The sequence below is a fragment of the Primulina tabacum genome, chromosome 9, assembly GCF_025594145.1.
Source record: "Primulina tabacum isolate GXHZ01 chromosome 9, ASM2559414v2, whole genome shotgun sequence".
Lineage (NCBI taxonomy): Eukaryota > Viridiplantae > Streptophyta > Magnoliopsida > Lamiales > Gesneriaceae > Primulina > Primulina tabacum.
Window position 1 is genome coordinate 33,296,278 of NC_134558.1, and position 105,402 is coordinate 33,401,679.

General features: G+C 33.8%; 6 protein-coding genes, 2 long non-coding RNA genes and 1 pseudogene across 13 annotated transcripts; 5 read left to right on the plus strand and 4 right to left on the minus strand.

Moving 5' to 3' along the window:
* The first annotated feature begins 5,289 nt into the window (after window positions 1–5,289).
* Window positions 5,290–5,838, plus strand: LOC142504434 (uncharacterized). The gene has a single exon (XM_075617302.1). The coding sequence runs from the start codon at window positions 5,290–5,292 to the stop codon at window positions 5,836–5,838; it is 549 nt and encodes a 182-aa protein (XP_075473417.1).
* Window positions 5,839–27,032: 21,194 nt separating this feature from the next.
* On the minus strand, window positions 27,033–28,236 carry LOC142556582 (uncharacterized). 3 transcript variants are annotated; one of them, XR_012822656.1, is made up of 4 exons: window positions 28,173–28,236; window positions 27,802–28,034; window positions 27,609–27,680; window positions 27,104–27,503 (listed from the first exon to the last, which is right to left on the minus strand). It is a non-coding gene; the product is annotated as an uncharacterized LOC142556582 (long non-coding RNA). The 3 variants fall into 3 exon arrangements; XR_012822657.1 differs by lacking the exon at window positions 28,173–28,236 and having other exon boundaries at window positions 27,033–27,503; window positions 27,612–27,680; window positions 27,802–28,166; XR_012822655.1 differs by lacking the exon at window positions 28,173–28,236 and having other exon boundaries at window positions 27,035–27,503; window positions 27,802–28,166.
* Window positions 28,237–31,493: 3,257 nt separating this feature from the next.
* LOC142555332 (uncharacterized) lies at window positions 31,494–33,104 on the plus strand (annotated as a pseudogene).
* A 5,111-nt stretch (window positions 33,105–38,215) lies between these two features.
* LOC142556583 (uncharacterized) lies at window positions 38,216–39,823 on the minus strand. Its single transcript, XR_012822658.1, has 3 exons — window positions 39,542–39,823; window positions 39,139–39,451; window positions 38,216–38,572 (listed from the first exon to the last, which is right to left on the minus strand). It is a non-coding gene; the product is annotated as an uncharacterized LOC142556583 (long non-coding RNA).
* Window positions 39,824–45,898: 6,075 nt separating this feature from the next.
* Window positions 45,899–46,904, plus strand: LOC142556584 (uncharacterized). Its single transcript, XM_075668045.1, has 2 exons — window positions 45,899–46,339; window positions 46,452–46,904. The coding sequence occupies exons 1-2, from the start codon at window positions 45,917–45,919 to the stop codon at window positions 46,857–46,859; spliced, it is 831 nt and encodes a 276-aa protein (XP_075524160.1). The 5' UTR covers window positions 45,899–45,916; the 3' UTR covers window positions 46,860–46,904.
* A 200-nt stretch (window positions 46,905–47,104) lies between these two features.
* Window positions 47,105–52,529, minus strand: LOC142504435 (uncharacterized). Its single transcript, XM_075617303.1, has 5 exons — window positions 52,134–52,529; window positions 50,599–51,235; window positions 48,779–50,049; window positions 47,366–48,684; window positions 47,105–47,243 (listed from the first exon to the last, which is right to left on the minus strand). The coding sequence occupies exons 3-4, from the start codon at window positions 50,045–50,047 to the stop codon at window positions 47,440–47,442; spliced, it is 2,514 nt and encodes an 837-aa protein (XP_075473418.1). The 5' UTR covers window positions 50,048–50,049; window positions 50,599–51,235; window positions 52,134–52,529; the 3' UTR covers window positions 47,105–47,243; window positions 47,366–47,439.
* Window positions 52,530–60,319: 7,790 nt separating this feature from the next.
* LOC142555333 (ethylene-responsive transcription factor ERF118-like) lies at window positions 60,320–62,829 on the plus strand. 2 transcript variants are annotated; one of them, XM_075666156.1, is made up of 3 exons: window positions 60,320–60,338; window positions 60,816–61,043; window positions 61,217–62,829. In XM_075666156.1, the coding sequence occupies exon 3, from the start codon at window positions 61,445–61,447 to the stop codon at window positions 62,537–62,539; it is 1,095 nt and encodes a 364-aa protein (XP_075522271.1). In that variant the 5' UTR covers window positions 60,320–60,338; window positions 60,816–61,043; window positions 61,217–61,444; the 3' UTR covers window positions 62,540–62,829. The 2 variants fall into 2 exon arrangements, with proteins under 2 accessions (XP_075522271.1, XP_075522270.1); XM_075666155.1 differs by lacking the exon at window positions 60,320–60,338 and adding an exon at window positions 60,395–60,686.
* A 21,502-nt stretch (window positions 62,830–84,331) lies between these two features.
* LOC142555334 (protein FLX-like 3) lies at window positions 84,332–87,865 on the minus strand. 3 transcript variants are annotated; one of them, XM_075666159.1, is made up of 5 exons: window positions 87,723–87,822; window positions 87,136–87,169; window positions 85,352–85,879; window positions 84,697–84,827; window positions 84,332–84,592 (listed from the first exon to the last, which is right to left on the minus strand). In XM_075666159.1, exons 3-5 carry the CDS (start codon window positions 85,867–85,869, stop codon window positions 84,486–84,488), a joined length of 756 nt encoding a protein of 251 aa, XP_075522274.1. In that variant the 5' UTR covers window positions 85,870–85,879; window positions 87,136–87,169; window positions 87,723–87,822; the 3' UTR covers window positions 84,332–84,485. The 3 variants fall into 3 exon arrangements, with proteins under 3 accessions (XP_075522274.1, XP_075522272.1, XP_075522273.1); XM_075666157.1 differs by lacking the exon at window positions 87,136–87,169 and having other exon boundaries at window positions 87,723–87,865; XM_075666158.1 differs by lacking the exon at window positions 87,136–87,169 and having other exon boundaries at window positions 85,352–85,888; window positions 87,723–87,847.
* Window positions 87,866–95,053: 7,188 nt separating this feature from the next.
* Window positions 95,054–96,811, plus strand: LOC142555335 (zinc finger protein CONSTANS-LIKE 16-like). The gene is made up of 2 exons (XM_075666160.1): window positions 95,054–96,163; window positions 96,297–96,811. The coding sequence occupies exons 1-2, from the start codon at window positions 95,204–95,206 to the stop codon at window positions 96,528–96,530; spliced, it is 1,194 nt and encodes a 397-aa protein (XP_075522275.1). The 5' UTR covers window positions 95,054–95,203; the 3' UTR covers window positions 96,531–96,811.
* The last annotated feature ends 8,591 nt before the right edge of the window (window positions 96,812–105,402 follow it).

The following is a 105,402-nucleotide window of genomic DNA, read 5'->3' on the forward strand; positions in this document are numbered from 1 at the left end:
TGCGAATACTTGATTTCGTAAATGAGATACTCACAATATGTATTAAAATACTGGATATTCGAATAGACAACGTAAATTCATCAAATATCGGTATTTCAATGAAAAATGCATTTGGATGACATATTAATCTCATTTAATATTTTTTGTTTAAAAACCAAATTCTCAAATAAGTATGCAAATTTTAAAGTACTTAGTTTTACTTGAGAAGTACCTGATTTGAGTTCGCAAATATTTGATTTCGTAAATGAGATACTCACGATATGTATTAAAATATTGGATATTCGAATAAGCAACGTAGTTCTCCAAGTGTTGGTATTTTCATGAAATATGCATGCATTTGGATGAGAAGTACCTAATTTGAGTTTGCAAATACTCGATTTGGTACAAGAGATACTCATAATATTTAATAGAGTATTGGATATTCAAATATGCAACGTAAGTTTACCAAGTGTTGGCTTTCCATGGAAGATTCGTTTGGATAACATATTTATCTCATTTAATATATTTTCTGTCAAAAAAATCTCAAATAAGTATGAAAATTTTAAAATACTTAGTTTACTTGAGAAGTACATAATTTCATATTTCAAATATAGAGGTGGGTACGGTACGGTATACCGTACCGAACTACGGTATCGTATACCGTACCGAAAATATCGGTATGGAATTTTTCCATACCGATACCGATACCGGAAATTCGGTATACCGCACCGGTATACCGAATTTCCGGTATGAAAAAAGTTCATACCGGTACCATGCCGACACCGAAAATTTTGTCGGTATACCGAAAAAATTGTCGGTATACCGACATTTTTTTCAGTATACCGAACTTAAATTTAAAAATAATAATAATAAAACATTATTTTCGGTATATACCGAAATACCGAAAAAAAAAATTTTGTACCGATACCGATATCGAAAATTTCGGTACGGTATGATACCGTACCGAAATTTTCGGTATACCGATTTTTTCGGTAAGTTCGGTATTTTTTCGGTACGGTATTTCGGTATTTTTTCCCACCCCTATAATCAAATACTTGATTTAGTACATGAGATACTCATAATATGTAATAGAATATTGGATATTCGAATATGCAACGTAAGTTCACCAAGTGTTGGTATTTCTGTGAAAAATGCATTTGGATGACATATTTATCTCATTTAATATTTTTTTGTAAAAAAAAACCAAATTCTCAAATAAGTATGAATATTTAAAAATACTTAATTTTACTTGAGAAGTACCTAATTTCATATTGCAAATACTTGATTTGGTACACGAGATACTCATAATATGTAATAGACTACTGGATATTCGAATATGCAACGTAAGTTCACCAAGTATTGGTCTTTCCATGGAAGATGCATTTGGATTACATATTCATTTTATTTAATATTTTTTTGGTAAAAAATATTCTCAAATAAACATGAAAATTTTAAAGAACTTAGTTTTACCTGAGAAGTATCTAATTTGAGTTTGCAAATACTTGATTTCGTAAATGAGATAATCACAATATGTATTAAAATACTGGATATTCGAATATGCAATATTTCCATGAAAAATTCATTAGGATACTTATTCATGTCAGTTAAATAAATAAACATAGTTCATTGTTCATCATGAACTAATTGGGAGATATATATTATGAACATAGTTCGTAAATGAGCTTGAAGTTTGCACTTTAAGTATAGCTATCGATTCTAAGACTAATTATTTATAAAATACTCATCAATATTAATTTACAATACTTTTGATATTCATTGAATGACTTATTTGACAAATATACTTATTTGACATAATACTTATTGGTAATTATTCATTATACTTATTAGTATTTTTTCTTTATACTTATGAGTATTAATTTATAATAACATTAATATTCATTCATAATACTTGTTGATATTCATTAAATGACAAGACAATACTTCGTTGTATATCATCTTCATTAGTATTCATTCATAATATTTATTTGTAATCATTCATTATATGTATCAATATTCTTTCATTATACTTATTATCAAATTTGAATTTTAAAATGGTAAAATCAGTTATCAGTGGAATCTAATTATGTAATACTTGTAACAATTTAGGTATCACATTTTTATTTCACGGATCTCATCATCAAAGGCCACTCAATATTGACTTCAAATTATATATTTTGACATCATCAAATAATCGAATTTGAGTATTTAAATAGTAAAATCAAGTATTTGTGGATTCGTATTAGGTATTATTTGTATTAATTTAGGTATCACATTTTTACTTCACGAATGTCATCATCAAAGACCACTCAATATTAACTTCAAACTCTATAATTTGACATCCTCAAATAGTTGGATATAAGAATTTAGGGAGTAAAATCAAGTATTTGCGAACTCGCATTAGATACTCTTTGTATCAATTTAGCTACCATATTTTAACTTCACCAATTTAGATACTCTTCGTATCAATGCATCTTCCATGGAAAGATCAACACTTGGTGATCTTACGTTGACTTTCGAATATCCAGTATTTTAATACATATTGTGAGTATCTTATTCAAGATATAAAGTATTTGCAAACTCAAATTAGATACTTCTCAAATAAAACTAAGTATTTTAAAATTTCAATACTTAGTTGAGAATTTTTTTTTTGTTTTTTTTTTTGTTTTTACAGAAAAAAAAATTAAATGAGATGGATATGTCATCCAAATGCATCTTCCATGGAACGATAAACACTTGGTGAGCTTACGTTCCATATTCGAATATCCAGTATTCTATTACATATTATGAGTATCTCATATACTAAATCAAATATTTTTAATCTCAAATTAGGCACTTCTCAAATAAAAATATGTACTTTAGAATTTCCATGCATAGTTGGGAATTTGTTTTTTCTTTTACAATTTTTTTTTTAAATGCGATGAATATGTCATCCAAATACTTATTATATGGAAATATCAATACTTATTGAACTTACGTTTTCCTATTCGAATATTCAGTATTTTAATACATAGTGTGGGTATCTCATTTACGAAATCAAGTATTTGCAAACTCAAATTAGGTATTTCTCAAGTAAAAATAAGTACTTTAAAATTTTCATGCTTAATTGAAAATTTGTTTTTTTTATAAAAAAAATATTAAATGAGATGAATATATCATCCAAATGTATATTCCATAAAAATACCAACACTTTGTGAACCTACGTTGTTTATTCGAATATCCAGTATTTTAGTACATATTGTGAGTATCTCATTTACGAAATCAAGTATTTGCCCAAATTAAGTACTTCACGTATTGGTAGACTCGAATAGATACTTTTTGTACTAATTTAGGTATCACATTTTAATTTCAAAAATGACACATCAAAAGTCACTCAATATTACTTGAAACTATATTCTTTTAAATACCAAAATAATCAAATTTGAGTATTAAAAAGACAAAATCAAGTATATGTGAAATCAAATTAGGTACTAATTTGTACCAATTTAGGTAGCACGTTTTTTATTCACAAATATTATCATCAAAGAACATTCAATATTATCTTCAAACTATATATTTTTACATACTCAATCGAAATTGACTATTTAAACTGTAAAATCAAGTATTTGTAGACTCGAATTATGTATTATTTGTATTAATTTAAGTATCACATTTTTACTTCACGAATATCATCATCGGTGTCAATTAATATTAACTTCAAATTATATTTTGGCATCCTCAAATTATTGTATATGAGTATTTACGGGGTAAAATCATGTATTTATAGACTCTAATTAGATACTCTTTGTACCAATTTAAGTATCACATTTTAACTTCACAAATGACATCATTAAAAGTTACTTAATATTACTTGAAACTTAAGTATTTTCTTGCACATTTGAAGTATTCAAATAGCCAAATCAAATATTTGGAACCCCAAAATAAGTATTTTATCGATCAAAATAAGTACTTTTTCTAATTCAACAATGAGTGAGAAACTATGTTTTTTAAAAAATTAGATGACATGAATAAGTAATCTTAATGTATTTTCAATGAAAAGACCAACAATTATTGAATTTATTGTGATAGCTCGAAGATCCAATATTTTCTTACACGTTTGGATTATTAAAATAGTCAAATCAAGCATTTGAAACTCCAAAATAGGTATTTTGTAGGTCAAAATAAATACTTAATTTTATTTTAAGATGAGTGATGACCTATGTTTTTTCTAAAAAAATAAAATGACATGAATAACTCATCCTAATGCATTTTTCATAAAAAGACTAACAATGACAGAATTTATGGTCAATGCTCGAAAATATAGTATTTTCTTATTTATTTGGAGTATTCAAAGAGCGAAATCAAGTATCTGAAACCCCATAATAGGTACTTTATATATCAAAATAAGTATTTATTTTTATTCCATGATAATTGAGAAACAAATTTTTTATAAAATTATATTTTAAATGAAGAAGATTCATGTAATTTTTGTGACTAAAATAATATATTTATTTAAATAATAAAGGGTAAAAATGTAACTTTTGCTTTGTCAGGAGTTAAAACTAAAAGCATAGATTTGTCAGGTACTGATTTCTAAAAAATTATGACTAGGTACTGAATCTTAATTGAAAGATTGGCAGATGTATTTTTTTGGAATTTACCGTTTTTTTTACGGGTCTAACATGTTCAATCCGAATTAGACCAGTCAAGTTCACAAGATATAATGAGTTTAATGTGAGACGGGACCGATACTGGATATAACTGAACCTACCTGTGTCATTTTATTTTTTTTAAAAAATTGCACACTTAGCGACGGTTTTTGAAAAACCCGTCGCTATTAGCGACTGCTTTATAGAAATCGTCGCCGATTTGCTGACACGCGGGCCTCACTTGTTTTGAATTATTTTAACGCCCAAAGAAATTTGACATTTAGCCGACGGTTTTTTCAAAACCGTCGCTATTTGCGACGGATTTTCAAAAACCGTCGCTAAACGTTGTTACTTATTTAATGTATTGGTTTAAAGTATCCGTTGGTGAATATAACCGTTGCAAAGTAGCCGTTGGAATATAGTCGTTGCAAATTTCAATATAAATAGACAACTTGTACTATACAATTCTTCATTCTACAAACATACAATTTGGCAAACAGATACACTTGAATTTGTTTACTCCAAAACGTCTCCATATTCCAGTAGTTCAACCTCTAGCTCGACAAGTGAAAACGAAGTCCAAGTTGAAGTTGATGACGAAGATTATGATCCGGGAAAAGAGCTAATGTCATTGATACTTCACCAAAGTCGACAAATAGTTGAATCATGTCAAAGTAATAACGTGATGCGACGAAGAAGAAGGTTCATCCAAAGAAATCGTGAAGCCGGGCATGCGAGGCTCTTCAATGATTATTTCTCCACAAACCCGGTGTATCCAAATCAAATATTTCGAAGACGATTTCTCATGCGAAGGGAGTTATTCTTTCGAATAGTGAATGCACTTGAGGATCGTTCACCGTATTTTCAGCAAAAGGACGATGCTGCGAGAAGAAAAGGCTTGTCACCACTACAAAAATGCACCGCTGCAATTCGTCAATTGGCGTATGGAGTCCCGGCCGACCATCTTGACGAGTACCTACGCATGGGTGAATCAACTGCCATCAAGTGTTTTTTCAAGTTCTGCGGATATGTGGTTGAACTATTTAGTGATCGATATTTGAGAAGGCTAAATGCTGATGATGTTCAACGTCTTCTTCAAATGCATGATGAAAGGCACGGGTTCCCTGGAATGTTGGGAAGTCTTGATTGCATGCATTGGGAATGGAAAAATTGGCCCAGTTGCTTGGAAAGGCCAGTTTACAAGAGGCCATGGGTCACCGACAATCGTGCTTGAAGCGGTCGCGTCTCAACACTTGTGGATATGGCATGCATTCTTTGGTGTCGTCGGTTCACGTAATGATCTTAACGTGTTGTACGAATCTCTCATATTCAATAGCGTCTTGCAAGGAAATGCACCAGAGATTAATTTCATGGTCAACGAGACTCAATATACGAAGGGGTATTATTTAACAGATGGAATATATCCAGAATGTGCCACTTTCGTTAAGGCTTTTCCTTGCTCGGAGGATCCAAAGAGGAGGCTTTTTAAGGAAAGACAAGAGTCTGCAAGAAAAGATGTTGAACGAGCATTTGGGGTGCTCCAAGCTCGATGGGCAATTGTCAGAGGTCCAGCTCGTCATTGGTACAGAAAAAAGTTAAAATATATTATGTTAGCATGCATTATTTTACATAACATGATTGTCGAAGATGAGGGGGTTCAAGTGACAAATTGGTACAACGATGAAGGTGACGAACCCGCACAACTCGTCCAGGGCTCAAACCGAGGATTTCATGAATATCTCCGAACAAATTCCGAAATACGTGACACTCATGTGCATCACCAACTTCGTGCCGACTTAGTTGAACATATTTGGTCACAATACAACAACAATCCTTGAATTAGTATTTTACATGTTCTGTTAAATTTAATTTATTTTCTTTTATTTTTATGCAAGTGTTATTTATTATTATATGTTGTACCGTTTTATTTTAGGTTTATAATAAATTTTTAATTTTAAGTAAATGACACTCATAAAATTAAATTATTTTACGTATTGAATATATAAAAACAAATTATTATTAATATAAAATAATAATAATTTAAATTTCTTAAAAAATTTGAAATTGAATTTATTTAATGTAAAATAAGAGTAAGATGAATGAGTGGACAATGGGACCCACAAATAATGAGCGTGATTGTTAAAATGAATGTGTGAGAATAGATGTGTTAATGTAATGTGTATGTGGCATGTGAACCCCACGATTTTTGATGAGGTGGTGGGTGTTATAACACCCACGAATGCGGATGCTCTAATAATGTAATGTGCAATTCGTAATACAATTAATTTTGAAATAAATAAAATCGAATTCAAGAAACTAATTATTCTAAAAGATACTTATATTATTAAATACGATTCTTTTATGCTAACTAAATTTGATTAAATGATTTACTTTTTTATTATCTGATATAAAAAATACATTTTTTATTTAATATTTATATGTTATAAAAAAACTTTGTTATCGTGAATTCATTAGTATACAAAATTAACTAAGCTCGCATCGATGAATTTCAAATTTATGAATTCCAAAAATATTTTGATTGTTTAAAAAATTAAGATCATAGGATTCAAATTCACATTTTACATGTTTATATGGTATATTTCAAGTTCACCGTAAATAATTAAATTGAAATTTAAGATTTGATTTATTATTTTATAGTAAACAATAAAACTAATTGAAATATATGAATATCAAATCTATCTTCTCAAGTGCACAAATCTTATTAAAATTATAATGTAGAATGATATTTATTGAAACACCCACTACTCGTTTTGCTTAAAAAGTACTAAGAAATTTTTTTAAAAACCTCAAAAACTTCAGCCGATGCATATATAAACCATTAAAATATTTTTGACACAATTTAAAAATAAAACAACCAACTATATTTGAAAATCAAAAAGAAATAGTTCAAAACATAAAATCGTCAAACGTTTTACAAATCCTAAATAAGCAATATTTTAAAATTGAGCTAACTCTATCAACCTCTCAAAAACCACTCAAAATTATAAATCACAAGTCGTAAAAAATTTTAACATAAACTTCAAAAATCATAAGTCATAAGTGCGGAAAAACAAGCGCTGATCCTCGGGTTATGTGCACCTTCAGTCCAGTAAGATCAACCATCAAGAACTCCACTACCATCAACATCATACTCACCTGCATCGATCACACCTAGTGAGTCTAAGGACTCAGCAAACCATATTTTTTGATAACAAATAATATTTATACAATCACATGCAATATTGAAAATACTTTTACTTAACATATACTTCTCATGACATGCATAAACATAACCATTTTCATATCATCATCAACATATTCATATTCATCATATACGTATGCTTTTTCCTTTTTCGTTGAATTCAGATCGTTAATTGTGACTTTCGTATTCATATTAGGGGTCGATGGATCCATTTACATGTAACCACAGTACTGGACGGCGGGGACATCAACGACACTCTCACCTGTCAATTGAGCATTGGCCTTACGTATTCACATATCATCGTATTCGTATTAGTCACAATTACTTCACTTCCTTCAACATTTCATATTTTCATCACTTTATAAAATTCATGCATATAATAATCATTTTTCTTTAAAACCAAGCATGCAACATATCTTTTAGCGTTAACGTTTCATCATAAAATTCCATAAATATTTAAAATAATCATATTAACATATTTTACAGCATTCAGGACACTGCCATGACGTATACTATTTTCTAGGTGTAAAATGACTGTTTTACTCCTAAAAATATAATTTTTCGTATTTATCCTTAGACCTCGAAACGACGTCCCAAATCATTCCAAACTTAACATATAATCCTAAAATACTCCCATAAATATTTCTTAGGCCTAAAACTTAGCTTTTCGATAGATTTCTAGATTCATTTTTAAACTTAAACGTACATCTCGATTTTGACTCGTATGAACTTGAAACTTAACCAAATTTTACCAAACTTGAACCCAAGCTTCATAACACCTAATTAAACCATACTTGACCCAATGCAAACCCAATAATTTCCTTGAACACGCTAGAACACCTACTGAACTTCCTGCCCTCTATTTTCGAGAAACCCTAATTCCCTAGCCATGCAATCCACGGCTCCAGCCCATGTTCACCCCGACCAGCCCCAAGCTGAACCATCTAGGACCCTGCTCGAACCCTAAGGACCCTACTGGACCGACCATTGAAGACCTAGAGACCTTGGCCCCTCAACCCGTGAACTAGCATGAGCGCGTCACCTCCCCATGGCCCGTGATCAGCCTTACCCCTCGAGCCGACCATCGTGCAGCCTCCCTTGGGTCTCCTAGTCACGCCCCACAGTAGCTGAAACCCGTAACCCACCAGGACTCCGCAAGTGAAGACCCCTTAGCCACTAGGACTCTCATATACGTGCAGCCTAGGTGTCTCCCCTCTCCGGCCCTTATGTCGACGTATTTAGGCCCTCAAACCATCCCCTTAAGTGTCCTAGACGTGGCACTAACCGCAGCTAAGTGCCGTGTTCCTTTATGAAAGAAGAACGAGCCCTAGTCCTTGGTGTAACTAATTTTCGTGCAACCATGAAGCACTCACGTCCAGCCCTTATACCTTCATCTATAGACCCTTAAACTCGTGTAAAAACGTGGCCCTTTGATCCTATAACATGGCATCACCTTCACGCAATTTAAAAACAAGTTTTGGAACCAAAAATCATACCTTAAAACCATGTATATGCATAAAAACAAAATAAATAAAAATGAATACTTGTTTTTCATGCAAATCATATTCAAACACATATTAGGATATGATAGATGATGAAATAAAGAATTATGACGTGCCTTTGCGTATAATACGCACGAAAAACGACTTGCGATGCGGAGAACGTCGGCGGGGAGATGAGGGGTGAAAGCTTACTGATTTTTCCTTCAATTTCCATGGATTTTCTTCTTCAAAAATATGTGTGGTGTGCTGTTGGTGGCTGCCAAGAGGAGTCCTTGTGTTTGTGTGTGTGATGTGCGTGAGTTGTGCGTGTAATTGTGAGGTTTGATGGCTTTTGTTTTAGTTAAAATTCAAGTGCAAGCATATGCCCATTAATCAAGGTATATTAGGCTCATTAAGCCCTTTAGTAAATATTTAAAATATTTTATTTAGAAAAGATTGTGAAAATATTAGTCGAGTTCTCAGAAAGTTCATATTTTTGTTGAAAATCGAATACCGATAAAAATTACGCATCGGCGTATAAAATCACTTAAAAACTCTTATTTTCAGAAATAACATAAAGCATCAACCTTATTTTAAATAATTAAAAACAATTACTTAATAAAAACATTTTCCATTTTTCAGCCTTCGGTCTCCGTTCTTCGATCGCATCTCGAATAGCATTTCAAAAATAGTTTTATGCATTCATGTAAAAAAGTACATTTTAAATATGTAAACATGTTCACTATATTTAATTCATGCAATTAAAATCATTTAATTAAAATACATAAGAAATTTAATAACTTGTATACATGTGGTTCACATGGATCATAAAATTTTCGGGATGTTACATTTACACTCCAAAAATGTTAATAACTATCCACCGTATATGTATATCAATTGTTAGAAAAATTTATCCTAACACATACTTTTCTTAAATTAAAAAATCTCGATCAACTTTAAAATTCTAAATACAAAACTATCAACAACTAAAATTTTATTTTCGAAAGAGAAAAACTAAAAATTTACCATATTTTTTATTGAGGACAGTCTCACATATCTTTATCTATGAGACCGGTCAATAAAATTTATATTTATAATAAAAAGTAATATTTTGAAAATAAAAAAAATTCGTATGTGACTCAAATATTATAAAAATAAAAAAATTATTAAATTTTAAAAAATAATTAAATTTTAAAAAATAATTAACATAGTAGTTAATGTGAAAAAATGAATAATAAGTTTTGAAAATTAATTAACATTTAGGGAGAGTAATATTGATAATTAATTAGACAAAATTGTAAATTAGAGCATGATTAACAAATTATGGTATGCAAATAATACTCTTCAATTATAATAATCATATCAGTTCCATTAAAAAATTTATTATAAAACACCTTAAATTTTAATCTGATCTCTAAATTTTGTATCACATGATTTTTATTTCCCTATAATTTTTTTAACATTCAAATCATACTAAAACGTAGTCAAGTCATGTTAAACATCTACCCAAGGATCCATTTTCATTTTATTTGATCTACGAAAGAAATATTAAAATTTTATATTGTATTTGAGAATATTTAATTGTAATTTCTTTAATAATATATAAAATTTATAATAACTGATATTGGCAGCGCGTGCCAGAATGTCAATTTCAATCCTCTCTTTTGAAGAGAGTTGGAAAATTGATTGGCACCGGGCAAGAAAAACCCATATAGCGTCCATATCATCGACTAGATACTAAATGCCTCACAAAGAGTTTATTTGTGTATTTATTTGTGTATATAATTTGAGTAGATCTCTAGTGAGACGATCATACGAATTTTTATCTATGAGATGGGTCAACCCTACCGATATTCACAATAAAAAGTAATACTCTTACTATAAAAATAATAATTCCTCACGGATGACCCAAATAAAAGATTTGTCTTCACAAAATACGATTTGTAAGACCGTCTCACACAAGTTTTTGTCATATATTTTATACAAAACTCATGTATAATTTGTGTTCTTGTTATTTGGATTATTTAGGTTGTTTTTTTAAAAGGAATGATAGCTTGAAAAATAACTTATATTGATATTTTTTTATTAAAAAAGCTAACAATCTCGAGCTTGAGGAATATTATTTTACAAAATTTTCAAATCAAAATACAATTGATTGCTTAGACCTTTTCTATCTATTATTTCATACTCTCTAATTAGTACACGTAATGTGGGGACCCGAACGCTAATCATCTTCCTATCATCATTGGGATTTAATTATCAATTAAGATAAACATAGTCTAAAAATTTTTCTTTTTAAAATATAAGTGCGGAACGTAATGGAATTTAATTAATATACATTTCAGTATAGAAGTACAATAATGTACAACAATTATTCAAACTAGTCTAAGGTTCAATTACTAATTTTCAAGTATTAAACCAAATCTACAATAAGTCCGGAATCACCACTCTAAACTCGTCTTCTCTCATCATTTTCTTGACCCCGATCATGCCCCACCTGTTGTCATGCACACATACAAACAAGACAACAGCCGGATACTCCGGTGAGAATAAATCCCAGTATAAATAATGTATACATGCAGTTAACTGAATTAACATAAAAGCATGAATTATATCTTATCACATGTAGCATAATCAAACAACATGTATCAATACCAAGTCTGTAAATAAAACATGAATCGTAATCTACGAAACATAAATCAATACGGATCTGTAAATCAAATTCTAGTCTCAATATCTAAGACTCGACTCATCTCTCATTCTATTCTAGGGATCCCGGTGAATAAGAACGTAACAAGTCTCCCACCTACTACTACCAGTCGCAGTGGCGGTACGTTCTTATTTCTGGACTTTGGTCTAGCTGTATCGAATAATCTACAATAAGAACAATGTCTGTATCTTAAGCATATCGATACACCAAACGTCCAGTGTCTTGGCATATCTACCAAGACTAATCCTATTCTGACAATGTGCAATGGGTCAGTGACTATACTGTCAAAATCTAACCCCTCTGTCAGTGACTCTTACTCAATAGCTCTCTGCTTTCTACTTCTAATTCAATAGAATAACATAATCATTAAAACACAAAGGTATAAAAACAATACCATACAAGTATGTGGTTTAGGGAAACTCGAGTTAAATCTAACTCAAGTCGATCTCCCAATTAACATCAATTTATACATTTCTCTTCTCGGTCTGATGAAGACGAAGTCTCGTATTCCAATCTGTCCATACCCAGTCTGGCAATGACAATCGCATAAATACAATATCAGTATATAAATTGATTCAAAACCTGTTCTGATCAATACTCAAATCAGTATATAATCTGATCCATATCTGAACAAAGTACAATCTAATTCATATCAACGATATCACGATACAATCGAAATCATTACTGAATCTGATCAATCTAAATCAACTGATGTTTCGACGGCATAACGATACAGTCTTGATAACCCCGTCAATCTCAACATCACAGATATAATATCAGAATTCATAATCAGTATCAGTACAATTCATAATCTGAATAATAACACAACTATGATATAGAATCTCAACTAAATCAACTCTGAAATTCATAATAATTGTATAACCAGTCTATTCTTTAATCTGACTTCAATTATACAATGTCTACTGTAGCAGAAACATCATATCTGATTTGTATTCAATTCTGACAATATCATAATTTCAAATCATGTCTAAACGTAACAAAACTTACGTCCAGTTGTAGCCTGCGTCGATAGGAACTCAGTACTGAAGTCAGATTCAAAATCAGACGGGCGGATTTCTCGTAAATCGAATTCTAAAATCTCATGTGAAGCATTCCTCGGAGCCTTTCTTTCTTTTTCATTTTTGCTGAAGAAGACGGTTATTGTATATATATATACATACATATCTCGTGCATGCAAGGCAAGTGGCTCACTCCTTCACATAACACGTCTCGCGCATATGCGCGACACAATCCGCGCATATGCGCGAGACCTACGGGCCTCGACTTTTAACCACTCGCGCATATGCGCGCTTCATCTCGCGCATATGCGCCAAAGTTTCTGGATGGGTCGCGCATATGCGCGCCTTATCTCGCGCATGTGCGCCGATGCTTCTGTAATCTTCGCGCATGTGCGCCGATACCTGTCGCGCATGTGCGCGGGGACTCTTCTTGTACTTCATGTCAAATCTTCTTTCGGCCCCCCGGTCTGATCCGTTCCGTTTATAATCATCTCGATTAATAAATAAATCATTTCAGATTAATCTCAGATTACGGTAATAAAATCTCGGGCCTTACATTTCTCCCCCTCTTAGATCTGAGTTCGTCCTCGAACTCGCAAGTATTCATGTAACGCCCCAGATTCGACGACTGTCCTCACTGTATCAAGACGAGTCTTTCCAGCGTGCTTATGTCCTCACTCACACGCACCCTGGGAAACTTCCCAGGAGGTCACCCATCCCAAAATTGCCCCAAGTCAAGCACGCTTAACTTTGGAGTTCTTATGTGATGAGCTACCGAAAAGAAGATGCACCTTCGTGATATGAGTAGTACAAATCAAATCTTTTAAGCCCTCTTCAACTGTACAGTCCATTACATTGAACAGTCTCGGAATCCCTCTCATTCCCGTGTGGGTTCGGTTCATTCATGTTCCCTTCACCTAGAAGCCTGCCAGGAGCCGCTCATTGTCCGTGCAACTGATGGCACCGGCGATCACCCCCCGCCCTCTTCGGCCCCGGGCCTCACATGCCCACCAGCTTCCGCTTGGTTCGTCCCCGAACCACACCGTACTAAGAGAGGTCGGCTCTGATACCACTTGTAACGCCCCAGATTCGACGCTTAACTTTGGAGTTCTTATGTGATGAGCTACCGAAAAGAAGATGCACCTTCGTGATATGAGTAGTACAAATCAAATCTTTTAAGCCCTCTTCAACTGTACAGTCCATTACATTGAACAGTCTCGGAATCCCTCTCATTCCCGTGTGGGTTCGGTTCATTCATGTTCCCTTCACCTAGAAGCCTGCCAGGAGCCGCTCATTGTCCGTGCAACTGATGGCACCGGCGATCACCCCCCGCCCTCTTCGGCCCCGGGCCTCACAATTCAATTCAGATATATCAGAAGAAAAGTATACAGAGTTTAAATCAGAAACTCATCTCAATGAATCCATTCTGAAATCTTAATATCATATCAGACTTTGTCTTTCAGATAGTCTCGTTGACCTGCTGCCAATCTTACTGTGTTTCCAACAATAGAATAATCTTAATTTCACTCTGATTCCAAACTGGAATAATAATTCAAGCAGTATAATATCATAGTACCACTCGAAATATTTTGACAAAATCAATCTCGCAATACTGGCTATACAACATCTGTATATACCAATCAACAGCTCATACCAAATCAATATCATCAGCTGTTATCAAATCTGTTTATCCCAGTCAAGGATATATTAAATCTTCGGCCCCAAATACCAATTTTCACCATCCGACGTCGGCATATGAAGTCTGTTTTGTCTGAGCTATCTTCATTCTTTTATGAATTAGCTACCTTTTCTTTGTCATATCTCTGACCGTATCAGACCCTATCTCAGGTATCTCTGAGATATTATTCTTATATCAAAGAACTCTGCAGTACTCACTGTACAATGTGTCATCTGTAACTATCTCATTATCCATCTGGTAATCTGAATACAATAATTCACACAGCGACCATATGTCATATCAATCAGTGCTAGCATCCAGCACTGCAGCTCCCTGAATATCTTCCAATATCTGGATAGTACCCTCTGGCTATCTGTCAGTCGGTGGATAATATATAAGAAAATTTATGGTATATTTTGCCACAAGTACAAAATCAATCCAAATTCACAATCTGATATAATCTATTTCAACATTTTGGTCGATCTGACCATTTATTTGACATCGATCTTTGTCCTCTGATCTTGTTTGTACGATCTTTTGTACAAACTAATAGATATAGATTGAACAATATGTCAATCACAATCATATCATATCATAATCTGGAAAGTATTGCAGTGGTCTCATTACGAAATTCATCGAAATATACTCCTCATGTCTAGTCAAGAATATACAAATTCTATAATAAATCTTCTGATTTCTATCTTTCTGTCTTCATTTATTGGCGATTCAGACATTTCAGTACAAGTTCTGCCAACATTTCAGTACCAATTCTGTCACAACTGATTTAATTTGTCTATATCAAAACTATCTGTTCGAATTATCATATACTTTCTGTTACCTGAACGACTACTGAATCCATTTCTGTGAGCTTCTGACCCTATCTGTCATTTCCAATTCGAACTATTTGGTATAAACAATCATTTAATAATATAAATTAAAGAAAAATACCTACCTGGTATTCGGTTCTGATTATCGATATCAAATTCTGTTGTACAATTCTGAAACATTTGACATCACAAGATAATCATTCTCATACCGTAAAATCACATATCTGTCACTCTGATCGATGCTCTGTTCTCATTATTGAAATTAAGCTCTGAACATTCTGATTATATTTCTGATCTACTGAAATTCTCGAATTCAGCTCTGATTCGGTTTGAACTGTATATAATCTCAACGGTTCACAATAATCTGTATCAAATGCGAATTCAGAACACGATACTATCGAATCACATTCGAAATATCACTAATCTATACTGATCTAGTAACTAAAAAAATTTCAAGCAGTTCAAAACAACCATTGGACAAGATAATCTACTAAACTCAGACGAAATGAATTTCTGACATCTCTGAAATTTCTGATATTTCTGATCGTTCTGATATCGGTATCATTCTCAATCACTGATCATGATCTCAACTGTGTCAAAATCAATCGGTATACTAACTTCAGATATCGCATACTTTGAATACAATCTGTTTCAAGCAGGATTCATATCTGAATAATTTCTGTATACAATAATCACAGTTCTCAGAGTATTCAATACAATTTTCAGATATTTGATTCAATCCATCAAATGCTGCAAATATATCAAAATATCATAGATACAATAAGCATGAAATAATCAGAATATCTCTGAACATACTGAAACATGCCAAAGAGAAACACTAAATCAGATGTAACTCTTGGTCGGTACTCTTCTACTGATATTTCAATTCATTCAGTGTCATTCTGTACATTCAATATCATTCTGTACTGAATTCTAAAACGACAACCAATACCTGGTATCGATTCAATTCTGAAATTCATCTTTCTAATACAAGGCAAATCTGAAATCTTATCTGGGCAAATATCAGCCAACTCGTACATCACTGGCAAATCTGCCAATGCTAGGCTCGATTTCAGAACATCTACTGAATATGTAAGGATACCATCTGTTTCTTTCTGTAATTATCGAGTCATAGATGATATAAATATCAAAGGAATTCGGGATCTAGAATCCTTACTGTGGAATCTCCACTTAGCCATATCTGGTCTGAATCTTATACTCTCCTAAAAGGAGTCTATAATAATTCTGTACTTGGTCAGCATATTAATATCAATACTGCAGTCAAATCAGGACAATACAAGTACAACACCGTCCAACTCAATCTCATTCTCATCTTACCGTAGTATACGATAGGTTATAGAATTCACTGATATCAATCTTTCTTTCCCAGAAGGTATGAAAATTAATACTACAGCAATACAGACCCAACAGGTGCCGTATATATCAATGCACCTCAGTCAAAGATAATCATAGGAAATGCATTAGTATATATCAATACATATGCAATATAATCATAAAGTAACAGTACCTGCCACTATATCATCAAGTGCCTCTTGGGTCTGTTCCTCGGTCACTACCACCAAATGGTCCTGATCCATGAAATCTTCGGGAATCTCTCTGGGGACAAACTCTAGCAAAGTGTCCCGGCTGTCGGCAGATACGACAACTACCAGTCACTCCCTGGCATTGCTCTGTGGAATGTCTCCCTCCGCAAATCCTGCAATACACTCCAGTATAACTTGGGCTGGAACCACTGGAGCTAGTTGAACCGCTCAGCCCGCTCCCTAACTTCTTGAATGGTTTCTTTCGAGCTTTCAGCAAATCTTGCTTTCCACTCGTGCTGTCGCGATCAAATCGGAGAGGGGATTGCTGTGTCTGGGGTTGCATCGCACACACCCTTTTTAGTTGTCTAATCAGACTCGCCTCCGCTCTCTTCGCTTTACTCAAGGCATCAGCAAAATGATAAGGTCGCTGCATATTCATCAATGCAACTATCTCCGAGTTCAATCCTCTGATGAACTGATCCGCTACAGCTTCATCATTCCCAATTACATGAGGAGCAAAACGCAGTAGAGTAGAGAATTTAGCAACATATCCTTCAATATTCAGTTGACCTTGTCTCAAATTCACAAACTCTGCTTTCTTGTCCTCCCGGTACGAAACTGAGAAAAATCTTCGATAAAATTCAGTTCTGAATATTTCACACGAAATCACTGTACCTCTCTGTTCTAGCATTCTTTTACTTGTAATCCACCAAGTCCTGGCAGTCTCTAGTAACTGGTGGAATATCAGTTTAATTCTCTGCTCATCTGAATAATCAAGTAAATCAAACAATATTTCTATGTCATCAAACCAGTACTCACAATCTTCAGACGTCTCGATACCACTCAGAATCGGCGGCTGAAATAACTGAAACTCTTCCAACTGTATTTCCATCTGAGTTTCTGATACATCTATCTGTTCAGTCGAAGTACTACCCCTTTCTAGAATTCTTCTAGGAGGTATATCTGATTACCAAAACCATTAGTAACCCAAATACTACAAACATGTTCCATTCTTTCTCGGATCATCTTACTGCTGATCATGAATCAGATCTGATTCATACTCAATAATACATAATACCAGTTCAAATCAGATAATCAGGTAAACATGTATTTCAAAGCAGTAAATCATAGTATCATGCTAGCATACATAATGTAAATCAACATTAAAATAAATCTCATGCTAGCAATCACATGCAAGGAAAGAAAACTCAATCTACCCCGCTCATTCTCTTCTACCTCAGTCTAAAGGATCCTCGCTCTGATACCACCTGTAGTGGGGACCCAGACGCTAATCATCTTCTTAATCATCTTTGGGATTTAATTATCAATTAAGATAAACATGGTCTAAAAATTTTCTTTTTAAAATATAAGTGCGGAACGTAATGGAATTTAATTAATATACATTTCAGTATAGAAGTACAATAATGTACAACAATTATTCAAACTAGTCTAAGGTTCAATTACTAATTTTCAAGTATTAAACCAAATCTACAATAAGTCCGAAATCACCACTCTAAACTCGTCTTCTCTCATCATTTTCTTGAACCCGATCATGCCCCACCTGTTGTCATGCACACATACAAACAAGACAACAGCCGGATACACCGGTGAGAATAAATCCCTGTATAAATAATGTATACATGCAGTTAACTGAATTAACATAAAAGTATGAATTATATCTTATCACATGTAGCATAATCAAACAACATGTATCAATACCAGTCTGTAAATAAAACATGAATCGTAATCTACGAAACATAAATCAATACGGATCTGTAAATCAAATTCTAGTATCAATATCTAAGACTCGACTCATCTCTCATTCTAATCTAAGGATCCCGGTGAATAAGAACGTAACAAGTCTCCCACCTACTACTACCAGTCGCAGTGGCGGTACGTTCTTATTTCTGGACTTTGGTCTAGCTGTATCGAATAATCTACAATAAGAACAATGTCTGTATCTTAAGCATATCGATACACCAAACGTCCAGTGTCTTGGCATATCTACCAAGACTAATCCTATTCTGATAATGTGCAATGGGTCAGTGACTATACTGTCAAAATCTAACCCCTCTGTCAGTGACTCTTACTCAATAGCTCTCTGCTTTCTACTTCTAATTCAATAGAATAACATAATCATTAAAACACAAAGGTATAAAAACAATACCATACAAGTATGTGGTTTAGGGAAACTCGAGTTAAATCTAACTCAAGTCGATCTCCCAATTAACATCAATTTATACATTTCTCTTCTCGGTCTGATGAAGACGAAGTCTCGTATTCCAATCTGTCCATACCCAGTCTGGCAATGACAATCGCATAAATACAATATCAGTATATAAATTGATTCAAAACCTGTTCTGATCAATACTCAAATCAGTATATAATCTGATCCATATCTGAACAAAGTACAATCTAATTCATATCAACGATATCACGATACAATCGAAATCATTACTGAATCTGATCAATCTAAATCAACTGATGTTTCGACGGCATAACGATACAGTCTTGATAACCCCGTCAATCTCAACATCACAGATATAATATCAGAATTCATAATCAGTATCAGTACAATTCATAATCTGAATAATAACACAACTCTGATATAGAATCTCAACTAAATCAACTCTGAAATTCATAATAATTGTATAACCAGTCTATTCTTTAATCTGACTTCAATTATACAATGTCTACTGTAGCAGAAACATCATATCTGATTTGTATTCAATTCTGACAATATCATAATTTCAAATCATGTCTAAACGTAACAAAACTTACGTCCAGTTGTAGCCTGCGTCGATAGGAACTCAGTACTGAAGTCGGATTCAAAATCAGACGGGCGGATTTCTCGTAAATCGAATTCTAAAATCTCACGTGAAGCATTCCTCGGAGCCTTTCTTTCTTTTTTTTCTTTTTGCTGAAGAAGACGGTTATTGTATATATATATATACATACATATCTCGTGCATGCAAGGCAAGTGGCTCACTCCTTCACATAACACGTCTCGCGCATATGCGCGGCGCGAGACCTACGGGCCTCGACTTTTAACCACTCGCGCATATGCGCGCTTCATCTCGCGCATATGCGCCAAAGTTTCTGGACGGGTCGCGCATATGCGCGCCTTATCTCGCGCATGTGCGCCGATGCTTCTGTAATCTTCGCGCATGTGCGCCGATACCTGTCGCGCATGTGCGCGGGGACTCTTCTTGTACTTCATGTCAAATTTTCTTTCGGCTCTCCCGGTCTGATCCGTTCCGTTTATAATCATCTCGATTAATAAATAAATCATTTCAGATTAATCTCAGATTACGGTAATAAAATCTCGGGCCTTACACGTAACCTCCGCAATCCCCATCTGGTTTATATTGATTATATAAAAGCCTCATCCCCCACAATTTTCGACCTCTAATTTTCTGATATTGTAAATAATATTATAATTTCAATATTTTGTAAATTTATATTTAAAATAAATTACGTTATTTGGAGAAAATTATTTATTACAATTTTTAATGTGCGTAAATAAAATATTGATAAAAAATTTTAATTAATAATTTACTAAATAAAATATTGTATTTTAAATTTGATTAAAAAAATGATAAAGTGGAGATTTAAGAAATGAGGATAAATGAATTTTTTTTTAAAAAAATATAAAGATATTTTGGAGCAATGAAATATAAAAATAAGATTCTTTTTAAAAAAAGTGGGGTATCCTAAATTTTTTTAAAAGACCTTATAAAATGTTTGCAATTTTTTTTACCAAACAAATTACTTATAAAATATTTTTTAGAGCTTATAAATTCTGTGAAACACCTTCTTAATTATTAAATCGCAAAAATTTTAGACAGATTAGTTTTAAAGAGGAAATTTATTGTTATTGCTAATGTTGTTTTCATTGATCCAACTGATCTATCTTATTAAATGATTCAAAAAGCCGGACCTTCAATCGAACGATCGAACCGGAAACTTTTATATTATATAACTAATTATATAATATAGTACAAAAAATATGTCAGATTTTAAAGATCTTAGATAGGTATCTAAATAAAAAAAATATTTATCAAAGTTTAAAATATAAACAACGTATATATAATCAAAGAGTAGGTTTTTTCTGGAAACGGTCTCACGAATCTTTATCTGTGAAACGGGTCAATCCTATCGATATTCAGAATAAAAAAATAATAATCTTAGCATAAAAAGTAATACTTTCATGGATAACCCAAATAAGAGATCTGTATCACAAAATACGACCTGTGAGATCGTCTCACACAAGTTTTTGACATAATCAAATATGTATATACATATAATAATTCAACAAAAACCTTAAATTCTCATTTAACTTACGTTTTTCTATTTTAAAAATATAATAAAAACATCTCTAGATTGTTTTTTTTTTTTTTTTTTGATAAACTCTAGATTGTTTTTTAAAAACTATATACATTCGAATAACATTATTTGAAATTTTTTTTGAAATTTTTTTTACAATAACCTCATCCAAACACATGGTTTAGTTTTTTTTACTTATAAAATACGAGAACATTTTTAAAAGTATTTGACCAAACGAAATCCGTAGAAAATAATATCAGTCTGCCATTGCAAATAAAATCATAATTAATGGCTAGCGATTAATTAAAAGCGAGATTATTATTATTATTATTATTTTTATTATTATTATTATTTGAGAATAAAGCAGCGACACAGAAATATAAAATGTACCTGATATGTCTGTGCTCTGCCACGCACATCAATGGACGATAATTCTGCAACTAATATGCAACCATTGTCACAAAGTGCTATAGTTTATATAAAACCAGGAAGTTTAAATCTAAACCACTACTATTCCATGTTTTCAAACTTTGAAAAAGTACGAATTTTTATGCTAATAATATTATTTTTTATTGTGAATATCGATAGAGTTGATCCGTCTCACAGATAAAGATTTATGAGATCATCTCACAAAAGATCTACTCATATATAGAACCAATTGGTAATATGTTCTACTCTTTTACAACAATTTTTTGGATAAGTTTGTTATACAAAATTTTTCTAGTGTGGTTTATCTAATTGACGTAGTTTGCAGGCTATTGTCCAGTTCGATGATTTATCCGGTGTCATTTATTGATAGCAGCTGCAGGTCTCATTACAATGATAAAAATTAAAAAAAATATGTATGTTCATTTATCTATTTCCTAGTAGTTATAATATAACAATTATATTGTACATATATTAATATGTGTATTATTGATGCTGTAATGCCCGAGATTTTATACCGTGTTAAATTACGATTATTGATTTTTAATCGAGATAATTATGAAAGGGCTAACCGAGACACGAAATGAGATCGCGTGTGAAAATTGATGTGCGAGGACAGTAGCATCGGCGCACATGCGCGACCGGATGCGCGCACATGCGCCAAACAGGCAGAAGACCTCGCGCATATGCGCGGAAGATGTCGCGCATATGCACGAAACCTATGCGAGGAACTCCAGAGAGTCTCGCGCATATGCGCGGAGATGAGTCGCGCATATGCGCGAGGCGATGTGCAGGATACGCGCGGAGACCGAGTGTCTCGCGCATATGCGCCGATTGGGGTCGCGCATATGCGCGAGACGTGTGCTACAAACATTGAGCCACTCGTCCTTGTGCATGTTACGTGTATATATATATATACAGTAATCCTTAAAGCTTCAGAAGAAAGAAAGGAAACGAAAGCTTCGAGGGAAAATAGCTTTTGAATTTTAGAATTCGATTTGCGATCAATCCGTCCGTTAGATTTTAAATCCGACTTCGGTACTGTGTTCCTATCAACGCATGCTACTACAGGACGTAAGTTTTACTACGTTTTGACATGTTTTGAAATTATGATGTTGTTGGAATTGAATACATGTCATATATGTTGTTCTTGACATGTTAGACAGTGTAGAATCGAAGTCAGATTAAGAAACGGACTGAATATGGAAGTGTTATGATTTTCAGAATGAGATTGACTAAAATTGATGTCAGATTTGTACGGTGGTTGATTGTAAATGATTGGAATTGGTATAGACTGATATAGTATTATCAGTATCGCAAGATTGTACTGTTGTACCGTCAGAATTTGATAAAACAGAGATGTTGTGATTTGATTAGAATATTGATGCAGAATATTGATATTGTCATTGCCAGATTGAACATTGACAGGCTTTGAGTCAAGACTTCGATTGTATCAGAGCGACAGAATAAAAGGTATAAATAAATGTTGATTCGGGATTGCACAACTCGAGTTAGGTTTGACTTGAGTTTCCAATAATCACATACTTTATTTTATTGCATTGATATTTGCAGATTATCAGATTGATATGTTTAGTCTATTGAATTATAGCAGAGCCAGAGTTTGAGTCTAGGGCAGATCAGCCTGGCTAGGGCAGAACCGCCGAGTCTTTGTCAGAACCTGCGTAGACTCTAGACTTACGGTGTATCGATGAGCTTAGATGTAGATCGACGTCTATTGTAGACATTCGATACAGCATACCAAAGTCTAAATTAGATCGGGATCCCTAGATTAGAAATAAGTTGAGATAAGATAATAAGTTATCGACTTAAATACAGATTCGTATTGATTCATGTAGTCAGATTGGATACATGTTTTAATGATTGCTTATGCTTTTATATATGTTTTATATGATTGCATTGATACATTGTTTATACTGGGATATTTATATCTCACCGCAGTTATCCGGCGGTTGTCTTGTCTGTATGTGTGCATGACAACATGTGGGACAGGTTCAGGGTCACAGAGGTGAAAAAGATCGAGTTAGAGTGGAGACTACGGACTTGGACTAGAGTTAGGGTTTAAACACTTGTTATATAGTTGTTAAACCTTAGTTGAGACTGATTGTATATAGTGCAAGATTTGTACTTTTAATACTGACGTGTATGTTAAGATGTATGCCATTACGTTCCGCATTTAAAAAAAATTTAGACCCTGTTTATTATAATTAATTAAATTAGTCCCAATGACGATAAATAAAATGATTAGCGTCCGGGTCCCCACAGATGCAGTATTGAAGTTTCTTTTTTAATTTATGTGTTAGCAGGACTTTGCCGATCTCAGTTATTTGACTATTCAAAATCATGTTATATTTGAGATCGGGCTTGTGGTTCAGTGGTCTTGTCTGTTAGATTAGCTCGCTTTCTTTCTCGGGTTTCATCCCCTTCCCGTGTGTGTTGTAATAAAAAAAATAATGTTATATTAATTACTTCATTTTTTTAGCGGTGATATAAATTTAATATATATGTCGATTTCTGGTTTTATTAAATATTTTTGGTTTTAATCTGAATATTGGACCTATTTCCTTAATTTCATTGTCTGCTTTACTTTTTAACCCCCAAAGATTTTCATTACCGTACGGTTTGCTTCCACCTATCAATTTCGTAATTCCAAATGCGAGAAACGTGATATTTACAACAAATCGTCAAGCAAGAGTCTATTGAAATTAAATATATTTGAAATCCAGTATGATTTTTATTAATTGCAGAGACATTGGATCTAAAAGTCTTCGATTCAGTTTATCGACACGATTATGATGTAATCTTTGAAATTAATGATTTTCGAACTGCCCGATCCAAATGTACCATTTGATATTTTACAATTTAATAGGTATTACAAGTATTGTTATTTTTGTTTTTTTTTAAATAGGTTTTTTGTACGATGATCTCACTTATTTATGTATTTAAAATAGTTTCACTCTGTCCATATTTAAAGTAAAAAAAAAGTCACTTCTGACATAAAATATAATAATTTTTATGAGTTGATAACGTCTCATAAAATTAATATATGAGAAATTGTGTACGAAGTTTTCGTGTAAAAAATTTAGGTACAAAGAATAAATTTATTAAATTTCCAGTGAAATCATCAACTCATCAATCATGCGAATGTGTAATGTATTTGGACTAGTAGAATTTGATAACGACTCCTTTCCATACAAAAACACGTTGCGTAGGGGGCTTAAATGTTGACATATTCACATTATATATACTAGACACACACATGGCAACCACTTTTATTTCAACTGGATTTAATTTCTTATTTATACTTTTATATTATTAATTGATACCAGGTTTTAAGTATCAATGTACTTGTCCTCAAGGTCATTGGATCGAATAGAGTGATTAAAAAATGAGATATATGGATTAATAGTACTGGTGAGATAAATAACATGGTGTTTGGTATGATTTTAAAATGATTGATTAATTTTGTAAATTTTATTGCAATGACCAAAATGCCCCAAGTGTTAATTAAATATATATTCTGAAAATAATTAGATAGATAATTAAATATTTATAATTACAATGTACATTTATTAAAATTAATTTAAATATATTTATTAGAAATAAATTTGTAAATATGCATTTACTTTAATAATTAAAATAGCAATAATATTTTAAATGTTAAAGTTAAATAAAGTTTAGTAATAATTACAATATTATTGTTTTTTAAAATAATTATAAATATTCTTAAAATAATTTGATAGATAATTAAATATTTATAATTATAATTTATATTTATTAAAATTAATTTAAATATATTTATTAGAAATATATTTGAAAATATTACGGTAATCATGGAACAAAATAAATTAAAATTTAATAAATATTTATTTTCATAAAAGAATTAATTAACAAGATTAGAAATTTATAAAAATTTAATTTAAGATAGATTTGCATTACAATTTATTTTTTTTAAAATGATTAAAAATAATAAAAATATATGAAATTAATTTATAAAAAAATATAATAAAAATCTAAATATTATATTAATTTATCATTATCACTGTTCAAAAATTATACATTATCACACCTTTGAGGAGGGATATTTAATCACACAAATAACATAAATAGTGAGGGCTTTCAATCATAATCAAGGGCCTCCATGTTAAATTAAAAATGAACCAAACATGAGATAAATGATGATTATTTAATAATCATTTCATTATCATGGCTACCAAACATAGCCTATAAGTGTTTTTTTTCCCACTTTAAATCAAAGTTCCACACCATTTACAGGTTTCAATTTTTTCCTTAAATATTAAAATAACAATCAAAATATAGTATGAATAAATTAATAATATATAGTATAAATTCTAAATGATATATTGTTATTATTATTAAATAGAATAAATAGTGAAACGAAATATTATGTAATAAAATCCGGGGTGGCATCGAATTTTCCCTAAACTCCCTTTGTACGAGTTGGAATTAAATTGTAATTTTTAAAACCATATTGAATCAATTTTACATTTTTTTACTTGTAATATGCGCCACATAATTTTTGCCTTCCTCTCTAGCATAAATAATTGAGTACGTCTTTTGTGAGATGATTTCATGAATCTTTATCGGTGAGACGAGTCAACTCTACCAATATTCACAATAAAAAATAATAATTTTAAGTATAAAAAGTAATACTTTTTCATGGATGACCCAAATAAGATATCTATATCACAAAATACGGTCCACAAGATCGTCTCATACAAGTTTTGCCTAAATAATTTTGCTTCTTTGGGTAAACTAATAAACCCTTTCGTCAAAGCCTAAACAGAAGCGTGGTGTTGAGACAAAGAGCATAACAAGCCATACATTTGTTATATTTGGATGAGTGGATTTGAGACGATTCAATATTAAATTCGATACGACGATTGGCTCATATTTGAAGTAAAATGATTTGAAATCTTTTTTAACACTCTAAGCTAGTCATTTTAAATCAATTAAAGATTTGAATCATATTACAAATTCAAATCCCTCTGTTCCAATTTCAAGAAATTATGAGAATATACATTTTTTTAAGAAATTAATTAAATATATTTATTGATATCCCGAGTGTTCCAATTACAAACTTAAGCCTAATAAGAGCCCATATCCAAAAAAATGGGTTCGGGTCCATAAACAGGCGGCGAGGCGAGATCGTTCAACTGGGTAGTGGGGAGCCAGGGTGTGGAGCTTGCACAACAGGGAGGTGTGGGTCAAGTAGCTGGAAGTGTGTAGACAAGGAAGACAACAAAGATAAAGCTCGTCCCTATCTGTTATATTTATAGCCAGTCTATAATTTGAGTATTAAGAGGGGCTGTGTCGAGACAAACTCTAGATCCCTTGCCAACACTCTATAGTGCGCTGTGTCGGGACAAAAATTGTCTGGACTTGCAACTATTTATTTTCAAAACAACACGATACAGGTTTGCACAGGCCAACAAATTAAAAATATATGCAACATATTTGGGTCGAGTTGATTTTAATTGATCACCAAACCCGTGCATGTAGAAAACTCTAAATAATTTCACCATATTTTAATTTAATTATTATCATCGAGTCATTCCTCCTTCAACCACCGGATCCATGAATAAAAGCAAGGGCATCCCAGTCACACACGCTATCACGGTGTATAAAGCTCCACTCTGCCCACACGCTGCACCAAAATTTTAAATTATGAGTAGTTTCTTATTAGACGGATCGACACGGGGTAAAAATTAATTTTTTTATGAGTCAAATCGAGTGGATAGATCCGTTTTACAACTTGATCCTTGGTCAACAATCCCCGCAATTCGCCCGAAAGTAACACACGGGCACCAGCACGTAACACAACCTGATTTTGATCATTAAATTAAATCAAAACCAACAAATTATTTTTCAAAAAAAAAAAACGAAAGAATTAAGAGAATCCTAGCTATTTGGTAGGTATATATAAAATGAACCATATTACTTACAGTTTTCAACATCTGAGAAGCAATCGAACAGGCCTGTAGACCAGGGAATTGAGGTTTAGGAGGCCGGGGCTGGCGGTCCGTTTCGGAGTAAAAGGAACTTATTGAACTCCCTTTCGCCGTGGTATCCGCTGATGCGGCGCCGTCCGAGAATTTCTGGAACTCGCTTGAGTTTGAAGAATACATAATTAATGGGATCGATCAAAATTATTGCTAGGCAGGCAACTAATAATGGTCTGTAAGTGGATAAGAATTTTAGCCCTCAGATTTATGATTATATGTAATAAGTAAATATGTGTTTATTGATATGATCTTAAACTACGAAAAGGGAGTGATTCTAAGTTCTAAAGATCAACACTTGCGCGTGTGATGACCGCAGAATTGAATTTGATTGCGAGAGCTGGGAAAATTTCTCTTCAGCTGGGGCACGCTTTAGTGCCAGGAATTTTCAAGGAATAACTTCTTCATATCCTAAATCTAATAATAATAACAAAATAGTTTTTTTTTTTTAAAAAAAAATAATAACAAAACAGAGTCGATAAAGGTCTTCGCGTCTCATATTGATATTTTGGTCATTTTTCAAACATTGTTTGCAAAATTTGGAGTCATTATGACATGGTGATATTTTAGAATTTAATTCTGGAAGGTACAAGTATGATATATTTTGTATCACATTCATTAAACTTTCATTTTATACTTGTATAATGCTTATCATGTCATAAAACTTGTTTTTTTATGAAATAATATTATGGATTTTTAATTATCATGGAAATTAATATTATTTTCATAAAAATGATATTTTTCATGAGATAAGTTGAGTATGATACTATCTCACATAATTGAGTCGTGAGACAGGTTTAAAAAAAATTTCTTTCATGTCTTATTATAATAAAGCTTGACAAAATGAAGTAGCTAATTAATTGTCTCTCTTAAAAATCAGAATCACATTTATTTTCCAAAAAAATGTGTAAGACCCTAAGGTAATTGGGAAGAGATGCATTGGGCCGACAGAAAGTGTTCATCCATGGCAACTTAAGTAGTCCAAAAAATTAAATAAACAACATATAGAAAATAAATTAAAGTTGTGCTTAACTTGTGCTTAACATACTCGAGAGAATATTTTATTTATGAGTAGGTCTCTTGTGAGATGGTCTCACGAATTTTTATCTGTGAGACGGGTCAACCCTACCGATATTCACAATAAAAAGTAATACTATTAGCATAAAAAGTAATACTTTTTCATGGATAACCCAAATAAGATATCCGTATCACAAAATACGACCCGTGACACCGTCTCACACAAGTTCTTGTCTTTATTTTATATAATAAAACTTCTACCTATTTAAATGAATCATAAAAAAATTCGAGAGAATGCTTAATTTATACAAATATCGATTGTTTCATAGATGGTCCTTAAAAGATACTTGCAGAAAATATTTTTTGTCTCATTTTAACTTCTTTAGAAGGAAGAAAATATTGGGGTAAACACGGCAGTTAACAAACACCATATGTTAAATTATGTATTTTTAGTAAATAATTATTTGATCGAGAGCTGACACGATTGGTTCGTTTGCCAATCCAAGATATTACTAATATCTGTCCTTTAGATATTTTAGGATATTTATAACATATCCTTCTGGCCAAAGACAGAACGAGGCTGTAGAATCTGTTGTACAGGTATGCATCTGAATAAGCACAAAAAAAATTTGTGAGACGGTCTGAAAAATGAATTTTGTGATACAAATATTCTGTTTGGGTTGTTCATTAAAAAATAATACTTTTATACCTTAAATTTTCGCTTTTTTTTTCACTATTTTTTTTTATTTATTTATTTCTATCGAGAGTTGGTTTTCGCTTCAAGACCCACCAAAATTTAATGTTTTCCGGTTTGGCACATTAAAAAAATTATTGTCGTTTAGGCCCACAAATAAATGAGTGGTCCAGCCTACCACCGAGCGGTCCCCTAAAACAAATTTTTGCGCGGGTTGTACATCTTCAGTACGACCCACAGGCAGCTTCGCTTCGTACTTAATAGATTGGGGGATATTTTTTAAAAAATATATAATTAATTTTTTGTTCAAAATGTTTATTTGGTCCGGCGATTAACATAAATTACCACCTTTCTCATTTCCGATATTTAAATCTCATAGGGTAGGAGTTCTCTATAACAAAAATGCAATTTGGCCGGCATAAAAAGCTTGGGATGAGATCTCGAGTACGATATTCGATTATAACAATCTCATCGTGATTTGTTTGTTGAGCATGTTTATTGTGAAACGGTCTCACGAATATTTATCTGTGAAATAATCAACCATATCGATATTCACAATAAAAAATAAAAATTTTTCATTGACGACCAAAATAAGAGATCTGTCTCATAAAATACGACCGGTGAGACCGTCTCACACAAGTTTTTGTTTTGCTTGTTAATTTTTACTTGCATTTTTTTATTTCACATAAATCACACATTCTTTACTCAAAAAGGGAAATCAATTTAATTTACATTTTGGCCAAACCTTAATTTTTGGAATGAAGGAAAAATGGAATTTTGTGGGATTTGGATTTGAAAATAATATTTTTAGTGTGTGGAATTATGTGAATTCGAAATTGAATTGATATTAGATGAAATTGTATAATATTTGACTTCACTAAATGAAATTCTTAAAATTTGAAGATATTTCACGATATTTTTTGGGATTTGAGGTATAGAATAAAAAAAAAAATTAATGTTATTTTTGTATATTTAGCTCAAAAGTTTTATATCCTTTTTTTCAAATTCACTATAATATGATGTTCCTGAAACAATGTACATTAAATTCACATTATTTATTTTTATTATCAGTTTTAATTATTATTATTGCAAATTTATGTAAAATTCATATAAAATAATTTTATACTTAAAATTTCTGTAAGTTATTGAAAACTTTATTTTAATTTTAAGAGTTTAATTTATTTTAGCCCAAATCTCATGTTGAACTTTTTTTATTTAATTCTTAAAAATTATTTAATAACAATATGGTTTTTTCTTGTTATTTTTCAAAAATTATTAATCAATATATAAATATTTACTGAATATTATTAATAAGAGATATATGTAAAAAATAAATGATATATAATATTTTTTAACGTTAAAAAATATTATTTTAACTCGAATTCATCCAAATCGAATTCTAATTCCAAAATCAAAAAGAAAAAAGTTCCCCAGTTAAATTTTCCTTCAAAAAGTGAAATAATTAAAGACTCAACTCTTTGCTTTCTCTTTAAAAAAAACGAGTAGATCTTTCGTGAGACGGTCTCACGAATCTTTATCTGTAAGACGGATCAATCTTATCGATATTCACAATAAAAAATAATACTCTTAGTATAAAAAGTAATATTTTTTCATGGATGACCCAAATAAGAGATATGTCTCACAAAATACGACCCGTGAAACCGTCTCACACAAGTTTTCAATCCACTTTCTTAACACCACTAGTATAGTTAAAATTCTTCTCTTAACCTTAAACATAGATCTTACTTGTCGCGAATCTCCAAATAATTATGAAGGTAATATTTAGATATGTTTCTCCTTTTTCGAAAAATCTTTAGATGAAAATTTGTTTGTATAGGTTAAATCGGTCAATTATACATTTCAGGAAGACATAATTTAAGATATATATCATTAAATTACAACAAAAGACAATACAATCTTAAGAAATAATGATATAAAAATAAGCCAAGTTTCGAAGTGTTATTTCACCTTTTATGTTTCAAAAAAAGAATGAAAAATACTATGAAACTCAGGAACACCATCACTAGCGAAAGCTGAGAAATGGGAACTTTCTTAATCCTCTTCCCCGATGAGCATCATCAACAAATTCAATCCACCAACGATAATAATTCCATTTCCAAGAAAAAAGCCATCAATTTCAATCTCTTTCCTCCATCCTTTTCGCTCCCATCATCCCTTAAAAGCACCAAGTCAGCAAATCTACTGTACAAACCGCAGTATGCAATCTCCATCTGCGCTCTGCTTATGTTCACAATCCTCCTCCTTTTCACCATTTCCACCCTGCCTTCCACCACCACAACTACCGCCACACGGGACTACCACCAACCCAGAAGGCAGTAGAACGGGTTTTCTTCTTCGGGACGGAATTCATCAACGCACGCATTGCAGGGGATGGGCACTTTGTACAGAAGAGGCACGCGAGCTATGCACGACCTCATTGTCGCGCATGCAGTTGAGTCTCTCACTTCACATGAGTTCAGATTGTTCCTCAGGTTGCTGCAAAGGTCTGGTACTACTTCCAAATCGGATCTACTGTTCGTTTTCCCATCAAAATCATCCGTTTTCGATCGCGCAATTCGAGAAGAAAACGACTACTTCATGAAACTTGTGGATCAGTACAATACTAATACCACGCTATCAAACAATTACAGCTCTTCTTTTTCGAGTTTTAAACCGACCCATTTCGTGAAAAAGATAGATATATCGAAGCATACAGGGGAGCCCATCTGGGGACGAAGGACCCGCAGCAATCTCAGCGAGGTGGACAGCGCTGAGTCCAGGAGACTGAGTTACGGGTCGGTTGTTGGCTTCGATGTGGAGGAGCTTGATCCGGAGAACACGTTATCCGGCTTCTTGGATCACATTCCTATGAGCTTAAGAAGATGGGCTTGCTACCCGATGATACTCGGTCGACTCAGAAGAAATTTCAAGCATGTCACATTAGTGGACATGAAAGAAGTGCTGTTGCTCGACGACCCATTCGACAAAATTCGAGGCACGTCTATGGATTCAGTTCTGGTAATCACGCAATCAAGCAACGAGAAGCACGGGAGAAGGAATTTAAACACAGCCCAAAAACTGGTGACTCCGACAATCATTATCGGGGGAAACAGAGGAGTCCGGAGACTCTCCGACCTGATGTTGACGGGAATTGTGAGGACATCGATTCAAAAGAAAAGGAGAAACTCGGAGACCGAGTCGGCACTGTTCAATCAACTCGTGGGGAATCCTTTCGTCTTACAGAAGGTGAAGCTGATAGCGTCGACTGAGTCAATACCCGAGTGATTTCCAAGGCAAATCATGGCATGGTGAAGCGTCGTGGCAACGTTGATGTGGATGTTAATTATATTTTAAATGAAGCTTATTTGTTCGTTTCAGGTAGAGTCCACGGTTTATAGCGATTGTCATGCCTATGTGGACACATGAACACCATTCAAGTTTTTTATTTTTTTTATTTATAATTTTATAGAATGTTGTAGAATCTTGTTCATAACTGCAGTTGAATAAAGTGGCATAGCCCATTTTTTAATGTTTTTCTATTCCTTTCGTAATTGTATTGAGATTTTTATATTATTATGTAAAAAATTCACGTTGACAAAACAATCGAAATTTGATATTTAAGCTTTTATATGATATTTAAGCTATTGTATGATTTAAAATATATGAATTGTATCGTTATTATCAATTATAATTTTTGGTAAAACGACAAACGTACGATCTTACAAAATGAATTTTGTTCTGAAAAATGGAATCCAGCATATTAATTGACGATTTATTTCTTATGACGAAGAAGTTTAAGGCATTTTGCGGTTTGTGTTGGCACTCAACGAAAGAGAAAATGGAATCTAGATAATTAAAATAACTATTTTCTCTTGAAATGGTTTAAGACATTTGGCAGTTGGTGGCTATGGCTAATTAATCGACAATATAATAATTAATACATCCATATCTTATTTTTACTCCAGATTTTTGTAATATATCGTACCATCGAGTATCTGTCATTCTCATTTGATTATTATTATTGATTTATTGGGCCAACACATTCCTCAAAATTTATATGTAATATTTAAATACTTAGAAATCACAAAACAGAGATAAATATTGATGGAGACTTGAGAGTGAGCAGTCATTTGTGAAATGTGAGGCAACCACGCCCATTGATCGAGCCCACGTATTTAAAGCCCTTCTCACACTCGCTTTCGTAAAAGGCCAACTGGCCGGATTGAATATTTTTCGTATACGAAAATGTTAAGAATACATCGAGGGTATATGGTAAAAATATGTGTGAACAGTTTTACAGATCGTATGTTTTGAGACAGATCTTTATTTGGGTCATCCATAGAAAAATATTAATTTTTATGTTAAGAGTATTACTTTTTATTATAAATATTGGTAGGGTTGACTCGTCTCACAGATAAATATTCGTGAAATCGTCTCACAATGATACATACTCAGGGTATATATACATTTTTTTAAAAAATATTTAAATGTGGTTATATATGAAACTAATGTAACATTTGGATGGAGGATTTATGTTGAAGGGAAAAGATTTGATTTGAAAATTTTTGAATAATGAATTTCAAATGAAAATATGTAGGTGTATTTAAAATTTATTACTAGTTACTATTATTATTGAAGGTGTTTAACTTGATATAAAGCAGATTTGAATTTTTTTTTATATCTGCAGAATTTGAGAAATTAGAATATATCACTTCAAATGTACCCATTAAAAAACAATCAGAGTTCGTTACAAATGATTGTATGATTATAACAAAAAAAAAAAAAATTAAAATAGATAGGGCTTGTCAATTGTCATGCCTTGAGACCAATATGTGTGATACATGTCGTTTAACAATCACAAAAATAGTAAAATAACAAATCATTGTAGTACAATATAAACGAAAAACCAAACTATTTCATAAATAAATTGTCTTTACAACAAAAATTCCTAAAAATAAAATAAAATTGTGAAAGCGTGTTACGACTTGAAAAATCAGATAACTATACTGGAATTAAATTGAGTGCAAAAGTCTCGAGTTATTCTTTATCACTAGCCTAGATCACATTTTTCTCATCCTCCTCTACTTGTTTTTCGTTCTTATATGAGAAAATAGAGTAAATGTGAGTGCTTGAGAAAACACCCAGCAAGCGGGGATCATCGGTGCATCATATATACAATTACATAATTTTCGAATATCAAGAATACCAAGACAAGGCATATGACAACATATAACAAATATATAACACTTGATATTTCATGACTTACTGATCAGTCTTCAATTCTTAATCCTCTAAGGTGCAAGGCAACGATTTTCTTCCTACCGTATATGCGCCATATAACGGTTTTATACTCATTGTGTAGGTGGTTATATAACGGTTTCATACATGTATCAGTTTTATACTCAGCTCATAGAGGCAATATAACGGTTTTATACTCACTGTGTAGGGATCATATAATGATTTTATACCTATCATATAGGTGATATATATGAGTTTTATAACCACCGTGTAGAGGTCGTATCATATTTCAATAATTTTTCTCCATATTAAACGTAAATCATAACAGTACTTGGAAGTCTTTCTTATGTAAAACATACAACAAATACGTATGCATAATCGAATCTATCAAAACATATACATATATTTATATTAAAAAAACATAAGTCTATTTACCAAAAAAATGTGCAAAACTTTATATATAAGCTCACTTAAAGATTATTCATAAGAAAACGTAAAGAACAAGGGTGATTCTCGAAATTGCTCTCTCTTGCTCGAAATCTTGAGCTTTTTTGAGATATTTTGCAGCATTCTACCTAAGCACCTCTAGCCTTAATCTCGAAGACATGGAGTGAAGTGGTGTACATTTTCAAATGGCAAGATATCCTATTTATAGGTATAGAGGATGATGAGATAGACACATCATTTTCATCTTTAAATTTCGAAAATCAGGATGCAGAGTTTTTATTTATTTTTATCTCGATAGATGACTATTACGATTTGCTTATCTTTTTATTTTGTTATCTTGAAATATACATTTTGATAAAAGTTCATCAATTTCGAAATTCATTCATCTATCTAATTTAACTTTCAAATTCTTGGGCACAATCTAATACAACTCAAAATTTTATCCCGTACAAATTCTCAATATTTAAAATAAAAGATAAAATTTGAGGGCTTTACATCCTCTCTACTTGTTGGAAATTTTCTTATCCAAATTTGAGTTGACTTGGTCTTCGAAGAGGTGAGGATGTTGCTTACTCATTTTCTCTTCCATTTCTTAGGTGACTTTTTTTTCAGTGTGATTGGACCATTGGACCTTGATATATGGAATAGTTCGCCGCCTTAGTACTTGGTTCTTTGTATCCACAATCTAAATAAGAACTTCTTGGTACTTCAATTCCTCGTTTGAATGTCCTTTGATCTAGAGTGGTCCGGTTTTTAGAATATGACTTGGGTCTAGAATATATTTCCGTAGCTATGAGACGTGGAAAACATTGTCAATCCTAGACATGTTTAGTGGTAGTGTCAGTCTTTATGTCAATGTTCCCATTTTCTCAAGAATCTCGCAAAAGGTCCTACATATCGAAGGTTCGATTTCCCATCCTTACTAAATCGAATAAATCATTTCATTGGCGAGATTCTTACACAGGCCTTTTTGCCAACTTCGTATTCCACTGGTCTCATTTTTAGATCGTCCTAGCTCTTCTGCTGATCTTGAGCATATTAGAATTTTTCCTTAATTATAGCTACTTTTTCCACTGTCACCTGTGTAAGTTCGCTCCAGTGATAGCCTTTTCCCCTAACTTGTCCCAGTATAGTGGTAATTGTACACATTTGCCCAAACAGAGCCTCTTATGGCATCATTCTAATACTATTGTGGTAACTATCGTTATAAGCGAACTCTACTAAATATACACGTTCAGTCAAAATTATACTGAAGTATAGGGTGCAGGCCTTTCAAGGTTTGGATCGTTATCTTTGTTTGACTATCAGTCTGAGGGTGACAAGTTGTACTAAGAGTAACTTTAATATCCATAGCTTATTGGAAGTTTTTCCAAATCAAGTTACAAATCTCGGATCTCTATACGACGGGATATTAGCCGGAACTTCATGTAACCACACAATGTTGTCCATGTACATGACATCTAGCTTATCATATTATAGTTTATGCGAACAAGTGGAAAGGGTGTAAGATTTTTGTAAGTCTATTTACGAATACTCATATTTCATCATAAATTTTTCTTGAATTGAGCAAACTAATTACAAAATCCATGAAAATATGCTCTCACTTTCATTATGGGTTTTCTAGATATTGGAGTTGTGGGGTCCGTGCTCCTGATTAATGTTTAATGACCAAACAACCAGGATTTATTAATGCAAACAGCGAAAGCGATTAAAAATTTTCCTTTTGGGCCAATAGAAATCTCGGCATTACCTCTCCGTAAGTAGGACATCCCAAAAATTTCCAAACAACATTTATATACTCGAAATAAAGTCATAACATCAATTCACAAACCTATAGCCGCACTGGCCAGTACTAGCATATACAGAGCTGACAAGGCTCGCTCACACAACAACAATCCAAAATATCATAAAAATAACAGTACAGCTACACAGGGCATTCCCTGGCAAAAGTATGACTCCATAATATAATATCTGGGAACTCTCAATCACAATCCAACTACTGGGCACCGCTACCTGACGCTCCACCAGATGCGTCAAATCCTCCTGGATAACATGCTATGACATCAAAAACAACCACAACATAAAAAGAAACGAGGGGTCGGGCCCCAGTACGACGAATCAGTAATATTACGACAAATATAACTGACATGAAATAACATCAAGTAAAATGCGATGCAATGCAATGTAGTGCAATGCGTGAAATGTAACAATCGATAACGGATACCAAACGGAGTCCAAATGAATCGCATCAACAACAGTAACAGTGGCCACCCGTGCCAGGAACGTAGCAACGCAACATCAAGTCGCCACTCATCCATGCACGTAGCATCGAGGGTACAGGAGCTACCCGCTCAGCCCTCATGCAAGTTATCAGGAGTGCTAATCCTACCCACCCCCTCCATCGATGACGCAACAACTCGATAGATCAATATCAATATCAATAGCAATCAAAAGAGTCAAGGCTCGAAATGCTATGCACTAATAATATCAACTCAAATAAATGCATGAATGCAATCTCGTATTCACAGAAACGCATAAGGCACGCCACAACTTATTACAAAGTACTTAACGTCATTTCACATTATATAGACGTCATAATAAAACAGTTCATGCGTACCTCAACTGACTTCAATTTACCACAAAATATCTTAAATATTTCCCGAAAACTCCAATCATGTGGCAAATAATACATTTCATATCAAGTTCCATTTATTTTTCCAATATTCACTAATTTAGCCTAAAATTCCAAAAATCCTTAATTTAGGCTTTACAATTTCTAAAATTAATATAAGACAATTCTATAGCATCTAAACATCTAATTGAGCAAACTAATTACAAAATCCATGAAAATACGCTCTCACTTTCATTATGGGTTTTCTAGATATTGGAGTTGTGGGGCCCGTGCTCCTGATTAATGTTTAATGACCAAACAACCAGGATTTATTAATGCAAACAGCGAAAGCGATTAAAAATTTTCCTTTTGGGTCAATAGAAATTTCGGCATGACCTCTCCGTAAGTAGGACATCCCAAAAATTTCCAAACAACACAAACAACATTTATATACTCGAAATAAAGTCATAACATCAATTCACAACCCTATACCCGCACTGGCCAGGACTAGCATATACAGAGCTGACAAGGCTCGCTCACACAGCAACAATCCAAAATATCATAAAAATAACAGTACAGCTACACAGGGCATTCCCTGGCAAAAGTATGACTCCATAATATAATATCTGGGAACTCTCAATCACAATCCAACTACTGGGCACCGCTACCTGACGCTCCACCAGATGCGTCAAATCCTCCTGGATAACCTGCTATGACATCAAAAACAACCACAACATAAAAAGAAACGAGGGGTCGGGCCCCAGTACGACGAACCAGTAATATTACGACAAATATAACTGACATGAAATAACATCAAGTAAATGCGATGCAATGCAATGTAGTGCAATGCGTGAAATGTAACAATCGATAACGGATACCAAACGGAGTCCAAATGAATCGCATCAACAACAGTAACAGTGGCCACCCGTGCCAGGAACGTAGCAACGCAACATCAAGTCGCCACTCATCCATGCACGTAGCATCGAGGGTACAGGAGCTACCCGCTCAGCCCTCATGCAAGTCATCAGGAGTGCTAATCCTACCCACCCCCTCCATCGATGACGCAACAACTCGATAGATCAATATCAATATCAATAGCAATCAAAAGAGTCAAGGCTTCGAAATGCTATGCACTAATAATATCAACTCAAATAAATGCATGAATGCAATCTCGTATTCACAGAAGCACATAAGGCACGCCACAACTTATTACAAAGTACTTAACGTCATTTCACATCATATAGACGTCATAATAAAACAGTTCAATGCGTACCTCAACTGACTTTAATTTACCACAAAATATCTTAAATATTTCCCGAAAACTCCAATCATGTGGCAAATAATACATTTCATTCAAGTTCCATTTATTTTTCCAATATTCACTAATTTAGCCTAAAATTCCAAAAATCCTTAATTTAGGCTTTACAATTTCTAAAATTAATATAAGACAATTCTATAGCATCTAAACATCTAATTGTTGAACACTAAAATTCGAAAACCCAATTACATAAATCTGAATTTTCGAAATTATGCCCAATTAAATTCTGAAATTTTGTTAATACCTCCAATTTGCTTCGATATAGCACCTACAATCAATAACACAATATATATTAATTGTTGGAACTTAAATAAATCAAAATACCCAAAATTCGAAACCCTAAAATCTGAATTTTTACCTCAAACACTTCAAATTTCGAGTACAACTATACAGTCAGTTGTCCAAGCTCGAAATAACACGAAATCAATGCAAAAGAGAAAAATTCGAACGAGCCAAGGTTCACGGGTTCGAACGAGATCGCGATAAAACCTTGCAAAATAGGTATCAGTGGATAGCTCTCGTCACGGGCTTTCCGAATATATATTTACTGTAATTTTTTGATCACCGGTGTGACCACAATCGAGGAACGAAGCTTCGAATTGTAGAAGAAAGAAATACGAAACTTGCGACAGAAACTTACAAGAAGAGAGAGAAGGGAAATGATGATTATCATTTCTTTTTCTTTTTTTTATTTTAACTTAATAATGGGCCGGGCCTTGGCTTAAACTTGGGCTGGGCTCTCACAGGAGTATTCCTCTGGTCCGTTGTTGTTCAGCTTCGACTTGCTGACAGACTTGACATTTAGAGATGAATTATGATACATCCTTATTCATTCTGCTCCACAAGAATTTTTCTTTAGATCTCTACACATATTTGTACCATTAAGGTCGACTGAAAATTTCTACTTATGTGCTTCAAACATTACTTCTTGTCGAATGTTATCAATATCTGGTATGTACAATCATTCGTTTATCCACAAAACTCCACTATCAGCAATATGAAGATATGGAGACATTCCTTCTTTAACTTGTTCTTTAAGTTTTGTCAAATTGAGATCTCGATTCTTTCTTAAGTTAATACTTTCTTGAATGCACGATTGTAATGATAACGAGGTTATAATCTTCTTACCCATGTTTTTTCGAAATAAAAAGTCAGATACCTTCCTTGTTCTCCTTCCTGGATGGTAGCTTATCAATAAGTCATAATCTTTTAATAATTCAAGCAATCCTCTATGTCTCATGTTCAATTATTTATGCATGAAATAGTACTATGATGCTCCTTCAAGATCTCACACTTAGCGTCGGAAAAAAGGTCATGCCTACAAAATTTTAAGGCAAAAACCAATGCGGCTAACTCGAGATTGAAAGTTGGGTAGTTTTGCTCGTACGGTTCAATTGTCTTGATGCATAAGCAATTATTCTTCTTTCTAGCTTGAGCGTTCATCTCAGACCTTCCTTTGGCTCATTGTTGTAAGTGGAAAAATCCTTGCATTCATGAGGCGGCATTAGGACTGGTGTAGTTGTAATTTACTTTTTCAAGATTTCAAATCTTTTCTCACAATCTTCGATCGAGTTAAATTTAGAGTTCTTTCGTCTGAATTTTGTAAGCACTGTGACTATCGAAGAAAAACCTTCGATGAATTTCATAATAGTCTGCTAATCCTAAGAAGTTTCGAATTTTTGTCACCGTCCTCGCTCTTGGTCAGTCGGTGATTGTCTATAATTTCTTGTGGTATGTTGACACCCGTACTGCTAAGACGATGAGTTCCAAGAAGATAACATTCTTTAACCAAAATTCTAATTTTTTGAATTCGGCGTACAATTTTGCTCCTTAATGTTTGGAGTGCGAGACAAAAATTTTCTTTGTGGTTTTCTTCACTTTTAGAATAAACGAAATAGATTACTATCCAGAGATTTGAATTTTATTTTGATAAATTAAGATTATAATCTTATCTTGTAATTCCTTCATCTTGACACATGTTCATCAATTTCAAAATTTATTCATCTATCTAGTTTAAGTTTCAAATTCTTTTACTAAATTTTTTTTAAAATTCTTTGGCACAATCTAATACAACTCAAATATTAATCGTACAAATTCTCAGTATTTAAAAAGAGGATTTGAACATTTGTGGGTTTTATAGGGCTATTTTGGTCTGTTCATGGGTTTTTGGTCGTGTGTTGCGCGAGACTTTATTATTATTATTATTATTATTATTATTATTATTATTATTACGAGTGACAACAGGTTTTAATTAGCTCACGGCATTTCGAAACTTGCTTTTTTGACTTTTATTCATTTTTGTCATAGAACGTGAATGTTGGAAAAAAAGTATAGAGGTATATGTTAAGTTATAAGCTCATGACACCAATTTTTTTTTTATCAATTTTATAATATAATAGATTTATAATTTATTTTTTTTAATTTTAATGTTTGATATAAAATATTTGTAACACTATATAATATAAAAAATGGAAAGTTTAAAAAAAATCATATTCCTTCAATAATTAATTTTTTTGTAATAATTTAATATAAAATTTAAAATTCAACAGTCTTTTTAAATTTAACTCGTAAATAAATTCTTTAACGAGGGCTTGTTACAGATACTCGAAAACCTTAAAATAAATTCGAACTACTCTTGTATTCTCCTATCATTCTTCTTTATTTTGCCAAAAAATCTCTTTACATTATTAAAGAGCATATTTCCCATTTGGAATTTTACCTTCAAAACAAATATCATATTGAGTTAAAAAAATGACAGCTACAATGTTTATCTCGACAAAAAATTCATGACTTTAATTCTTATTATCAACACTTTTCTCGACCGAGTTTATACCATACGACTTGTCGATTTAACCGATTCATTTTTAGCTGATTAAAATTTTTTTTCGGAAACCAGATTTGATCGAAATTACCAGAGAATTAAGTGAATGTTTATTTTGATCCAAATTAAAGTCATATTTTACGTGAAACGTTTAAAGCAAGCATGATTGCATGAACTAGCTAGGTTATATCATACTGCTCACTAACAGGGTGGGAATTAAGATCCAAACCCGTATTCTTTTTTTGCTCCGGTTCCTTCTTAACTCCGGCGAAGTCCTCCTGTTCGAAGGACGGACTCCAAGGCGCCGCCGCCCACTCACGGCTGCCACGCTCCTTGAAATACTTGACGGCCACCTGTATTCTCCTCAATATTGCGAAGAACTCCTCCACTTCCTCGTCCGCCGGCTCCACCACCTTGACCCCTCCGACCTCTTCTACCATTGCTTTACCTTTCTTCTCCTGATTTTCTCCGTCCTCCTCCGCCCGCTTTCTCTTCTCAACTTCCATAGAAAAAGCGTGTTTTTTTTCAAAAAAAAAACACTAGAGAGAAATTATTGTTTCGATTTTGTGATATATTTGATTAAGGATTGAATGAATCAAACGTACGATTTATTTCGTTGATTTAAAGAATGCACGGTGCTTAAGAAACGTGGAGTTGGATGTAAGACCAAGATGTTGGTGACATCATCAGACGACGTATGTGTTGATGACGTCAGGATAGTGATGCCGCAGCCTGATAGAAAATCTCGAGGGAACAGTTTATGCCGTAGAAGCATAAAAGCTGAAAAGACTTAAAATGCATTGCGTAATCATATGACATCATCGTACCTAATTACTTTTATATTATATAAAATTGAATTTCTAATATAATTCGTATTATTCGATAATTGTTATACTCTATAGTATTTTCTGGCATATAAAATCAGAAGAGAAGGAAAGGACAAGAGATGAAAAAGGCTTTAGAGTGATCAATTAATTCAATTTTTTGTATATTTTTCTGTTAAATAAAAATATTTAATCTATTTATTTTAGTTATAAATTATCATTATAATATATTTTTGGAATAAATAATTAATGATCTTGAAAAAAACTTCATTTGACGTGGAATAAATTAAATTATTGTATGTTGTTTAAAGAAACGTGAGGGTATGTTTTAATAATATATAATTTACATAATAATAATTTTATTCTCCTAGTAGCTAGATGTCTTCAAATATATATATATATATATATAAGAATTTGTTATCTTGCATACCAGGTGTGCAGGGTATGGTTTTTTTAAAAAAATATTATAAATTAATTAATTCATTATAATAATGTGGCAAAGTGGGGAGTTTTACAAAAATATTGCAATCCGGGACTCACTGTCCCGGATTCTGACATTTTTTAAAAAAAAAATTAAAAAACTAAAAAAAAAAAGGAAAAGCAATGGTCACTTCCGATTTCGCGAGAATTTCATTCGGCGACTTCAGTGCATTTAGCGTACGTAAGTCTTTGAATTATTTTTTTTATTATATTTATTATTGTTAGTTAATTATAATAATTTTAAGTAATCACAATAATTATATTATTAATTGTATTATTCTACTTATTGGATACCGAGAACTTTATGACCGCATCGTAATAGTTTTAAATAATAATAATAACTATACTTAATTTTATTACAATAATTATAAAATATATTATTGGAATTACCTGTTATAAATAAGTATTATTCCACATAGATCATAAATAATTAGAACTAAGTTAATTAGATTATGTTATATATTTATACACAAAAATTTAAGCAGAGAAGGGATACATTGCTAAATTTCACAACATAGAACTTAGAAGCACAATATTTGGGGGGAAAAAAAATACTGTCAATCTTTCTATTCTAATTATTAGCTAGAATAAAAAATATCCATCGTTTGAAAATAAAGCTTTGACAACACATGAATAATACCATTTAGTATCAACAAAATTTTCGGTAAAATATATAAATACTGCTATGGTTTTGTTGAGGAAAAATCCCTAGTGCTCCGGTGTTGTTGTTTGACAAATTATAACTTTATTTAACTAAGTTGAAATTTTAGTTTTAAATAATAATAATAACTATACTTAATTTATTTAAAAAAATTATAAATAATAACTCTGTATTAATTGTATTATTAGAATTAATTGTAATATAAATTATATTATTTAAATTATTATAATATTAATTGTATAATAATAACTATTTTGATACTTATATATTTATAATTATAAAATAATATTAATACGTACATATTAATACTTTTATATTGTATAATTTTAATACTTATATATTAATATTAATCGACTCACGTAATTTTGTTATTACTTATATATTAATTGCATCACGTATTAAAATATTAATACTGAATAATTAAAATATTAATTGTATAACATTAATACCTATATATTAATTCCATGAAGTAATTTTTTTATTCAAATACTTATAATATTAATTATATAATAATAAATATACTTAATTTAATTACAATAAATGTATACGTTTTATAACTATTACTAATGTATTTATTATCATAAATAAGTATTATTAATTTATTTATTGTAATTACATGTTATATTTTTTATAATAAATAACTATTGCTAATGTATATATTTTATAACAAATAACTATTACTAATAAATAACTATTAACTAATGATTTATTGTTTGCAAGATGGCTGAAAATACGGAAAATGTGTTGTATTTGCGGGATAGACACATATCAACTAATATCAACGCTGAAAATATGGATGCAATAATTTCGCCACGCCGGTCAGACAACTTTCTTTGGAGATTGCTTAATGCTGGGATTCACCTCCGTGTCCGCCTATGTCTTGCACGCATGGGCTTCTATGGTGTCATTCAGTGTGGTCCTATTAAATATTATGATAATCATTTGCTTACAGCCATTGTTGAGAGATGGCGTCGTGAGACACACACATTTCACCTAACCGTGGGCGAGGCAACAATCACCCTGCAGGACGTTGCCCTTATTTCGGGGTTGAGTATTGATGGCATTCCCATCACTGGTGTAGATATCGCGTACAATAAACATACTTTACAACAGCGCTGCGCTACTTGGTTGGGTTTTACGCCCACATCTTCTCAGATTAAAGGGCACATCTTTATGTGATCGCTTTGCTAGACCATTGCCTAAATAATATGGTTAATGACGAGAGTACTGAAGAGGAGGTGACACAATATTCTCGTTGTGTTGCATTAATGATCATTGGTGGATGTATGTTTCCGGACTAGGAAGGTGCTGCTGTGAAACTTATGTATTTGCAGTTCCTTGAGGACATAGAATTTGTGAATACGTACATCTGGGGTTCTGCTGTGTTGGCATATCTTTATAAAGAGTTGTGCGACACATCAATGAGTTTGATGGTTGATTTGTGTGGCCCAGTTCAGATATTGCAGGTATTTGTACATTTATACGGTCATTATATTTTTTGTACTTATTTTCTTATGATTTGACTATTTCTGTTGTATGTTATTGCAGATTTGGGTGTGGTCTAGGATTATTCTTCTTTGCCCTGATAGAGCTCAACATGTATCTATTTCAGAAGAGCAGGGTCTACCATTCCCACCATACGGCGCACGGTACTAATAAAAAATAGTTAAAATTTAATATTATTATTTCTTATTTTTTTAAATGAAAATATTGTGTACTTTTATAAATTACAGGTGGAGACGCGGATTTTCTTGGACACACACGGCCCAGCATTCGGTCCGTATAATGAGAGATATGCTTGACAGGATAGTAGAAGGACATGTAGATATATAAATTAGTTGTTTAGAGTTTGAAATTTTTTTATAATTTTAATCTTATTTATATATTATGAAATTGCTAATCTTTTTTTCATTTTATTTGCTTCAGTTTCTATGGACAGTTTATGATATGGAGTCTCCGGAGGTTGGCAGAATTCTGGATGAAAATAGCATTCATCTATGTCGGTCGGCATGCGCATTGATTAATTTTCATATCGTTGAGATGCATAGACCAGAGCGGTGTCTCCGACAGTTCGGAATGCGTCAGGGTATTCCGCCACCTGCTACTAACTTCGACAATTTCCATAGGCTGACTCGACAAGGCCGAAACAACTTCGATTGGGCGACATATCACGCGGATTTTGTAGAAATGTGGAATGATAGATATAATTTTGTGATTGGTGGAGACTATGTCATACCTGGTACGCCCGCCATCACAGTGGACTATATTGGTTGGTATTATCGCATTTCACAGATAGTGCTCTCGCCGTCGGTGGTACCTTCGAACATCATGGGCTATCATCCTGTTGATGCAAACTACCGACAATTTATCGTAAGAAATGTTTTATTTATCTACATATGAACGTAAATTTATCTACATATGTACGTGAATATAATTTTTTGTATTAAAAATGTGTTACATAACATATGCATCTATGTCACAGGCACGCCTAGCTCATGTGCAATATCCACCGATGTGGACAGGAAATGAGTTTGAACCCGGACCATCATCTTCAAATATGGCATACACTACTCCGCCAGTGGTTTCAAGCTTGCCATCATATGACGCTGGTTACTACACTCCAATTGTTGGTAGTTTTACACAATTTCTACAAAGTGACTTTCGACCGGGTATGAATGAGAGTCGCCCTACTTTTAACCCGTCGCCCATACCATTTCCACAATATTCTGATCCAGAAGAGTTTGAGGTTGGTGGGAACATTGCCGATACCAGTACATCTGCAGGACAAACAAGTACTCATGGAGATGATGAACAGATGTTAGGTCGTGGACGTAGAGTAATCAGGAGACCACCGTGTGGCACTGGGGGGCATCGTTACCATCGACATTAACTATTTATTTAGATATACACAATTACTTACATCGTATTGTTGTATGTTTAGCAATTTTTTTATTTTAATTACAAGTTGTTGCTACAACATATTTTTTCAACATTCGTATACTATTTTTGTATTATTGACTTTTTAAAATTGTGGACTGTATTGATTGTGATTTATTATTCTTTTACAAATAAATTTACGGATAAATTTATAGTAATGAAAAAACATAAGTATAATTGCTAAATCAAGTCAGGGTATGTCAACAAACTACATAGTAAAAAATCTTCATAACAATACAAAACTGAATTGTCATAACAATACAATACTAAATTGTAAAATCTACGTCACAAACATAATTATTTTGCACCATAACTCGATCTTCTCACCTGCACCTACCTGCAATGAACAAGAATTATTAATAAATACAAAATTTTTATACACAATTTTGTAATTACATTAATAACTTCACATGTTATGGTTTAAAAATAAAATACAATACGTTATTGTAGATTTTTTACCTCCCACGTTGTCTCTCCCTCGTTGATGGCTGGTCCATCTCGTTTCTTATGCATGTCGTTCGATCTCTACCAGCCTACCTCCGTTGTCGACGAACACCATTGTGTCGTAATTGGAATGTAGGTTCATCCCAATATTGTTCATCATGAATAGGGTAGAATCTTCCATTGTATGTGTTCACGTATTCGCTCAATGTAAACCATGGTTGTACAAGCTGTGCGGGATTCAAACCAAACCATTTCGCTGCACATATAACATGTGAGCAAGGTATTCCAAATATTGTGAATTTACCACAGGTGCAATCACGCGTAGAAATGTTCACAGCTTGTACGTGATGTTGACGACCTGGTCTTCCTCCTGTCGCGACGGATGCTGTTTTATCCCTTTGGTCAAATCTTACAACTCGATGTTCAATTGACTTTTTTGACCACATATCAAATTTAGAGTATGAATAGTCGGTCCATGGTTGATTTTTTTCCAGCATCTTATCACTTCGAGCTCGCCGTTGAATGAAATAATTCATGCAACGCTGAAAGCTCATCTCGACTATCGCAGTTATTGGAAGACGTCGCGCCCCTTTCAACACACCATTAATACACTCAGACATGTTCGTCGTCATTATCCCTCGGCGCCATCTCCCATCATGAGCCAATGACCATTTTTCTTTTGGAATGTTTGACAAATACGTGAAAGCTGCTGCATTATTTGTTTTAATTGCCTCCATTGTCGCATTAAATTTTGATACTTGGTGTTGTATCCCTGCTTCCCAACATAAGTTTTTTAAATGAATGTTTTTGAACATGCTGTTGAAATTAGAGCAAACATGCCTCAAACAGAAACGATGAACACCAAGAGGAGGCTTGAAGTCAGGGAGATCTTGAACTGCACTTGTTATACCCGCATGTCTATCAGATATAAGGCACACACCACTACACCCTCTGGTAACATGTCGTGCAACATTACCGAGGAACCAATGCCAAGACTCATAATTTTCTTCATCAACAAGCGCAAATGCTAGCGGCAAAACTTGGTTATTGGTATTCAATGTTATTGCTATGAGTAGTTTGTGCTTATATTTTGTGTACATATGGGTACCGTCTACACTGATTACGTTGCGACAATGTCGAAAACCATCTATACATGGTCTGAATGCCCAAAACACAAAGTTCAAAACTTTTTGTGGATGGTCATACGGTCGAAGATGCTTCCATTCTACAACAGTTCCTGGATTGTACTTCGACAAAGCTCCCATATATTTAGGAAGCAAAGTTACAGAGCTTTCCCATGTGCCATAGACTAACTCCACCGCGCGTTTCAAACTCTGCTATGCCTTAGCATACGATATATCATAACCATATTTTTTCTTTAATACTTTCTCGCAAATATTTGATTTCGTATGCAGGATCACAACGTACGATTCCCAAAAGTGTATTTGCTATCATGTTTACGTCAAGGTTGTGGTGATCTATACCGACTTGGGTAGACATGCATGTGTGATCACCACCATATTTTGTGATTAAGAAGTAGCCTAAACTTTTTTTGAACGATGCTCGAAGTCCCCACCCACAATTGCCACCTTCGGACCAGTTCTTGCATTTGACCTTCCAAATTGTCGGAGAACTTTCGACAACGATATATTCACGTCTCAAAACCCGAACAGAAAAATCCTTCACAAAAGCTATTAACTCACCTTTGCTATTAAAAACCATTTTTACACCGAGCTCTGGCCTTTCAGGATTGTAAAAGTTTGTTTGTGATGCAGAAGGAATACCAAATGAATCTAGAATTTTTTCATGATAGACTTCATTGAAAAATTGAGGAATTTCACGTAAATGTTGCTCCGGTGCAATAGGAATGTTCTCTGTCATTGTTGCTCCAGACATTAACACACGCGCCGATGTCCCTTCATTTGCATTGTCAACATGATGATCATCTTCTCCGTCACTTGATGTAGCATACAAATCATCATCGCTATTCATGACATGATGCGAACTGTCCCCGAATAAATCATCTTGCTCAGGCATGTGATCTGTAATTGGGGCGGGAATATTTGCATCCAATTGACCTGTTCTACTAGAACCCCATGCGACATCAACTCCTGATGGACCCGTGATATGATGATCCCAACCTCTTGAAGTAAAATCCAATTCTCGTGTTGTATTCATCCCCCATGCATAGTCTTCTTCAGTGTCAGCCGTGATATGGTGATCCCAAGGACCAGTGTTGATCCCAGAGTATGTATGCCCTGACTGTTCATCGATGTGATACATAGAAGGTCCCGCTTCATTCAAACCTACTGTTCCCAAACCTTGCGTTATTACTGGCATGACTGCATCAAAATCGTAATCACTTACGTTCTGTAACACTGGCGATGAATCAACATACAAGTACATGCAATCCAGTGTCGGCAACTCAAACATAAATTGTAGACTATCATCATCTGTGATATAGACATGCTCTTCATTGTAATGAGCCAACGAGCTATAACAATATTTCGTTGACAACTTGATGCAGAATTTTGATGGGTCGATATCCAGCTTCCGTTGCACAAAATTAACCAATTGAGAAAATGTAATAGACCGAGAGATTTTAATGGGCCTTGTCGCGGGGATACTATATCCAACCCTACCATCTTCAATAATGACATAGCCACCTACATACAGTAAGCCTCTCACAGTATCCATGTCTGCACAAAAAAAAATGACATAATGTATACAATCATAACAAAATTTAATACAAAAAATTGTTATGACTTAGATTTAAAATTTAGATTTTTAAACGTGTGTAATTAGAATTTTCAAATATATTAGTTTCTTATATTAACAATTTTAACAATTAATTAAGTGTATAAAAAATTTCAAATTAATAAAAAAAATATAATAAACAGAAACAAATGAACAATTTACAAGATAAATTTATATTTCTCAAAATTTTTTTACTATATATAAAATTTTTGTTACCTTAAAACTTAATTTGCATTACTAAAATCAGACTTCTAAGTAAATTAATAATAATATTATTATTATTGAATAAAAATATATTATTATTATTATAAATATTATTATTATTAATTTAATATATATATGTACTGTCGAGGCGTGCAACTTTGAAATAATTATAAAGAGTCATTAGTAACAAAATTTTATAAAATAGTATAATACAACCGAAAAAAATAATATTTACATTAATACAACATAAATAATACAATTAAAATATAAGAAATTATTTAAATTACCTTTTCAAATGTCGTTGTATGGAATTTGTAATTAAATCAGCTATCGGAGTTTAATATCAGCAATAAATTACAAACATTAAAAGATACAATATACATAAAACAATTCAATATAGAAAGAAAAAACAGAGATTCGAATTAGGAATTCTCCCAAATTCTAATACTCAGCACAATTCTCGCAAATCAAATTATGAATTGCTGAGACTCGGTGCAATTCTCAAAAATTATGATATTCAACAGAAAACTATAAAATCAAATTAGGAATTCCGATAATAACACGATAGACGCAATTTAAAAAGGGAGGAGAATCATGGATTCTTTATAACTAACAAAAAATACCACGGAGTGACCAAAATAAAGAGCTGCGCAAGAAGAATGACGAACAAGTACTGAATGACGGATGAATTCGCCAAATACTCGGTGCAATTTTATTACATATTTTTCAAAATTGTTTTGTATATAACCACACAAATTTTAAGTAAGTTATTTCAAAATATATAATTGGATAAATATATTTTAATTAAAATTATCAATCTATTATATAAATAATACAAACAAAATATTAAAAAAATTACTTAAATGACCTTCTCGTACGTAATTACACGGAACTTGTAATAACATCAACGAACGGTGCTAATATCTGAAATAAATGACAAATACTATAAAAAAACTACACAAAAGAAAATATTATTCTTAATATATAATATACTATTAACAACGAAATTAAACATTTCCTCTTGATATATCTTCAAATGAAAAGGATGATAAAATCAACAAATAATATTAATACAAGATCGAAGTGAAAAAGATAGATTTTGCGCATATGAATCGGATAAAGAAATAAATTGCGAGAATGAATATGAGGAACAAATATTTTCGGTATATTTCTCGCAACCCGAGGAACAAATATTTTCGGTATATTAGAGAAATGGAAGGTCAATACACGCTGAAAAGAGAAGCCTTTCTATTTAAAGCCTGAATTAGTGAGACACGATTGTTATTTATTATATCAATTTCTTATACTAACAATTTTAATTTGAATTGTACGAAAACAATATATCTAAGTTTTGGTGAGAAATAGTTATTTATTATATTTGTTATCTATATTATAAATAAATTTAGTTATATTTAATTAAATAATCTTGAAATAAAGAATTTATACCTAATGAATTTATTAATACAAAACTTATATATAATTTATTTAAGTGGGTCTTTCATTAAAAATTACATGATTAGCTAGTTATATATTGCAGTGCACGCGATGAGTTAAAAATTTCACGCAAGATATCATAACAAAATTTTAAACAACGAATATCGCAGCATGCCCTACATAACAGTTCAATACTAATGGAATTTCTTTTTTTTTTTTGCTTTGTTAAAAGAAAAAAAAAAACTTGTCGTTTTCATAAGTCACGCGATTAATAAATGTCTCCTTTAACAAAATTATACACAATATTAAAATGCAAACGAAAAAAATTTTAATTGTATTAATAAAATATAAATAACATAATTAAAATATATAAAATTATGGAAATTACCTTTTCAAAATGTAGTTATACGAAATTTGTAATTGAATCAGCGAACGACTTTAAATATCTGCAATAAATAACAAACATTATCGTAAATATTATACAAATAAATATTCAATATAGAAAGAAAAAAAATTAGACAGAGATTCGACGGAATTCTCCAAAATTCTAATACTCCTCACGATTCCAAAAATTATAACTAACAAAAAATACCACGGAACGAGAAAAAAAATAGTTGAGTAGGAAGAATGCCGAATATTTGTGCCGAATGATCGATGAAAAAATATTTGCGCAGAATGCCTAATACTGATTGATAAATGAATGTTTGCGCCGATGGAAAAATGTCGAACACTAGGTGCAATTTATAGGAAAAGAGGCCACGGATTATACACGGAATTGACCGAGTCAGAATCCGTGACAGACTGACCCAGAATCCGGGTTTCTTTTTTATTTTTTTAATTTTTTTTTAAAAATGTCAGAATCCACTGTCCCGGATTGCAATATTTTTGTAAAACTCCCCACTTTGGCACATTATTATAATGAATTAATTAATTTATAATATTTTTTAAAAAAAGCCTGCAGGGTATCATGAAATTTATATGTTTTTTTTTTCAATTTATGGTCATGGTACCTTGGATTTTCGTTTTTAGTCTTGTAATTATATATTGTTTTTATTTTTGGTATTTTAACCTGTATGTTTTTTCGTTTTTGATAATTTTTTGACAAAAAAGCCGATGTACTCTGGTCAAGATCGTAAGAAAAGTGAAAAAAATTCAAATTACATGACTAAAAATAAATCATAGAATTAAAAATACAAATTCATAGTTAATATAACAAAAATTGAAATAAAAAATTCTAGTTTCAGGACAAAAATTGCAACTTTCTTGATTAATAAACAATCCTCTGTTGGTATTTTATTACAAAATTTCACTTTAATTACATTAGATATCACATAAATTCACAAAATTTATATCAAAACAATTTAGCTACATTAATCCATGGATGATATGGTTCTCCTATAATTTTAATTAAATTTATATTTAAATGATCATTTGAAATTACTAAACAGTTTCATATGTAACGATTATTAGTTATCTCAATCTTATATCTCGTGTCTACGTATATTTTTTGGTACGTTATTATTCATAACATTATCTCATCTAGGTCAAATTGTCTATGTGGGCAAGACTCTTGCCCAAATCTTTTAGTATACAAGCTTATATCTCCACGGTTTATGTGCGGTTAAAATAATTTTGGCCAATTATTTTATCATTATTAGCTCACAATCATTAAACACCAACGAACCAACAATATAAAGAATAGGTTTCTAGTGAAACGGTCTCACAAATCTTTATCTGTGAGATGGGTCAACCTTACCGATATTTACAATTAAAAGTAATACTCTTAGGCATAGTTTGGTACATGGGATAAGGGAGAGATTGATAAATAATCCTCTGTATCCCATGTTTGGTATCTTTTTAAAAAGCACATGATAATATCATGTGTCCTTGATAAATACACTACAAATGACTTAATTGCCCTCAATTTATAATTGCTTTTTATAAATCTATGCTAGTAGGTATAAATTAAAATCAAATAAATATTTTTTTTATTTTTATATATTATATAATATGATAATTATATAAATGAATTCGAGATAATTATATAAATAATTTTTATAAATATCAATAAAATTATTAATATCACTCGATTAACCTGAAAAATTGATATTTGACTTGACTCACAAAATCAAGGGCTCAATTATCATATTATATAATACATAAAATTAGATAAAAAAATAAATAAATCATGCAAGCACTATCGGCGCATGAACAGACAAAACTCAATATAAAACATATATTTTATTTGGTTATCCATAAAAAATATTTTTACCTAAATCATGCAAGCACTATTTTATTTTGTTATCCATAAAATATCTGTCAAACCATTTCGCACAAATTTTTGCTCAATATAAATGCATACACTTGTAAGTTGTAAGTTGCAACTTGCACAAGTATTACGGACATCCTACAAACTCGATACTAGTGTTCAATATTCCAGCATAGTATGAACTTTTTCCTCTATTATTTATTTAATTGTGTTTTTATTATAAAAATAGGAGCATATGTATTATAATATTTATTTAATACAATTTTCAAGTTGAACTCTGAAAAGACCAAAATTGAGGATGTATTTATTTCGAATAAATTTGTAGTTTAATTTTAGGTGTATTTTATTTTTAATAAGTTGGTTAACTTTACTTCTGAGACATTTGATATTATAAAAACCATTCATATTTATTAACATAAATTAAGTACAATAATAATATTGAATATTTTATTAAATTTTCTAATCAATACCGTAGTTATTCATATTGAAACGAAGGTTACTTTTGATATTGATACAAAGTTTGTTATTGGCATCCACCCTCTATCTAAATGTAGATAGTATAAATTAGAGAGTAAATATCGATTTCCAATGTTAATCAACACGATACTCTAATTTATCGAAAATATAATTATGTAAAATCCGAATCTCAATTTGTGAGACTGATCTCTTGACAATATAAATTAGAGAGTAAATGTAAAAATACATAATAAATCTCAATTTATCGAAAATATAATTATGTAAATCCAAATCTCAAATAAAATATTTTGATGGAAACACAACCCTTTTAACACACGGTTGCGGGTTGTTAAACGCAGATTCCTGCACACCAAAAGCTCCACTTGCTAACCCGAATCCGGGACATTACCGGCATCAATTTCACTAACCGGGTCAGAGTTAAGATCCAAACCCGCTTTAACACGCCCCCCCTCCACTGTACCAAAATCTTCCCTTTCCAGTAACGGAATCCACGATGCCGCCGTTAGCTGACGGCCGTTCCGCTTCTTGAAGTATTCCAACGCCACCTTCATTCTCCTCACCATGACGAAGAACTCTTCCACCTCCTCGTCCGACGGCACTTCCACATTGACGCTGTCGTCTCCTTGCCGTACCCTCCCTTTCTTCCTGTCAGCTGCTTCTCCGTCATCCACCCGTTTTCTCTTCTCAAACTGCATTAGTTATCATGTATCAGAATCTTGGGATGAAGTGAAATCGCAATTTGTTCAAAATATTTTTGCCAACATTAAATAATTTGAAGGGGTTGAGGGACAAAATATATCTGTCAAATAAAAAATTAAAAATATACCATGTGAAATTAGGGGATGGTTACCACGAAATTTGTTCCGCTTACGTCATCTGGACCGCGTTTGATGACGTCACAGGTACAATAAAGTAAATGTCCCTGGTTTGAGTGATCAATTGCCAACCAATAATTTGGGATCTAAAAGGACAAAAATTGACGTTGATATTCTAAAACCTTACAAAATTATTTTAATTAGCTTGGAGTTTGGTGGAGTGGGGTAGGGGCTGGGCTGAATTTTCTCCCCCCCTCAATTAATTTTGGCTCCCCCAATCAATTTATTCCATTCAAATAATAAAATTAACAAAAATATAGAGAATAATATCCCGGACAATTCATCTCTCTGTATGTATACCGAAGAAAACTGAAAATTGTAATTTTTTTGTTCAGTAAATTTGATTATCTACAATTTTGATGATTTATACCATCAAATTTCAGGTATTAATATATTATCTTTGTGTTTTTCAATTTAGTCATTTTTCTTATGTGATACTGATGTGACGTTAACGTGTGTATTGTCATATCAATATTTTCGATTAAAAAAGATTAAGATTGCAAAAAATCGGGAGACAAAAGAGTGAGACAAGAATTCGACAACACAGCATACCAAAATCGCGAAAAAGCAAAAATACATTAGAAAATTTGTAATATTCTCTAGCGGAAAGTTTTAACTTAAATGGCAAGTCAGTCAAGACAATAGTAGTGCATGAATCTAGGAGATGACTCCCAAGTGTGATATTTTTTTTCCTCGATTGTGATTTGTGACTGAAAAGATGTGTTTGCTCGGCAACCTTTCCAAACAATTTCCATATTTCCATCAAGTAAATAGAAGACTTTCGGGGTGCAGTCGTCGTGAGATGGTAGCATCCCAGCAACATTTGCTGATTAAAAAAAATTATATTAAGAAAACAAAATAAATATACTTGACTTTATTTCATAATTATAAATTATTTTTCGAGCCCAATCAGATCTACAGGCCCACTGTTGAGTGGACCAAACTTTGATTACCGTCTTTAATTGGCCCACTAATCTTCAGGCCCACTATTGAGTGACTAAAATTGTGAACGAGTGAATCCGTTTCCATATTTGGGAGAAAGATTTATATTGAAAATATTTTAATGTAAATTTATTTATTTCAGGCCCGCTATTGATTATATCTGATTATCTATCTATTACTTAAAAATCTAGACAACGAAAACCCAATTTATCAAATAATTTGTGTAATCGTTTATTTCAATCGACAAAATTGTTCTTTAATTTCAATATTTGGGAGAAAGATTTATATTGAAAATATAAAAAGATCTTTATTTTTTATATTTGATGGAAAGATTTATATTTTAAACATAAAAGGGGTGAAAATAATTTTTTAAAATTTTATTCGAGGGTGCCATCTGTCAAAATTATAATTTAATGATGTAGTGTGCCAAAATTAGTACAATAGAAGGTGTATGTTGCCAAATATCCTAATTATTATTGGTAATTGTGAATGCATCCGTATAACATATTTTGGTTTTTTGGAAAAGGGAGGATAAAAGGAATGCAAATATATCGTCATTTTTAAGGGGGAAAAAAATCAGGTTTGGAAAATCAAGATCGTTCTTTATATGTTATGCGCTATTTCCAAAAAGTATAGTCCTTAAATATTTTTTAGAGAATATATTACTTTCCAAAGTTTTCGATAAAATATATTTTCGGTGAAAGGAAAAAATATATATCTGATTTTATGAACACAAAAAAATACACCTAACCCAAAAAAAAAATCGATTATATTAATATCAATATATGTATTTTTAATAATATATTAGAATAAAATAATAATAAATAAATGGGGCGAGTATGCCAACGAAATCCAAGGTCATCAACTCCTGTCCCCGCGTCACGTGACCTTGTGAACTCAACAAAGATTGGATGACCACGTGAACCACTTAGAAATATTACTAAATGCCCACCAAACAGTCTTGTTTGTTTTTTATTAGAGTATGTCTCTTGTGACACGTTCTCACGAATTTTTATATGTGAGACGGATCAATACTACCGATATTCACAATAAAAAATTATACTCTTGGCATAAAAATAATACTTTTTATTGATGACCCAAATCTCTTGAGAGTAGGTCTCTTGTGAGACGGTCTCACGGATCTTTATCTGTGACACGGGTCAACCCTACTGATAATCACAATAAAAAGTAATTATCTTAGCATAAAAAGTAATATTTTTCATTGATGACCCAAATAAGAGATCCGTCTCACAAATACGACCCGTGAGGTCGTCTCACACAAGTTTTTTGCCATAAGAGATCTGTCTAACAAAATACGACCCGTTACATCGTTTCACACAAGTTTTTGTCTTTTTATTATTTTTTTTGTTATATTGGTTGTCTCGATTTATATTTAAAATAAAAATAATATTTTTTTATTTAAACAATGATATTATGAATTGAGTAAAAAAAAAACTTTTTTCACAAAATTGATTCATCCGATTATTTGAAAAAGTTTTTGTAAAGAAACAGAGACCAAAAACCGGAAAAAATCATGGTCTAATTTATAACTTTAGAAAATATAACTCTTAAATTTTAAAAGGCAAAAATTATGTGACACGATCTCACATGTCGTATTTTGTGAGACGGATATATTATTTAGGTCATCTATGAAAGCATATTACTTTTCATGGTAAGAGTATTACTTTTTATTGTGAATATTGATAGGGTTGACCCATCTTACAGATAAAGATTCGTGAAACCGTCTCACAAGATACCTACTCCTTTAAAAAAATACTTAATTTTTATTTAATAAACAATATTATAAAAATATACAGTAATAAATTTGTAATATATTTACAACCGTCATATCTCCACAAATTTTTTTTCAAAACAAATAATCTAAATTATTTCTCCATTATCTAAACTTTTGCTTTTTTAGTTGATTATATTATATAAATCATAAACTTAGTTAGCACAAAAGATTACGATTGTGTGTATCGCATTGCAAACTATATAATATGCATTAAAAAATTTACGCTTTATGATATTTTTATCGAAATTTTGGTTAAAAAATAAATCGATATATCTTGCACTGAATAGATTTTTAATCTGATATTTTATTTAATTTATCGAATACGGATTACATAACAAAAGCTTGAAAATATTTTAAAATTTATTTAAACGATTAGAATTCTTTTGCACCTCGCAGTGGCACAACCGTGAATAATGGCAAAGGAAAGGCCCAAAATGGGTAAAACGAAAGATGAGCTGTAATCAGTTACCGGTTCTCAGAATCGGCAGGTCTCGAATTCATTGCCTGCCAACAACACAAAGTCCAATCTGTAATATGTCGCGTGATATCACTCTCTGCCGATAAACCCAATTCAATCGGTAAGTGCTACCCACGCTCTGTTAACGCAGCTGCAACAACACGCCAATGAATCATTTCCCAACCATGCCGCACGGCCTCCAACTCACAAAATGAAATATAGACACCATCGTGAATCGTGATAATTTTTTATCGTATCAAATAAATCATAAATAATTTTTTAAAAAATATCTAAATCATAAATAATTTTAGATGCACTAAAAATTATACTATACTCATTAAAAATCAAATCATTATAACATATATGATACATCCTTTTTTTTAAAGACCATTTCTCTGACTATTTGCATAAACTATGTATATAATGTTTGACAAAAACGTGTCTGAGAAGGTCTCATGGGTCGTATTTTGTGAGAATGATCTCTTATTTGGGTCATCAATGAAAAAGTATTACTTTTTATGCTAAGAGTATTATTTTTTATTGTGAATATTGGTAGGGTTGACCCGTCTCACAGATAAAAATCCGTGAGACAGTCTCACAAGAGACCTACTCATAATATTTTTCAAATAAATTCATGTAGTCTAACAAATTAAATTGAAAAAACTCAAATTCATCGTCTACTTATTTATATTATAAATTATAATAATTATTATAATCATAACATATTTCAAATGACCTTACTGTTATAAAGATTCAAGTCAATTGTGATCGCCGATCGGTGTACTTACTGTATAAATATGCATGAATATATATTTGAATATATTTGAAATCTATATATATAAATTATAATTTTATTGATAACAATTAAACAATTGATGAAATATTAAATATATATCTCACGTATTTATATATCAGTTACACAAAGTAAAATGAATTACAAATGTCTCATTATTTAGTGAATTTGAAATTCATGATAATTTTTATGAAAAAATATATAAGCATAATACAAAACTACAAAAATACATAAATTTATTTGGTTCGTTCAAACATAATAATGAAGAGTTGACCCGTCTCACAATTAAAGATTCGTGAGATCATCTCACAAAAAACCTAATCATTTTCTGAACCGGGGACATGATATGATATTGGGGACAGATTTAAGAGTTTTTTCAAAAAAAAAATAACCATGAACCGGATTGTGAGGAGAGTGGCAAGAGTGTGGAGGATAAGCATCGCGATTTAAAAATAGTCGGATCAACATGTCATGCAAAAAAAATAAAAAAAAACATCGAATGTAAATTTATAGTATTTTAGATTTTGCGTTTCTTAATTAAAACCTGACATAAAATTCCCTATTAAATAATGTATATCTGCCTGAATTTTTATAATGTCGGGGTGAAATGTAATTTTTTTTAAAAAATAAAAATATATAACCATATTAACGTTTTTTTATGAAATTTTGTGCTTTTTGGACTTTTCATAAAAGGTGTTGAAACAATTAGACCATTTAAAGATAAAGCTAGAATCTCCTAAAATTAATAGAAAATCTCGGGCTTGTTGTTGAATATGAAAAAAAAACAATCTGTTTTACGAATTTATTCGCTGCCAGTAGTGAATTGAGGAATTCTTAAATCTATGTAATCTAATTATATAAATATACCATGTACATACGGTGTACACACCCCTCCCTTGAATGACCATTTTGACTGAAGAAAATAGAAGCCGAGGAAGAGGCAAAAGAAAAGTGAGGGTGAAAACAGACTGGAGACAAGAAATCAGTATGCGTATTATAATGTTTTTGTTTCATATTTTATTTAGATTTTAGACGCAACGCATGATATATCTGTGTTTTTTTTTAATGTAAATTTTATGAATTTTTGCTACTGAGATCTGCTTTTATGCTCAGTCAATGGTGGTTGTTCCGGAATTAAAGAAAGAACTAATTTGTTATTTAATAGTCCACGTTTTGCATTTTATATTATTCACAGCGAGAAGCCGTAGCGATAGCATAATTTTTCATACCCTTTTTCGATAGTGGTAGAAGAGGTCTATGTCACTGGTTTTTCTGCTGAGATTTCGATAACACCACACCTTGATCTTTGTCATTTTGTATTCCGGCAAAGAAGGTTATAGCCATAGATTTCTAATCCATTTTCTGCACTCTACGGGTCGTTTTTTTTTAACTCTTTGTTTCTCTTATAAATAGGCGTGTTTGATCCATTTTTTTCTTTCCTTTTTGTGGTTCTTTTATCAAGAGTCGAGCAGAAGAGGAAGGGTTGATTGAGGTAAGGGGGGGTTAGGAGTGATAGATTTATGTCGGCAGGTTCTGATTCGGCTGTTGTGTTTGGGGCTCCGTTGAAGTTGGGTTTATCATCAGTTTCTTCTTCATCTGCTCACCGCATGCGAAAATCTCTCTGCTGCAAACTCCAGCAGATCGCCTACCTTTTTTTCCCAACCGTTTCGATGCGTTTGAGGCCCAAAAGGTATACATCTTTCTCCCTTAAACCCTCGTGGGTTTTGGTTCTTAAATTATATATCATGTTTGAGGTGATTTATGGCTGTTTTTGGGGTTGTTAAGCGCTGATCTGAAATGGGGTTTTGTTATTTTATTTGGTTTTGTGTTGATTTATTGTGGGTTTTTGTGATTGTGTTGCAGGACTTGTTCCGGAGTTGAGTGTTTTGGAGGTTATCACATAAATCGGCTATTCCATCTCCTTTTGTTCTTCAGAGGTTTTCGTAGTTAGAAAAACTCCTTGATTGAAGTGTTTTTGTTTGCTTGAGACCCATTTTTGTTCGCCTATTGTTGTTTTTTAGTTTGTTGACTTATAAATTTTGAGGGTATTCTTTATTGAGGGGTTATTTAGTGATTTGAAGTAAGGTAAAAATGCCGGAACCTCACAAAACAAATTCATCGAATCAAGAATCTGTTATCAGTAAGTTGAGGAACAAGTTTGAACCCATCCGAACCTTGAGGAAAGTGGTGATTGTTTGTGATGACCCAGATGCTACCGATTCATCTGATGATGAGGGAGCCAGTAAGACTAAGGTTAAGAGGTTTATCCGCGAAGTTTGTTTCCCTGTTGAGGACTATAGTCAAGTGGGGAAAGTTGATGAATCGGAGAGAAGAAGCCCCAAGAAGAAACGAGCTGCCCCGCTAATTGAGAGAAAATGTAGTCCGATGACCAGAAAATATAGAGGTGTTCGGCAGCGTAAATGGGGGAAATGGGCCGCGGAAATCCGTGATCCTATCAAGCAAAAACGAATCTGGTTAGGGACTTATAGTACTGCTGAAGAGGCGTCAAAAGCATATGAAAACAAACGAATGGAATTCGAGGCTTTGGCTGTTAACACAGACTTTTCAATGCACAAGAGTTTGAATGATTCTAACAATGAAATCGTATCCTCTGTGGTGCTATCTAAGAACGGCGAGAACAAGATATCAAATTATTCAAGTGCTTGTGTGTCTGAAAACGATTCTAGTGCAAGTTCTGTGTTGCCGGTCTCCCGCACATCACCATCTTCTGTGCTTGAGTTGGATTCCTTGGGCTCAAGCTCAGGAGTCAGCCCTGAGAACGAGGATAAGATAGTTGATGTTGTACCTGTGGACAAAAATGTTTCAGAGAAGCAGTTAGCGGACTCTGGTGATGGTGGATTGGTGGGCAATGAATTGATGGCGCTGGCACAAATGGGCGCGGATATGGACTTGGCTTTTGAGCTCGATTCGTTCACTGAGTTTGATGATTTCGTCCCACCATTGGACAACATCCTTGGTGAATTTGATGATCTTCCCATTTGTGGGTTCGATGATGGTGATCACCCTACTACCGCGTTGCCTGATTTTGACTTCGATTTTGACTTTGAGGCTTGCAATGAAGCCCTTGCTTGGATTGATGAAGTGACTGCCTCGATGAATATGGCACCACCGATGATGAACGGTGCACCCCTCGATATAGCATGCCCTAAGTTTTGCAGCTATTAGGACTATAAACTTTATGATCTGCATCGGTATCTCTGAGCTAATTTAAGAAGAGTGTTCTTTCTCTCGAAGACCAGACTTCTTAATTTTCTCGAGAGGCTTTTTCAATAATGAGTTTATTTATTTAGTTCATGAAGAGAGATTTTGTATCCATGCATATGAGATTTTGTTGAAGAGTTTGAAGAATCCTTTGGTTTTTCTTATGCAATTGGAGCAGTCCAAAGGCGTTTTAAACTTGAAAGTGTTTTGTATGTTTGGATTTGAGATATTATGAATTTCAAGTTTTGGAATCATCTTATATCTTTGTTCTTATTTATTTTTTATGATTCAAATTGAATACCGAGATGGGAATCATGATGATGCTTGCGTTAAGAAAATTCGATCAATATGCATGCATGTAACGTATTTTGGTGTGTAAAGGATTATTATTTTGCTAAAGATTATATACGAAATTTAAGATTTCTTTCAAAAACAAATTTCTCGACGTATATTATCCAAACGCCATCTTACATTATAGAGTTTTACATTTGGGCAATTTGAACATTTGATAAATTTTTTCACCTTAATGGTAAAATATGAGATTTTGTCACGAGGAGATTGTCATATTGATCATTAATTCGGTCAAAATCATAAAAAAATATTATTTTTTATGTCAAAAATAATATTTTTATTTATTAATAAATTTCAGATCATTTCGTTTCAAAAAAATAAATTTATCAAAAGTCTTACAAAAGATTTATTTATAATAATGTGAAAAGTTCAAGGATGTTTTTATTTTATTAATGATTGTTGTTACCATTTTAAATCTTGTTTCTCTTCACTGGTTTTTGTAGTTAGCAAAAACTTGTGTGAGACGGTCTCACGGGTCGTATTTTGTGAGACGAATATTTTATTTGGGTCATTCATAAAAAAAAAATAATTTTTTATGTTAATAGTATTATTTTTTATTATGAATATCGGTAAAATTGACTCATCTCACGTATAAAAATTTGTTCTCTTTGTAGTTGGAATGGAAAGTTACATATTCCTCATACTTTGGTTCCACTTGTGTTGGGTCCGCCCCTTGTTGTTTTGTTGCTTTATTACACTGTTTGAGGCTGCTGGTATACATTCAATGGACACATTCATTCCATTAAGTTGACCTCCAAGTGTCCTAATGGATGGTATACACAATTAATAATTGCGAATTTCCTTCTTTTTTTTATGCTCCATATCGAAACCTACTCGTAGTATCATTTAAATTTAATACGGTCGTTCAAGATCTAATTTTTTTTTGGGCTATTGAAAAAGTGTTTACATAATTAACATAGTGTTTGGATGTAGAAAAAACAAGATTGTCAAAAACTTGTGTGACACGATCTCACGGGTTATATTTTGTGACACAGATATCTTATTTGGGTCATCCATAAAAAATTATTACTTTTTATTGTGAATATCGATAGGTTGACCCGTCTCACAGATAAATATTCATGAGACCGTCTCACAAGAGACATACTCAACAAGATTTAGATTTGGATTTGAAATTGGAGTTTCATTTCGATGCTTGACTAAGATTTAGAATTTGATTTGAAAATAAAAAAAAATAATATTTCTTATAGTAAAAAAATTTGTATTAATTATCTCTAAAATTATTTTTTTTATTAATAATATTTTATGAATACTCATATATTTTTTTATAAAAAAAATTATTTTCAGCATATAACAAAACAACTTATTGAAGAGTTTTTTAAGAAATGAAAAAATATAAAGTTTATCGAGATGAAATTAAAAATAAAGTTACTAAGTTAAATGAAATCTCATGGAATCGCATCAATCACCAATCATATTTTGAAATTTCATTTTATCAAACACTAAAATGATAATTGCAATTCAAGATTCCATCAGATTCCATCTAATTTCATATTGCCAAACACATTTAAGAAAAAATATTTAGTTTTTAAAATAATAAGTTTTTGGTGTTTCTTATCCCCATATTTTGCTTCTACTTCTGTTCAATTTAAGTAAAATCTTAAATCTGATCTCATGCTGATTTGATTTTTGAAAAGTGATTATGTATCTTGGCAAATGAATAGAAACTCTTCTCGACACTTTTACATTCAATATTTTTGTTCAATCTAAAATTATCTATATGAGCGAGTGCATACTACTTTATCAAAAGTCATAGTTGATGATAATTGTGCAACTCAAATATTTTAAACTGCATAGCAGTCCAAGCGTCATGGTTCAATCATATACCCAACAATGACAATTATTGAACCCCCAACATTAATTTTAATATTCATTAAAATAAACAAATAAATATATGAACCTTTAAATTCAGGATTGATTCCAGCCTTCATTTATTTAATTATTATTTACTAATTTATTATTGAGTATGTCTCTTATGAGATGGTCTCACAAATCTTTATCTGTGAGACGGGTCAACCCTATCGATATTCACAATAAAAAATAATACTCTTAGCATAAAAAATAATATTTTTCATGAATGATCCAAATAAAAGATCCATCTCACAAAATACGACTCGTGAGACCACCTCATACAAGTTTTTGCCTTTATTATTTAGTAGTACACGGAAAAATGCTAGTATCTAGGAGTGGGTCATTCGGGAAAATGCATTATGCGTCCACTTAATTATGTTTTCTTTGCAATAGGGGCATCGTTGCAAGTGGACATTTCCAGGTTTTATTTTATTATTTCATAAAATTTACACACACGCACATCTAAGGAGCTTTATTTTTTTAAAAAAAATTATCTTATAAGAAAATATTACAAATACAAAACTTGCATAAATATCAAGTAGTACTTGCAATCTAAACTTTGGGTATGCTGTATCTTTTCGACGATTCTCATTCTATTACTAAAATGTTAACATTTTACTAATTCTGTTTTTTTTAAAAAAATCCAAATGGCCAATTCAATATTCAATCGAATCGAATCGAATAAAACGATAATCAGATAATAGATTATGTAAGATTTGTTAGATCATTAGATAAACTAAGTAATTTATTATCATAAATTTTCATTATAAGTTATCTATTTAAGAACCGAAGGGTATTTTTGTCCACACCTAAAAATACCACTATGGACCTCTTATTTAACATAGTAGTTTTTTGTCATACGATCTCACTTATTTATATCTGTAAGATATGTTGACTCGATCCAACTATCGTGAAAAATAATAATTTTTCATGAGTTGAGTCAGATCAAATATTTATCTTATAAAATTGATTCATGAAACTATATATATATATTTATCTATACTATTATATTAAGTATGAGGCCCTAATAATAATCGCTCTATGAGTACACCAACTTTCTTTCCTGTTTTACCCTTTTTAATTTTTTATATTTACTATTTACTATTTTATTATTGTTGAGCCTCTAATAATAACCGCTCTACGAGAACTCTAACTTTCTTTCCTATTTTATCCTTTCTCATTTTTTATATTATATTTTTTCTTAACAAATAATATTATATTCACTGTCATAAGGAAACCGCTCACGTGAAAAATAATATTATTTCTTCTCCAAACTAGCCACCGTGAAAAATAAACTCTCTTCTTTATGTTGTGACGTCATTATGTTGTAATATCATGAATATTTAATATATTAGTCACATGTATTCAGGACACACGCAACGCGTGTGCCACGGTTACTAGTATCTAATTAGATTTCTTACAGTTGGTGGGGGTATATATATGTGCGTGTGTGTGTGTAACTTGTAATTTTTTCGAAGGGAAAGCTTAACAATTTTTCATTTTAGTGGATGAGATGGTTTTATCTCAATTAGGTTTATTACATAATATCTTGCTCGTTTATTTTGTTTTTAAATTTTATGGAACGGCCTCTCGATTAAAACTGAACCCATCCTACTTCTACTTGTGCTAGTGGCGCCCTTGACAAGAGGAGTGGTTGGCAAAAACTTTAGTGAGTGGTCCATTATGCTTGTTTGCTTGCGGTGAACGCTAAATTTAAGTGCCTTTTACTTTTCTGTGTCAACCAATTTTAATTCTTGTGTTAAATGGTAATAAATTCCTATAATATAGGTATATAACAAAAACACAAAATATTGGGTTTAGGAACTCTAACAATCTTGATTTTAGTTATAACAAAATTTTTTATTATGTTTTAACATATTTTGGGTCAAATGACCAGACGTAAAAAATGAATGAATAGAAAACTCAATTTTGGGTCAAGTCGTATTTCATGTCAGTTGAGCTAAATCGGATGTTATCCAGGCAAACTGATGGTAGAAAGACTCATCAACTTGGCTGATCATCAAGCATCAGTTGGATATGAGCAATTGCGGTATTTCAGCCAGCCTGATTAGCTTGGTTATCCAAATGAAACGATTTAGTATTTGTTATGAAACTAAGATGATGATCTACAAATCTTTTTCACAAGTCAAAGTATGAATAAGAGTTTAAGATGCTGATAAATGACGATGAAAATACGATTTTTGCGCAGACTGAAATCAGTAGGCTGATTTCAGCAGACCTCATCAGTTTGATTAAATCTAGATTAGAAGTACAATTTAATGATTAGTATAGCTGACGAGCTCTACTGGTAGCTGACCTCAAAATCAACTAGGCTCAAGAAAGTGGCCAGCAAAGCAAAATGACCGTTTCAATATCAGGAACAATACAGAAATTTTCCAAACATCCATATTTTTGTGTTAACGTATATATCATTATTGGAGCCTATAAATACAAATTTTTGAAGAGGATTTGAAGCATGAAAATCTTACATGAAGAAATTTTTCTAGAATGTGAGCAATATCAAGTGTGATAATACATTGGACATATGCATACAATGTAAAAATTCACACACACAATTACTCACACATATACATGTGAGTTGATTTTAAAAGTTTAGTTGAATAAGTCTTCACAAAAAGAAATTAAAGATTTTGTTTGTAGTCATGTTGTAAGAGACATTAAACGTTTTGCGGATTGTGAGATCGATTGCGGATTGTGAGGTTGCAACCTACAATTGAGAGCGTGCTAGAAGTTTCAATTAGGCAAGAGATAAATTTTAAGTTGAAATGAGTTTGTACAAGGATTTGTATAAATCAAAGTCTTTCAGTGGATCATCTCAAGGGGAAGAAGGGGTGACGTAAGTGTTATTAATATCTAAACATCCATAAACAAATTCGTGTATATTTATTTATTGCATTTAATTATTGCTACTATTTTTAAGATGCATTATTGAAGTATTTTATGTGTTATTCAAATTTTCAAAATATTGCATATCATTATTTGATAAAATGTTGTCACCAAAAACGTTTTTACACATTGAAGTTGCGTATCTTTTAAATGTTTTACCAAAATATTTAATTGGTTTTTACGAAAAATTATTTTGATTGTTTTAAACTTGGTTTAAAGACCAAACTCGATTTAAGTCATCGGTATTCAATATTTCAAGAATCGAACTATTGTAGTTCAATAATTATCTTCTAGAGGTGTTAAAATGAGACACGATCCGTCAACCCGACACGACCCAACACAAAAAAAATCAGGTTCGGGTTGGGGTTTTTCGGGTTCGGGTTGTGTGGATTCGGGTTAGTGCCATGTTAGGCGGGTTTCGGGTTGGGTCGCGGTTTGACCCGCGAACTTTTTTTTTGAAAATATTACCTAGATTTTTATATATTGTATGTTTGAACAAAATTTATTGTATATTTATATGATAAATTTTCACCATTTAATATTTATTTTGCATATTTTTATTTTTTAACAAATTTTTATTTGATTTAGTAAATATACTTTTAATTTTATACGATTAGACTTTCAAATTTAAGTCGGAAATTTTGTTATTATGTGTTTAAATTAAAATATTATTATTTTTTTATTTTTTTGAATTTTTTTCATTAATTTTTAAAAAAAATAAAAAAAAATAAATAAAATTCGGGTTAGGGGGGTTAGACGGGTTGAGTCGAGTTATACGGGTTCGTGTTCGGGTTGGGGGTTTTCGGGTTACTTCGGGTTCGGGTTCGGGTTGGGTTCGGGTTGAAAAAAAATTTAAAAATTTCCGCGGATTGACCCGAAACCCGACCCAACCCACCCGATTGACACCCCTATTATCTTCCAGTTGATCCTTTCACAAAAACTCTTATGTGATTTTCTTACAGATTAATTTCGTGAGATTGGTCTCTAATCCATTCCGGTTCATAGAAGATATTACTTTTTAAGTTAAAATATCAATTTTCTTTGTAAATATGGATTATATCATTCCACTTCACGGATCCGTTCCGCGATACACTAGGAAACTGAAATTTGGTATTACTTAAAAAGAACAATATATTTAAAAAAAAAATATTTTGAGAAATTTTAAAAAATATAGGATGTTAGAGAATATTTTATAAATTGAGACATATCACATGGTCCAATGTTTTTGTATTAATGTGACCTTTTTCGATTGAGGACCAATGTACCAAACTTGCCCCATGAATGCCCCCATCGGCACGAACCTAGTACTTATTCGTACTTGCTAACCTAATTAGTTAAGTGTGTGTCAAAGATCGGGTTTGAAGTTGGGCCAATCTTACCTATGGACATTATTATTTAATGGGCTTTCGAGTGCATGTCTATTTAAAATTTATGAAGGTGATTTTTTTTTGTTTTTCTTTTTGTAATAATACTTAGATGTGGACATAATATAATCTAAATGGAAAAGCCGAAAATCCAAACCAGAAAAAAATCGAACGGAATCATAATCCAAACTTCTTATTTTGATTTTATAACCTAAACCGAAATTATCATGATTTGGTTATAGTTTTATGTAACTCAAAATCTAACCGACAGTTTAAACCGTACATTAATAAATTTATTATTATTTATATTCAACTATTAGTAAATAAATATAAAAAAAATGAAATAGGCGAATTGATTTATCAAATTATACAAAAGCAATATTTTTTACACATAAAAAATAAAATTTTTCATAAGTCCGAGTCACTCATAAAATTGAACAATAAGACAAATTTCACTAGATTTTTTTTATAAGTAAATAGTTTACACGTAAATTACGACACAAAGTTATGACTCAACTACTAATAGGGGTAAACAAAGTTCGTAGTAGGGGTAAAATTGTACGTACAAAAATGTGGAGCGTCAACTTGTATAAAAAAAATAAATCATATCATAGTACAGAGTAACACAACGACTTTTAATTAAAATTATATTGAATTATCATCGTTGTTTCTAATTCACATTGAAAATCTTGAAAATTTTGATAATAACGATTGAATATATTTCCAAAATTCAGACATACATACTTACTTTATGATACCCCTGTAAGGGTCCGGAATAATGGTGACCCATTTCCGGGTTAGTGATGACCCGGGTTATTGGTTGAATAGCCCGGATCAGAAGACAGCTGCCCGGGCACTTCTTCTCCACCCGGTTTCTCATACAGGTACCCAGGTAACCAACTACCCAGGCCACCTCGAGAATTGCACCACACTCGAGTGTGATCGATACAGGCAGCCTAATCCGTCAAAACCACTTGGGCTTGGAGTGTCCTAGAAGTCATCAGAAGCTACAAGTATGGGCAGCCGACTTGCCATGCTTAGTAGGTGGCACAAGAATCGAGGTATCTACCCCATTTTCTACTATAAATAGCAGGTATTAGTGTCATTTAAACATTCGGAAATCTTTGAACTAAAAGCACTTACATATTTCCCTTCAAATATTGCTTGTGTTCATAAAAAAGCCTGCTGACTTAAGCATCGGAGTGGCCACGCCGGACATTCCTCCGGCGCCCATTCACGAGTTACTTTCTTGTTTACAGGTGTTGATCCAAGCCATTATCTTCACTCAAATTCCCAAACATTATAAATTATTGATTTGGTCCGTTGAAGCCCCGTACCCGGCTCATCTATTTTAACGAGATCACATCATTGGCGCCGTCTGTGGGAAAACACTGAGTTCGAGACGTTGATATGGCTCGTACGAGAAGAACCAACCAGGGTAATTCTCAAGCCCAGGGTGATGGGGGGCAAACTTCAAGACAAGCTGATGTTAGTAACATTGGAACAAACCTCATTACCCTGACCCCTGAAGAGTTAAAGAAAATGATGGCCGATGCCGTTGTGCTAGCTATGGCCAGGAAGGAGGTCTCTCACCCTGTCACACCACCCGGTGATAAACAGGGACGTGATCAGGGACTTGAGCAGGAGCAGGAGCAGGGGCAGGGAAGGAGGGATAACGAGATGGTAGGAGAAGACGAGGGATCCAGTGCTGGGTCCAAATCTCCTACCGTGGCAGAGGAATTGATGGAATTAAGGCAGAAGATGAAGGTCTTGGAAGGACAGTTGGAAAGACGGAGCGTTGCCCGGGCAGTCCCGAGAGGATGCCCGTTTTCTGATATCATCGTCCGGGAGCCTCTTCCTGGAAATTTCAAATCTGCGAAGGTGAAAGACTATGATGGCAATGCAGACCCGAAGGAACACCTGGCCAGGTTTGAAAATATGGCCATGTTGCACTGTTACACTGATAGAATCAAGTGCAAGGTGTTCCTAACAACACTGGTGGATTCAGCTCAGAGGTGGTTCGAAGGCTTGACTTCCCAAAGTATCAGTTCCTTTGAAGACTTCCAGAAGGTGTTTTTACACCATTTTAGCAGCAGTAAAAAGTACAAAAAGACTGCTTTTAGCCTTTTTGAAGTTAAGCAGAACCCAGAAGAGAGTTTAAGGGCCTATATCAGAAGATTCAACAGAGTGGCCCTAGACGTCCCTACTTGTGCCACTGAAACGAAGACTACTGCATTCACCCAGGGTTTGAGAGAGGGTGAGTTCTTCAAGTCACTTACTAAGAAGGTGCCGGGAGATTTCGAGGATCTATTGTCGCGAGCAGAAAAATATATCAATATGGAGGAAGCCCAGAAACAAAAGAGGGACTCTGTGAGAAAAGAAAAAGGAGACCGGATGTCTAAGCCCGAGGAGAGGGGACAGAAAAGAGGCAATACAGGGCACTTTTTTCACCACGTGCCTCTGAAAATTGCTCGGGAGAGGGAAGTGTAGGAGTGCAGCAGAGATTTGGCCCCGGATCATCAGTTATCCCGGCCAGAAAAAAGTGGATTTTGCTCTTTTCACAAAGTATGCCACCATAACACTGAAAACTGCAAGGCACTAAAGGGGAATTATGCCTCATCCTCCATCCCGGGACCCAGTAACAATAGCCAGAGGCCGAGAGTGCCACCTTGGACATCTCGACCACCAGGATCCAGCGTCCGAGGAGGAAGTGTGAGGAATATCCCGAGGATTGAGCCCAGTAGAAGAAGGGAGCCTGAGCCCGAGAGAAAAAAGAATTCACCCCCTGCCACAGGAATGATCAAAATGATATTAGGAGGCTCTACTGATGGAGATTCTAACCGAGCGAGGAAGGGGAGAAGCAGGAGGGAATGTTTGGAGGTAGAAGGAGCAAGAAGGAATGAGGCGATCATTAGTTTTGGCCCGGAAGATTTGAGAGGGGTGAGTCTGCCCCACAACGACGCCCTGGTGATCCAAGCCCGAGTGGCAAATTATGATATTCTACGGGTCTTTGTGGACTCAGGCAGCTCTGTAAATGTAATTTTTAAAGATGCCTTTGTACAGATGGATTTGCAGGGCTACCACCTAGAGGCTGTGGAGACTGCCCTCTTTGGTTTTGCTGGCCATATGGTTTACCCGGAAGGGGAGATCATGTTGCCATTAACCTTGGGTTCTCAGGATCTTAAGAGGACGGTGATGACTTCATTCATCGTAGTGGATTCCCCGTCATCATATAATATCATTTTGGGGAGACCGGCTATGAACGAATTGAGAGCCGTAGCATCCACATACCACCAAAAGATAAAATTTCCAGTAGGAGCTCGGGTGGGAGAAGTCCGAGGAGATCAACCATCCTCTCGGAAATGCTATGTGGAGGCAGTTCGGGCGGATCAGAGTAGAACAAGGAAGGAAGGGAAAAAGGCAAGGGTGGACGGGGAAAGAACGATGGGGAGAGAAGAGGTGCATTTTGTGGCAGAAGAAGAACAAGAAGTAGTAGAAATCGGACCAGGCCAGCAAATCCGGGTGGCCCGAGATCTCAGTATATCCACTCGGGTCAGTCTGATTCATTGTTTAAAAACTAATATTCATGTGTTTGCTTGGTCCCAACAGGAGTTGACAGGGATTTCTCCCTTGATAGCAGAACATCAATTGAACATCCTCCCGGGATCTCACCCAGTAAAACAAAAAAAGAGGCACTTTGGCCCTGAAAAGGACAAAGTAATTGATGCGCAAATTAAGGAGCTTCTGAAAGCTGGCCACATTAGGGAAATTCAATTCCCCACATGGCTTTCGAATGTGGTCTTGGTACCCAAATCTACCGGGAGGTGGCGCGTGTGTGTAGACTTCCGCGATCTCAACAAGGCGTGCCCCAAAGATCATTATCCTCTGCCCAGGATTGATCAACTGGTGGATTCCACCTCGGGCTATGAATTGCTAAGTTTCATGGACGCATACCAGGGGTACCATCAAATCCCTCTGGCTAAAAAGGATCAAGACAAAGCCAGCTTCATCACCTCGGGAGGTACATTTTGTTATATTGTAATGCCTTTCGGGTTGAAGAATGCAGGGGCTACTTACCAGCGTCTAATGGATAAAGTCTTTGAGAAGCAGCTGGGACGGAATGTGGAAGTCTATGTGGATGATATTCTATCCAAATCCCGAGAGGGTGCCAGCTTTATTAGTGATCTAGAAGAAACTTTTGCGACTCTCATGCATTATGGAATCAGGCTTAATCCTGCCAAGTGTATTTTTGGCGTGAAGAGTGGCAAATTCTTGGGATTCATTGCGACAGACCGAGGGATCGAGGTGAATCAAGAGAAAGTCGAATCTGTGCTAAGCATGCCATCTCCCCGATCTGTCAAGGAGGTACAAAAGCTAACTGGGAGAATTGCTTCCCTTTCCAGATTTATTTCCCGATCAGCATACCGGAGTTATCCTTTTTTTCAAATCTTAAGGAAGGCCCAGCAATTCGGATGGGATGAGAAATGTGAACAGGCCTTCCAGGACTTGAAAATTCATCTTGCCGGGCTCCCGGTGTTGGTGAAACCAGAACCTGGAGAAAAATTATATGTCTACCTGTCCACTACAGAGTATGCTGTCAGCTCTGTTCTAATAAAAGAGGAAGGAACTGATCAAAAACCTGTCTATTATGTCAGCCATGCTCTGAGGGGGCCCGAGCTCCGGTATAGCGAAGTGGAGAAAATTGCTTTGGCCCTAGTCATGACCGCCCGGAAGCTAAGACCTTACTTTCTGTCACATCAGGTTATTGTTCTTACCAATAGTCCTCTGGGTAGGATCATGACTCATTCCGAAGTATCCGGGCGAATGATAAAATGGACAGTAGAGTTGGGTGAATATGACATCGAGTACAAGCCCCGAGTGGCCATTAAAGCACAGGCTTTGTCAGATTTCTTATCTGAAATGATCCAGCCCAGTGAGGAGGAGGTATGGAAAGTATCAGTGGATGGGGCATCTAGCCTGATGGGGTGCGGAGTAGGGGTGGTATTAGTGTCTCCCTTGGGAGAAAAGGTCAAATTAGCATTAAGAATTGATTCCCGGATAACCAATAATAAAGCTGAGTATAAGGCTGTTCTTGCAGGTATTCGAGCTGCCCGGGAAGTTGGAGCTTCTCGGATTATTCTATATTCTGATTCACAGCTCATCACTCAACAAATAAAGGGCATTTATGAGGCTAAGGATGACAAGATGCTTAAATATTTACGGCTCATTCGAGCCCAAGCAGAAAGCTTCATGGATTGGAGTATTGAACAAGTACCCCGAGAAGAAAACAGTGAGGCAGACGCTTTGGCCAAAATGGCTGCTTCTTTATCAGAAGTTAATACCCGGGAGGTGTTGCATATTACTCGGCTGGTTCTCTCTACGGAGGAAGAAGCATCACCCATGCCTGAAGATTCATGGATGACACCACTGATCGTGTATATTACGAACCATGAGCTCCCTAAGGATAAAGCCCGAGCTCAGAAGATCAAAAGACAAGCCCCCAGGTTTGTTCTCTTAAATAAAATTTTGTACAGATGATCATTCCAAGGACCGCTTTTGAAGTGTTTAAATGAAAAAGAGGTGGATTATGTTCTCCGAGAAATTCATGAGGGGTCTTGTGCCGAGCACCTCGGAGGAATGTCTTTAACTCGAAAAACAATGCTTGCTGGATTCTGTTGGCCCACCTTAAAACAAGATTCTGCTCATTTGGTCCAGATTTGTGAGGGCTGTCAGCATCATTCGAATTTCAGCTACAGCCCGGCCACTCTCATGAAGCCTATTTGGGCATCCTGCCCTTTTGATCAATGGGACATGGATATTGTGGGTCCTTTTCCGGTTGCCCGGGCTCAGAAAAAATTCTTACTAGTAGCTGTTGACTACTTTTCTAAGTGGGTTGAAGCTGAGCCTTTAGCAAAGATCACCGAGCAGGAAGTATTGAAATTTTTATGGAAGAACATTGTGTGCCGGTTCGGAGTGCCCAGGAGAATAATCTCGGACAATGGAAGACAATTTCAAGGCAAAGGAATTACGTCATGGTGCCAGGAAATGAAAATCACTCAATCTTGTACCTCTGTTGCATATCCTCAAGCCAATGGTCAAATAGAAGTTGTCAACAGAGTCATTGTGAAAGCATTAAAGGCAAGACTTCAGGGTAAAGGAAATGATTGGGTGGAGGAGTTACCTAGTGTCATATGGGCTTACAGAACTACTCCCCGGGCACCTACTCAAGAAACTCCCTTCAGTTTGGTATATGGTTCTGAAGCAGTTCTTCCAGTAGAGATCGGGCAGACCTCTTCCCGGGTAGAATCTTACCCGGAGGACAACGACCAGAGCAGGGCCATGGAGTTGGACTTAATAGAAGAAAAAAGGAACATTGCATTTATTCGAATGGAGGCATACAGAAATCGGGTGATGAAATCATATAACAAGAAGGTCCGTATTCGAAACTTCCAAGTTGGGGATTTAGTCATGAAAAAAGTCAACCCTGCTGGGGAAGTTGGGAAGCTGGAAGCCCGATGGGAAGGACCTTAGAAAATCACTCGGAGAGTCAACTCGGGATCCTTTTATTTAGAAGATGCGCAGGGACGTCCCCTCAAAAGGCATTGGAATGTGTTTAACTTAAAGAAGTACTATGCATAATAGATGTAATTGTTTGACGGAAGAAATCAATAAAAAATATATATTTTCTCAGAGTATTGCGTTTGTTATTATATCTTGGGAGCTGCTATGACCCGGTTCTTAAAAAGCCCAGGGCACTACACCCTGGCTCGGGGCACCACACCTCGACCATTCCCAAGTCCCGGGACTTGATCCCCGGCCCAAGGCTCCGTACTTTGGTTCTTAAAAAGCCCAGGGCACTACACCCTGGCTCGGGGCACCACACCTCGACCATTCCCAAGTCCCGGGACATGATCCCCGGCCCAAGGCTCCGTACCTTGGTTCTTAAAAAGCCCAGGGCACTACACCCTGGCTCGGGGCACCACACCTCGACCATTCCCAAGTTCCGGGACATGATCCCCGGCCCAAGGCTCCGTACCTTGGTTCTTAAAAAGCCCAGGGCACTACACACTGGCTCGGGGCACCACACCTCGACCATTCCCAAGTCCCGGGACATGATCCCCGGCCCAAGGCTCCGTACCTTGGTTCTTAAAAAGCCCAGGGCACTACACCCTGGCTCGGGGCACCACACCTCGACCATTCCCAAGTCCCGGGACTTGATCCCCGGCCCAAGGCTCCGTACCTTGGTTCTTAAAAAGCCCAGGGCACTACACCCTGGCTTGGGGCACCACACCTCGACCATTTCCAAGTCCCGGGACATGATCCCCGGCCCAAGGCTCCGTACCTTGGTTCTTAAAAAGCTCAGGGCACTACACCCTGGTTTGTGGAATCCAAGAAATACTCCTTCTGAGTTCAGGTTTAAATCTCTACATATGGAGTATTAATTAAGCTACTTATTTAACGTATGGACCGGGACCCCGGGTATTCGATTGAAATTACCGTTTTCTCCTACTAAGAAATACTCATAAGTTATTGCATTACCTGGGTTGCGAAAAAATATTCAAAAATCATATTGAAAAAAGCACAGCGACGGAAAGAAATCAACATTTCCTTACAAAGTTCAAAGGCAAGAAATACAAAGGAAAAAAATACAGAGTAAATTACATGCCTATTCTAAAGTCTGCTGCCCTGATGGTTCTCCGGATTCCCCGGGAGTCTTCTCAGCCTCTTTCTCGATAGCATCATCTTTGGGAAGGGAAGCAATGGCCTTATCAATATCAGGAAAGCCCTCCTTATCTGTCGGAATCAGGCCTATCTCCTCAAATTGCTCCTGGCATTTCTCAAAGCCAATCGAAAAGTATTTGTAGGCCCTATCTTCAACAGCTGCTTGGAATTCTGCCGATTGAAGGAAAGTAGTCCTCCATTCTTCATGGGTCAGCTGAAGAAGTCTGAGCTTATCTTCAGCAACTTCGGCTCGATGTTGCTGGGCACTGGCTTCATCCTCGAGATAGCTAATCCGAGATGCCAGGAACGCAATTTGCCTCTGAGAAGCCTCCTCCCGGGCTATGATCTCATCACGAGAAAGTTGAGCCGCGGCCAGCTCTTGATTAGCTGCTTCCAAGGAAGCTTGGAGACTGGCAGTTGTCTCCTCGTGAAGCTTCTGGGCCCGGGCCATCTCTCCTTGGAGATGGTCATGAATATCCTGAGCCGCCCGGGCTTGCTTACCCTTCTTGGTTGCCACCGCTGCCACCTCTTCAAAGGCCGAAACTAGCATTTGGGCAGCCTGGATAAGAAGGAATCTTAAAAAAAGAAAAAGGGGGGAGGGAGAGAGAGGGAAAAGAAATAAAAGAATAAAACTTACAGACAGAAGACGGTTGGACCCCTCCAAAAACCTCACACTAGAAGGAGTGCTTTTCAGGATAGTTATCTCAGCAGGGCTGAGCACCTTCTTGAAACGCTTAACACCAACAGCGGAAGCTCCCTCGAAGAAGATGTTAGCCACAGAAAGCTGGTCGGTTGGAGGGAGCTCTTGGCGAGGTTCTTCATTGGACTGGGGGGGGAGAGGAGGAGGTGGAGCAGATCGGAAGGCGCCTTGGTCACCCTCAGAAGGGTCTTCGAGAATAACCAGCTCGGGTTCTGCAGTAGCTTTTCGTTTTCTCTGAGTGAGGGGAATGAGATCTTCAGATTCCTCCGAGTTCTCAGTCATCGCCCGGGAAGCGCCATCTTGGGGAGGTTCTTCCCGGGACACCTCAGCTCTCAAGGCTGCCGCTTCTGCATCCCATTTTTTCTTTTCTTCCGCAGCTGCCCGGCGAGTCGCCATTTCCTTCTCTCGAGCTGCCTTCTCAGCTGCACGCCTTTTAGCAAAAGCTGCTTGCATCTCAGAGTTATCTGTATAAAGGAGTGACAGGGTTATGATACATTAAATAAACAGGATAAAGGAATAAGAAAGCACAGAAGATAAAGTATGTACCGAGTTGAGAACCCGAGCCAGCCACCTCATCAATTACCCGGTCTATGGGGTCCTCAGCCCGGGCACTCAACCCGTAGGCCACTAAGTTCTCTTCTGAGATAAGAATGGAAGAGGAGTACTTGTGTCCCTCCACGAGAGTTTGACTCAGGAGGAAAGGCTCCTCAAATTTGTAGGATGGAGGAAGGGAAGGTTGTTGGGGAAGGGAAGGGAAAAACCGGGTTAGACAGGGTAAAGGACCCGGGAGTTGGATGTAAAAAAATCTTCCTTTCCATCCCTTTTGAGAGGAAGGGATGTCATCGAGGAATCAGGCGTTTAACCGGGATTTAAGGGAAAATGCATTATCCCCGAAATGGCAAGAAAAATAATAGTGAAGGATGAGGGGGGTGATAAGAAGATTATTCATTTTAAAAAGGACATAGGCCGAGGCCATAATCCTGAAAGAATTGGGATGAAATTGATTGACAGGTATACCAAAAAATTTGGCAACATCAATATAAAAGGGATGAACGGGAAACCGAAGACCATTCCTAACCTGGTCCCGAAAGAAAGTTGTGTACCTAGGAGGAGGGTTATCGGCCCTATCAAAGGGCCCAGGTATCAAGATAGAAATGGAAGAAGGAATATTGCCCGGCGCTCGGAGTTCCTCATCTGCCCCCAAGCGTAAGGCGCTTCGCATAGAGGAGAACCAGGGAGTTCCCGGGATCTCGACCGCCCGAGGACTCGAGACCTTGGCTTTACCCTTACCCTTGTTCTTCGCAAGAGCTCGGGCCCGGGAGTGGCCAGAAGATAAAGGTTTAGAAAAGAGAGGTTTGGTTGGAAGTGCCACTGGTTTTTTAGAAGGTTGGGTAATGGAGCGACGTGGGGGAGAGAGAGGAGAATCGGAACGAAGTGCGGAAGACTCAGCGCTAGGAGAGCCTCGCGCATTCGCTGTTGAGGTGGAAGAAGTGGAGTGAGACATTTTAAAAGAAGAAAACTTACGACGATATATGCGGTGGAAGGTTGCCGGAAATGATTTCGCACAAGTAGAGTCTCGAGAAGAGAATTCGCAAGAGCTTCGCTGCAATTTCGAATTTGAGAGTAATTTTTGGAAAACCTGTTAGTTAGTATATATAGGCGGTGGGGAAAGATCTCAGCCATTTATTTAAAAAGCATGCGTGGACGACCACGATTTGCCTAGAAAATTGTACCATGCATACGAGGGGACACACGCAATAATTAAAAATGTCAGACTTATCGGCTCATCGAAATACGAAACATTCCTGATCGTTGATAGAAAGGGCAAGCGTTATCATGGCATCCCGTGGGTTACCCAAGATCTCATCTTAAGCCCGGGAGGTTTGAGGCCCCGGCATCTTATCTTAATCCCGGGAAAAAGGCTATCCACTTAATCACAAAACTCTTTACAGAGCTATCAGTGAACGCCTTCATAAAGCTAGCAGAGTCGGCAATCTTCTGCAGCGTCCTCCTCTCTTTATGAAGCAATAGCTGGAGGATAAAGTCGTCCTCAAAGAAGTCCTCCGTATCAGAAATCTGCAAGCGTTCCCGATACTTTGCAAACTTGGCCACCAGTTCAGGAGTGATAGCCTCCTCCCACTCGTGAAGAAGCTGAAGTCCTTGCAGCTCCTCCCAGTAATGGAGGATCTTTTGGAAGACTTCATCTTCCAATTCAGATTTTCTTTTCTCAAAAGCCGCTTGCATAAACTCTGCTGCCATGTCGGGAGATTTCGAACCACTGGAACCCGCCATTGCACTTCTTGAGGACTGAATTGATGGAATGTTGGAGAATAGGTAAGCAGGTTACTGTATATATATATAGGAAGGAATCAGTCTCCATCGTCGATCCGAACCCAATCGGACGATCAGAGGGAATCTAGGAAATTGAGCAGGCAGATGAAAAGACGTGTACGGGTATCGAGGAAACATGCTCATTATTACCTCGGAATACGAACAATTTTCGACGGTGTCACTGTTAACGCATGCAGCATAATGACATTCATTGGATTTCCCGAGAATACTAAACGATGAATGTACAAAACCTGAGAGATATGGAAGCCTGACACCTCACCACTTCTGCAGGATATTTAGAGACCCAAGGCTCTTATTCACTCTGGGATATGTTTTGGAGTAAACATGCATGACTGATCGGGACAGCGAGTCAAGCTCTAGCCCGACTATTTTTAGGATGTGTGGTGATACCCCTGTAAGGGTCCGGGATAATGGTGACCCATTTCCGGGTTAGTGATGACCCGGGTTATCGGTTGAATAGCCCGGATCAGAAGACAGCTGCCCAGGCACTTCTTCTCCACCCGGTTTCTCATACAGGTACCCAGGTAACCAACTACCCAGGCCACCTCGAGAATTGCACCACACTCGAGTGTGATCGATACAGGCAGCCTAATCCGTCAGAACCACTTGGGCTTGGAGTGTCCTAGAAGTCATCAGAAGCTACAAGTATGGGCAGCCGACTTGCCATACTTAGTAGGTGGCACAAGAATCGAGGTACCTACCCCATTTTCTACTATAAATAGCAGGTATTAGTGTCATTTAAACATTCGGAAATCTTTGAACTAAAAGCACTTACATATTTCCCTTCAAATATTGCTTGTGTTCATAAAAAAGCCTGCTGACTTAAGCATCGGAGTGGCCACGCCGGACATTCCTCCGGCGCCCATTCACGAGTTACTTTCTTGTTTACATGTGTTGATCCAAGCCATTATCTTCACTCAAATTCCCAAACATTATAAATTATTGATTTGGTCCGTTGAAGCCCCGTACCCGGCTCACCTATTTTAACGAGATCACATCACTTTATATTATTTACAAATTTTTCTTCCAAAATTTTAAAAATGCATGCTTTTTGCCTTATTTTCACATTTCGTATGCAAATATTTGTTTTATATTAAGTCTTTCAGTGTTCGAAACTAATTTAATTTGTTTAATGTATTAGAGCATCTACATTGGTTTATTATTTAAGTGTTATAACACTGAATATGAAAAAACAACCAATGTGATTCAAAGTTAATAAATGTCGCATCACCAAGACGTTAACATCTTTGAACGGATGTTCAAATTGTTTTTTTGACGCTTTTTAAAACTCATACTCAAAGACGTTAACATCTTTGAACGGATTTTCAAATTGTTTTATAACGCTTTTTAAAGCTCACCAAGACTCAAATTCATTGGCCATGCTTGCACGCTCCCTGACAGTGTGTGAATTTGGGAAATTATGCCACTGTAGCTCTCCGATTCTTTGTTTTGATTTTTTTTTTTTTACTTTTTAAAAAATAAATCTAAAATAAAAATAGATATAAAATTCTTTTAGAAAAAAACTAACGGCTATAATTTTTTTTATTAAAATTCAACGGCTAATTAATAATAAAAAAATACCAAAAAATGGGTTGTGTCAAACAACTTTTGTTTAATTTAAAATAAAAAAAATAACGACTAGATTAAAAAAATGATTATTTTTTCATCTATAAATACTCATCACATTACACAACTTATTTCAATCATTCAAACATCTAAATAACGTGACAAATTGGTGCAACGATAAAGTTGACGAATCCGCACAACCCGTCCAGGGCTCAAACCGAGGATTTCATGAATATCTCCGAACAAATTCCGAAATATGTGACACTCATGTGCATCACCAACTTCGTGCCGACTTAGTTGAACATATTTGATCATAATACAACAACAATCCTTGAATTAGTATTTTGCATCATCTCTTAAGTTTAATTTATATTTTTTTATGCCAGTGTTATTTATTTTTATATGTTGTACTGTTTCATTTTAAGTTTATAATAAATTTTTAATTTTAAATAAATGACACTTATAAATAAAATAAAATAATTTTAAGTGCTAAATATATAAAAACATATTATTATTAATATAAAATAATAATAATTTAAATTTTGTAAATAATTTGATATTGAATTTATTTAATGTAAAATAAGAATATGTTGAATGAGTGGACAACGGGACCTCTAAATAGTGAGTGTAAATTTTAAAATGAATGTGAGAAAATAGATGTGTTAATATAATATTTATGTAATATGTATACCCTGCGATTTTTTGTGGAGTGATTAGTGTTATAACAATAATGAACTCTTATACCTCTGAGGGTGGCTGCAACGTAACACAGAGTAACTTGGGTTTTGTGTAGCCTGTCTGCGTGGCGGCTGCAACTTTAACATTGAAACATAAATGGGACGTCAGCTACTAGTTTTATTTTATATTATTATTTTTATAAAACAAATTGTGTTATGCAGGGGTGCCTTTTTTTTTTAAAAAAAAGAAAACAATATGATATAATTAATCTTCTCATTGGATTGGATGTATTCAAATGTTCTTTCGGGATTTTTTCAGTTTTTTGTTATTATTATACTTTTAAATCTTGATCGTTTTAATATATTATATATTAAAATTAAAAATATGTATAAAACTTCCAAAAAAGGAGTTGCTAGAAGTTTATCGTAGTTCTATTCATTTTCAAGCAAAAAATGTGCATGTTTTGTATGCGATTAATGTTTATCGGTGAAACGAGTCAATCTTACCGATATTCACAATAAAAAATAATAATCTTAGCATAAAAAATAATACTTTTTCATTGATTACCCAAATAAGATATCAATATCATAAAATACAACATGTGATATCGTCTCACACGTATTTTTGTCGTATTGCTTTTATAATATAAAGCGAAAGGACATATAGAAATTAATGCTTTGGTATTTTCTAGTGAATATCAACATCATACACAGAACCTGGACATTGGGTCTTGAATGTCAACATCATATACAGAACCTGGACGTAGGTCTTCCATCATCACAACGTGAAAGATCATTTTATTAATAATATCTCGTAGACCGATGAATATATCATCCTTGGAGTCTACTTTCGGTCCTAAACATGAGTCATAGCTGGCAAATTTGGTTTGATTGAATTAATATTTAAATCCTAATTTGTGTTTTTTACCCGAATTAACTAAATAATAATATGAGATGTGATTATCCAGAAGCTGTTGCCTAGAAATTCTCAGCAGACTTTCGGTTGACTTCGTGTCAGCTGGCTTAACAAGTTGCTCGCTGGTGGACCAAAATATCTATCTATCTAAATGTCCCTCCCGCTCTGCTAGTCAATACTGGCAACAGCTGTTACGAGGATGTCAATATATATATATATATATATATATATATATACACACGATGAGTTTTGATACGACGAACACTCGTGTGATTATTTATGTGAGCATTAACTGAAATGAAAATAATATGATATAATTAATTTTTCCATTGGATTGGATGTATTCAAATGTTCTTTCGGGGTTTTTTCAGTTTCTTGTTATTATTATACTTTTAAATCTTGATCGTTTCAATTGAAGGACTAGATTAAATGATTCTTTGTCAATCAGATAACACCTGTTCCCATTTTATATAAAAAAAAAGTCACTTGATTATATTTGATAAAAGATCATTTTGGTCTAAGCAATAAATTCATGAAATTTGTAGAGTACGTCTCTTGTGAGACGGTATCACGAATGTTTATCTGTGAAACGGGTCAACCCTATCGATATTCACAATAAAAAGTAACAATCTTAGCATAAAAAGTAACACTTTTTCATGGATGACCCAAATAAGAGATCCGTCTCACAAAATACGACCCGTAAAACCGTCTCACACAAGTTTTTTGCTTTCGGTAGACATCCAAATATATAATATTATACTTTTTTTGGTAATTTTGATAATGAAAAATCTTAAATATCAAACAATAACATATTTAAAATAAATTCATTCATATACAATAACAACTTATAATATTATATATTTGGCTTTCGTTAACTTGTGTGAGACGATTTTACGGGTATTTAAAATAAATCCATTCATATACAATAACAACTTATTTTTAAATATGATTATACAACTTATAAGCCCATAAAATAGTGTATAATAAATGGAAACTTATAAAACGTTTCAAATAAATTTAGGTGCACACTTTCTTAATTAGTTTATTTAACTCTTCCGTTGCTGTACGATTTATCTAATCGAGTATAAGAAATATTTGACTAGTCACCCACCGAAATAAAATCAACTCTTTAACAAATTTTGGATTTGTTGCTGCTTCACCTAAAAGCTCATCTTTCTCTACTAAAATTGTGTTCTGTGCGTATGAAAATATTGAATTGTTGGTGGCAAAGATTGTTGGACGTTGAACGGTGAGAACACCAATCAATTTGTACATATTGAAGATTCAAAAAATTGACACTCATGGTGGATGAAGACCATGGTAGAATCATGGTGTAAAAAGACCAAGTTTATCAAGTTCTTTCATTTGGAAGAGAGAAAGAGAATAGTCGCTGCCAGACGTGCAAATGCAAACTACGCAAGGAATAAGAGACCGGAGAGAGCTGATAGTGTTTTGTTTCCTTCCTAACTACAAATATCTGGCAAAATCAACGTCGATAAGGACCATGTTTATCATATGAACCCCATGTATCACCATATGACCCAAGATATCTTGTTTCGTGAATTCCATTCAGCATTCTGTATCCTCCAATTACTGCGTCAAAGAAAAATTGGTTCAGAAAACAACATTTTAGACAAATCATTAAACCTAGTGCATAGGTTTGTGTTTGTGTGCAAGTGAGGGAGAGATTGAGATACCCATTTCCATCCTTGATTGCTCAGCACGTAATGTCTCCAATTCTCGAGCCATGGAGATGAGATTTTGCTCCATTGATCGATTTTGCTCTACCAGCTCTTCGTTCTGTTTCTTCTCATGTTCGTATATTCCTCTAAAAATTGAGTGGATGCAAAAGCAATCATCAGAAACACAACATTAAGACATTGAGCACACATAATGTAGGTATTTTCATAACTCAAATTTCGATAGTCCCCCCTGCCACTAACCAATCGGAAATCATTTTCCTGTGTCTTGTACAGGCAACTTGATGTACTATAGGAACAATGTTAATGTTGATTACAAACTATTGTTAGAGACATTTATCATAAATTAAAACTTCTGTCTGGACTGTTTTTAGCAAAGTATTAGAACAGAATGGCACAAATTTGAATCCCGTGTACGCAAATTAAACTCGTTTTGTGTGGTTATTTTCAGGTCATTGTTGTTCAACGCCAACCAATATGCACATGTACATTTTGTATATTGAATTTGGGCTTATATTTAGCAGTCTGTCTTATATCTGAGGGGAAATCCTCAATGTTGAATTACTGTCGAGACACCTTTCATAAGCTCGGGAGTTTTGGGGTCAATCTATTTTATCACATATCACCAATCAACTAAGAATTTACTTCCTACCTGGCGTCAGCAAGCTCTTTCCTCATCTTTTCAACATCAGTCTTCATTACAGTTAACTGCTTGTTCTCAGCTTGGAGTTTATTGACATCCTTCGTGAGATTTTGAACCTGTGTTGATAAATCGTTCCGAACACCACTTAGTTTCTGAGCTTCAATCCTTAATGGAGCCACCTCTGCTCTCAGATGTTCTGATGCACGGAGTTCGGCCTCTAGTTTCAGCCCTCTTTCAATCAAGTCCCTTCGTTGTGCCTCTCGTTCACTATTCAGTTTAGGAATAACCTGTCTTAATCTGTGAATCTCATCTTTCACAGACGAAATATCCCTTTGAAGTATCACATTATCATCAATCACATGTCTGTTTTCAGCGAGGAGTCTTTGAATATCTCTTCGTTGGAGATCTAGTTCCTCTTCCATGGCAAGAGGATGAAGAAGGGGACCTCGACGCAAAATAGGCCGTGGATCATCAGGGAGGCCTCGAAAATTATCAGGATGCCGAGGCATCCGATTTCTCCCGGCCATTAGGAATAGCCTACATAAGCTATTCATGTTTATCGTTACTGATATGAGACATCAGAATACAAGGAAAATGCACCAAGTTGAAGAACCAGATGTCACGCAAGAATCTACACATTGGGCACGGATTGAAGATCTTTCCACTCCACTAAAATTACGAAATCAATCACACTAGCAGTATGTCCCTAAATACACAGATCTTGAGACAAAAATCTAAGTGTAGAGTCATTATGTCACAGTGTCTCTTTATTGTGGAAAAATTTAAAGCCAAATATTTTCTCCAGACAATCTTGAAAGATTAGAAAGGCCCTCAATTAGAAAGCACCATACACAGTTTAAATTATCAACTATAATCTTCAACACCAAACAATTGTCAAGAAACCTATCAATTAGAGTTCCTCGCTGTGAGTAGCCAATCATGAAGAACCGAGCTGATGCTTTTGAGAGAGGTTTTATTTCTTTTATCGTGAGAGTTATATAGGTATACAGACTCAAAAGTTAATTAGATTGAAGACATTTTTTTTATAATTACCACTCATCCAATCCAAGCATGGTTGATCAAATCTAAATCGGCAAAAAAAAAAGAAGATTAATAATTAGCTAAAGCATGAAGATTGAAAACCAAATACCATGGAGAAACGCATGGAAATGGAGAAAAAACAAAATAAAACAAAATATTATAGCGAGTCACGAAAGGATGAAGGAAAAACTAGAACGTATCTGCCACTTGAATAATCCGCAAAAATATAATAAACCATGCCAAAATGTTAGAAGAGAAGTTAATATTAATACGCCCAATCTATGTTAAGAAAACATAGAACTAATGACTTGGAAGAAACGTATACCATAAAGAAACAAAGGTACACCAATTTCTTGCACAGAACGGAACTTGATAGCTTAAAAAGTTGCTAATTCAACTTCGTTGGAATCTTTTTTGACCAGCATAATTATAGAGGCTTGAATACAATGAGGGGAAAGCACATAAGCTAACTGATTACTTTCTCGACTCTCAGCTCTCATTTCTTTTCGTTCTCTCATTTTACTGCAAATCATTCTAATGGTTTTCACATTCAATCAAAGCTCAAGTCTATCCTGAATACGTAATAGGATGACACAAAACAGGAAATTACTTAACTCGAGGTTCGAAATAATCTTTACTCTGCAGCGATCTGTTAAATTTTTCTTAACAAAACAAGAATGAACATGTAATTCATACAATACCTAGTACCTATCTCACTATTTCAAATAGATTATGTTAAGGTGAAAACATACCGAACACAATATTTTCAACCTGGAGGACTTTGATCTATAAGAGAAAAAAAGATACAAATAAACAAAAAATTATCGTTCTTCCTGATACACAAATATGAAATGGAGTTTCTCGACAAAATTTAGTAATGACTCAATATATGGTACTACATTATGCTAGAACTAGACCGCCATGAATAAAATTTATCAAGCAACGAAAAGAAAGCAAAAGATTCCAATTTTGTCACCCAGATAGTCACAACAGAATCAAAATCAATCATTTTTTTACCAGTAAAAAGGATTGAAGCTGAAATTTACGACCACGAGATTTTTAACAGTTAAAGTTTCATCCAGAACTTAATTAAATAGAAAATTTCAGCTTCAAGAAGCATTAATCCCGAGAAAATACATAATACTAGATATCGGGGAAATTCAGAATCGAATTAAATATTGGGGAAATTCAGAATCGAATACACCAAAAAAATTATATGTTTCAGCTAATTATTAATCCAAAAAATGTCCACAGAGGAGATAAGATTACGATTTTCGCATCATGTTTTCATCAAATTAACAGTTATGTTAATATGAGAGTTTAATTGAGAAAGCCATACCTGTGAATTTCAGACTCTAATGCTGTTCTGGAAGAGCAAATTTTAACTCGGTAAATTCATGACAGTAAACCTAACTCCTAAATCCTAACGCCACTTTTTGTTGGCCTTTTATTCAGCCAAGCCCAATGGTATGGGAATACAACCTTCAAGAAACTAGAGAAGTTATCTCGTTAGAGATCTCACGAATTTTTTTCGACGATACAGATCAAATCTATCGATATTCACAATAAAATAAAAAATAATATTTTTAGCATAAAAAAATAATACTTTTTCATGAAAGATCAAATAAAATATATGTCTCACAAAATACGATCAGATCGTCTCACACAAGCCTAAAAAAGTCATTTTCACCGCGATCTTTTAGCCAGTGACATAGTACCCTACGAATTTAACAGTTCAAACTCTAGAAGCGCAGGTCTCACACATATGGATCTTATTTATATTTGGAATAAAAAATTAATAGCATTTATATCAAAAATTATATTTTTTCATTAATCTAGAAAAGTCGGAGAAATGTCTCGTAAAATTGAACCGTGAGACGATTTCATAGGAGTTTTATATTTTCACCACAAGACTCTTAACCCAAGAGTAACACAAAATCCAGCAAAATAACAACACATATCCTAAATAATCATTTTTTAAAAGATTACCTTAAATCTAAAGTTTTACTTAAATGTCAGAATCTGATAACAAGAAAATGATGTTCTCGTACAAAAGAGAAAGCCAGAGTAACCTGCTAGAGATTAATTGTGTGCACCATCGTCAATTTCATTCTCAATGTTGAGCCAAATTTCCGGGTGTAATACTAACGAGAAAAAAATCTGTCCTTGCTCGAATTGGATTGTAAATTAAGCCATTTGATTTGAGTTTAGGGAATTTTAATTAGGGCGTGACTATCAGAAGTAAGTCATGTCTAACGTTAATTTTAATTATTAAATTTGTAAAAGGACCGATTCGATCAAAATTGTAAGCACGTAGTACTAAACCTGAAATGCCAAAATATTTGGGACCAAACAAAGAAAATGGTCAAATATCTGAAATTAATCAAGCTCTTTCCTAAGCACATATCATGTCTAGCTGTCTACCGTTAGTTTTAAGGGGAAGTTGGTGAAAAATCCTCAATCAAAATATTTCTTTGGGTTCACTCGCTACCCACAAAATTGTGGTACTATGTCATACAAAATGTGATACACTTCATGTGAAAATATGGTACACTTCATGTGGAAATGTGGTACTAAAAAAGTACCCAGGGACTGAATACAAAAAAAATCGACGGCTGGGGACTGAAGGCCAATTTCCCGTAGTTTTAACTATCAAATTGACTGAAGGACAAACTCGATCAAAATTTGTAAACGTTTTAACATTAAACCTAGAACATCGAAACATTTGGAACCAAACCGGGAAAAAAAATCAAATATTTGGGATTGAACTTGTCTTTCCCCAAAAAAATATAACAAACTCGACTGCATAAATACGATATTAAAATACTTTTGAATTCACGGTGGTATTAAAATATATAACACAATGTAATCATGGCATAACATAAATCGATTATTTCCCCATCTGAAAGTTGTAGAAGTATTTTTCAAAATAAGGTTAGGAGTAGGGTTGTATACTGAATAGAACGATACCGAAAAAAAATACATATTGTATTGAAAATTATGGTATTAAAAATATTTATACACCGATACCATATCAATTATACCAAAATATTGCGGTACATCGAAATTTCTGTACGGTATCAGTATATACTGTTTTATACCAAGAAAATACTTTATGGATATATTTTAAAAATCTTAAACTTTATTATTTAAAAATAGTATATTTTTTAATTTATATATATTATTTCGACATTTCGGTATTTCAATATTTAATGAAAATTTTACAATTTCATATCGTCACTGTTCTGAACATTGTGGTCTCGATACTATATATATTGTACCGAAAATTTCGATAAATACGGTATTTTTCGGTACGGTAACCTCGATATACCAAAAATTGGGTATATTTTTCTCACCCCTAATTAGGAGGGGAAAGAATTTGCACAATCAAAATGTTGGAAAGGAACATAAACATTACTTTGTGTTCTTAATTTTGGGGTCCTTAATTCTGTTGTGAATAGTTCTCTCATTTTGTGGCGACATCTACAAGTGAGACTATGTTCAAAATACTTCCTTCACATCGCTTTATGTCATCGATTCGTAAAAATAATAGTTCTCTCAAAATATCAGGAAAGTGAATATATAGTCGAGATCAGTTATAAGTTTAATTATTTCAAAATTAAGTCGATCAATGCAGGATGGTCGATATCTATTTATTACAGTCCCCATACACGGTTTTGTTTTGCCTCGTAGCATGTCCATTTTCTGACATGTATGTACATGCGGTCCCAACGGGATATTTCAGAAAAGAATTAAAGTAAAAATTTATGAGAAAGAGTCTCACGGATCATATTTTGTGAGACAGATCTCTTATTTGGGTCATCCATGAAAAATATTATTTTTTATGTTAAGAATATTACTTTTTATTGTAAATATCAGTATTGTTGACCCATCTCACAGATAAAGATTCTTGAGACCATATCTACTCAATAATTAATCGTGGTAGTTCGAAAATTTTGTATAGTTTGTCAAGAACTATAACTCTTCGAGCCAAATCTCAAGCTTCTCAAAATTCACGATCAGTTCACTCTACATTAATTTTTCTTTCTAGGGAGTGTTAGGATTCAGAACCTAATTCTTGGAAACCATGAAAAAAAATTCCACAAATCAACGTGGAATCGTCGCCACCATATTATAAAGTTAGCAAATGACTGCAGAAAATTGAGTATAAGATAACAAGTTAAGTATGGTGAGTATCCTTTTCATGAAAATTTTGAAAGAAACATTTTAAAAATATTATTAAGCTAATTTTATTTTTTTAAAAAAAAATCAATCACATATAACTCCCGTGTTTAAAAACAAAAATTAAAACACATTTACCTTATTTGTAAGAGATTTTATGCATGCATGATTATTAAAAACGCAAGGTTTTACATGTAATTAAGGTTTTACACTTTTTGAATTTACGAGGGGGTCCTAGTGTAATCAGTCCATGTTAAGCACGTAGGTGTTTAACAATTTGTGAGATAGAAATACGCTGATAGGGATTTATTTAGAAAAATTAACTATTTTAGCTATTATAAAATAATTATCTTCTAAATTTTTATAGGTGGTGGTGGTGGTGTAATTTGCAATGGTTAAATATGCAAGTGTTTAACAAATTGTGAAACAGAATAGGTTGCTAGGGTTTTATTTAGAAAAATTTACTATTTTAACTGTTATAAAGTAATTATGATTTAAAAGTAATTTTATGTATTTTAAGGTATTTTGTGTTATTTTATTATATATTCATGTTAATAAAATAACTAAAATTTGTTATCTATTTAATAATGTATTTCTCTGTGCTAGTTAATTTATTGAAATAGTTATTAATAATGTTCAAAATTCAAATAGATTGATTTAGTTACTTAAATAAAACTGAAAATTATTCAAATATAATTAAATTTAAAAATAATATGTGTAAATTGTTATAGTAGATGCCCTGCAAGCCAACGGTTGGCTAGGGAATTTATTGACTCAAGTGAAATAAACAATCTTTATTTTAATATAATTTAATTTTTTATGGTCTTGTTATACTTTATCTGTATACCCATGCAAACAGCATAGATAAAGTCCTTGATTATGCTTTAATACAAATGAATCGTAATTTGATGTTGAAACTCATTTGTAAACACTGCATATTCTAAATTCGTTCCTAGTCGATTCAGCCGCCTAAAACAGGGATAAAGGCCGCTTGAGCTCGAGACTAGCATCTTTGATGTTGTGTACTGCGTTTCTTGGTAAGGGCATGGAGATGTCCAAACATGCAGATGAGTAGTCATATGATGATTATACCGAAAAACCCTCCCTCGGACTTTCCAAGTGGTTATCATTCATCGAGAGGATGAGTCCGTGGTTATGATTGTACACCATTAGTCCTTACGACCCGGGACAACACTGAGGCTCTATATGCTAGGGCTATGCTTTGACTCGTTTACCGGCTCCAAGAGAGTCATCAGGTGGCGAGGTTGGGTACAGTTGCGACACATATAGGAGCCAGTGCATTGTAGTCGGGGATTCACCACTCACCTACGGGTGTGGATATCCTATGTGATCTGATGAAATAATAGTGCATGGAATCTCTGGCCAGAGTATGATATGTACGTTAGAGAAGGAGTTCTCAAATAGTACACACGATGCCACTATTATAGTTATCACATAGTTATCGAATTAATATGCAACCCTCGATGAACCAATGGTTGCAGATTCGATCGGGATATATGAGATGAAGGGACCGTACTGTACGTTAATCATAATCGACTGGTTCTTGCAGGCACTATCAGTGATACCTAGGGGATCATGGGGCGATGCTACTAGACGCTCTTACCATGATCCGATGGGTGCAATCAGAAATGAGTTCTGACATTCTTGATCAAGGTATTGATAAAAAAAATGGGGCTAACTAGGGTAAGCCCGAATAAAGGATTATGTCATGAATCACAAAGAGTTGTGAACTCACGGCTAGCTGTATCCCTGAACCATTGAGGGTCACACAAGTACTAGATTGTTTGTTCCCGTTGAGAGAGTAAAATTCAAGGAGTTGGATTTATATAGTAAATTCAAAAGAGTTGAATTTATGATAACTAAATTTTGAGAATGTAATTTATTAAACTCAAAAGTTGGGTTTATTAAATATTAAATTTTGGAGGTGATAAATTCAAGGAGTTGAATTTATAATTTAAATATTAAATTCAAATGTTGAATTTATAATTGATTTAATTTATTAAGCTCAAAAGTTGAGTTTATTAAAAATGAATTTATAATTTAAATATTAAATTCAAATGTTGAATTTATAATTGATTTAATTTATTAAGCTCAAAAGTTGAGTTTATTAAAAATTAAATTAAATATAATGTGAAGTATGTTTAATGGACTTGTAGGAGTACAAGTCCAACATACTAAATAATTAAAGTTCTTAATGGACTTTGATTTATTAATTAAACTAGTTGGACTAGCCCAATTAATTAATCAAGTCCATTAATGTTAATTATGGTAATTAAGTCATGAAAATTTCCTTTTAAGGAAAAGTTTGACCTCAAAGAAATAGCCTCCACCGAATCTCAAAATGTGATTCACGAGAGTTGCATCAATTATTCCTCCAAATATTTAGTTTACTTAATTAATGATATTAATTAAGTAAATCATGTTTAAAAGAAATATTAAGATTTCTTTATTCAATTTTAGATATAGGATTTTCGAGAGACTCTCCAAGAATTGAAAAAGGAAAAGTTTCGACTGTTTCAAAACTCTCGAAAATCTCTTCTAAAAACAAGAAAAAAATTCGGCTTATATTATTGAGTCAAATTTTTCGTGTTATATCTCTACGCAAAAGTTCTTCTAACTTTCTAGTGCAATTTAGAAGAGGAACAAATATTCCAGTCGTGGACTGGATTAGGAGATCAAAGAATGTTCATAGGGATTTACAACAAGAGCTACATCCGCTAATACCGGAGTAGTTGGAGCCAAGTGAAAATTTCACCGAAGGTATAAGATTTTCAACTCCCTATGTTTGATTATGAAAACCATACGAGTGTCCAAATATTATTTTGTTTTTCAAAATAAAATAAAAATTTTAAATCTTCCGCTGCGTTTGGGCGTGTAGAAACCAGATCAAACATAAATATCGATAAATATATTTATAGATATTTGTTGAGATAAAATCATTGTCGTGAATATAATAATATATTATTTACACAAAAATTCAAATAAGATCGTCTCACAATTCAATTTTATGAGATGATTATCGACCTAACTAATGAAAAATATTATTTTTTACTTTATGTATGGATTGAGTCGGTCTTTCTCATGAATATAGATTCATGAGACCGTCTCACATTAGACCTACTCATTTATTTAAGAGTGAGTTTGAAAAAAATGAGTTGAAAATAAGTTTTGGGTATATTACGCAGAAATTGCGTTATTTTGCTATAGAATTAATCTACATTAAAATAAAATTATGTAGCTCTAAAAACATCCGAAAGAGCGTACTGTGCTGTATCTTCAAACAAGTTGAAGATTTTTTTAAAAAAATAAGAAACAAGTTGAAGAGAGCAGAGAGGGGACCCGAAAAGGATGGCTAATTAAATAGAGAGGGTGATATAAATGTTTAGTTTAAATCGAGAAATCTAATAATCTTGTGCATCCCACTATAATAAAAAAATTAATCAAATTTCCCTTTATGAATATATGAGTAAGTAAACATTTTGTCAATTATAATGATTTTAATTTTCTTCATCAATACTTTCTTGAATAAATCTGTCGCGCATTATATATTTAGTTTATGCATTGTTTTAGTTCCGAAAATTCATACAAGCACATCAGAATATAGCGAATCTATCATAATTAAAAAAAACCAATTAATTTTCTTTTCATAAGCAACATGACAAAAATTTGTATAAGACGGTCTCACGGATCGTATTTTATGAGACGTGTATCTTATTTAGGTTATCCATGAAAAAATATTACTTTTTATGCTAAGAGTATAACTTTTTATTGTGAAAATCGGTAGAGTTGACCCGTCTGACAAATAAAGATTTGTGAGAACGTCTCACAAGATACTTATTCAAGTAACATGTAATGAAGGCAAAGCCGAAGTCGTCAAAATTTGGTTTTTTCAATCAAATCTTTGCCAACTTGCCTTCAGCCATCATCAAATCTCACAATCTCAAAGCAACTTGTTCAGTCCGGTAAAACGAACATATATATGAGATAACCCAGAGATTTTGATATTTTGCAATATATATCAATCATTGATTTACAACTTGATAATATGTTTAATAAATATTACTCCAATCTATATCATTATTTACTGTAGTTTCTGGAAGAGCGGGGACCAAAAACCTACTTGTCTCGACTTCGAAACAGCCCATCTCGTAAAACGACAACTCCTAGGAAAAACGTCTCTTTCGAGTTTAAAAATCAAGAAATTAACACGAGCTAGAAATTTATATAACATGCGATCTTTTACTGTTTCCAATCAACAGGGGGGTCCATTGGGAATCCAATAATCAAACAGGCAGCCAATAAAAACCAGATAATATGATTTTTTTCCCCTCTAAGCCAATGAGAGAAGAGATAAGGCCCTCGGTTATGGGTCCCAAAATCGCCAAGCCTCCCCTTTGATAATATCCCAAAAATAGACAAACTGGACGTGGACCGACTCAAAAACTAATAAATACACTGCAAAAGTGCACGCTGTGGGACACTTGAACAATCCCCACCTACAAATAATTTGAACAAACTTCTCAAGGTTTATGCGATAAATCAAGAAAGCCCACGTAATTTTCTTGATTTGATTACCTTTTTCAAGCCATAAGAAAAGCTCAGATATATTCAAGATCCATGAATTCAGACATAAAACTAGCTAACACCTTTGGAGCAAAATCAGCAAGAGCTTGTGATAACTGCATCAAGAAAAGAGCGAGATGGTATTGTGCAGCAGACGATGCATTCTTGTGCCAATCTTGCGATTCATCTGTTCATTCGGCCAATTATTTAGCTCGGAGACATGAAAGGGTTTGCCTCAAAATCTCATCCAGCAAATCTCTTGATGCAAAATGTCAACTTTATGAGCCTTTTTGGCGCAAGGGTTTCACCAAAAAAGCTCGAACACGAAGACAGAAAAAGGATGAAAAATCCATTAGCCTACTTCCCCTTGTTCCTGAAATTTGCAGCGAAGAGAATTCCCGTGAAGAGAATGAGGAACAGTTACTGTGCAGAGTTCCTACATTCGATCAGTCTGTTTCAAAACCGTGCAATTCTATTGAATCTGCAAATATTAATATTCATGCAGAAATAACACATTCTGCTGATTTTGGGCACGAATCCATGTCTCTGTCGGATGATTTGAGCCCAGAAATGAATAATCTACATGGGTTTCTTCCATCTGAAATGGATCTAGCTGAGTTTGCTGCTGATGTCGAGAGTTTATTGGGTAAAGGGCTAGACGACGACAGTTTGTGTAGTATGGAAGGATTAGGACTTTTGGATCGTGATGAAGAAGAAATATATCCATTGAATGATTCTTTAGGGTGTGAAAGGGTTAAAGTTGAAGTGGGAAGAGAAGATTTTGACTTTAATTTTGGTTATGATTCTTCAATTAAACGTGAAGAAGCAGTGAAGAATATTGCAGTAACAGGAGAGCCAATTTTAGTGAACATGAAGTGTCATTCGAAGAAAAAACAAAACTTTTTGAGGCTTGATTATGAAGGTATCATTTCAAATTGGGACGGGAAACAGTCTCCGTGGACAACCGGAAAAAGGCCGGAATTGGATTCCGGCGACTGTTGGTCAGGTTGCACGGTATGTGTAAATTTTTTGTTTATTGTCATTATTCATAACTTTGATGTAACGATTTTTGTGGGACGATTATAGTGATTCCTTATGGCGAAGTTAACGTTGGGTGGAATTAACCCAGATTTACTTGTAAATACAGGGCAAATGTGGAGCTATGCATGTATGTGGAGAGATGAGTGGAGCAGCAGCAGCAGCAGCAGCGATGGTTGATGGAGGGAGAGAAGCAAGGGTGTCTAGGTATCGGGAGAAGCGTCAGAATAGATTGTTCTCGAAGAAAATAAGGTACGAGGTTCGGAAATTGAATGCGGAGAAGAGGCCCCGAATGAAAGGGAGGTTCGTTAAGAGAGCAACATTTTGTGACAGCCGCAATTAATTTAGCTTTGCTCAGTGCTAGAGTTTAGCTTACCTACTTGTTCTCAAGTTCCCGAGATGGCATACATTTCTGCGTCGCGTATGGTTCTCTCCATCCCACGATTCTTTATGAAAACCAATAATTTTATCTCAGGAATCGTTAGATTGTCTTTGGATTGATGCATCTGAAATGACATGAATTTCAAATTCATTAATTTACTTGAATTTAGTAAAGTAAAGGGATATTCAAATCAAGCATGAAGTAAATCATTTTCAAATGTACTAGTTTAATTTGAATTTCAATTTTTGATTCAAAATCTTCTTTCAAAAAGTTTATTTCATAATGCAATCATTGCCGCGTGGTACACTCTTCGGTACCTAATGTTTCAAAAGCAGAAAGTACGATATTTTATGATATTTTCTCTACCTGACAATTTATTTTTTTTAAAAAAAATAAATAATAAAAATAAAAACTGACAATTTAATAATTTGTTATTGACAAAAACTTGTGTGAGACGATGTCACAAGTCGTATTTTGTGAGACATATATCTTATTTGGGTCATCCATGAAAAAATATTAATTTTTATGCTAAGAATATTATTTTTTATTGTGAATATCGATAGGGTTGACCCGTCTCACAGATAAAGATTCGTGAGACCGTCACACAAGAGACCTACTCTTTGGTGATTGTTGCGAGGTATTCGTCATTTGCTTGCTATTTTACAATTTCATCTGCACGTGATTGAACATGGATTTTTATGATTACATCGATCGATTTTAAAGTGTAATAACTAAAAAGTAACTAATTAAATTAATATACCCTAATTATTTATCGTATAATAAGATTATAAATTTCGTAGAAGTTTCAGACAATTAAAAACATAATTTAATAATAAATTTAAAAGGTTTGATCATACATTGTAATAAACCTAATTTCTTAAAAATACAAATCAATATATTCAAAGCTTACATTTCAATGTATACTACAAATTGCAAATCCTATCATGGAAAGAATTAATATATGTATATGAATATAACAAATAATTTTTATTTATATGAATTCAAGTTGCATAAATTTTTTTGTAAAAACCCATAAATTGAGACCATATGACCTGAATGGGCTTTGAAGGCCCAGTAATGTAAGCCGAGTTTGCGAGATGCTAGTAAAACCCAGCCCAAAAGACGATTAATCCGGCATTTACATGAACTCTGCTTATATAAATACATATAAAATATTTTTATAAAGTATTTTTTACCACAATATTATAAAGGTTTTTTCTAAGAATATGTATATGAAAATATATTAAATAAACAGAATATTAATTATTTTATAACTAAGATATTAACTCATATAATATCGACCACGTATTGAATTCATGATTTGACACCATCCCTTTTTTGTCGTTTAATAGCATGTAGACAATATTAAAATTTTATTCTCAAATTTTTTTTAATGTTTTGAAATATAATGTTTTGGATTAAAACTATAGTATATAAATATTGAATTTTGGTAATTGTGAAAAATACATTTAAATAATAATCGTATATGGATTTAAAAATGAATAAAATAAAATTAAAAAGTATAATGTTTGTTGTTATTTTTGAAAACCCGTCTGGTTTCATTTTCCATATTTATTTACACATTTTACATGAAGGCAAAAACTCGTGTGAGACGATCTTACATGTCGTATTTTGTGATACATATTTCTTATTTGGATCATCCAATGAAAAAGTATTACTTTTTATACTAAGAGTATTACTTTTTATTGTGAATATAGGTAGGATTGACTCGTCTCACAGATAAAAATTCGTGAGACCGTCTCACATGAGACCTATTCTTACATGAATTGGCTAACGTTTTTTATTTTCTTTATTTATATATAGGAGACTTGCCTTTAAGAGTTGTAAATTTTTATTTTTTTAAAAGAAAACAGTAGATTTATCTTCGGGTTGTTTGCATTATCTCCACTGTATTTCATGTATTTGACACTTTCTTTTCTTTTCAAGCGAAAAAATCATAACATATCCAGAATAATGAAATATTAAATATATCAAAATATAGAAGAAATCAATGAAATTACTCCTTTTTCTGGACCTTTGGGCTTTTGAAAGGTGCAGGGAGGGTACTTAAAACAGGCCATCAAAAGGACTGAACGGATAAGTTCTGAAAAAGCCCAATATGATTACTACTTACTTGAACAATACGCCTAGTTCTTGCCAGACCTTCACTTTGTTTTTAAAAGGAAAATTATATAGAAACAATTAAAATTTTAATTTCACGTGTCCAAAAAGTCTAAAATTACTATTTATTATATTGTTTTACTTATTGAAAAGCACGACTTTTTTAATACATGGAATTTTTTTAATCCAAAACGCTATTATTCATTTGAAAACACTACATAACTAACAAAGCTTAGAGTTAATTACGTTGTTCGATCGATTTAAATAATAAAACTTCCACTTTTCGCATAACTAATTAAATATTCAATTAATTTAACTTTATACACAACAAGGCCGAATTTATATGAAATTAAATAAAATTTTCAGAAAACATTTCCTCGATGAAGTTCACAATTAGATTAATTTTTAATATGTTTTCATTATATTAGTATATGTAAAATAAAAATAAAATAAAATTCATTTACTCTCTTAACTACACGATATTTGGAATAAATTTAGTTATGGAGACGATTAGACGAATGAGTAGATCTCTTATAAGACAGTTTCACGAATCTTTATCTGTGAGACGGGTCAACCCTATCGATATTCACAATGAAAGGTAATACTCTTAGCATAAAAAGTAATATTTTTTCATCGATGACTCAAATAAGAGATCTGTCTCACTAAATACGACATGTGAGATCGTCTCATACAAGTTTTTGAACGGACAAGTATAATCAATAATTTAATAACGATATCAGTTTGGCATTATACAAGGAAAAGATGCTAAATTTTGTACTCTCAGTATTTTTTATGAAGAGAAATTATAGATTTTGTTGTAAATGAAAATACTTTATGAATAGATAAGTCGTCTTAATTAATATACGTAAAAATATTAATTTTCACTCAAATATTTAGCATATATTATCCAATATGTTTTTGATTTTTGGAATAAAAAATAATATTTTAAACTTAAAACATCATATATATTACATTATATTTCTCAATAAGAAAACAAACAAAAAATGATACTTTTACAATGAATGAATAATATTTTAGACATAATAAATAATATTAATGTCTTGACATGAATTTTTGTGATATTTTAAATAGTTTTTATGTAATGAATTAAACTCAAGTCTAAAAATTATCAACTCACATTTTAGCGATGGGACAAGAAGTCTACCGCAAGTTAAAATATATTAGCAATTCATTCAATGGCTCAGGTTGACTTGTAATTTTGTCACACTCTTTATAAATGACAGCAGAATGTCCAACAGTCTTATATAAGTAAAACAGTACAATCAGCAGCCCGATCCATATTAAAATTAAAAAAATGTTCTAATAGATCTACACTTTGTATTTTACCCTTCATTCTTGTTAATTTCTACTACTTTTTTGTGAACGTTATTTTATATATTTTCGACTTATATATAGTGGGATGGAATAAAGACCCTTCTCACCTCCTACCATCCGTCGAAAAAGACTTTTTGAACGGAGTAAAAGAACTTGGGATCGTCGGATTGAGATGAGTCGATGTGTGTGTATTCGGTTTTGATTTATATAGTACTCTAAAGGGTTTTATGCTTGATTTCTTAAAAATTTCATGCTTAATATTTCAATCGGGATCATTGCATTCATTATATGGAAGATCCAAATACTTATTCGTATGACACCGGATAAATTCTACGAGAAAGCCAATAATATCGTGGGAAGTGAAAGTATCAATCCCATCAATGTTTGCTTCAGTGAAGTAATCAATCCCATCACTCCTATGTTTCGGTACTCAAGAAATAGATTTAAACCCTAGCTTGCCATTGATGACTAGATGACAAGTGCACTATACCTAAACATAACAGTTGTGGGAAAATGAGGTAACGTAACAAGGATTCAAAAGGTACAGATTTTACTCCTTGTATGCAATATACCAGCAACCACTTTAAGCAATACTAAAATTGAAAACTGTGTCTGAAATCTTTGTAAAGTCGTGTGTTTCTAAACATAAAAAAGAACAAGACTCAACTGGATATCTATCTCCAGAGGCTCCCAGAAGAAAACGAAGTCTGTAAAGTTTGCTCTAATGGTGAAAGAATTGGATTTGGCATCAATGCAGTTAAAAATAAAACATGCCGAAACAAACAAATTAAATAAACTAGAACTTTCCCCACGAAGTGCTAGAGACGAAATATCATAAGGCAGAAATTAACTGTGGTATAAGTTAAAATGATGGCATAGATTAACACCTGATTGCGTGATTACAGAACCGGATTTCAAGAACTCACCTATAATATTATCTATTCTTGGTGAATGCGATCATCCATTTTGTAACAAAGTACTCACGGTTTACTCATTCAACATTCAGTTCCTAGGTTACTCAGGAGAAAAAAATACGAGAAAAAACATCAAACCAATATAAACCAAAGAGAAATATAACTGAATTAACTAACTCCACTAATTGTGAAGAGGATCTGGGCAGCTTGGTATCCTCCTTTTGTAATCAAGAAATGTACCATTACTGCCATTCAAATGCTCTATGGAGATTATGGTTTGATTCTTGGGAGGAAGAGGAGAAGGGGAAGGAGCTTGTTCTGGAAATGTCCTTACTGCCCCTACCTTGCTTTGGCAGGAATTCCATGTACGCACAATTAAGATGACAAGAAACAGGGCAATATACGAGGGCAAAACCTGTCTTTTTCCGCCGGAAGATGACATCTCCGGTGAACCCACGTACAAAAAAAATGCTTCGGTTTCTTGTGCTCCGGCTACCGGATTTGTTGCTGGTCAGTGTAAGTCGCGGCAAGCTTGACTAATTCTCTAAAACATACTCAGCTTCGTGTGAGTTTTATATAGAGAGAGAGGGACAAGTGACATGAAAGACCTAAGAATTTAATTGACATGATGCAATGAACTTGATTAGTTTATATTTTTAATTCCAATTCTGACTTTTTTAGAATAAGAAAATAAAATATATCTTTACCTCAAGAATAATAGGATAAATTCTTGATTCAAAATAAAATATTTGATGGTGAATCATTCTATTATGTTTATATATTTTAAAAAAAATTGCAAGATTATTTATGTTAGATCATCGATCGAGGCAGATCGAGTCAAGAAAAGTAGAAAACCTTTATTCTCAAAAATAATAATAAGGTAAAGGAAATCTTGATTGATGTATTAACCCACATAAGCCCGAATAGACTGATACCTGACAAATTAGGCCCAAATTAATTAATTTTTTTATTTTTAAAATATGCAAAATTAGAGAACGTGTATTTATAACGAATAATTCCACGAATATATTTGTCTTAAAATTATACAAATACGAGGAGAACAAAAAATTTATATATTTTTTTGTCTCGATTAGGGATGTCAAAAAAACTAAAAATCTCAAACTCATCATGAATCTCTTCTCATTCCTATCCCCAAAAAACCCCGATCCGTATTTTCGAGATTTTCTTTAGTTTTTTTAAAAATATTATAATATTATGAACACATTGAATTAAAATATTATAATTTTAAATAATATAATATTGGGTCGAAGGGTATGTAATAATTGGCTAACATATTTAAAAGAGGGTTAACTCATATATGACGATTTTAGGGCTTTGAATGAAAAAACCACACAAACAAATATTATAATTAAAATAAACTTATACAAAATAAGTCTTCGGTCTGGGATATCATCTATATACCTGACCAAATTCGGGTACGAGATCGGGAGGAAAAAAATCAATTTTTATTGAGATAAGAATTGAGTAAGATGTTAACGAGACGACTCGATCCTACACTTGTTCTCAATAACCAAATTGGCTGCGGTTATCATTTATATTTTTTATATAAAAAAAAATTATATATGCTTTGAGCATATAAAGAAATAGAAATATAATATCCATCCATTCTCAGAGAGTACAGTATGATCTCTAGTCCAAGATTGTGGATTATCGGGTTTTGTTCCGAAAAGGGTCTAGAGGATTGTTTGGCTCTGGCTATGAAAAAGGTTGAAAAAAACGAGAAGGTATTTGTCTGATCTTCTGGACAGCACTTTTTAGATTTTGTACCTTGGATTTGTTTCTCTCCTGCTGTCTTTTTACTCTCCATTTTGCCATTTTTTCCTTGCAGTGCATTAAATCTGGAGGTTGTCTATTATTCCTTTTTTTTTTTTTACATTTTTCCTCTTAGCTTCATTTTCTTTTTTGCCATTTTCTTTTTTCACTCTCCCTCTCTTCAAACTTTACTGATTTAGCAAAAACTCCTTGATTTGGTGAGGGGACAACCGTTAAAGATAGAGATATTATGAACCATCCACAGGGGATAATTTATATACAAACATTGGTGTAAAACATTTTAAAGATTATTTGACATGGTTTTCACACCAAATGGGGTGTCTACTGACTAACATATATAAAAACCTTAGCATGGCATTGGACATACATATCATATAGAACGTGTCAATATATTTAATATAACTGAAATTTTTTATATACATTTTTGTATCTGTATCATGGCTTATCATGCAATAAAGTCAAGTGGAGAGGAATTTTGTTTTAGGGATGAAAGATTAAAAGAAATAAGATTTTTTTTTTTTAAAAAAAATTGTATATTTAACTATTGCTCTCTAATTAGAATAGATTTTGTTGCAAATTAGATGAATGGTATTATTTTAGATTGATGCAACCCGGGCGAAATGGACGAGTCGGGTCGGGTACTCTGCCGGATTTGCTATCAAGATGAAGGAAATATGAGTTGGATGTCTAGGCTGAACTTCTTGACTCCTTGAATAATTTGAGAGATCTGCGAACAAGAAAAGAACCACGTGAATGGGCGCCGGAGACGTGTCCGACGTGACCACTCCGAAGCTTAAGTCAGCAGGACACTCAAGCTAGAAAACCAATGTAACCAAATGATGGCTGTGTGATTGGTGTGGAGTGGAGAGTAAATGAGCAATAAATGAGAGCATTCAATGTGTAAGTTAATATCTTAATAGAGAATAAACGCAAGTAAAGAATCTGATATTTATAACAGAGGATGTAATGATGACCTCGTTCTTTGTGTTTGAGCATTAATGATAGTAGGGTGGCTGATTATACCATATTATTCTGACATGTCAAATCGCATACTAGTCACATCCAACCCACTTGATTCATTAACCACTTGCACTAGTGTCAGAGATAGGTCGGCTGCATACATCCTGTTCATCGGCGGTATTAAATGCGGCACTACTATCGAAGTGGCTTGGGTAAAATACTTCCCGAGATTTCTTATGAGGACCCAGGGTATGCAACGTCCCGGGGAAATTACGTTCCGGGTGGTCTAATAGCCCGACCTATTAACTGATTGCCCACTCCCATGATTTCTTTCAGTCATACTCTCCTCGTCCCGGGTAGTTCCATGACTCGGGTGTTAACCCATCTGGTTGCTTTATTGACCAGGAACATTTCATCCCTCTGACCCTGGCATTCCTCATGGTCAGGCTCCCTGGCTCGGGACGTCCCAGGAACCATCCCTGACCCGTGACATCCCGGAGTATCATCACTCCCTCCTTAAATAGTCGGGCTAGAGTCTACTCGCTGTCTCGATTAGTTCTGTGTGCCCGGTCAGGAAGATTAATTTGTCGTTTAGTCTCCCCGAGGTGATAAGGATGATGTCATATTCATCAATGCCGACGTAAGCCCTATCTTTAAAGTTATCAGAACTCTTCGTATTCCGAGAAGATAAACCATCATGGCCCCTCGAACCTGTCTTTTCAAATACCCTGCCCAATCATGCCGCCTAATTTCCTAGGTTAATCTGGTCCATCCGATCTATTTTAGATCAACGGTGTAGATGAATCATTTCCCCTATATATAGTAGATAACCGATTTTCGAAAAATCACTTGCAAATTCATTTCGTGGCCAAACTCTGCAAAAATTCTCTCTCAAGTCTTTCGATGCACAAATCTTTCCGGCGACTTCTGCTATTAGCTCTTCCGTCACCGTAAGTGCCTCTCATCTCCCTTCTTTTTACTCTTTTTTAACCATGTCCAACTCTACATCTTCCAGTTCCGGTAAAAACGTCAGGGGTTGGTCAGAGGATAACTCCCCGACTCCTTCCGAGCAATCTGTTCATATCCCTATAGGCATATCTATCTCCTATTTCTGACCTCTTCAGAAACCCAAAGCTTCTTCTTCCCGGCCTTCTAGCACCCAGGGCAAGGGGAAAGATAAGGTAGCAGGGCCCTTGTGGTTCTCTACTGTAACTTCTACCCTTCGTCCGGGTAGTATAGAAGAAATTAGGTCCTTAGGGTCCATCCCTTCCACCTACAAAATTCAAATCCCCGGGTCTTCCGATCACCCGGACACTCCTCCCCCAGGTTTTCAAACCTTCTTCACAGAACAACTCAAGAGTGGGCTTCGTTTCCCCATCCCTTTCTTTTTTGAGGCGGTTGCCCGGTTCTTTGGGCTTCCCATCAATCACCTCCATCCTAATGCTTTTCACATTATGGCTGTCACTTTCATTTTGTTTCGCATGAAATCCCTTCTGATCAATTCTTCTATTTTTCATTACTTTTACTCCTGCCGATTTAATGATGTGGTCTTTTATTTTATGGCCCGGATGCATTATCGTTTTTGACAGACATCCCTTCATCTTTGAAGGGGCGGAAGAATAAATTTTTCTTTTTACAATTTCCGGCCCCTCCGTCTTGTGACCTGGGTTTTCTTTCTTTTCTACCCAATCAACCCGAGCTTCCTAAAG

What these genes read in the sequence shown, in the direction of transcription:
- LOC142555334 (XM_075666157.1), bottom strand. Translation starts at nt 85,869, where the DNA reads ATGGCCGGGAGAAATCGGATGCCTCGGCATCCTGATAATTTTCGAGGC. An exon ending in AAAGAGCTTGCTGACGCCAG is followed by an intron (nt 84,828 to 85,351) that starts GTAGGAAGTAAA and finishes CTCAATTTTTAG; the next exon opens with AGGAATATACGAACATGAGA. An exon ending in GCAATCAAGGATGGAAATGG is followed by an intron (nt 84,593 to 84,696) that starts GTATCTCAATCT and finishes TCTTTGACGCAG; the next exon opens with TAATTGGAGGATACAGAATG.
- LOC142555333 (XM_075666156.1), top strand. Translation starts at nt 61,445, where the DNA reads ATGCCGGAACCTCACAAAACAAATTCATCGAATCAAGAATCTGTTATC.
- LOC142504435 (XM_075617303.1), bottom strand. Translation starts at nt 50,047, where the DNA reads ATGGATACTGTGAGAGGCTTACTGTATGTAGGTGGCTATGTCATTATT. An exon ending in CAAATACACTTTTGGGAATC is followed by an intron (nt 48,685 to 48,778) that starts GTACGTTGTGAT and finishes AAGGCATAGCAG; the next exon opens with AGTTTGAAACGCGCGGTGGA.
- LOC142555335 (XM_075666160.1), top strand. Translation starts at nt 95,204, where the DNA reads ATGAATTCAGACATAAAACTAGCTAACACCTTTGGAGCAAAATCAGCA. An exon ending in ACTGTTGGTCAGGTTGCACG is followed by an intron (nt 96,164 to 96,296) that starts GTATGTGTAAAT and finishes TTGTAAATACAG; the next exon opens with GGCAAATGTGGAGCTATGCA.
- LOC142504434 (XM_075617302.1), top strand. Translation starts at nt 5,290, where the DNA reads ATGCGACGAAGAAGAAGGTTCATCCAAAGAAATCGTGAAGCCGGGCAT.
- LOC142556584 (XM_075668045.1), top strand. Translation starts at nt 45,917, where the DNA reads ATGGAGTCTCCGGAGGTTGGCAGAATTCTGGATGAAAATAGCATTCAT. An exon ending in CAAACTACCGACAATTTATC is followed by an intron (nt 46,340 to 46,451) that starts GTAAGAAATGTT and finishes TCTATGTCACAG; the next exon opens with GCACGCCTAGCTCATGTGCA.